Source organism: Oncorhynchus clarkii, chromosome 13 (assembly GCF_045791955.1).
Source record: "Oncorhynchus clarkii lewisi isolate Uvic-CL-2024 chromosome 13, UVic_Ocla_1.0, whole genome shotgun sequence".
NCBI classification, from domain to species: Eukaryota; Metazoa; Chordata; class Actinopteri; order Salmoniformes; family Salmonidae; genus Oncorhynchus; species Oncorhynchus clarkii.
The window spans coordinates 33,535,099-33,679,277 of NC_092159.1; the positions used below are offsets into that span (position 1 = coordinate 33,535,099).

Genomic DNA, 144,179 nt, shown 5'->3' on the forward strand with positions numbered 1-144,179 from the left:
TATGTAGCACACTAGTTTTGACCAGGGCTCTGGTCAAAGGTAGTGCAGTACATAGGGAATAGGGTGCCATTTTGGTCGCAACAATCATACGACAGTAAACTCTCAGGTACTGTTATAGCTCCATCTTAAATTGTGCTGTGTCTAACTCAGTGTGCCCTAAAATATTTCTGCTCTGTTTCCTCCATTACCTTGTCGTTAATGAGCAGCTCCACAGGGGTGTGCATGCCCTGCAGCAGAACTAGCTCGTTTGGCTGCTCCGCTACAGCGTAGGAGAAGGGGGTGCCGATGCCCCCCTCGGTGGGTCTCAACCAGAGGCACACGGTAAAGGCACGCAGCTCAGGGATGGGGTGCTGCACCACTGCGTACATATAGTTGGTACGCGCTGGGAAGGACAGCTTGTAGCCCTCGGGATAGGTGTACTCTGAAAGTCCTGGGGTAAGGAGGTATGGGTGGAGAAATAGAGAGGGATAGAGAGAGTGTTTGAGTAATGAAGTAATTTGGTAGGGGGGGGGGGGGTGTTGAATAGACTTGTCTTATTAGGACTTTGTAGTGTATTTGGGGGTTTATACAATGGCTACATCACACATTTGACTTCTTTCCTGCCCCAGGATATCTCATCTCTCTTCTGTGATATATGCACTTGGATTTTCTTTCTTGTTATGTACTTTTTTCTTATTCTGTATCATAATGTGTTGATGTCGTTTTCATAGATTGATAATAAGTTACCTTTCTGGTACATCAGTTATGGTTTCATGTCCCCGACTCTTAACCTCCCCCACCATATAAATTAATATCATTCAGGTATGACTATCACTCATAACCATTGATCTTCTCTTACACCTAACCCTCTGCCCCTCCTCTCACCCTCCTCCAGGCCAGCGATGCGGTGGTGTAGGGAGTTCATCCCCTGGTCGATCTCCTGCCTGTGTCTTTGGGATTCCTTTCGCAGGGCCTTCCTCTCCTTCTCCAGGAGTTCCAGCTTCCTCTCAAGCTCTCCTTCCAGATCCTCCACCCGTGGCCACTGCTTTGGTCCATCCCCTGCCTGTCCCCCTGGCCCTGCCTCACCCCAACCATCAGGGGCCTCAGAGAGCCCACCACCACCACCTCTTGAAGTCATCGCAGTTGCTGCATCTGTGTGGTTGTGATGGAACGCCAGCGGTCCGATATCTGACTTCATGGGAGGGAGTGTGGGAGGGAGGGAAGAGCAGACACTGAAATACAAAGACAAAGGAAGCCAGCAGTGGTGTAGTACATTTTGAGTGTCTCTGTGAGGACAGTGAGGACTCGTCATTTCTTCGTAATTTCTTCCCGAGACCAGCAGAGTAAAAAACGTGGAATTATAAGCTTCCATTCAATAGGTACATAAAACCGCTTAGCCAGGCCAAATATATACACTCCTGTCTTGAAACATTCAAACCTGAACAGTCTTTATATCTATTATAGACATGTTTGGGCAGTGGCGAACCTATTGGACCTTGGCCTTCAGTGTGTGACAGGTTTATGATTCTGAAAGGACAGCAACGGAAATACCAGCGCACTCATGTACGAGAGCGCACTTTTTGTAAAACACAAAGGGCCAGTGGTGAGGTGGAAACTATATATCAAGGCACATGGCGAGACCCAAATGCAGACACAGTGGTCAGATGGTTGGAGTCCTACAATGTTTTTTAATCCAAAGGGGTAGGCAAGAGAATGGTGGTGGACAGGCAAAAAAGGTCAAAACCAGGTCAGAGTCCAGCAGGTACAGAGTGGCAGACAGGCTTGTGGTCAAGGCAGGCAGAATGGTCAGGCGGTGGGTACAAAGTCCAGAAACAGGCAAGGGTCAAAACCAGGAGGACTATAAAAAGGAGAATGCAGAAAGCAGGGGAACAGGAAAACCGCTGGTTGACTTGGAAACCTACAAGACGAACTGGCACAGAGAGACAGGAAACACAGGGATAAATACAATAAGCGACACCTGGAGGGGGTGGAGACAATCACAAGGACAGGTGAAACAGATCAGGGTGTGACACTATATGCAGGTATACACCGTATACCCACTTTTTTTCCAGTGGGTATTGCACATATATTTTTATACATTTTAACTCTATATCTGACATGGTACAGGTGTCTTTTTTTAATCCCATAACCATGTGTGTTGTTTTTGTTTCAAAGTAGATTTGTTTAAGTACCAAGAATCACTCTATGTGACCCTGATTGAGCCCACTGCAGTAAAAGGTTAACTTCTTGTTGAAAGTTATTCTTGAAAAGGGAGAAGCTAACAAATTTGCAACGACGTCCTCTTTGATAACACCTGCTGCAGCTGATGCAAATTAGTCTACAACAAAGGATAGCTAGCTAGACCATGTGAAAACTATTGCTTGCTATTGCGCAGTGACCCGTTGGCCTTTGAGAAGAAGAGAATGCTTTTTGTTCAAATGATCCCACCGATTACAATTCAAAATGTGATTGGTTGATTCCACTGTCACTCCAAAATGTTTCCCTAACACAGTTGAATGGCAGATGCCTTCTATCTAGCTTCTGATGGCCTAGCCAATGGCTGACTTAGCTAGCCCCAGAAATGACCAAAGAAAAATCCTGATTGGATTTGTGTTAACCCTTTCCTTTCCAACAAAAACTGAAGCGATTATAAATCAGAACATAATTGAAAAGAGTAATATAATTGTAATTATTATTGTTATTATTATTTTATAAATCCTTTGCCCTTCTCTGAAGGTGTAGAAGGCCCTCATTGTTCCCCACTGTGTTTGGGTTAGTAATCATTTGTAGAGTGGCTCTTTTGCCCTCCGTATGCATGTTTTTCTCACCATTCTGAATGTCTAAGAAATCCATACTGTAGGTTCTTCTGAAATATGAACACAGAAATACTGGACATTTGAACTCTTATTATGGTGGCAATTTTTTAATTACAATCATGGTCTTGAGTTGGACTCTAATTTTTCTGGTCTCGGTCTTGACTCGGTCTCGGACCCCTTGTCTCCCTCCCGGTCTCAGTCTTGACTTGGTCTCACCCCCCCTCTGATCTTGGTTTTGACTCTGACCCGATTTGCTCTGGTCTTGGTCTTGAATCGGTCTCGCTTTTAAGTGGTCTCGAATGCAACACTGGAAGCCAGTTCAATTTTTAGAGCTGCACTCACACTTTTTAATGTGCTGTGATTAATGGGGGCCTTTGTGTTAGATAAGCACTCTAATCTCCGGATTTGTTATTATTTTTTATTATGGACAATCAATTATGTGCAGAGAAATGCAGAAATAGTGCCAGGAAAACAAATAATTGAAGGCCCTCTCAGTCAATAGTCAGTCAAGGAAAAACACTACAACTGCAGCAAAGCGAAATGCAGTCAAATAGACACACAGACAACGCAACATATTATTTACAGTGAGGCTCATGCTGTTACATATAGAGCAGTGGTTCTCAACATGAGGTACTAGTACCCTTAGGGGTACCTTACCTTTCCACATGGGGTACATTTGTTAAGACTATAGGCCTAATGATCAGTTGCACCATGACTGGGGGTTCAGTGACCAAAGACGGTAGGACCACAGATACAGAGGTACACCACTGATATAGTATAATAGTAGTGTGCTAGGCAGAAGCTGAAAAAAGAATATGATGGTCTCTGCTCTCAACAAATATAGGTAACTGGTCGGATGAATAATTTATTATATTTTCTCCAGAATAAATGGGGTTGTACATCACATGTTGCTTGGCAGGCAGCTATAAAGCCGCTTTGTGTTACTCTACTCTCCCCTCCCTCCTCCATCCCCCCTCTTCTCCCCCCCTGGGCTAGTTATGTTGGGAAGCAGAGGTGCCTGGAATAACAAATCCTCATGTATCTGTAGACTAGGCCTAACCAATTATCCTACAAGATTCTAGTTTTGGGGTTTCCATTCATCAAATTGGCTAAATGTAACTTGAGTTGTGAAGCAGTGTTGAGAAGACATTGTAATGATGCAACAGCAACAAGTGATACCAAAATATGTAAATAGATTTTGGTGAAGTAACTGATTGGTTCCTCAATATTGAGTTGAACTCTAATAAGCTATAGCCAAGTCGAATATAATGTATCTAATCAATTTCAATATAATGCAGCTAATCAATTTTCATGGACAATAAGTCAGATGTTGATATACAGGTAACTGCCAAAATAAAGGAAACACTCGGGTAAACGAGGGATATAAAGTACATTGAATGCAGATGCTTACACAGGTGTGGTTCCTGAGTTAATTAAGCAATTAACATCCCATGCTTAGGGTCATGTATAACAATTCACAGTTGCCCATTATTTGGGAGTCCTTGCTATCCGGGGTCCTTGGGACTTCGACTTTAACCCATTGAAGTTGACATTCAAAATGGTTTAGGTCAGGGTTAAATACAGGGTTTAGGTAAGGGTTATGGTTAAAGTTAGGGTTTACGGTAAGGATAGGGATTAAGGTTAGGGTTTAGGGTAGGGATGTCACAAGGATCCCTGATAGCAATAACCTTTATTTTAACCATGGCTACAAAAATAGATCTCAGTGACTTTGAAAGATGGGGTCTCAAAGGAGCATAGGATGTTTAAAGTGTGTGTGTGTGTGTGTGTGTGTGTGTGTGTGTGTAAGTGTGTGTGTGCAAGTGTGTGTGTGTGTGTGTGTGTGTGTGTGTGTGTGTGTGTGTGTGTGTGTGTGTGTGTGTGCAAGTGTGTGTGTGCAAGTGTGTGTGTGTGCAAGTGTGTGTGCGTGTGTGTGTGTGTGTCACCAGATCTCAACCCATTGGAACACTTATGGGAGAGGAGCAACGCCTGTGACAGTGTTTTCCATCAACAAAACACCAAATTATAGAATTTATTGTGGAAGCATGGTGTCACATCCGCTCAATAGAGTTCCAGTCACTTGTAGAATCTATGCCAAGACTCGCTGTTCTGGCGGCTTGTGGTGGCTTGATGTGGGTGTTTCCTTTATTTTGGCAGTTACCTGTAGGCGGTCATCTCACCTAATCTAATACTGTCCCTGATTTCTATCAACTGGAAATGGTCTCAATTAAACAGTAAAACCACGCAGCCACACCCACACCGAAATACTGCGGTCAGAGACGTGAGTAGAAATTCAGATTGAGTGAATACAAGAGCGGCAGAATTAGCCTATTCACTGATTTATTTAACGATACAATAACAAGTTCGTTTAAAATAAAGATATGTGATAGTGGAATTCAACACCAACAGACATGACACACGTTTCTCCCATTCTCCTTACCTCCAGTTTCTCTATGCGGTCTTTCATCTGAACGATAGCCTGTTCCAGCTCGTCCACAGCCTGAGCGGTGAGCAGCTGTGCCACAGTCGACGACAGAGCACGGTCCCGGACCACGAGCCGGACCTCATCTACCCTCTTACCTCCCCAGAGCCCCGCGCCTCTACGCCCCACTATTCCGCTCTCACACTCCGAAAGCTTGCCTGACAGATCCCTAATGGTCCGCTGGTCGGTGATAATCTGGTCCTTCTGCTGGAGCACTGTCTGTTGTAGTTCCTCTTCCGTGGTGCGGAGGTATCCCCAGTCTTCTCCGGCGTACAGCGACGGGTCTTCGGCTTGTTGCTGAAAGTTTTTGGGGTTGCATTCTCCGGGGGGGACTGGGGTGCAGATAAGTTGACTAACCTGCCTAGTTCCACCGACGGCATCAAAACCGCTGGCGACGTGGAAGAAGGTGGGCGCTTCTCCGTGCTGCCTTTCAGAACCATGGATTGCGCCCAGGGGACCCGCTCGCGCCACGGAGCCCCCGGGGAAAGTCTGCTGCACTCCAGCGTATGGAGACTGCGACTGGTTGTCTGCCACAGGCTGCTGGGTAGATTCGGCAGCGGAGCCGGTATGGACCGCGGCGATGATGCAGATGACTGCTCCAACGAAGGCCACCATCCCGGCGGCCAAGATGATAACGATGAACTTCAGGTTGGCGGCGTAAGAAATCAATAATTATGAGAAAAAAACGTGTCTATCTAGTTCAACAACACTGAAATAGCGCAGCCTGAGTAAAACATTTTTGGCAGGTCAAACAATCCATGAACATATCATGAAAGACGCATTTTATGGCTTTGCTAGGCTTTTAGTCAATATATAGGATATGTCCCACATAATTTAATAATTAGGCTATAATGAATGCAGATACACGCTCCAACCGTTTATATCTCATCCCTCTGTCTCTTGGATTCAGTGTTGTAAGGCTCCTCTATCTCGTTATCACCAGGACAACCAGAGAGAGAGAGAGAGAGAGAGCGCGAAACAGTATGCAAGTCAATATCAAGAGGCGGGAACGGGAGATGGTGCGAATAATATGAGACGGTGTCTCGCATCACATTTAGATCGAGGTGCTTTTCATATGCTGTTATCGCTTGATGTTATGTATTTATGTCGATGAATGCATAACCTAAATAACAAAACAGTCCAACTCGTGGAACTGTAGTAGCCTAGGGTATCATAAAGCTCGTACAGCGGGTTCTCATCAGGGATGATGCACGGGCACATAGCACATATTCTAGCGCGCGCCCACATTAGTCAAATCCAACGTTCCCGGGAGACAGGAATACTGATGGTGGAAGTGTTGTAAGCAGTGGCGGTTCTAGTTTGTATGGCTCCCTGGGCGACCCCCCCATCCACCCACCCAAAAAGCGCCATTCTGCACTAGCAGTCATTTTTATTCAGACATTTGGAGCAACACAAATAAACAATCATAACATTTAAAACTATATAAATATTTATACAAAAATAAGACTCATAAAAAAAGAAGTAACAAAGACAAATAGAAACAAATTGTAGTATATAAATACAAATAAAAAAGATAATCAAATTATTACACTATAGCTAACAAAAAACACACAAATAAAACTACATTGCACATCCTGTATCACACAAATACAGCCATAGAATAACACACTTATAAAGAAAAGAGCCTGATTATTACACTATTGCACTTCAAAACAAGAAACACACAAAATAAATTACACAACTAATTGCATTAGTACTGTACAAAGTTACGCTATTTGATAGATTCCCCCGCTCCCCCTACCTTGGGCTTCCAGTGGGGAGACCTTTTTCTCCACAATTTTGTGGTATCCAAGTGTTTAGTAGCTACTATCTTGTCTCATCGCTACAACTCCCGTACGGGCTCAGGAGAGACGAAGGTTGAAAGTCATGCGTCCTCCGATACACAACCCAACCAAGCCGCACTGCTTCTTAACACAGCGCCATCCAACCCGGAAGCCAGCCGCACCAATGTGTCGGAGGAAACACCGTGCACCTGGCAACCTTGGTTAGCGCGCACTGCACCCGGCCCGCCACAGGGGTCGCTGGTGCGCGATGAGACAAGGATTTCCCAACCGGCCAACCCCTCCCTAACCCGGACGATGCTGGGCCAATTGTGCGTCGCCCCAAGGACCTCCCGGTCGCGGCCGGTTGCGACAGAGCCTGGGCGCAAACCCAGGGTCTCTGGTGGTACAGCTGGCGCTGCGGTACAGCGCCCTTAACCACTGCGCCACCCGGGAGGCCCCATTCTGAATATTTTTAAATATATTTTTTTGTATTTATTTATTTATCATTTTATTTATTTTTTGTGCGGCACCCCATGCCGTCCCGGCAAGATACGATTAGCGTACCCGGATAACCATGAGATCATTCCTAGCACGACCGGGTCATGTTAGCAAAGGTAATCTCATCTAAACACAGCACATACAGTGCCTTGCGAAAGTATTCGGCCCCCTTGAACCTTGCGACCTTTTGCCACATTTCAGGCTTCAAACATAAAGATATAAAACTGTATTTTTTTGTGAAGAATCAACAACAAGTGGGACACAATCATGAAGTGGAACAACATTTATTGGATATTTCAAACTTTTTTAACAAATCAAAAACTGAAAAATTGGGCGTGCAAAATTATTCAGCCCCCTTAAGTTAATACTTTGTAGCGCCACCTTTTGCTGCGATTACAGCTGTAAGTCGCTTGGGGTATGTCTCTATCAGTTTTGCACATCGAGAGACTAAAATTTTTTCTCATTCCTCCTTGCAAAACAGCTCGAGCTCAGTGAGGTTGGATGGAGAGCATTTGTGAACAGCAGTTTTCAGCTCTTTCCACAGATTCTCGATTGGATTTAGGTCTGGACTTTGACTTGGCCATTCTAACACCTGGATATGTTTATTTTTGAACCATTCCATTGTAGATTTTGCTTTATGTTTTGGATCATTGTCTTGTTGGAAGACAAATCTCCGTCCCAGTCTCAGGTCTTTTGCAGACCCCATCAGGTTTTTTTCCAGAATGGTCCTGTATTTGGCTCCATCCATCTTCCCATCAATTTTAACCATCTTCCCTGTCCCTGCTGAAGAAAAGCAGGCCCAAACCATGATGCTGCCACCACCATGTTTGACAGTGGGGATGGTGTGTTCAGATGTGTTGCTTTTACGCCAAACATAACGTTTTGCATTGTTGCCAAAAAGTTCAATTTTGGTTTCATCTGACCAGAGCACCTTCTTCCACATGTTTGGTGTGTCTCCCAGGTGGCTTGTGGCAAACTTTAAACAACACTTTTTATGGATATCTTTAAGAAATGGCTTTCTTCTTGCCACTCTTCCATAAAGGCCAGATTTGTGCAATATACGACTGATTGTTGTCCTATGGACAGAGTCTCCCACCTCAGCTGTAGATCTCTGCAGTTCATCCAGAGTGATCATGGGCCTCTTGGCTGCATCTCTGATCAGTCTTCTCCTTGTATGAGCTGAAAGTTTAGAGGGACGGCCAGGTCTTGGTAGATTTGCAGTGGTCTGATACTCCTTCCATTTCAATATTATCGCTTGCACAGTGCTCCTTGGGATGTTTAAAGCTTGGGAAATAGTTTTGTATCCAAATCCGGCTTTAAACTTCTTCACAACAGTATCTCGGACCTGCCTGGTGTGTTCCTTGTTCTTCATGATGCTCTCTGCGCTTTTAACGGACCTCTGAGACTATCACAGTGCAGGTGCATTTCTACGGAGACTTGATTACACACAGGTGGATTGTATTTATCATCATTAGTCATTTAGGTCAACATTGGATCATTCAGAGATCCTCACTGAACTTCTGGAGAGAGTTTGCTGCACTGAAAGTAAAGGGGCTGAATAATTTTGCACGCCCAATTTTTCAGTTTTTGATTTGTTAAAAAAGTTTGAAATATCCAATAAATGTCGTTCCACTTCATGATTGTGTCCCACTTGTTGTTGATTCCTCACAAAAAAAATACAGTTTTATATCTTTATGTTTGAAGCCTGAAATGTGGCAAAAGGTCGCAAAGTTCAAGGGGGCCGAATACTTTCGCAAGGCACTGTACGTGCAGAGTGGTGTGTTTGTGTGTGCACACTCTCTCTCACTGGCTGCTCACACATAAATGACTGCAAAAGGAGATTGGAGTGAAAGAAGAGTAGACAGCCTAGGTATGTTTATGGAAAGCTTTTCCTCTGCGAGGCAAGGGAATAGGGTATATGCTCTAACATATGTTTCAGAGAGAGGAAAAATGCCTAGACTCGAAGTGTGCCAACACTAGGCTCTGGGTTCGCTTAATAGAAGAATAGTACAATAGACTTGTGTTGGCACTCTCTCAGAGACCGAGGTTGAAGGGGAATTCATAATAAAAAGAGACAGAAAGGGAGATAAATTCAATGGATGACAACCCAACAGTAACAGGGCATGTATCTTTTCCAATTAATAATTTCCATTAATAGAGCTCAAATATGAAGTATTTTAGGTTACAGTTTTATCCATAAAACAACTACATAGCTTGCCTGAATCCAGTCCAGGAGAGTTCATAGGGTTCATTGGATCACCACAGGTTATACATGTAATGACAATACAGGACTACAACTGTGGCATCACATTGCAGTACTTATTAAACCACATCACCATTTAGATTTGGATAAATCTGCATGCAATCCCTTACTGAAAAACACCTGATTTCACATGTAAAGTCATGTGAAATTTTGTATTTGGAACACTTCATGTGTCACATTTTGAATGTGAAAACGTACTTTTGGAACACTTCACATGCGACATTTCACATGTGAATTCATGTGTTTTTGGAACACTTCACGTGACAACAAAAATGTGTCGTTATGATACACACAGTGCTTTTCACATTGTGTTTTCAACTTACATTTAGTCAGTGATGTAAAGTACTTAAGTAAAAATACTTTAAAGTACTACTTAAGTCGTTTTATGGGGTATTTGTACTTTACTATAAATATTTTTGATGACTTTTACTTTTACTTAATTCCTAAAGAAAATAATCTACTTTTTACACCATACATTTTCCCTGACACCCAAAAGTACTCGTTACATTTTGAATGCTTAGCAGGAGAGGAAAATGGTATAATTCACTTTTCAAGAGAACATCCCTGGTTATCCCTACTGCCTCTGATCTGGCAGACTTACTAAACACATGCTTAGTTTGTAAATTATGTTTGAGAGTTGGAGCGTGCCCCTGGCTATCCGTAAATAAATAAAAAACTAGAAAATGTGTCTGTCTGGTTTGCTTAATATCAAGAATTAGAAATTATTCATAGTTGTACTTTTACTTTTGATACTTAAGTATATTTTAGCAATTACGTTTACTTGTGATACTTAAGTATATTTACAACCAAATACTTTTAGACTTTTACTCAAGTACTGTTTTACTGGGTGACTTTCACTTTTACTTGAGTCATTTTCTTTGAAGGTATCTTTACTTTTACTCAAATATGACAATTGGGTACTTTTTCTACCACTGCTTATAAAACAAACAACTACATTGTGTATGTTTATTTGTGCAAGAATTATTATTCAATATGTCCTCACCAGGGTTTTGAACTCGCCATTACGAACTTCCTGCTATGCCACCATGTCTCTGTCAATGACTGATATTACCTGTATTCCTATACTTTGGCCTTCAAAATAAATCTCAGCTTTGTTAAAAATACGCTCAAGAAAAATTATTATATTTATCCTAGTGATTCAGGAGTAACATTTGAAATAGATGAAAATGCCCTACCAACATTTGACAGTAATCCCAGAAAAAACTAAAATGGCTAAAATAGGTACATTAAATCAATGATGAGAGAATAGTCAGATTAACTGATGACTAAAATAGGAGTGCAGATGGCACTATTTTGCAAAGTGCAGAGTGGTATTATAGGTAATGTGTAGGGAACGGGGCACCTGTCTCTCCCCCGGGAGACATCCCGGTTCTAAAACTAATACAATTACTTGGTACAAACTCCTTCCACCGGGGCAACCCGTGCCAAAAAACCCTGCTTGCACATGATTTCACATGTGAAATTTCCTAGCGGTTAGATCGTTGGGCTGATAACTGAAAGGTCGCTGGTTTGAACACCCAAATGGACAAGGTGAAACATCGGTTGATGTGTCCTTGAGCAAGGCACTCCATCATAATTTGCTCCAGGGTTGCTATACAACTATGACTGACCCTGTAAAACAACACATTTCACTGCACCCATCTGGTGTGAAAATATAACACTTAAAAATAAAAATAAATACATTTTAAATTTCACAAATGTAAATTATTCCAAAAACCCAATTCACCTGATTTCACATGTAAAATGGCACATGTGAAATGTTTCAAAAACACGTTTTCACGTGAAATATCACGTGAAGTTTTCCAAAAACATATGATTTCAGTTCAATGGTATCACATGTTGAAGTGTTGCATCCCCAAGTTGTCACATTTCTTTAACATGAGATCATGTTGTCTTGTGTAGTTTCATGTTATCACATGTTGCTTCACACGAGATCACGTGTTCACATGTGTTTTTTCCATAAGTGATTACATACATAATTGTTGTATAGGCCTACATCTGTAGGCAGCCTTCAGGGTTCCATTCAAACTGTAAAGGGTTTTAGTATAGGGTATGCTACACCGCTGCTGCTGAATGTGAAAGTCAATGATGTATCTCTATGGAGAGTGCAGCTGTTTAAAATTCCAGTCATGGTGGTTTTATGGTGCCACCTAGTGTACAAATAGCCATTAGACAGACAGACCATGATTACTGCACCACTAGTTTCATGAGAGCTCAAGGGCCTTCTCTATCTCGCCTCTCACTTTCTCTTTCTCCCCCGTTTTCCGTTCTCTCTATGTCTCAGCTCTCTCCCTCTCTTTCTTGTTCTCTTTCCCTTCTTTTGTTTCTTTCACTCTCTCCATCTCTCCTTCTCTCATCAATCAATCAAATGTATTTATATAGCCAGTATATATACATAAGCTGATATCTCAAAGTGCTGTACAGAAACCCAGCCTAAAACCCCAAACAGCAAGCAATGCAGGTGTAGAAGCATGGTGGCTAGTCCTCTTCTGGCTGTGCCGGGTGGAGATTATAACAGAACAGCAAGGGCTGTTCATTGCTCCAGAGCCTTTCCGTTCACCTTCACATTCCATGGCCAGACTACACTCAATCATAGGACCTACTGAAGAGATGAGTCTTCAGTAAAGACTTAAAAGTTGAGTCTCTCACATGGGTAGGCAGACCATTCCATAAAAATGGAGCTCTATAGGAGAAAACACTGCTTCAGCTGTTTGCTTAGAAATTCTAGGAACAATTAGGAGGCCTGCGTCTTGTGACCGTAGCGTACGTGTAGGTATGTACGGCAGGACCAAATCGGAAAGATAGGTAGGAGCAAGCCCATGTAATGCTTTGTAGGTTAGCAGTAGAACCTTGAAATCAGCCCTGGCCTTTACAGGAAGCAAGTGTAGGGAGGCTAGCACTGGAGTAATATGATCACATTTTTGGGTTCTAGTCAGGATTCTAGCAGCCGTATTTAGCACTAACTGAAGTTTATTTAGTGCTTTATCCTGGTAGCCGGAAAGTAGAGCATTGCAGTAGTCTAGCCTAAAAGTGACAAAAGCATGGATTAATTTTTCTGCATCATTCTCTCTCTCCCCCCTTTCCCACCAACATCTTTCTTTCTGTCCTCCCCCTTATCTAGCCCCCCACACCCAATTGGGCATTTTTATATGACCCTAAGCATGATGGGATGTTAATTGCTTCATTAACTCAGGAACCACACCTGTGTGGAAGCACCTTCTTTCAATATACTTTGTATCCCTCATTTAGTCAAGTGTTTCTGGCAGTTACCTATATATTAAAAACAAAAAAACTATGATTTAAGTGAGAATAGGCATTGGTCTGAAGCCAAAAAATAAAGGAAGTTTACATGAGCACCATAATACCTATTCCACCCATGCTCTACCAAGGTTTTCCAGGACACAGCTATGACCTACTACAGTAGCTATATTGATATTGTACTTAAAACTACTGTATATGTAGGCAGGTTGCGATGGATTCAAACCTTCTCAAACAGACTATTTCATACTCTTCAGAGGGATAATGGACTTTACATTAAACTAACAGATTTTGATGGGGATTTTTTTTATCATGTTACTTAGATTTTAAAACAATCGATCAACCTCAGTACCCATGAACTATTTACATAAAAATGTACATAATAGTTTACTGAAGAAAGGCCTAGTAGTAAACTGCCTGTAAACAAAAGTGAGTTATAACTAAATATCAAATTTACCACCAAATGTAGATGCATCAGATATAGTCAACTTTGTAAATACATTTCAGGGATGGCCACAATGTCTCTTGACAAGCTACAGGTTTATGTAGGCTTTTTTGGTCAAGCCCAGTTCTACCACACCTGATTCTACTATTCACGGTCTCGATGAACAGCTGAGGACTTGATGAACAGATGAGTAGTAGAATCAGATGTGGTAGCACTGAGCTTGATCAGAAAAGCCTGCATAATGCTGTGGATCATCAAGAGCAATATTGATAACTCCTGTCATCATCAGAATGTCTAGTTAAATAGGCCAGACTGTCCATATAAATAGAGTGTCAAGCTGATGTGTTTATAACAAGGTTCCTGGTGTAATGGTTAGCGTCACCATCTTTGGAACTGAAGATTCTGGGTCCTCCTCTCGGAGGACACAGTTTGACCATTCTCTTTAGTGTATAAGTTTGACACACAGTGTTTATTTGCATTTATTAGGTGGCTCTTAAAATAGTCTTTGGGTTCGTGGAGTGGCAGGCAAGTGGCAGTGAGTGGGGTGATATGTACTACTGCGTCCGTCTTGCTAGAACGGAGAAGAGACTAGCTCTCAGACTCTCAAGGAAGAAAGAGGTCGTTTCCCTCATCCGTGAGTACTGCCCAGGAACACAGTGCTGTGTGGCAGGGTGGCGGATTGTGGGCATGCGCCTGGAAGCTTTCTTGCACAATGTTTTTGTTGTTCATTCACTCAGTACTGATTGAACATGTATTTATCTTGCTTGCTTAGAAATAAATAGTTTAAAACAGTTGATGTGTTGAAAACTGTATAATTTCAGTTAGGTAATATACCAAGTTAGCAAGCATGGCATTTTCTTTTAACTGCGTTCAGATTCGGTTACACTAGCCAGTTTTAACTGGGTGCATGTGTGGCAAGGTCGCCTTTTTGGGAACACACTGAAAAGTATTGATCAGTCAGTGTAAATTTGGATTACAATGACAGGAATACAATTGCATTGAGAAGAGTACTGAATCAGTGCAAAGGTCTAACGTTAGCTAACGTTAAATGAGCAAGCTAGCTAGCAGCTGTTATGTAATAAGTTGAAATCTGGTGGACATGTAATATTATATATATTATTGAAGCAATATATATATTGAAGCAACATCTCAAGACATCAGTCAGGAAGTTCAAGTTTGGTCACAAATGGGTCTTCCAAATGGACAATGACTCCAAACATGCTTCCAAAGTTGTGGCAAAATGGCTTAAGGACACCAAAGTCAAGGTATTGGAGTGGCCATCACAAAGCCCTGACCTCAATCCTATAGACAATTTGTGGGCAGAACTGAAAAAGCGTATGCGAGCAAGGAGGCCTACAAACCTGACTCAATTACACCAGCTCTGTCAGGAGGAATGGGACAAAATTCACCCAACTTATTGTGGGAAGCTTGAGGAATGCTACCCAAAAAGTTTGACCCAAGTTAAACAATTTAAAGGCAATGCTACCAAATACTAATTGAGTGTATGTAAACTTCTGACCCACGTGATGAAAGAAATAAAAGCTGAAATAAATCATTCTCTCTACTATTATTCTGACATTTCACATTCTTAAAATAAAGTGCTGATCCTAACTGATCTAAGACAGGGAATTTGCACTATGATTAAATGTCGGATATTGTGAAAAACTGAGTTTAAATGTATTTGGCTATGGTGTATGTAAACTTCCGACATCAACTGTATGTAAAAAAAAAACTTCCCTGTCAAAATATATTTAGGTAGCTTTCCTCTCTTGTTGGTTAGCTAGCTAGCCAACATTAGTTCTCATCTGACTGGTAACTTATTCTGTGGTATAAAGTTACATTAGCTAGTTAGCTAAAGTTACAGCTGCTGGCTAGCTACCTACCTAACATTAGCTAATCAAAACAAAACCACATTCAGCTCACTAATAACAACCAACCCATTTTTCATGTTGAACAATTATCTGCATGCATTTATTGATTAACCTCAAATTTAATACCAACATATAGCTCTATAGTAGCCTAGGTTTGTCCTCAGCCACTTCTTATCATGGCTGGCTGCCTGGCTGATAAAGGCGACGACCTGTTTGTCTCGTTTAATCCGACTTCTAGATTGAGGTAGGTAGCCACAAGAAAATACTCTTAAAACTCAATTGCTAATGACACTTAAAAAAAAAAAAAGCTGCCATGTGGTTCTAGGTAACGGATGGACGGACCAGAACGAGTTGATTTGAGATTGGTGTCATATTGGCTTAGATATGATGATTGGGAGGTTTGAATTTAACAGTGAGCTTCAACCAATACCTATATAGACGAGACTATCATCACGTTTACAATACATTTTGGCAGTTACCTGTATATAAATAGGAACTACAATGATTCTTCAAACATATTGTAATCATGAATCCTATTCATAGTTGGAAATTGGGAACTATAGTTCTAGCTACGATCCCGCGCCTCGGTATGAATCTATTGTACGTGAACAGAAAGGTTATTAATAGTAGTCTGTGGGGAGATGGGACGGTTATTTATTATTGACTAGTTCACTGCTTTAGCTCACATACCTGAGAGTTGTATGTGTTTGAGGTCACAGGAACATCTGCTAAATTGTTCTCTTTTGGTCTCTCTCTTTGATTGGGTCAAGGCCCCTATAGTTCCCCCAGTAATACATCTGAACCCTCATGCTGGGATAGCTCACACACGCACACACACACACCGATGCGCACACACACTATCCTGGGTGTGAACATGAGCTCATGCTCATCAGATTATGAATGTTATAAAAATCACTAATTGAATCATTCCGGTTAACTTTGGCATTTGATTACAGTTTTTTACAATCACTTTGGCACTAATTTCGGAACCTTGATGTAATTTTTCAAAACTCTAGACACAAAACTCACAACCAATGATCAAAATGCAAATTTTTCAAAACTCTAACACTTTTTTCCAATTGCTTGGATACAATACACATAAAGCTAAGATAATTTGTTCACTGAACTAAAATCACCTGTTCAAAATGACGCAACATAATATCAAAGTATTACCATTTCAAAATGCAATTCACAGATTACATCTGAAATGACTGTCTACTCATTTCATTACAATGATCTAACTATCAATTGATACAACTGCTCAAAATGATAAGTAACTGTTGCATTACTCTTAATGCATAGTTTTGTGGAAACTGATGAACAATATTCCATTTTCAGATCATGAAAGTTTCAGGATAACGAGATCCATTGACACCAATTACAGTGGAACATGAACCAATTGGACTACATTATCTATGGATGTAATATTTCATCATCATTCTTTATCACTGTCTCTATGGTCCCATGTACTACTTTTCCAGACCATGTTTTCAGATTTGACATTACTGTACACTCTGTACACACTTTATTAGGTACACCTATCTAGTACTGGGTAGGACCCCCTTTTGTCTCCACAACAGCCTGAATTATTCACGGTGTTGTACGTTAAGAAATGCCCTTCTGCACACCACTGTTTTAAACAGCTGTTAGTTGAGCATTTGTGGCCTTTCTTTTAGCTTGAATGAGTCTGGACATTCTCCTCTGACCTCTTTCATTAACAAGGTGTTTTTGCCCACAGAACTGCTGCTCACTGAATGTGTTTTGTTTATCGCACCATTCTCTGTAAACTCTAGAGACTGTAGTGCGTAAAAATCCCAGGAGGGCAGCTGTTTCTGAGATGCTGGAATCACCATGTGTGGCATCAACAATCATACCACGGTCAAAGTTGCTTAGATTACACATCTTGCCCATTCTAATGTTTGGTCAAACAACATCTAAAGCTCTCTACTCTATATACACTGTATATTGAGTTGCAGGCAGCCACATGATTCGCTGTTCGAATGTAACCTTCCTTGATGAGCTAAATCAGGTCTGTAGAGCTGATGGCATGACCTATGTCATTGTGTGGGATAATGTCAGGTTCCACCATGCTCAAATGGTGCAAGCATGGTTTCAGGCCCATCCACAATTTAACACCCTGTACTTACCCCCAAACTCTCCTTTCCTTAACCCGATTGAGGGATTTTTCTCCACATGGAGGTGGAAGGTATATGATAGGCGCCCTCACGAACAAGCCACCCTTCTCCATGCCATGGATGACACATGCAATGACATCACGGCAGACCAGTGTCAGGCCTGGGTTCGCCCGAAAATTCTTCCCAGGATGTTTGGCTAATGAAAACATCCATTGTGATGTGGATGAGAATCTTTTCCAAATCCACAAGACAGGGTTGAGGGAAATCTAGAAGTACAGTAATCTATCTTTTGTTTTGCTTTTTACAGTAAGCCAGGTGAGGAACACTTTAACTGTTTTTTCTTTTTTTGTTGCTAATTATTTTCGCTCTGATTCAAAGAAACCTATGTTGTGATTTTATTATTATTTATTTTTTTAACCTAATATTCATTAGTGACCATACTTGTGACTAGCATCATACCAGTGTCTACATATTTGAAAATGGCGTGTTTCTATAATCTGTGGTTAAAAAGGTAAAGAAATGCTTCTCTGTGACATCACAGGGTAGGATTAAAAGTAGGAAAAACGTATTTTCTAAACCTGCAACTAGTATCTAGCCAGAGGGACGGGTATTTTCTTGCTCCCCACATCACCCGAAACCCATAGTGTTTGACAATCACTATCTTTAAACTGTTTAACTTTTGATGATGTCATCGGGTAGAACTTTATATATTTTTCTACAAAATGTAGAAATGCACCATTTTCATGTAGACACTGGTATTGTGCTGGAGACAATGAAAATGGCCCTTTAAGGCCCTTACTTACACTACTAACCTATCTTTGTAAAGCTTAATTAGATGTATTTTTCCCGCCAGGTCACTAGTCGCTGCGCGTTCTATGTTGTTGAGTCGTTTATAGCTTTGACTTGATTAATAATTTACAATAGTCCTCTCTGAGCTCCAGTGTCAATTCCTCACACGTTCTGTTGTGCTCCTCGCCCAGTTTCCTGTGAATTAGAACATCCACGTTGATACAGATAAGGGACTTTCGGGACTGTCGCCTTATGTTTCATAACGTATAAATAAATAGATTAAACATTTCAGCAAGTGGGAATACTTTGAGCGTCCGAATGTCTGGACAAAACATCGACCAGTTGCATCGCTCTACTTTGGGCATATATGCGGTGAGTGAGATTGGTTTGAACTCTTGGCAATTTTAGCATGGCCCTAGATATAAACTTAAACTGAAGGCCTAACTTGCAATGCACATTTGTTGTTTGTATGTATATACTGTTCAATTTGGTGCACTATACTTGTGAGCAGTACTGTATTCTATGAATAAATACAATATGACTTATGAACAGGGTGTATCTATACAGCTAACTGTCCAAGATAAGCACCACGCCTTTCAATGTCTCACTGTGTGTGTGTGTGTGTGTCTCTCTCCGTGTGTGTGTGTGTGTGTGTGCATGTGCGTGTGTGTGTGTGTGTTAACAGAGCCTGATGGATCAGTTCAACCCAAGTCTACAGAAGCTAGTGTCTTTGGGAAACAGCTACATGCAGGCTTTCCAAGGTGAGCATGAGAAAGAAAGGAAGTGAAACGGATTACCTTTGTGGCATGCATTTGAATACGATGAAGTGTTCCAATAAAATAGAGTAAATGTGACAAAAGAGTCATTCTCAGCAGAGTCATACATACAGTATATGACTCTGATTTCTACTAGAGGTCCTTCTCAGATCTATACGATGCTTCCACATCGTTTCTATTAAATCCCATCAATGAGAGATCCTTGGCCGTGCCCCTCCTGGAAATAAATGCAAATGTATTTTCATTTTGTCAGAGTTCATAAGGTTTCCCTCGTAAAGTACTGCCATATCACCTGGGAATATTTATTACCATGGACCTGTAGGCCATAATATAACCTACACATGTTTCTATTGGTTGAGCTGCTGAATGTAAATATGTCTGTCCATTTATTGTTCTGTCTGCACGAGTCCTTTTCCACTCCAAAGCAATGAGATATGGAACATGTATATGTGATGGACCCAGCTATTTGAATGAATTATAGATGAATCTGTTGATGCATATTAAACAACCTTTCTGCAAATTGTCTGCTTTCAGATGAATGTGTTCGTTGTGCTTTTACTGGCATGAGTCTAACTCTGGGATTGTCAGCTAAGTGAATCATATCAGCTGGATATGCAATTCAATTGCCTGCTTGTTTCTGTGTGTGTGTGTGTGTGTGTTTAGCCCTCGCTGTAACCAGTGAGGCTTACTTCAGCACCCTTGCTAAGATAGGGGAGCAGGCCTTCCACACCATGTCGTCTCGCTTGATTGGTAAGAACCTCTTCATTCCCTGTGTGTGTGTGTGCGCATGCACATGACATATGTGCGTGTGTCTGCCGTATGGTGTGCATCAGGTCAGTTAAAGAGTATGAGAAAGGTAGAGATGCAGGAACAAAGCTAGAGAAACATGTACTGTGTTGGTCCTTTGTGTTGTTTATGGTTGTGGTTATTACCCCAATCACTGCAGTGTCCTTCACCGAACCACACAGAGCAAAGTTTATCTGACAGGCAGCACATTGGTATACTTCCTTTTACCGTCACAATAACTCTGGAGCTTTCTTAGACGTTTGCGTGTGTGCATGTGTGTGTATGGGACAGAAGGTGGACACTGGGTTGAGTGGGGTTGAATAGCAGATGTGGTGTATGCGTGTGAGTTATTTTCTTTTTTTTGTTGCCATACAGTCTGTTCCTGTTTGTATAGAGCAGAGGTACAGAGGGTGTAGGTGCGTAATATCTATGTTATTTTTTTTACCCCATAGTGGAATATGAATTAAAATAAACTTTGCCCACATCAATGTTGATGCATTTTGAGATAAGACAACCTATGCGTGAGTCTAACCATAACACCTGGTCCAGAGTCAGTCTTCCCATTTCACTCATAATGCTAATAAGAGGTATAATGCAACCGGAGCCCTTGTTGTCTGTACAATAGCAGTGGAATCCAGGGACAGACTGTGGGTCCTGTTAAATTCATTTAATCCAGCCTGAACCTAGCCACATACAGACACTGAGGCTAAAATGCGTTGTAGGATTTTAATTTGATCACCCTGTTGCAGAAGAACTTTCCTGTAATGCCAGTTTGCTACATGTACTGTACATGTAAAACATGTACTGTATTTGAGGTTTAAAAAGGCTTCTGAAGTTTGTAATTTCCACTTAGAAATTTCAGACATGATTTTACCTTACGGAAAATGTATCAACCCCAACAAAAAAGTTAACTAACTATACATAATAATTCACATTTCCTGTTGCTCCAGGATTATTTTCCTGCTGTAGCAAACTGGCTCAAATTAAGATCCTACATCTGTGTAAGGTTGGCTATGGAAGCCCACATAAACTGATTCAGTCTAGTTGAGCATTCACTGATTGGACTTCTCCCACATTGTAAAACATTTCCTGTAAAATATACAGTAACGTATAGCCAAATCAGCCCGTGCTCATGGTTCTCACAGGGGAAGTGAGAAAAAATAAGAAACCATCACACTGCTCTTGATAGTATCACTGATCTTTAATAAACGTTACGTATCGGCCTTCTTCAGAGCTTTTGTGAGTGTTTTAAATTAGCACCGTTATGTAGGCATAGCCCCACCCACACCCATTCCACGCATCGAATGGGGTTGGAGTCGAAGGAAAACAAATAAATGTTACCAAATATAACAATATGCATTTCATAAATATTCGAATAAAGTGTGTACATAAAACATATTAAACACGTCTGTAAAACCACAATGGGGGACATCGACCTACCAAGCAAGTTTTCATTAATCATTGGGTACACCGCAAGAAAAACGTCAGAGTAATCTGAAACAGGGGCATCATTTAAATTCACATTTACAACATAATACACATAGGCATTTCATCATTAAGACCTTCAAGAAATAATGTCTGGAGGATGAAAATCCATAAACATTCTCTTTTGCTCAGAGTTATTTACATCACCTCCACTGTCTGATATATTAACTTTCTCTATGCCACAAAATCTAAAAAGGTAGAAATGTCATGTTGTAGGTCATTAAAATGTACTGCGACTGGATAATCCCTGTCGTTTCTACTAGTTGAACTTTTGTGTTCACTGATTCTGTTTGAGAGAACAAGAGGTTTTAGCACAGCCCACATGGGCATTTAATAATATAGATAACATGGGTGGTGGAGCACGTAATAATGTCATTAATTTGGAACCGTTTTCCTATATGTGGGTGGAAGAAATATTCACACTTCATATTGTTGCACTGTGCGTAAACTCTGCATTTACAGCTACCATTCGGAAGAGGGCGTAAAATAGCCTGGCGGATTTTGTGGCTGGCATTTGGCATGGATCAATTTATCGCGTAAATTGCGACCTCTCCTATATACAATAAATAAGTGGTGGATTCTTAAATTCAGCTGGCAAAGCTGGGTCCGATGATAAAACATGCCAGGGTTTCTTGACAGCATCTCACACTTTTCACGAGTTCAAAGTATACCGTATGTGGTGGTGAACGTTACAGAGTGTTCTTTAGCTCGAGTGGGTCTTTTTTGTTGTTGCAGTTCATCTCGTGTTTTCCCCAATGCCAAATGAAGAGTGTCATCCGTGTATTGTGGAGAATAGCCTCTTCTTAGAGACCTATTGTCCATCTCCGCTGCTTTTTACAGATAGCCCTATGTGGAGTGGCATATACGGCGCAGTCTGAAAAACTGTCTTCTTAGAAGTCCTCTTTTTAATTTAACGGCACAGGGTGGAAGCTGTCCCCCTGTAGTATAATGTTTCTGCCCGTTTCTTTTCTATACAGAGTTGTAAATATGGTTCCATTTGATTTCTCAATCCACATAGAGATAATGAACACGTTTAGCGTCACATTTAATAGTGCATTTGAGATTAGGGTCAAAGGTCATTGAGTAATGCCATTAAACCTGACAGCTCTTTTCACGTTCCTCACGATATGCAAAAAATAAAACCCGTCATATCGATACCACGTCCGAATAATGATGATCCAAGCTTCTTTGAAAATATATATAAGAATCTATGAACTCTACAAGCAACACTAGACTCTATTATTATGGTGGGAGATTTTAATACGGTCTTAAATACCTCTATGGACCGGAAAGGAAATCACACTACAAACTATCACCCTCAGGCATTTAAGGAAATCATGAATGTCATGGATATAGTGGAATTAGTGGATATATGGAGACTTAAATACCCTGACCTAGTGAGATATACATGGCGGAGGCTTAATCAAGCTAGTCGCCTTGACTACTTTCTTATACCATTCTCTCTGGCACCAAAAGTTTAAAAAGTGTTGATAGGGGACAGAATGCGGTCGGATCATCACATAATTGGCATATATATTACTCTTACGGAATTTCCACGTGGGAGAGGATATTGGAAATTTAATCAAAGCCTACTAGATGATAAATTGTTTAGAACTAGGACAGAATAATTTATAACTGACTTTTTCAGACATAACATAGGTACAGCAGATCCCCTTACTGTATGGGACACTTTTAAATGTGCCTTTAGCGGCAATGCAATTCAGTACTCATCTATAAAACAAAAGCAATTTAGATCAAAAGAGTCCATATTAACAAAGGAAATTGAAGGACTAACAGTACAGTTAGATAGCAATAAAAACGGTACTATAGAGACACAGAATAAGTTAGAGGAAAAACAAAAAGAAATGGAGGAACTTATTCAAGAAAGATCCAGGGTAATATATTATAAAAATAAAGCGAACTGGATGGAATATGGGGAAAAATGCACCAAATTCTTTTTCAATCTACAATATAGAAATGCTACCAAAAAAAAATGTATTCACCAAATGATATTTTGAAAGAGGAAGTAAAGTACTTTAAGAATATGTTTTCATTTCAGTCTCCTCCACCTCCACTAACTGAAACTAATTGTATGGATTTTTTTCCTAATAATAATGTAAAATTAATATCTGTACAGAAAGACTCATGTGAAGGCCAAATTACAGAGGAGGAACTGCTTGAGGCAATTGGGGCCTTTAAGGATGAGAAAACTCAAGGGCTGGATGGCATACCAGTGGAAGTATACAAAACTTTTTTTGGTATACTCAAAGGACCATTGTTGGCTTGTTTTAACCACTCCTATATAAATGGTAGATTATCAGACACGCAACAAGAAGGTCTGATATCATTATTACTGAAACAGGACCCAAGTGGTATATATAAAGATCCAGTCCATTTAAAAAATTGGAGACCTCTTACACTTCAGTGTTGTGATGCAAAAATCCTAGCATAATGCTTGGCACATAGAATTAAAAAAAGTATTGTCAGATATTATTCATCCTAATCAGACAGGTTTTTTACATGGACGATACATTGGAGATAATATAAGACAAGTACTGGAAACAATAGAACACTATGAAATATCGGGGACACCAGGCCTGGTTTTCATAGCTGATTTTGAAAAGGCTTTTGATAAAGTACGACTGGAGTTTATATATAAATGCCTAGAATATTTCAATTTTGGGGAATCTCTTATGAAATGGGTTAAGGTTATGTATAGTAACCCTAGGTGTAAAATAGTAAATAATGGCTACATCTCAGAAAGTTTAAAAAAGAGAGTAAAACAAGGTTGTCCACTATCGGCATATCTATTTATCATTGCCATCGAAATGTTAGCTGCAAAGATCAGATCAAACGATAATATTAAGGGATTAGAAATCCGTGGCCTAAAAACTAAGGTGTCATTGTACGCTGTTGATTCATGTTTTCTTTTAAAACCACAATTGGAGTCTCTCCACGGCCTCTTAGAGGATCTAAATACTTTTGCTATCCTCTCTGGATTAAAACCAAATTATGATAAATGTACCATATTACGTATTGGATCACTAAAAAATTCACATTTTACATTACCATGTAGTTTACCAATTAAATGGTCTGAAGGAGATGTGGACATACTCGGTATACAAATCCCAAAGGAAAGAAATGATCTCACTCCAATACATTTTTATAGAAAGTTAGCAAAAATAGATAAGATCTTGCTTGATACCATGGAAAGGAAAATACCTGTCTATTTGTGGAAAAATCACCCTGATTAACTCCTTAGTTATATCACAGTTTACCTATTTGCTTATGGTTTTGCCTACACCTAGTGACCTGCTTTTTAAATTATATGAACAAAAAATATTCAATTTTATTTGGAACGGCAAACCAGATAAAATTAAAAGGGCATATTTATATAACGAATATGAATTCGGTGGGCAGAAATGATTAAATATTAAAGCATTAGACCTCTCACTAAAGGCATCCGTCATACAAAAGTTATACTTAAATCCAAACTGGTTCTCTAGTCAATTAGTACGAATGTCTCATCCTATATTCAGGAAGGGCCTTTTCCCCTTTATTCAGATTACACCTGCTCACTTTCTTTTGTTTGAAAAGGAAATAATCTCCAAAATATCTTTATTTTTTAAACAAGCCTTAGAAGGTTGGTTGCAATTTCAGTTTAATCCACCTGAAAGGACGGAACAAATAGTACGACAAATATTGTGGTTAAATTCAAATATAAAAAAACTGTATTTATCGAATAAATGATTTAAAAGGTATATATTTAGTGAATGATATCATAAATAGAACTGGTGGAGTTATGTCACACATGCAGCTAACACAGACATATGGAAATGTCTGCTCTACCCAAAATTACAACCAATTAATTGCAGCATTACCACAAAAATGGAAGAGGCAAGTAGAAGGGGAAAAAAGTAAGGAACTTGTATGTCGGCCCTTTATTAAAGAACATAAATGGTTAAAGAAAAGTGTGATAAATAAAAACATATACCAATTTAATTTAAGGACCAAAAAACTGACAGCTGTGCCATATAAATTGCAAAATAGTTGGGAAGAGATTTTCGATGTACCCATTCCATGGCACATGGTTTATAAATTGATACTGGCTGTGCTGCTGCTCCAGTTTCAACTGTTCTGCCTTATTATTATTCGACCATGCTGGTCATTTATGAACATTTGAACATCTTGACCATGTTTTGTTATAATCTCCACCCGGCACAGCCAGAAGAGGACTGGCCACCCCACATAGCCTGGTTCCTCTCTAGGTTTCTTCCTAGGTTTTGGCCTTTCTAGGGAGTTTTTCCTAGCCACCGTGCTTCTACACCTGCATTGCTTGCTGTTTGGGGTTTTAGGCTGGGTTTCTGTACAGCACTTTGAGATATCAGCTGATGTACGAAGGGCTATATAAATAAATTTTATTTGATTTGATTTGATACGCAAAACAACACCGGATTAAAAACTTCACATTTTTCAATATAAATTACTATACAAAATTCTTGCAACTAATAGAATGTTATATATATGGGGGGGATACAATCTTCCCAGCTCTGCAGATTCTGCTGTGAGGAGGCAGAGTCATTAGATTTTGGTATTGTCCATATGTAGCTCATTTTTGGTCACAGGTCCAGGAATGGCTGAAGAATTGCAACATTTGCCTAGAACTAACACTACAGATAGCAATACTGGGTGGTTTGAAAAGCCATAGTCAATCAATCAATAATATAATGATTATTTTAGCAAAAATGTTTATTTTTTATTTACAATCTGTAGAAGCTATGAGAATAGGAAGGTTCAATTATTTTATGAAGCATCACAGCACAGTTGAAAAATATATGGCAAGTAGAAATCCGAAATGGATGATGTTGAGAGACAGATGGGAGGGGTTGAGTGGAGCTGAAGGGTGGGACTAATAACAAGATAAACAATGTAGGGCATACGGGATCTGTAGAATGTATATAGGTTCGGAGCTTTTGTGAAATAGCATAGTTACAAATAGAAATCAAACTGGATGGACATCAGAAATAGAGGAAGGACTAAGAACAAACAAGAGAGAACTATTGTAAAGTAGACTGTGTCTGTAGAGTGTGTATAAGATGTATGGATTGAAGGTAGAAGCAGAAGTGTTTATTAGTTTACTCCAATTGGGGGATCGGCGGAAGGGTTTGCAGGGAATAATAATAAAGGTATATTCTTTAAAAAAGTATGTATGTCTATATAGGTATGTGTATGTATATATGTGTATATATATGCATGCGTGTATGGATATATAAATTTACCCCAAAAATATGGGGGATTGGAAATGATGCAGACAATTACATTGGAAGCAACATTCTTTCTGCAATATTAAGCTGGTCCACCCTCTAGAATTTTTTTTAAAAAAATTACAAAAATGGCTGATTATTATCAATGACTTTAACTGTAACTTTAGTAGTAACACATTTTACAGTGTGGGAAATCCTCACTGGTACCCTAGTTTGTAGAAAGACCCATATATACAGTGCATTCAGAAAGTATTCAGAACCAGGAACATCACTAGACATTCAGAACAACAGGGCTTAGCCCTGAAGACCTGGTGCTGACTCCGGGGGGATTTTTTTTAATTTTATTTTTTATTTCACCTTTATTTAACCAGGTAGGCAAGTTGAGAACAAGTTCTCATTTGCAACTGCAACCTGGCCAAGATAAAGCATAGCAGTGTGAACAGACAACACAGAGTTACACATGGCGTAAACAATTAACAAGTCAATAATACAGTAGAAAAGGAGAGTCTATATACAAGTGCAAAAGGCATGAGGAGGAAGGCGAATAATTACAATTTTGCAGATTAACACTGGAGTGATAAATGATCAGATGGTCATGTACAGGTAGAGATATTGGTGTGCAAAAGAGCAGAAAATAAAATAAACAAAAACAGTATGGGGATGAGGTAGTTAAAAATGGGTGGGCTATTTACCGATAGACTATGTACAGCTGCAGCGATCGGTTAGCTGCTCAGATAGCAGATGTTTGAAGTTGGTGAGGGAGATAAAAGTCTCCAACTTCAGCGATTTTTACAATTCGTTCCAGTCACAGGCAGCAGAGAACTTGGCGGCCAAATTAGGTGTTGGCTTTAGGGATGATCAGTGAGATACACCTGCTGGAGCGCGTGTTACGGGTGGGTGTTGCCATCGTGACCAGTGAACTGAGATAAGGCGGAGTATGTGTGTGTTTTGACTGTGTGTCTCTCTTTTTGGGATGTGTGTGTGCGCGCACATGTGTGTGTCTTAATGCCTATCTATGATAATAATTTCGCATTATGTCTCACAGGAGATGTCCTGATTCAGATTTCAGAGAACCAGAGGCGACTCACCGCTGAACTGGAAGCAATAGTAGGTTACTTTACTCTCCTCATCAAACAGTAGAACAGTAGCACTGCACGAGTCAATTTCCTATATTAGAATACAACATGAAGAATTAAGAGTGCATTGCAATTGGACCTTGGTTGTAGTTATTCACCTGTCATAAAAACTCACAACTAAGCAACCCACTTATTAAGATATTGTACTGTATATTTTACTAGATGGTGTCACAACACGGTTTGCTGTCAGTTTGAGATGTGATTGTTTGGCTTACCAGTGGTGTTTCATCTACTGCAATCATAATAACCGTTCTCTGTGTTTCTCTAGTTCCGCTGGTTCCACTCTGAGGTGCTGCAGGAGATGGACAACAATGTCAAACTGGATAAGGACTACATAGCAGTGAGTAGCCACTATCCTGTACATACCCCTTTTCCACATACGGTACCCCCTTGTGTTGACAGTACAGAAGTAATGTAGTAAAGAGCATGGACTGGCGCACAGACAGAATCAGAAGGGAGTAGAGAAGTAGTGGGCAGTGCTCAAGAATGGTGGACCATACGGGGATACTGTTGAGCGTGAAAAACCAAGCAGCGTTGCTGTTCTTGACACCCTCAAACTGGTACATCTAGCAAGGGCACTTACATCTTTTGTCTTGCCCATTCACCCTCTGAATGGCACACATACGCAATCTCTCAACTGTCTTAACCTCTCTAGGGTACGTGGGACGGTAGCGTCCCACCTGACCAACATCCGGTGAAATTGCAGAGCGCGAAATTCAAAAATACTCAATTAGAATATTTAACATTCTTGAAAATATATGTTATACATCAAAAAAAGCTTAACTTCTTGTTAATCCAGTCGCTGTGTCAGATTTCAAAAAGGCTTTATGGCGAAAGCAAACCATGTGATTATCTGAGGACAGCACCCCGCATACAAAACCATGAAAAATATATTTCAACCAGGCAGGTCCGCCACAAAAGTCAGAAATAGCGATATAATTAATGCCTTACCTTTGAAGATCTTCTTCTGTTGGCACTCCAAAATATCCCAGAAACATCACAAATAGTCCTTTTGTTCGATAATGTTCTTCTTTATCTCCCAAAAATGTCAATTTATTTGGCGCGTTTGATTCATAAATACACCGGTTTCAACTCGCCCAACATGCCTACAAAGTATCTAATAAGTTACCTGTAAACTTGGTCCAAACACTTCAAACAACGTTCCTAATCCAACCTCAGGTACCCCAAAACGTAAATAATCGATACAATTTAAGATGGAATAAACTGTTTCTAATACCCGATAAAAACAACATGTAGCGCGCTCCAGTTCATGCGCATCAAAACACCTGGAGTGACACTTACAATGAATAGCACTACTTCTTAATTTCTCAAAATAAAAACATAGAACAATTTCTAAAGACTGTTGACATCTAGTGGAAGCCATGGGAGCTGCAACCAGGTTCCTTATAAAAAGGGCTTCCCATAGAAAACTATTGGAAAATCCTATGACCTCAATTTATTTTTCCCTGGATGGCTTGTCGGGTTTCACCTGCCAAATCAGTTCTGTTATACTCACAGACATTATTTTAACAGTTTTAGAAACTTTAGAGTGTTATATGCATATCCTAGCTTCTGGGCCTGAGTAACAAGCAGTTTACTTTGGGCACGCTTTTTATCCGGATGTCAAAAATACTGCCCCCTACCCCAGAGAGGATTTAAGGCTTAAAAATCCTTCTTTAACCTGTCTCCTCCCCTTCATCTACACTGATTGAAGTGGATTTAACAGGTGAGATCCACAAGAGATCATAGATTTCACCTGGATTCACCTGGTCACCTTTGTCATGGAAAGAGCAGGTGTCCCTAATGTTTTGTACACTCAGTGTAACCGTATCTGGCATTGGTGTAATGTGTCCTCCAGGGCAGCAGGAGGCGATATGAGATGGAGGTACGGACCCAGGCCACATCTTTAGAGAGGCAGCTGAGGGGAGGGGCTTTCCAGGTCAGTCCTCTCTCTCTCTCTCTGTGTGTGTGTGTCAGAGGAGGTTGGTGGCACCTTAATTGGGGAGTATGGCTCATGGTGATGGCTAGAGCGGAACAGGTGGAATGGTGTCGTGTTTGATGCCATTCCATTTTCGCCGTTATTATAACACTGGTGTGTGTGTGTGTCAGATAAAGAGTATGAGTAAAATAAAATAAAAAATAAAGATTAAGAGTGCACCATTGAGAACTCCATTGTCTTGCATTCCTGTAAAGTATTTCCACAGTGTGTGTGTCTGAGAAAGTTTTATATTTACATATTGCATGTGTGTGTGCGCCCACAGGATGAGTACATTCACTTCCTGAGGGATAGTCAGCGTGAGGCTCTGATGGAGGAGGAAAGGAGATACCGTTTCCTGGCTGAGAAACACTGTGGTCTCACTCAGTCCATCGTCTATCTCATGAACAAGGTAGTGTAGCTTACTACATTCTCATTTAATCATACACACACAATAATCTATGCCATTTAGCAGACGCTTTTATCCAAACCGACTTACAGTCAGGCATGCGTACATTTTACGGATGGTCCCGTGAAGCAAACCCGCTATCCTGGCATTTCAAGTGCCCTGCTCTACCAACTGAGCTACAGAGGACCGCCCTCTCCAATAGTGTCATAAACCACATTCATCACAGAAAGAACCTTGGCTGGTTTCCAATATGACAACCTGCTGCTGGCCTTTTTCTTGTTTTCTCCAAATTTGTGGATTTAAAGGGAATGAATAAGTAGGCTCCACCATTTCTAGTTTGATGCTTTCTGGGTTGTTTTTTTTTTTGAGAGAGAGAGAGAGAGAGAGTCACCCAAGTAAGAGAGAAGAGAGTGAGTTTCCTGACTAGATTAAAGTCAATGAATAAACAAGGTCAATGAAAGTAATGTAATGTGTGTGTGTGTGTTTTCGATGGGCCAGACAGGGGCAGGGGGAGGCCTACAGCAGATAGCTGATGGATGGAGAGACCAGGTCAATGCCACCAGAGGACCTGGATCCCAGAACCCCTCTCGCCTGGACCAGGACAACACGTCCAGAATGAGGGAGGAGGATAGGTGGAGCCAATGGTCAGGCAAAGAGGAGCAGCCTCTGGGAAGAGTGCCCTCCAGAGGTGGGGGCATGATATACTGTATATCTACACTACAGTATACCAAACCTATAGAGTTAGATAAAGTACTCATCTTCGTGCCCAGTTGACTACTTTGGTGGAAGCCATCAATGGCAATGTCCATGATAAAACAAGTGACAGTATGTCCATCAGGAGTCCTCTGTCTGGCTCAAAAACCATACCATAAATAAATACTATGTATATACCATACCCAAAGTGTTCAGGTGTCTTTCCTCTCCTATGACCTGCCCTCCTGGCCCTCTGATGTTCACACATCCTCTCCTCTCTCCTCCCTCCTCTCTCACCCTTCACCCCCAACACCCCCCCTCCAGGCCCATCACCCCAAAACACCCTTTCCCGCTCCAGCTCAATTGGTGAGTCCCTAGGTCTGGGTGGAGGTGGAGGAGGGAGACCTATGAGAGCTCTGAGCTCCCACCCCGCTAACTCCAACAGCCCCACCCTGCTGCCCTTCTCCAGAGGGGAGGTGGTGAGCGTGCTGGTGCAGGATCCCCGTAACGGCTGGCTCTACGGCCGGGCAGAGAACAGCTCACGGTGAGGGAGAGGGAGGGAGGGAGAGAGAGAGAGAGAGAGATGCCCCTGCCTTCGTGGCAGAGCTGAACTCACAGAACAACATTGTATAAGGAAAACTTCAATCCGTTTGAGAGATACTCCACTAGATACTGTAGTATTTGGGATATGTATCAGAAAATGTTAAATACCATTTTAATATATATATTTTTAGCTTACTTGCTTATGACTTGCTGAATGCTAACCTGCCATAGCTCTCTGTCCTTCATAGAAACTCATAGAAATGTATTTCTTCTCTGTTTCCCCCCACAGTCAGGGCTGGTTCCCAGCTGCCTATGTGGGGCCACTGGAGGAGGCCCCTAAATCAACTGGCTCCAGGTGATCCACTAGCTCCACTCTTAAAGGGACAGTTCACCCAAATTTCCCCTCAAGGGAAATTATATGTGAATTATGAAACATTGCTAGTGAGTTGTGTTGATCGTGTTTTATATTCTAAAAATAGTTGCTAATGCTAATGCTGTTTTGACTTTTGGTGACCTTTGACCCTTCAGTAGCGCCACCCTTAGGAGCGGCCACAGTATGGACAACCTGCTGGACCAATCAGGAAGCAGCAGCCACGGCAGACCCCCGCCCCCGCCTCCACCCAATAGACAGACAGAGATGCATCCAATCACACCCATCATGGAGAGAAGGGCAGAGTCTCACTCTGACAACAAGGTAGTGCTGCCTGGGTGAATGATCACTGAGGTTTGATGTTGGCCATGAAGGTCTTGTTAAAGTCTAGTGTTGAGAGTGTTTACACTATGGTGAGCCTGCTGTACTACACTAACGTAGTGGTTCTGGTAAATCAATGTTGGTTTGTTATTTTTAACATGATAGTCTGAGGAAAGTGTCTCTTCAGGTTTTTGTGAGGCATAACAAGTAATGAAAAGCTAGTTATAGTTAAAGCTAGTTAGAATTTAGTTAAAGCGGTAAAGGTTTAATGAAAGCTTCAAATACAGAAATTAGTATTTAAAATCTGCTGCATGTTTGTCCTCCGGCCAGCAGGGGCACTGTGGCAATGTGTTGTTCTCTATGATGCCACAGCCCTCTTTCTGGTGAATGCAGGGGTTTAATGAAGGCTTAAAATAGAGAAGCTCCAGCTGCTGACAGTGTAGGGGGGTGAGGTGTGTGTGTGTGTGTGTGTGTGTGTGTGTGTGTGTGTTTTCTTGGATCTTTGCATGGTGTGGATTACACACCCATAGATGCTCTGCCCCCCTCTCTGTGTTTCAGGTCAATATGTAAAAATGTTTGCATGGGTTGGAATAAATACCTTTAAAGTTGTGTTCTTTGCCCTCCATGCAGAGAGGAGAGCGCCATGGTGGACCTGGGCCAAACCTCTTCCCAAAGTAAGGAACAACCATTGCAGTTCTCATCAGTCCTATATGTGTTTATTCATTACTAAGAAGTGATATCTAGAGAGATTGTTCGAGATTGACGTTGAAATTGGATGTTTATCCATGTTCCGAGAATATTGGGAAATGCCATCAAAACCAGCAACAGTGAACGCTATTACCATCGAGTAGGCTTGGGTTTTGCTAGGGCGTTATGGACAGGTAATCATGGGTGTAATCCCATGATTCTGGATCAGAAGACTGTGTGTTGGATCCCAGTTATGGACAGAAACAAATAGTTTAGAGTTCCTCTGTCCAGTGTCTGTGTTCTTTTGCCCATATTAATCTTTTATTTTTATTGGCCAGTCTGAGATATGGCTTTTTCTTTGCAACTCTGCATAGAAGGCAGTATCCCGGAGTCGCCTCTTCACAATTGACATTGAGACTGTTGTTTTGCGTGTACTATTTAATGAAGCTGCCAGTTGAGGACTTGTGAGGTGTCTGTTTCTCAAACTAGTCACTCTAATGTACTTATCCTCTTGCTCAGTTGTGTACCGGGGCCTTCCACTCCTCTTTCTATCCTGGTTAGAGCCAGTTTGCGCTGTTCTGTGAAGGGAGTAGTACACAGCGTTGTACGAGATCTTCAGTTTCTTGGCAATTTCTCTCATGGAATAGCCTTAATTTCTCAGAACAAGAATAGACTGACGAGTTTCAGTTATTTGTTTCAAGCCATTTTGAGCCTGTAATCACACCCACAAATGCTTATGCTCCAGATAATCAACTAGTCTAAAGAATGCCAGTTTTATTGCTTCTTTAATCAGAACAACAGTTTTCAGCTGTGCAAACATAATTGCAAAAGGGTTTTCTAATGATCAATTAGCCTTTTAAAATGATAAACTTGGATTAGCTAACACAACGTGCCATTGGAACACAGGAGTGATGGTTGCTGATAATGGGACTATGTAGATATTCCATAAAAAAATCAGCCGTTTCCAGCTACAATAGTAATTTACAATATGAACAATGTCTACACTGTTTCTGATCAATTTGATGTTATTTTAATGGACCAAAAATGTGCTTTTATTTAAAAAACAAGGACATTTCTAAGCAATCCCAAACTTTTGAATGGTAGTATATACATACTGTATATATAACCTATCCAAAACCTTAAACCTTACCTTAAAGTGGAAATCAGCAGTAAAAACAATAACAAAGCAGACTACCCACCCCTGGTTCGATAAAAAGCAAAGTGATGGGGCTGGATAAATGAATTCACTCTCAAATTCATAGACAGAGCTATGAATACAGACTGGCCATCCATTCTATCAAAATTCTAGTTTTAACATTTGTTAACATTTTCTTTGTTTACAAATGTTGAGGCAAAATAAGCTTACATTTTAAGTTCTATTGGGGTACGACAGTTAAACTAAGCTCATGAGGCATTTCTAAATTATATTCTTCAAGAATCAATGGGTACATATCATGAATTTCTAAGTCCAAAAATTTATTGATTGCCCCTTTAACCATTGGAATGAGTGCCTGAACTTCGTGTTTTAACCATATCACAAACCTTAACCCTTACCTTAACTATTGATATGAGTGCCTAAACTTAACCCTTAACTTCAAAATTTGATGTTTGGAGAAACGGAACGATACAGAGGAGCAGGAGTCAACCCAGGCTGTCAAAAGTATTTGGAGCGACTTCGAAATTAGACGGGGGCTCCTGAGTGGTGCAGCTGTCTAAGGCACTGCATCTCAGTGCTTGAGGTGTCACTACAGACACCCTGGTTCAATTCCAGGTCACATCACAACCGGCTGTGATTGGGAGTTCCATAGGCCGGCGCTCAATTGGCCCAGCGTTGTCTGGGTTTGGCTGGTGTAGGCTGTCATTGTAGATAATAATTTTTTTCTTAACTGACTTGCCTAGTTAAATAAAGGTCTTATTAAATGTTTTAAAATAATATTGTTACAATATCATGTGTGAACTGAAATATCTCTGATCTCTCAATCTGTCTTTATTGTATAGGGGCACTAACCCTTTCGCCACTGTCAAGCTGAAGCCCACATCCACAGATGACCGATCTGCTCCACGGCTCCGTCGGTGAAGAGGCCACGCCCTGGAGAGGTACTGGGCGCATTCCAGGTTGACTACATTTCAGTCGTTGGATTGCATCAAAAAATGGTTTCATGCCACTTTATTGACCTTGCAGCCGACCGCTATATCATATGATTCACTGATCTGTTAAATAAATATTTATCCAGGCGGGTCTGAAATGTAGTCAGCCTGAAACGCGTCCACTACCATGCAGCAGGGGTTTTAGGGTTGATGCCCTAAAACTGCCCCAAACCTTCCCAAATGGTTGAAAACTGTCTTAAAACTGCCCCAAATTTTCCCTATGCAGCCCCTAATACCAATCTTGTACAGTAGGTTATTTATATCCATATTATGGAGTTTATCGGATGACTACAGTGATAAAGGAAGTTCAGGGGGCAATGTAAGATGCCAGAATCCCTAATATTGTAACGGTTTTCTTGGTGAGAAGGAGAGTCGGACCAAAATGCAGCGTGTAGATTGCGATCCATGTTTTAATAAACAAACGTAAAACACGAATCAATACAAACACTACAAAATAAAGACCGTAACGAAAACCTAAACAGCCCTATCTGGTGAAAACACATAGACAGGAACAATCACCCACAAACACACAGTGAAACCCAGGCTACCTAAATATGGTTCCCAATCAGAGACAATGACGAACACCTGCCTCTGATTGAGAACCATATCAGGCCGAACATAGAACTGGACAAACTAGACATGTAACATAGAATGCCCACTCAGATCACACCCTGACCAACCAAAACATAGAAACATACAAAGCAAACTATGGTCAGGGTGTGACAAATATATGCTTGGTGCACTGATTGACCTGAAAGGTGCATTAATAATTTTTATTTCATTAGTGAGACAAATCTTTGAGAGCTCTCATTTATGCACTTTTCTTCAGAATCAGGGATATACATGTCAGGTACAGGAAATATCATGGTAGAAGAAGTTGTTTTTATCAAAGCTTTTTGCATTGTTGTCTTCAAGTAGCTCTTTTATTTAGCTTTGCTTGTACAGTAACAATATGGCAGTTTAAACCAATACGTAACTTTGATACTAAACTACAGTGAACCACAGTGAGCTAATCTTTCTCTTCGGAATGCCATGTAGATAGATTGTTATGACAAGTGAGTTTGAGCTACTAACTTAACAGTGCTATTTTGTCCAGTGCCTTTAGTAAATGTACTATAAGATTTGTATGTGTTTGTTTGTTCATGCAGGCAGTAGGGTGGCCTACTACTCTAGTGAAGAACCCGGGGTTGTCAATTCTAATCCACTAATGGGATACTTAACCTAAATTACCCTTAGTGTGTACCCAGTATGTAAATGGATGACGTGAGAGTGTTGAGCTAATGTTATAGCTGTAACTAAACAAATTATTTTTACTTTACTGCTAGAATAAAAATGGCAGCTGCTTTTCACATGGTTTCAAATTCCTTTAATCAGACAGAAATACATCCCCTGATTCTTACGTTTTTTTAGTTGCTGGCGAGGGGGGGGGGGTTATTGAACAACCAATTGACCAACATTAGTTAATTTATCTGAATTCCATATAGTTATTTTGTGAGCCCAACGTGCCGTTTCTGTAAAGAGAAATCAAATAATTCACAAGAGAAAGTAAGTCAAGAACTATGTGGTTACGCTTGGCTGTGGCATTAAGCCAATAATTAAACCTAATTCAGCACAGAAATTTGGTAATTAACTACAATGTTAGATACCGCCAACCAAACAGACCGCATGAGAGGAATGTACACAACACAACGACGAGAGAGGTAGAGACAATACGTGAAAGTGTTCCTTATCTCCTTTGAAGAACTAGTCAAATTATTTCAGCAGACTGCCCTGCAGCATTATTACACAGGCTAGCCTAGCTAAACAGGATGACAAAAGACAGTACAGTATGGGGAGCACAGAGATAATGTAACGTTAGATGGTCAGGCTGACTGGCTGCTACTACTTGAGCAGAGATGAGATGATGACTTTAAGAACTGAATAATGATAAAGTCATCAGATAAAACAAAGTAATACCCAATGTGGACCTGACAGAGACAATGTAATATTTGTAATGTTTTGGCAATTGAATGTTCACTATTTTCGTTTTGTAATTTCCATTAAAAAGTTTTAAAATCATTTAAATTGTTTTATTTTGTAATGTGTACCCCTTTCCTGCATTCAAATGACCAAATTGCTCTCTAGTGGCCTCATTGGTGGAATTTTATGAATAGTTTACATAATTTATAAACATACGTTTTAAAAAGCCACCAGAAATTTATCAAACTATTTTGATATATTTCCGTCTTCTATGATGTAATATTGGGATGCAAACTCAAAACGTAATACATTTCATAAACATGTGAATGAGAGGTATACTTTTGTTTCAAAATAGATTTGTTTAAGGCTACCAACACTCTGTGTGACTCTGATTTAGGCCACTGCAGTAAAAGGCAAAATGTATTATCGAAACCAAAATCGAAAAAAACGTGATTGCTTTTTTGTAATCAAACTGAAACCGAACCGACCTCAAAAAAGCACTAATCGCTCAGCACTACCAATCGGAGAAGAGAAGGAGACAAACAGAGGAGACATTAAAGGAAGCGTCGGAGTGAGTCAGTTGTTCTTGAGGCATTTTTATATTTTATTTTATTTTGTTCTTTCACAGTTTCATCTTTTGGTGCGTTTTTACAACAGCTCATTACCAAAGGAGAGAGGGACGGAGGGATGGGGAGGAAAGGAAAGGAGGAGAGCAGTGCCAGAAAGTTGAAAGAGAGATAGAAAGAGACAGAAACAAGGGACAGAGAAAGAGAAAGAGTGGGGGGAGAGAGAAAAAGGGGGATGAAGTAAAATCAACTCAAAGGAGATGTGACTTTCTCTCATTTTGAAATATCTACATTATTATTTTAACTTGAGGTTATTGGCCTTCCAGGCGGTCTGATAACTATACACAAACAGAAACACATACGTTTGTATAAAAAGGAAAAAATAAATAGGATGGGGTTGTGGGTGGGAGTGGGGGAGAGGGGTAAGTTAGCGAGGTGGGGGCGGAAGCCACGACACCCTTCCTCCAGTGCAGTAGTAGCCGTGCGCTTGAGTGGGAGAGAGCTGGGTGTCAGTGAGGGCAGGTGGAGGGATGAGGTGGGGGAGGAAGGGGCACGTGTGAGGGTCGGCAGCAGACTGGAAGAGGGGGAGTATCGGGGCTGGGTGGTGGAGCGCTAGTCGGTTTAGGAAGGTGTCTATTACTCGTGCACCAGGGCAACGAACTCTGAAAGAGAGCAAGAAGAGACAAGAGGTTAGAGCACTCTGTAGACTCTGTGGAAAATCTGATCACACTATGATGATAAAGGTGAGTACATGTGTCCGTCGGTCAGAGAAATAGTTTATTTACCATCGATGCCGATCATGCCGTCTCCATCCTTGTCAGCTTCGTTTAAGAATGCTTTGGTTTCTTTGTCGGTCAGGTCCCTGCCGTCTGAGGCAAATCCCTTCAGTACGAACCTATGGGCAACAGGGAGAGGGCAGAGAGACTTGAGACCACACAGTACAACTACTAGGAATGCTCTGGTGCCTAAACAGTTAACCATGAGTGTTTGTGTGTGTATATAGGATGGGAATGCATGTCCATGTGGTCACTGGTCAGTCACCATGCACTGTATATTGTTTAATAAATCACGGAGTGTGTAGTCAGTCAAAGTGTTGGTGTGTTTCTCTCTCTGTCTGTGTCTTTCTCTGTGTGTGTCTCCCTGTGTGTGTCTCCCTGTGTGTGTGTGCGTCTCTTACTTGAGCTCCTCCTCCTCTATGAATCCGCTGGCGTCAGCGTCCAGCACCAGGAAGGCTTTCTTCACATCCTCAGCTGACTTGGCCTTCAGACCCACCATCTCAAAGAATTTCTTATGGTCAAAAGAGTCAGCCGCTGCACGGCATAACACACACACAGTTTAAGTGAACACACACACACAGAGTACAAACACAAATGGAGGCAGACACACACACACACAGACTTACATACAAACACACACAGACAGGCACGCATGCACGCAGACAGACAGGCACGCACGCACGGATGCTTGCACACACACACAAAGGACAAAAAACAGCATGGGTGACTGCCTGGATGCAACACTCCAGAGGCTAAACGTTAATGCCAAACAATCATTAAGAAACGACTATTTTTACACTATGATACAGAGTTTGTCTGAGTGTATGTGCGTGTGTGGATTCAGAGCATTTGTTGTGCCAGTGGACACATAAATTCTATAGGTTAGAAGACTGTGCGAACCCCAGGACTAGCTGGCATCCTCTGGCATATATCTTACACAATATCAGTTCTTACACTATCTGAATTATGTCAGCTATGATGTGCTATTACAGTGTCATAATTATGTAAAAATGTGTTGATCCCAAATGGCAACCTATTTGCTACATAGTGTACTACTTTTGACCAGGACACATGAGGTTCTGGTCAAAAAGGAGGGCACTATAGGGAAGAGGGTGCCTTTTGGGACGTATCAGATGTGTATTTTTGGAACCAAGGGGCTCCTCTTGTTAACACATTAGTAGAGAGAACACATATTCGCCACTAACGTTCAATACAAAAAAGTGAATTATACCTTTACTAAGTATTATTAGCCATTTATTTGGCCTCTATTCAGTGTTTTCTTGTTTACACATTATGGGACCGTTTCCCATACACAGATTAAGCCTAGTCCTGCACAACAACATGGAAACTTTCAATGGAGAATCTTCATTGGGAGTGCTTCTTAGTCCTGGACTAGGTTTAATGTATGTCTGGGAAACTGTTCCTAAATGTGATGTCAGAAAATGAAATGGAGTGAAGGGTGTTTGGTCACCTGCGAATGCCTCTAGGGCTTTCTTGATGTCGGCAGCGTTGAGAATGCTGTTCATCGCCATCTCAGCAGCTGGAATGTCAGGAAAAAGGGGGGAGGGGGGAATGGAAGGATGAGAAGAAAAGGCGGGAACAAAGTTAAACATGAGAGCAAAGGGAACAGAGAGAGATATTCTCATATTACACTGCTGAGACTTGTGTACTGGAGCAAGAAAATCAGTGAGATATTGAGAGAACGAATTAGAAAGGAGGGAGAGGAGGGAGGAGGAGAAAATGGAGGAGGGGGTGGGGGGTGCTCAGTTCTCCATTTAGTTTGTGTGTGTTTTTTGGGAGCGGGTTGAGGTTGTGGGTATTATAAGAGAAACGTGGCTGGTCTCCAGGCGTCTACTCAGCAGGGTTAGCGCCATAGGATCTGTGCCTTGTGCTGTGTCTGACATACCATAGAACAAGAACGAGAGCTGTGGAGCTAGGAGGCCATTGGACACACCACAGAGTTAGAGCTGTGTAGAGTAATAGTGTGGACAGGGGGCTCCTTATGTCTCACACTTTGAAAGGCGAGCTGTGTCCACACCTCTTGGCCCTGTGTGTCCAACCCTGTGTGCCATTGAAGCCAATTGCTTCTCACTTACACCCCCCCCCCCCAGCTCCCATCTGTCTCCCAAAAGAGGAGAGGAGGAGGAGAGGAAAGGAGGAGGAGAGTCATGGTGAGTGGTGTTGACTAAGGGGTTATTGAGTAATGGATTAGTAGGTTGAGGTGTGGTTGCCATGTGGTGGCCATCCTATGATATCGTGCGAGGGCAATTTTTAAGTCTATTTTTAGATTAGTTTATGTCTGTAATGGCCCCCGAGGGGTGGCCCTGCTCCAGGGCGACAGGACCGCAGGGCCAAGTAGGGTGCTCTAAGATATTTCCCTGAGACACCGCTGCAGCAAAGGCTCATGGGATAAGTGAGCGAAAAGGCCCAGCTAGACAGCCTCTGGCTCGTTCGGACGTTCCTATGGGGGAAATTAATAGGGAAAGAATGGGGTTTTGGGGTAAACGCCTAAAATAACGTCTGAGTTTATCACAGGCTTAGGAGATCTTATACGTTTTGTTCTATAAAATATCAGCTTGTTAAGATGACCTTTATGAATTATGAAGCCTTTCCCTTACAGAAAAACACCATTTCACATGTGAAATCATGTGAAAACGTGTTTTTGGAATACTTCACATTTGGAACACTTTTTTTCCATCAGCAATCTGAATTTCCTGCTACACAACCAAATCTGTGGCCACAGATTAATAGGCAAGAATACAAGGTCAAAGGTACACATAAGGTACCTTCAGGGCCGGCTTAATGCAGGGGCTTACACAAAAAATACACAGTATATATTATATATATAATATTCTGCAACCGCCAACCCCAGGAGGATTCAGGAGCCAACTGTCAATGAGTGTAGATAGCCTGCTGCTGCCTGGTGCTACTCTGCTAATCGTTAGATCGGGGGAGGAGATACATGTGACTGGTCAATTGTGTGAGTCAGGGGCATGGCCCAAGCCCATAACGGACCCAAGAGGCAAAAACAATTATTATTTATATCTCTTTTTTTATCCATCCACAGGAGCCCGTCCTCAATGTTCAAAATACACCAGAGAGCATCATTTTGACAGATTTCTTAATCTGGCCCTGGGTACTGGTCAATATCTTTTAGGGTACAGTGCAGATAATCTAGTATAACGTAATTTTTTTCTGGGTACAATTACTACTGCACAAAAATGCTGGGTTAAAAGCAACCCATAGTGGACGTGTTGTGTTATTTTTGACCCAGCCAATTGGGTCACTTAGGGACATTGAACTATGAACCATCAGGTCAGATCAGAATACTGGAGGCGTGGCGTTCAGTTCTTTTTGGCCACCTGTGAAAGTAAATGTCGTTCCGGTTCTAGTTAGTGCCTACAAAAATATGCCATTACTATTGCTTTCTATAGGAGCCTACAAGACCCTATTTAGTAGTTAGCCTCTTTCCACAGTTTGTCCTATGCGAATGCCTCAACAGTCAGCCTCATCTTAGTGAGATCTAGCACTTCCTTTCACCCAACATCTTTCTAACACTCCTAAGTTTGACTTACCCTTTGGCTCCAATGAAAAGTATAAATATGAAACCTTTATACTTTTTTCCTGCGTGAGAGCCGGCTGTGCCCTTCTTCTCACCCAGAGGTGAGGGAAACCCAACCGTGCCTCAGGAGACCGACTCCTAGCCTTCATTACAACAGCTGCATGGTGTGTGTGTATGTCTGTGTGTGCGTGTGTGCGTGTGTGTGTGTGTGAGTGTGTGTGAGTGTGCGTGTGTGTTTGGAAGAGGGGGTCTGGGGGTTCTGGGTCTGGGCAGGCCGGATGTGGGTAAGGAGATCGAGGTATCAAGGGAGAATGTACTGGGCTCTCAATAAACTCGAGCCCCTTAAGTTAAGCCCCCTTGATCTCAGTTTACTATAGCATGTGTATGTTCGTATGCGGTCCTTTGTAGTGTCAGTGCGTGAGTGAGGGTGTGTGTTTGTATGTATGAATGCGTGGCTTTGCTGATATGTCTGTGACGTGTGTGAACTTAGATTTGATCTGTGGTCATGTTTATGAGTTTTTTTTGTGTGTGTGTGTGTGTGTGTGTGTGTGTGTATGTGTGTGTGTGTGTGTGCTCACACTCATGGGGCGGGGATGAGTTTGTGTGTGTGTGTGTGTGTGTGTGTGCTCGCGCTCATGGGGCGGGGATGAGTTTGTGTGTGTGTGTGTGTGTGTGTGTGTGTGTGTGTGTGTGTGTGTGCTCGCGCTCATGGGGCGGGGATGAGTTTGTGTGTGTGTTTATGTACATGCATATACATGTATGTACTGTACGTCTGTGTGCTGTTGGTGAGATAATGTTTTGCAACTTTGTGTGTCTGGATTCATATACCTTGTAGGGCTCTTACTTACAATTGATTTTACATTTAAATACCCACTATGTAAGTGAATCAGAATGATTGAAACACAACAGATTGGGGACTGTGCTTGTTTTAGCATTCTGTACACCAGAAACATTTAATTGGAGGATTTTGATTCAGAATGATAGCCAACTTGTAACTGAATAGTTGAAATTGTGTACAGAACAGCTCAACTGGGTGGCTACAACAAATGGTATTGATTCTGCAAGTCATTTATTTCATCATAAAAAGTGGAGTCAGCCTCTCTTGTCATGGTAACAATACCAATACCCAAAGAGCAGTGGTTCGTACGGCACGGCCATAAAAACAACACCCAGATGGATTGTGGGGGATTATCTTTGGACATAACACCAAAGTCCATTATGTTATCTGACAGCGTGGTGCGGAAAATAACTACTGTACCGCCACAGTACAACTGAACAATCAGACCTGGGTTCAAATACTTTAAAAACTACTTTATCTAAATTTGACTAGATAAATTTGACTGTAGCAATGGAACCATTAGAACGGTCCCAGTGCAACCTTGCCCACCTGGTTATCCAGGTAGGGTAATGCAAAAAATATTTCATATAGTATCTGAACCCAGGTCTAGCTTCCAAATTACCCAGTTACCCAATTCAATGATTGAGCAGCCACAACAATAGGCCTTGCGTAGTAGTAGGGACTCTCCTGGATGGCACACAAAGGTACTGCTATGACTCGCAGAATAATAATGCCATCTTATCTAATCAACTAATCACATCGTCTCATAAATCCATCTGGAACAATAACTAAACCATGTCACTAGACATTTACATAAAACACAAACACAGTAATATAGTATTATTAAATAAATAAAAATGTGTCAATCGCTTAAGCTATCCGTTAGCATTTAAAGCAACATCTGAAGTCTTGAGGTCATATTTCATCATGACACACAAACAACACATTGTATTCATAGCAAATGGCACCCTATCCCTTATATAGTGCGCTACTTTTGACCAGAGCTCTATTGGGCCTAGGCCAAAAGTAGTGCACTACAGGGAATAGGGTGCCATTTGGGAAGCATTCAATTATTTGTCTCTGTTTAATTAACAGAGGCTATAGCCAGTTCACTGACTCCATGAATATGCATTAACATGGAGATATCAGCACATGAGTATCATGCAAATGCACTAATCATACTCAACATAATCACATACAGAATGTTAATGAGGGAAGGTTATGGTCCCGAGAGGCATCTTTGTTAAAAAATGTAATAACTAAATACTATTTCACAGTGTCAGCAATTTGCACCATACTTAGTTAATGTCCTCTATATAATTGTTGAAAGGTTTGGTCGTTTGGTTCATATTCTCTATACAGTAGCCATTCCCATTACACAACTAACTAACACCACAAATTGCACCTGCTCATGCTATTTTCCAACACGTAACTACCTACATACTTAAACAAGATCTTACCCTTACAACTTTGCATATCATTTTTGTATTTTTTTTTCCCCAAAGTAGCTGTTAGTAAGTGTACTGCAAAATTATTCTCTACTGTGGTGACCAATTTATGAAGCCTTTTCCATGTCATTACTAGGTCAATTCCATTTCAATTCAATCATTTCAGGAAGTAAACTGAAATCCCAATGTTCACTTCCTGAATTGTCTGAATTAAAATGGAATTGACCCCAATCCTGGTTGTTGACCAAAGCACGCAGCCTTACCTGAGTTAAGGTGAGGAGTAGTATGGAGGAGATGGAGAAAGGGGCCAGAGAGATAGGGTGGAGGTTTGATAAAGAGACAAGGGTCCACTCCTTTCTTTTTTATACCCCTCCCCTCCGCCTATTTTAGGAGGGAAAGATGGAAACCCTATCGCTTCCCTTAACCACACTTAACTAATCAAAACCCTGCTATTAATAATCACCTGCTCATTCTCCAGCACCCATTCCACCTGACACCTTTTTCTTTACTCTCTCTCTTTCTCACCTTCCCTCCACGCATCTGGTTTTCTTACCTCTTTTTCTCACACCTCCCACTCAGTGGGCTCTGTCCTTAAATCCTCTTTTGATATTTCTCTTCCTCACGAACTCTCTCTTTCTGTGTTTATATGTATATATCTTTCCTCCTCTCTGTCAATTTCTTCATCTCCTAAGCTCTCCTTTTACTCCAATTTCCCCTGTCTCTCACACTTAACCATTCTCAAAGCAGAGATGGGTAGTAGTTCTGTTACATGTATTTGAATTACTTCTGAGTATTTCGTATGTTGTATTACACTGGTCTGAACTACAGTCAAATGTATTTTGTAACAAGATATTTTCAAAAGCTGTAATTTTCAAAATACAAAATTATTTTCTTTACCATTTCCTTATAGAAGTTAAACATTTTGTGGCCCCCTTGCACCCTACATTGTTTTTAAAAAGTATGATGGCACTATGGTGTGATAAGACTATCTGCTAAATAAACATATACTGTAAATGTACAGTATATGTAAAAATGAACAATTGCAAGGCATGCTGAGTATTATTCTAATGAGCGCCGCCCCGAAACAAGGCCAATGACAATACCCAGTGTGCTTTGCAGTTGTTCATTTTCACATATACATTTACAGTACATTTTGGTCATTTAGCAGACGCTCTTATCCAGAGTGTCAATGCATTCAACTAAGGTAGATAAACAACAGCATATGGCAGTCATAGCAAGTAAGATGTTTCTGTAACCATTACTGAGAATGTTGTTTCTATTCGACCGTTTAGTACCAATGTAATTTTATACTTTATAATACAAAAGACATACATTTCAATGAACTACAATACTTTACAAAAGTATCTTATATTTTATTTTGATACATTGGTCTTTAGGGTATTTTAAAGTTGTATTTTCTAATTGTAATTTCTTATTTATGCCCATCTCTATCTCAAAGTCTCTCTCATTTACCTTTCCTGCTCATGGGGGATTAAAACCATCAGCCAACTTCCTTAATCCATCCCTTTATATCCACCTCCATTATCCATTATCTTATTCCTTTCTTTGTCTGACCCTAATGAATCTATATATAGCAGACACAAGTCAAAGCAAAGCTGAAGGTAGATCCTGAACGTCCATGATCAGAACTGTGACATCTGATATCCGTGGGCTGCCTTATGCTCTGTGTTCATATGAGTTTGTCCCAAATGACACCCTATTTCATATATGCAGGTGTAGCATCTTCATTTGACCACTGCTGTCGTAGCAAAATAATTATGCACCAACAGGATTTGAACGTTGCTTGATCGTCGGTTAGGCTATTAGCTGGTCAAAATTAGGCTATAAGTGCAATACTGTTAATATAACCGTGTTTTAATGTGAATTCTCAGCAACAAAAGGGGGATCAAATTAAGATCCTATAGATGTACAGTGTAGTGTGGTCAAAAGTAGTGCACTATATAGGGGACAGGGTGTCATTTGGGACACAAGCTACATTATTTTGTGGGGAAAGAATCCAAACAGGCTCTCGGCATCAATTAACCATAAAACATGGAGGCTTGGTGGGTTAGGTCACTCTGGCGCAGGCAGCACCCCCCCAGGAATCGCCAAAGCCTGTCATGTACAGATAGATATGTCTTACTGAATATGGCTGTACCAGTGGACTGCACACATCAGCTGTTTCCATGTCTGAGGTATTAATGAAGTGTGTGTGTTTGGGGGTTGTTGTGTCTGTACAATGTGTGTGTGTGTGTGTGTGTGTGTGTGTGTGTGTGTGTGTGTGTGTGTGTGTGTGTGTGTGTGTGTGTGTGTGTGTGTGTGTGTGTGTGTGTGTGTGTGTGTGTGCGCATGCGTGTGTACTCATTGACCTTTGTAAAGGTGGGTTTGAAGGCAGAGATGGGGCCTGCGATGTGGGCTGTGGTGCTACTGTATTGTACTTAAAGAGAGCAATAAACAGGTTTACTATAGGATAGGATGGGGAGGCAATGGTGGTGGTTGTGGTGGTGGTGTGGGTCACTGAGTTCCCATGTATAAATGTACTGGGATGAGGAGGGATTTGCTGCTCTGTAGGGGACCTCAGTGACTGCTGCTATTTAACCTTATTACCATATCTCATTGGGACTGTTTTCTGGAGCAGATGCGGTACTTTTCTAAAAACCTGATAAAGTTTTGTTTCTGGAATGACATGCATTTCTCAAATTAGGTTAATCATGCAGTTTGATTCGCCGTTGAGTCATCGTGACATATTTCCAATCAATGAATTTGATATGGAACACCTCCCCATCTGTACATCTCTGCAATTTGCCACTCTATAATTTATCTCTCTTTTTCTCCTACCCCTTATTCCCTCTGGTACCACTCATGGGAATGTTATTCCCCTGTCCAATTCTAATACGCTCAAGCACTTTATCTTTTTAACTCTTTCTCTCCTCTCTTTCCTTTCAACATATCATCCCATCTGCCTTCTGTTCACTGCACGAAGAGGTATATAAAGCACCCTCCTTTTAAGGGGCCTCTTTCTTCCACTAAACTTGTGTGTTCTCCAGCCTTCCTTAGACTAAATGTATCATCCTCCTCTCTCTGCCTTTCAGGGCCATGCAACCAAAAGCCACCAAGAGGCTTGACTTAACCCCACAGAGTGCTTGGTTGTTGTCTGGGGCTCTCCCAAGGAGGGATGACAGTGGTGCTCAGTGGTGGAGCCTGAGTGGTGGCAGAAACGGACTGGCCACAAGGCAATTCGGGAAAATACCAGATGGGCTGGTCCATCTTTAGCTCAGTGGGTCGGTGATACATTTTATAGGGGCTAATATTGAGGGTCTGCAAAGAGAAAATGGACTGGTGTGGGTTCTCAAGGAAATGCCAGGCCGGTTTGTGGTCACTGACTTTCCCTGGGTGGAGGGGTGGTGCAAGGGGGAAGCGTAAAGGCGAGCTGAAGGGTGGTGAGATGCATAAACAGGTTATATCAAAATCAGTGTTGATGGGGGGGTTTTCACCCCAAGGGCCTGGAGGGTGGAGGGTGAAATGACATCTGTTCTCTTCCAAATCTCAACCTCCATCCCAATGCCCTAGCTGTCATTAAACAGGCATGGCACCTGACTCCATCAAACATCTTTTGAGTAGTTTTGTAAGGGAATTGATGGAAGTTCATGGAATTCTCTGCTCCTTTGATTCAAAAGGGCTTTTTGTTTAGATTTCTGTTGGTTCGTTTGAAAGGTTTTTGCTGAGGTTGACTATTTGAACATGGATGTATCAATAAATTGTGTTCTGATTAGCATGTTAATAGGGAAATCAAAAGTTCCTTGTCGGTTTCTTGACAGGTTGTGTGTTTGTGTTGTTTATCCCCAACAAATCACACAAAGTACATCGACGGGGCTGTTGTGGAACAGGTCAAGAGCTGGTATCTCTGTTTTATATTTGTAGTAAATGTCCAAAAATGTTTTTAAAAAACTGTTTTTAGCTTTCTCATTATGGAGTATTGTGTGTAGATTGACGAGGATTTTTATTTATTTAATCCATTTTAGAATGAGGCTTTAACGTAACAAAACGTGGAAAAAGAGAAAGGGCTGAATACTTGCCAGATGCACTGTATATGTACATATCTACCTCAATTACCTCGTACCCCTACACATCGACTCGGTACTGGTACCCTGTGTATATAGCTAGGTTATCGTTACTCATTGTGTACTTATTCCTTGTGTTATTATTTTTTATATTTATTTATTCCCTGTGTTGTTATTTTTCAGAAATGTGCTACTATTTCTCTTTTTTTTTAATCTCTGTATTGTTGGGCAGCATTTCACTGTTAGTCTACACCTGTTGTTTACGAAGCATGTGACAAATAACATTTGATTTGATTTGAAACTGTAATGAGTTCAGTTGTAAGTCATTTCCAGTAAAGGTCTTTGAGTGTTTGATTTCAGTTCGTTTCGGTCTGTTTGTTGAACACACTGACATTTTCACACTAGGCCTACTCTGAAACAAAGTTACAATATGAAACAAAATGTCAAATATAGCAATAAAACTTTCCAAACCACGTATTTAATTTGTACGTTTCTGGTGGGCGACTGTCGCTCGTAGGCCTCCTCTTTATAACATACTTCCTAGCGAGATCCAATTCCTGTGGCTGAAGAAAGCACAAATATGTTTACATATTTCCATGTTTCCCTGCCTGGAATAACAAAGACAGAGTTATTCTAAGGAAGACAAAGTGAGAGGATAAAACTGAATACGTTTTAGAGGAAGCCGAATTCCAGGGAGAGAAAGAGAGCGGGGGGGAAGGGGGGAACAGGGGGTGGGGGATGGAGGGAAGCTTTGAAAAAGTCCTAAAAAAGCTCAGCTAAAACAGACAAAATCTCAGTCCCTTTGAAACTGACAGCTTTTGAAGAGGCAGAAGTCGGGGCTGTGCGGCTGGTCCAGGGTGAGATGAGAGGTAGTGTGATCTCCAAATGTCATCTTTGCAGAACAGTGTGGGTCTGGATGAAAAGTTGGACGATATGAAGGCTTGAAACAACCGCGGTTTACATAAATGCGTCAGCATTTTACTTTCAAACGAGGTTTGAAAAAAAACCTATATATTTTTCTTCTTCTTTTATGTACATTTTGTCGCCTGGTTTATTTACTGCATCATCAGTGTCCAGTGAAACAGTGGGGAAGTCTGTTTCAGCAAACCACTGAAAGCAATGCATTGTTTACTTGTTTAGCTGTTCTGCGCCGAGCCTTGCCACCTGGCAGTAGGTGTGGGTATGTAGTGGCATTACTGTTGCCGTCTGTCTGGCCTGCTGTGGGACATCACATGATAGACCCATTACTGAGAATCATCGTCCTCCCTTCAACTATTAAATTTCTCTGTTTCAGCATTTTCTCCAAAGGAGACACAGAGCGAAAAATGACACTTAGAGTGATGAAGGGAACAAGGGATGAAGGGAACATGAAAGCTGTAAAGAAAGAGAGAAAGACCAAGGGTAGGAAATGGAGAGGCAATAGAATGAGATACTGTCCAGGGGGAGGTAGAGAGAGGGAGAGAGGCAGAAAGAGAGAGACAACGAGAGATAGAGAGAGAGAGAAAGGACAAGATGGACAAGGACATCCATGGGTCCTGACAGAGGGAATGATAGGAGAATGAGAGATGGACGGCCATGGGACAGAAATGAATGAGTTGTTTAATAAAGGAGCTACTGGGTCGTCCATCTGCAGGGATCCTCCCTTAGCCTTAACAAATGGGAGTCTGCATTTGAAACATTAAGACGGATGGGCCTCTTCTCTCTCGCCGTGTGATCAGCCATTCCGTTGCAATGACGTAACGATTTTTCGTGCCGCGAGCATCTTCTGATGCAAGAAAAGACAGGGCTGAGGAAGACACACCCAAAAGAGAATACTAAGAGATGCACAGATATAGTAAGAATGATGGGCCAGTCAGGAGGCTAGGAGAGAAATAGTGTGCAGAAGATATAGAGGAAAGAGACAGTAAGAAAGAGAAAGGAGAGGCAGGGAGAGAAAGAGGTCAAATAGAGTTTTGGTCAGATGTGGTGAAGGAAGGTTGCTCAATCTATAGGGAAAAAAATAAGATGGACGACAGTGTCAACATCAAAGGACAACCATACAGTCAGGCTGAAAGTTAACTATCCCAATCATCAACGATGGACAGTGTAATGGAGGTGATTTGGTGAACTGCGCTCGCATGATTAGTAGCCTAACCTTTTCTTAGACCTGAAGACTTGTGTTAGCTCCTCAAGTTAATGCCTAGGCTTTAGCTTAGCATGCTAACAGACCCAGTTGGTCACACCAGTATAGACAACCAATGTGAATTTTGCCAACAAATCTGAACTAAATCATTTCAATAAATCTTGAAAGCCCCTTGTGATGACGGTGGCCGCAATAGAAAAGCTGAACCTCAACAGAGACGATGGGGTGGGTTATTCACACCGTGTACCCTAGTCCTATATGCAATGTACTCCTTTTGACCAGGTTCCTATGGGCTCTGGTCAAAAGTAGTGAACCATAGAGGGAATAAGGTGCCACTTGGGACGCAGGCAGAGTATCAGAGCTGGTCTGTACTGGACTTGGCACAGGAAGGTGTGTAATCCCTTCAACAGGTGCCTTGGGACCAGAGAGACAGGCTTTGGGAGAATAGGAGGTTGTGAAGGGGAGATATGAGGAAAGAAGGAGAACACGGGGAAAGCGATACGAGGAGAGGGAAGAGAGGGAGAGTAGAAAGGTGTGGGGATTTGAGGAGGGAGGTCTAAGCGAAAGGAAGGTGAAGAAATATGAGTTTGAGGAAAGAGAGCGGGGGGAGAGGGAGTAGAGGGGTGAGGAGACTCCTCAGGAGCGTCTGTCGGCTTACAACTCAAGAGATAGGTGTTGAGTTGCACCCGGCGATGCTACAAATGTAATATGGGGAGACGCTGTATCCCTGGCAATGTCGTCATAACTAATGTTGGAAGCTGGCAAGTTTGCATTTGCGGAACGATGTGCGTGAATATGTCATCACAGTATGGGTAATGGATGGAAACAAAACAATTTTTCTAAAAGATTCATCCTTTCTCTTTTTGAGTTATTATTAGTGTGTTGACCGTTTTTTGTCATACATTTTCTAGCTCTCCTTGGGTTCTAATGTCAGTGTGTTCCTGTTTGTTTTAGGAAGCATGTCAGCGGGTCAGTGATACCATCTCTTCCTCTGTTTGCTAACCAACAAAATGACATTTAGAACTGTGTCACTTGAGAATCACACCACCAAGCAAGCGCAAAAATGCAAGCATGCATGTCAACACACACGCACAGACACACACACAGGCACAGACACACACACACACACACCAAGATCGGTTTGACCTTGACGTTGTAGGCTACATGTGTCAGATGTGTGTAGTGTGAATGAACTGTGATAAGATTCTAAATAGTAGCTCTTATATATATAGAGATCACTACACCAGATCAAGGCCTGAAGCAGAGAGAGCACTAATGTTCATTCGACTTAAGAAGCAGTCAGGCTTAAACTGCAGCTCCAAATGGCCACATCACAGCATTAAAATAACTACTACAATGATCATTATTCCCCTAAATGTATACTGAACAAAAATATAAATGCAACATGCAACAATTTAAACTAATTTACTGTTAATGTTCATATAAGGAAATCAGTTTATTAGGCCCTAATCTATGGATTTCACTTGACTGGCCAGGGGCGCAGCCATTGGTGGGCATGGGAGGGCATAGCCCCACCCTCTTGGGAGCCAGGCTTCAATCAGAATAAGTTCTTCCTCACAAAAGGGCTTTATTACAGGCGGAAATACTCCTCAGTTTCATCAGCTGTCCGGGTGGCTGGTCTCAGACAAACCCGCAGGTGAAGAAGCCGGATGTGGAGTTCTGGCGTGGTTACACGGGGTATGCGCTTGTGAGGCCGGTTGGATGTACTGCCAAAATCTCTAAAACGACGTTGAAGGTGGCTTATGGTAGAGAAATTAACATTCAATTCTCTGGCAACAGCTCTGGTGGACATTCCTGCAGTCAGCATGCCAATTCCACGCTTTTTCAAAACTTGAGACATCTGTGGTATTGTGTGGTGTGACAAAACTGCACATTTTAGAATGGACTTTTATTGTTCCCAGCACAAGGTGCAGCTGTGTAATGATCATGCTGTTTAATCAGCTTCTTGATATGCCACACCTGTCAGGTGGATGGATTATCTTGGCAAAGGAGAAATGCTCACTAACAGGGATGTAAACAAATTTGTGCACAATATTTGTGAGAAATATGTGTTATGTGCGTACGGAAATGTCTTTACATGTTGTGTTTATATTTCTGTTCAGTACTAGTTACTGTTGAACAGATTTAAAAGACTGCCGCTGGTTTATGGCTCGTGTCCATTTAGAGCAGGGGTGGGCAATTCCAGTCCTCGGGGGCCTGATTGGTGTCACACTCTTTCTCCATCCCTAGCAAACACAGCTGATTAATCAAATTGCATTCTAAACTGAAGATCATGATTAGGTGATTATTGGAGTCAAGTGTGTTAGCTGGGGCAGGGGCAAAACTGTGACAACAATCAGGCCCCCAAGGACTGTAATTTCACACCCCTGATTTAGGGGGATATGCTATCTCTGTCTGTGTTGCCAAATGTACTACATTATAAAAACATTCAAGAGACAGCAGTGCTTACAAAGACGGAACACACACCCCTGAAATTAAAACATCAACACCGACCGGCTGGCCTGGACATCCATTCAGTCAGGGGTGCATCCATTTAGGAGGGAGTGGAGTGTATTCACATATTAACAAATACAATAGGTTCTTGAAGGGCACATTAACAAACCACTGCCATTAACTCTGCTCCGAGACCCAGCCGCATTGCAGTTAAAATGGAAGTCTGTTCACAGGTGAAGGATGCCTTAAGTTGCTTGGTTGGAAAGGCCTGTATTATTACATCACACAATCAATTAGCTGTTACATGGGCTACGAGGGTGGTGTGTGTGTCTTTGTGTGCGCGCGTCTCTCTCTCTCTCTGTGTGTGTGTGTGTGTGTGTGTGTGTGTCTTTGTGTGTGCGTGTCTCTCTCACTCTCTCTCTGTGTGTGTGTGTGTGTGTGTGTGTGTGTGTGTGGGCAGCGTGTGGGAGTCAGGGGGTGGCCACCATAGAGCAATTAAGACAAGCTAATGCACCGTCGCCCGTGCACATCGATCCACTATACTCTAATATCCCTCAGCAGTCCCAGTCATTAGAATGTGTACAAAATGGCACTATATACCCTATATACCCATTAGATTTATTAAAGGCGATCCAATAGCCAACCGCACCATAGTGTAATTACCTAAAGAAGCATCACTCGTTTATGGATATTTATTTAGTAGTGTATAGGTGGTGTTAGGTTTAAAAGTGTGTAGCAGATTTTTAAGTGGGGGGGGGGTCTTATTCAGATGCGCTCAATATAGAGAATGAGCTTAATGACAGTAATTGTTGCCATCTCTCTCAGAAGAGATAGCAACATTCACAAAATATCAAATATCAACATTTTAAACTAACTGAAATGATGGTTCATTTTATTCACACTTATTTGGGGGATTCCAGTCGACACAATTCCAACTTAATAGGCGACACACACACACACACACACACACACACACACACACACACACACAAGCCATTGTCTTCTAATTGGGGTGTCAGGGGATTTGTCTCATAGTCTTTGAACAACTCTCTTCAGAATCATTCATGATTTGTGTGAACAAACAGAAACAATGAATATTTTACCAAAAAGATAGAATAACCAACCCTTGCTGTTACATCTGAGAAAAGCCATAGAGGTTAAAAAAGATAAAATCATTTTGAAACTCACATAAAAGTTAATACTCCCAGTTTCAATTTAATTTTAAAAAAATAGAAAAGTAGCTGACATCGCTCCAGTGACCTAATGTATCAGTCATGCATAGGCACAAATCTGTGCGTAAAACAGGCGTGAGATAATTTCCACGCAAAGTGTGAGATGTATCAATATAAACGTTTACTTGAGAGTGTGCGTAAATTGACATTCCGCGCCCTCGAGGAAACGAATTAGCAGAATAAAAAAATCCCCTAAAGATCTGTACCGCACTTCCGCATCTGAAGTAAAAGGTGACAGAACTAGAGCTGTGTTTGTCAGACCATCAAACATCCCGGAAACCGGTATTCGAACAAAAGCCTCTGTGGCTTCCAAACGGTTTGGCCTACGTGGAAAGATGACACTCTTACGAGCACGATGATGTTCTCCGCTATTCCTCTATGACTGTCACAAGTGTCAGGAGACTGAAGTCGGTTCAGCGGTATCTGTCAGCTTCTGTCTGTATCGTCCGAAACGTTTGACATTTTAACACGTTCCAAAAAACATTTAAAAATTGTATTAAATAAAAAATTACAAAAAAATTAAGTGTGATTATTCTACAGTGGTCCCTGCAGCATACGCTCAAACCTGTGTGATTAGAACGCTTATTTAGAACGTCCAGTGTCGATTGACGCAAATCAGCATTTGAGCTAGCCACATTGGTTTTTCAAATAAACATTTTTCAAAATCACAGTTCTTACAAAGTTATGTGGCCAGTTTATTTTTGGATGCAATGTTCAGACATTCACAGAAGTAGCTACCACATACACAATCACCCAAACCGGAAAATGTAGACTACATTAGTTCTAGCGCTAACTGAGGGAAGATTAAATTAACAAAAGCTGTCATATTTAAGAATTCAAGCGGTTATATTTAGAGAATTCTGGGCTGACAGAAACCACAACATGAATTAGCTAATAGCAATTACTATTTGTAATTCATCACATCACAGGTGAGCTCAACATTGATCGTAATGACTAAGTAAAACACTTTCTAGAAATCAAAAGTATTCCGACGATGGGTAGTTTGTGCGCTCCGCCATGTTTGTTTTTTCACGTCAACCAAAGATAATAAGAGAAGATGAGTTTGATCTGTTTGCTATTTGAAATCTTTTTAGAGAGTATTAAAAACAATGTTCTCCCTCCTACAATGAGTCAGGGATTAATAACACTGATACCACTGATACCTAAACCCCAAAAAGAAGTGCTGCTCATCGATAACTGGCGTCCAATTTGTCTTCTTAATAATGACTATAAGATATTAGCCTCACTACTTGCAAAAATAATTAAAGAAGTCCTGGATGCAATCATTGATGAAACACAGTCTGGCTTCATGAGGAACAGACATATTTCTAACAATGTCAGACTAGTATTAGACGTACTTGACTACTCAGACCTAATAACTGAGGATAGCTTCATATTATTTTTAGATTTTTATAAAGCATTTGACACAGTAGAGCATCAGTTTCTCTTCCAATCCCTTGAGAGACTTGGCTTTGGGGATTTTTTCTGTAAGGCTACTAAGACTCTCTATGCAAATGGTAACAGCTCTATCAAATTGAAATATGGCACCTCACCTAGATTTGAGTTAAAGAGAGGAATTAGGCAAGGTTGTCCTATCTCTCCGTACCTGTTTTTATTAATCACCCAACTTCTTGCAAATTCTTTAAATAATAGTCCTGTACAAGGTATCTCCATAGCTGGTAAAGAAATTATTATAAGCCAGCTGGCTGACGATACTACACTTTTTCTGAAAGACGCTAACCAAATTCCCATATCGATCAATGTGATACAATTCTTTTCCAAAGCGTCTGGTCTATATCTTAACATTAAGAAATGTGAACTCATGGCTGTCAAAGATTGTGTGACACCTTCATATTATGGTATTCCAGTAAAAGAAGAACTTACATATTTAGGCATAACCATTACAAAGGATCAGAAGTCTAGAGGCTTACTAAATTTTAACCCTCTTATTAAAAAAACCCAGAAGAAACTAAATCAATGGCTACAGAGGGACCTATCTTTAAAAGGTAGAGTCCTAATAACCAAGGCTGAAGGTATCTCTAGACTAACATATGGTGCGCTATCTTTATATCTTGACCGTAAAATAAGCAAGGAGATAGACCAGATGCTTTTCAACTTTCTTTGGAGAAACCGTACCCATTACATTAGGAAAACTGTTGTAATGAACACTTATGAGAATGGAGGACTGAATTTTCTGGATTTTACTACTTTAAATAATACTTTTAAGATCAATTGGATAAAACAATTTCTAAGAAGACTCACTTCTATCTGGAATTTTATTCCTCATCATGTCTTCTCTACTTTTGGTGGCCTTAACTTCATGTTGTTTTGCAATTATAATATTGACAAAGTTCCAGTGAAACTTTCTGCTTTTCATCGGCAGGTTTTCTTGTCATGGTCCTTAATTTATAAACACAATTTTTCTCCACACAGATATTATATATGGAATAATCGGGATATATTGTATAAAAATACTTCTCTGTTTTTAGAATATTGGTTCCGAAATAATATCCTATTGGTGAGCCAACTGGTAAATGCAGAGGGTCTTTTACTCAGTTATAAAGAATTCTTATCACTTTACAACGTCCCTGTAACACCTAAAGATTTTGCAATTGTTTTAGATGCCATTCCCTCAGGTGTTGCTATGTTATTCAGGAACCTGTCAAGACCTGACCCTCAGAGCCTACCTTCTGTTGACCCTGTTGACTCATCAGTAGGAAAGATTTGTTTCTCTTTTGGTCCATTCAACAACAGAGCGATACGAACCTTGTTTCAGCAGGATGTTGAACCTTATGTCATGCCTTATTGGAATGGATTTATTGAGAATATCTGTTGGAAAAAAGTTTGGATGTTGCCACACACATACCTACTTGTTAACAAAATTAAGGAAGTTTCCTTTAAAATTATTCATAAATATAATCCTGCCAACCACTATATGAAGAAGTTTAAGGAAAACATCAACTCAAATTGCTCCTTTTGTAATGACCACCCAGGAACAGTTGTGCATCTTTTTTGGCATTGTATGCATGTAAGAAAACTGTGGCAAGACATCAGTAGGTTTATAATTGAACACATTTATGAAGATTTTACACTATTGTGGAGAGATGTACTGTTTGGATTCTTTACATACAATAGAAATAAGCGGAATCATTTTTATGTAATTAATTTCATTATTTTTTGGGACAAATTTCATACACACAAATGTAAATTTACAAACAGAAAACCACATTTTCGTACCCTACAAAAAGAAATTGAACTGTATTTTAAGACGGTTAAATGCTCTACTAACAAAAAAGCTGTTAGAATTGTAAGTATATGCATGTCCCTTAAGGTCCTTGTGTAATTGTAATGGGATATTGTACCCCCTAGCTCGATTGTCTATTGTTTGTAATCTATGTCTGCTTGTGTTCCCTCATGTGCTTTATGTATTGATTTGAAATTAATAAAAAATAAAATAAAAAATAAAAAAAAGAGTTTGATCTGTTTGCAGTATGCATGTTGAAGGGTGTGTGTCGTCTACGATCATTCACTTCCCTTCATTCACTTCCGGAAGTTTATGCGGAAGTTTATGCGAAAGATGAGTGAACCATTCCTTCCCCCCATTTTAACATCTTTGGTCTAATAGAATTCATTATACAGTATAATGTCAACCAGACCAGAAATCTTGCTTGTTTGTAGGTGACCAAATACTTATTTTCCACCATAATTGTAAAATAAATCCATTAAAAATCCTACAATGTGATTTTCTGGATTTTTCTTTCTCATTTTGTCTGTCATAGTTGAAGTGTACCTATAATGAAATTTACAGGCCTCTCTCATCTTTTTAAGTGGGAGAACTTGCACAATTGGTGGCTGACTAAATACTTTTTTGCCCCACTGTATTTGCCATAGCTAAAGCAACTTGAATTGTCCTAATGGTCCTCTCTTAGTACATAAATGTTTTACTGGTCAAGCCACAACTGAGCGACCCAAATAAAACCTTTTGGTCATACTCAACTTCAACCTATAATTCAGTTTGTTTTTCATAGCTTTTTTAGGTTGTGCCATTGTATTTCATGGTATGGTGTTGTATATTCCTTGCAGGCTTTAATGGGGTGATTTTGACCATATACAGTGCATTCGGAAACTATTCTGAACTTTTAACTTTTTCCACATTAAATGTTTTTTTTTTTTTACTTCAACAATCTACACACAGTACCCCATAATGACAAAGAGAAAAAAATGGTTTTTAGAACATTTTAGAAATGTATAAATTTACACATTTACTTAAGTATTCGAACCCTTTACTCAGTACTTTGGCAGCAATTCGTGGGTATGAAGATACACGCTTGACACACCTTTATTTGAGGAGTTTCTTCCATTCTTCTCTGCAGATCCTCTCAAGCTCTGTCAGGCTGGTTGGGGATCGTCGCTGCACAGCTATTTTCAAGTCTCCGGAGATGTTCGATTGGGTTCAAGTCCGGGCACTGGCTGGGCCACTCAAAGACATTCAAGGACTTGCCCCGAAGCCACTCCTGTGTTGTCTTGGCTGTGTGCTTAGGGTCACTGTCCTGTTGGAAGGTGAACCTTCGCCCCAGTCTGAGGGCCTGAGTGCTCTGGAGCAGGTTTTCATCAAGAATCTCTCTGTACTTTGCTCCGTTCATCTTTCCCTCGATCCTGACTAGTCTCCTAGTCCCTGCCGCTGAAAAACATCCCCATAGCATGATGCTGCCACCACCATGCTTCAACGTAGGGATGGTGCCAGGTTACCTCCAGACGTGACGCTTGGCATTCAGGCCAAAGAGCTCAATCTTGGTTTCAACAGACCAGATAATCTTGTTTCTCATGGTCTGAGAGTCTTTAGGTGCCTTTTGGCAAACTCCAGGCGGGCTGTCATGTGCCTTTTACTGAGGAGTGGCTTCCGCCTTGCCACTCTACCATAAAGGCCTGATTGGTAGAGTGCTGCAGAGATGGTTGTCTTTCTGGAAGTTTCTCCCATCTCCATAAAGGAACTCTGGAGCTCTGTCAGAGTGACCATCATGTTCTTGGTCACCTCCCTGACCAAGGCCTTCCCCCCGATTGCTCAGTTTGGCCAGGTGGTCAACTCTAGGAAGAGTCTTGGTGATTTCAAACTTCTTCCATTTAAGAATGATGGAGGCCACTGTGTTCTTGGGGACCTTCAATGCGGAATACATTTTTTGGTACCCTTCCCCAGATCTGTGCCTCGACACAATCCTGTCTCGGAGCTCTACGGACAATTCCTTCGACCACATGGCTTGGTTTTTGCTCTGACATACAATGTCAACTGTTGGACCTTAAATAGACAGGTGTGTACCTTTCCAAATCATGTCCAATCAATTGAATTTACCACATGTGGACTCCAATCAAGTTGTAGAAACATCTCAAAGATGATCAATGGAAACAGGATGCACCTGAGCTCAATGTCAAGTCTCATAGCATAGGGTCTGAATACTTATGTAATTAAGTTATGTTTATTTTTTATTAATTTGCAAGAATTTCAAAAAACCTGTTTTCACTTTGTCATTATGAGGTATTGTGTGTAGATTGATGAGGACAGTTTTTTATTTAATAAATTTTAGAACAAGGCTGTAAAGTACATTTTGGGGGGGAAAAGTCGGAATAATTCCCAAACGTGCTGTATATGGTTAAAATATTTGGTATCTCTCCAACGTTCTCTTTCACACACTCTCCCTTTCTCACAACCTCCATCTCACTCTCTTTTGTTCTTTCTCTATGCCAACTTCTTATGTTCTTAAACTATGCGTACTATTACTCGTTCTTTGTTCTCGGAATAACAGATTAAACATGCACGACATACGCGCACACACACACACACACACACACACACACACACACACACACACACACACACACACACACACACACACACACACACACACTCTCTCTCTTTTTGGAAGTCGAGAACATTGACATTGTCCCAGGAGAGTAACAGATACTATTCAGCCAAATCGGCCAAAAGGTCGAGCTATTGATCAAGCTTTAAACACACTCACACCCTCTCGTGCTTTTCAGAGCCTGACGGTCAGAGGAAGGACTAGGGTTTGATATTACGCCCATACTGTCAGCAGCTAGCGAGTAAGGACCCGATAGTGCTCGCTCTTAGATTATCGTGCCACTATAGGCTATTTATTGTGCCTGCCGTGTATATCTCTCTCTGTGCCTGTCCATTGTGTTTTCTTCTGCTATCTCTCTGCCTGCACAGAGAGATGGAGGCATAGAGAAGACACATTTCTGTTCACATTATAGGCCTGCCTGTATAATGAGGAGGGTTCATGACCCTGTTGGTTCCCCTCGCGTCAGTAGTCCCTGAGTCGATGTAGGATGAGGATCACTGTTGTGTTAAGATGTAGGGTGGGTCCACGTCGCCTAGGGATGAAAGGAGAGGAGCTGAGAGAAGAGGAAAAGTGTAGTGTAGGGTCGGTAGGTTAATTCCAGGGTTGGGGTCAATTCCATATCAATTACAGTCAATTCCAAAAAGTGAACCAAACTCCAATTCAAATTCAAATGTTTCCTAATTGAAAAGCATTGAAGATAATTTAAATTTCATTGTACTTCCTGAATTGACTGGAAATTAAACGGAATTCACCCCATCCCTGGTTAATACTGACGCATAATAAATAACTGAGTCGTAAACTCTATCATGACTCTTTCCACACAATTACAGGTTGGTGAAAGGAGAAGAGTTGTCTAGGAGGTTATACTAACTGTTCAAAAGGCAAGCCAGTGGAGGGACAACAATGCATTTGAAGGAGCCTACTTTTTAAAGAAATCACGCTAGAGCAGAGAGCCACGAGAGCTCAGTTCAGTTACTCACATACTATGTTGCCTGTTTCTCCAGAGGCACTTAGATGCCCACACTTTCACACGAGCTGTCTCTCTCTCATATCCTTCCACTGGCTCGCTCTCCCTCTCTTTTTTTTCATGTCTTCCACTATTTCTCTCTATATATCTTAGTCTCACACATATGGGCAGAGGGGTTTGAATGTGAACATAAAGAGGGGACTAGTTCATCTGTAGCCAGGCTTTGCTAGAAGCTCTTCTACTAGTGAAAGACACACATGATAAAGACTATCCGACTGAGGGAAAAATAAGCATAATTGTGTTGGGTTGTAAGGACATTTGATGCAGCTAAACTTTTTAACCAGTACTTTCTCTTTGTCTCGTTCCTCTTATAGAGCATAGGCAGTGGGTAAGTGGACAGAACATAGACAAGGAACACTTGGCATTGATAAATGGCATTTGTTCTCAGCCTCATTGCTCGTGCACAACCTTGGCTATTTGCATTTCGAAACGCCCCTAATTAAACAAGGTAATCCCAAGGAACTGACCAGGGATCAGAACAATGACAATATTTTGAAGTTGGCCACTGTTGTTACCATTCTGCTACCAACCTCTATTTACTGTTGCCGTGACCATAATGGAATCTGCTCAGAATGCCAGCATTGGTTTTGAACCTGAAGTGGCCCTGCCAATAAACCACCTGAACTAAAATTGTATTTGACAAGATGAGAGGGGGTAGAGAGAGGGGCGGAAGGGGGTGGAGGCTTGGAGACAGACAGGGGGCATAATTAGGAGAGGCGTGTGAGGCTTGTAAGGTGGCAGCGCCCCGGAGGGAGGAATGGAAGTGAGGGAGGCCTCAGAGGAGAGGAGCTGATAAGCTAAACTGCTTCAGTAACGGACGGCCCAGTTAATGCTGCTCTGAGCAGAGATAGATACAGTGTGATTGAGGTGCCATGCTGCTGGCACGGCTGAGTTTTCTCCTCATTGCTCTGCTCCTCCACATACAACCAGAGCCAAATAAAATGCAAGAGTGCCACCTCCTCTTCTTTCCTCTCTTCTCCTCTCCTCCTCTGCCCCCTGTATTTCTGTCAATTGTACAACTGGAGTGGAAATCTGAGGAGCTGAGTAGTATTCTACAATACATTACAGACAGGAGGCACCTCCTTTCCCCTCTGCTCCTTCTCCAAATAGTTATTGGTTTGTTGTATGCAACTCTCCTGTCCTTGGTTCCCTCTCTCTGATTTATGTGACACATTTCCTCTCTCTCTTTAGCATTGTTTATTTATTGCTCTTTATCTAATTGTCAAATGTCTTCTCAGGAGTTTCTCTTGAGCCTCTTGAAACAGCAGAGATTAAGATATTAAAAAATGATGTGACTGTCTGCCAGCCATGTTGGCAATCAATTCTCTCTCTCACTCTACTCTCTCTCTCGCTCTCTCTGTATCTCTCACTCAATCCATTATCATGACTGTATCATTTGGCTCCTGCCCCCTCTGTTCCAGGTGGGTTAGATATAGAACCAGATGTACCTTGGCAGGGAGCCGCTGGCTTTACATTAAATAACATCAGGGTCGTATTCATTATTGCACTTCGTTTTGCAACTAAACAACGAGCGTTCCTTATAAACTCAGGCAGTCCCTCCCCATTTCCAACTGTTTTCTTCAGTTTGGTATCTAGTGAATATGACCCTGGTTTTTATGTTACATTGTCTCTGCTTTAGCTGTGTTTTTCTTTACTGGCCTCGTCATCCCCCTCTTGGTGTCCTCTCTTGGTGGTAGCCAGTCAGTCGGGTGACAAATGTGAATTCCTCGTGAACAGTTCCAGGTTTCCTGACAAGTCATGACTAGATACATTATTTCCGAATGCTCCCTCTCTCCGGTATCTCGTCTCTTTCCTTTGAAATTGAGAACTTCATATTTTCTATTAATAACCCCTGTTTTATGATGGTCATACCATGGCTCAATTAGCTAATTGATTTGGAATTGTAGGACCCCTATCAGTATATACAGTACCAGTCAAAAGTTTGGACACACCTACTCATTCAAGGGTTGTTCTTTACTTTTACTATTTTCTACATTGTACAATAATAGTGAAGACATCAACACTATGAAAAAACACATATGGAATTATGTAGTAACAAACAAAAAAATATATGTTATATTTTAGATTCTTCAAAGTAGCCACCCTTTGCCTTGATGACAGCTTTGCACACTGTTGGAATTCTCTTAACCAGCTTCACCTGGAATGCTTTTCCAACAGTCTTGAAGGAGTTCCCACATATGCTGAGCACTTGTTGGCTACCTTTCCTTCCCTCTGCAGTCCAACTCATCCCAAACCATCTCAATTGGGTTGAGGTGAGGTGATTGTGGAGGCCAGGTCATCTGATGCAGCACTCCATCACCCTCCTTCTTGGTCAAATAGCCCTTAGACAGCCTGGAGGTGTGTTGGGGTATTGTCCTTTTGAAAAACAAATGGGATGACGTATTGCTGCAGAATGCTGTGGTAGCCATGCTGGTTAACTGTTCCTTGAATTCTAAATAAATCACAGACAGTGTCACTAGCAAAGAACCCCCACACCATCACACCTCCTCCTCAATGCTTCACAGTGGGAACCACACGTGCAGAGATCATTCGTTCATCTGTGAAGCAATGAGGAGGAGGTGTGACGGTGCTTTGCTAGTGACACTCTCCCAAAGACACGTCGGTTGGAACCGAAAATCTCAAATTTGGACTCATCAGGACAAAGGACAGATTTCCACCAGTCTAATGTCCATTGCTAGTGTTCCTTGGCCCAAGCAAGTCTCTTCTTATTGGTGTCCTTTAGTAGGGGTTTCTTTGCAGCAATTCAACCATGAAGGCCTGATTCACGCAGTGTCCTCTGAACAGTTGATGTTGACATGTGTCTGTTACTTGAACTCTGTGAAGCATTTATTTGGGCTGCAATTTCTGAGGCTGGTAACTCTAATGAACGTATCCTCTGCAGCAGAAGTAACTCTGGGTCTTCCTTTCCTGTGGAGCCAGTTTCATCATAGCGCTTGATGGATTTTGCGACTGCACTTCAAGAAACTTTGAAAGTTCTTGAAATGTTCCGCATTGACTGACCTTCATGTCTTAAAGTAATGATGGACTGTCTTTTCGCTTTGCTTATTTGAGCTGTTCTTGCCATAATATGGACTTGGTCTTTTACCAAATAGGGCTATCTTCTGTATACCACCCCTACCTGATTGACTCAAATGCATTAAGAAGGAAATAAATTCCACAAATTAACTTTTAACAAGGCACACCTGTTAATTGAAATGCATTCCAGGTGACTGGAGCTGGTTGAGAGAATGCCAACAGTGTGCAAAGCTGCCATGAAGGCAAAGGTTGGCTACTTTGAAGAATCTAAAAAATAAAAAAAAACTACATGATTCCATGTTTAATGTCATAGTTTTGATGTCTACACTATTATTCTACAATGCAAAAAATAGTAAAAATGAAGTAAAACCCTTGAATGAGTAGGTGTATAAACCTTTGACTGGTACTGTAAATAAATTGGCCTTTACTGCTATAGCCCATAGAAATGCATTGAATAACATTGGATAAATGGCAAAACAGACTGTCGAAAAATAAATCATAAGGTTCTGAAGTGCCTTAGAAGTTGGCACATTGGCGGCACTGACTTCAGACGAGTCCCATGGGGCTTGTGGGTGTCATTGAACAAAACGTAGAACACCACCGTGTATTAGTTGGTAAGGCCAAACAGTTCTGACGCTGCAGACATTTTCGTGAGAGGATCGATTTTTGGGACGTCTCCTGGTCTGACAAACAGAGCCGTAGCTCTGCCACTTTCCACCGTAGATGTGGAAGGCTGACATCGGTGGATGTGGTGGATTGAGACGCAGCCCATACAAAAAAAAAAAAGATATCTCTCGCTTAAACAGACAGGTGTTGGTGGGGATGTTTTTTATTATGTTAATTACACCATTTTATTTTAAGAGCCAGTATTTCCGATAACACTCAGACCATTCCATCACTGTCATGCAGTGCTTGACTTGGATAGGTTTCGGTATTAATTCTGGATGCCAGTATTGTTTATATTTTGGTGCTCCTGTTATGTTATTCCACTGCTATTTGATTTGATTTGGTGGGTCTTGAGATGGGACGTTTGATTTGCCTTTATTGGTAATGACATCATGACATGTGATCCCTATAAACATACATAATCTGGGATTATGGGTAAAAAGTTTAAACGATAAGGTCTTTCCAGTTTACGGTAATTCCCTGGCAGTGAAGGATTTATGACAGTCAGTAGTGCTCTTCCTCTCTCCATCCTCACTTCACCCCACTATCTCTCTTCCTCTCTCATCCCTCCATCTCTCGTACATCCTCCCTCCATCTCTCTTGCTTCCTCCCTCCGTCTCCCTCCATCCCTCCCTTCATCCTTTCATCTCTCTTTGCTGCTTGGGCATGTTTTTCCTCCTCCTGGATGACTGACTGATAGCTTGGGGGCGTGCCAATGCAGAGTAGTAGTATTAGTGGGTGAAGGAGTAGGTAGGCAACGCAGCACACTGCTGACTGACCTGTTGCTGCCTTGTGGTCTCAGAGCCTAATATATGAGACAAACCTCATATCAGCAGCGGGGCAGGAGTACTCTGAACAACTCTGAACTCAGCATCCATTCACCACATGGGAACAACTCCCAATAATTTTTTTTGATACCATTCCATTTTTTTCTCCATTCCAACCATTACAATGAGCCTATCCTCCCATTTATTTGTCCACCAGCTTCCTATGGTTCAAATTGCCCCCCCCCCCCCCCCCACAAATATTCTAAGATTGTTTGATTGAGTCTCGAGTGCCAGATGGGCAGGGATGGGACATTCTCTTTTGGTATTTAACTCTTGTACCTTTATGTACAGTCTGAATATGACTGCATTCCACAAGTCAATGCGTGTTTGTCTATGTGTATGAAGAGGATTCCTGTTTCCTTTAGTATAATGTGAGTGGCAGCCAGGCCTGTCCAGGATGAGTCTGATGGGTTTTGATGGCCGCTGAGGCTTGAGTCCACACAGCCCTGTGTGCGGAGTAGAGGAGGATAGAGGATCCTGGGGGGAGGGGTGAGAGAGAAAGAGAGAGAATGAGACTATGGGGAGGGGCTGGATATCAGGGTCCTGTGTATCACTTAGCCAACTAGCATGGTGCTGAGGCTGAGGCTTCATACATCCGCAGAACACTGCCTGTCCATCCATCACACACGCCTTTATCTTCCTTTATTTTCTTGTCTTTTATCCCTCGCTACTCTGGCTCCTCTCCTTTGTGTCTGGTTTGCGTTTTCCTTTTCTTATCTGTTTCTTTCTTCCTCTCTTTCTTACTTTCTTTCTTCCTCGCGTACCCTCCAGCACCTCCCTTTTGACGGTCCTCCTTCTTCCCATTTTCTCCCGCTCTTTTATTCTCTGTTTCTCTCGCCTTTCTCCTCCTCCTCTCAGCTTGTTGTCTGCATCAGGACGGTCTACCCCTCTCTATTGTGCTGGATCCTTTCTTTTTCTTCCTGGGACAGATTCACTTCTATTCCCCATTCTCCTCATGCCTTCGGCTTACGGTACCAAAAAACTAAAGCGCAACACAATTTATATTCTGCACTAGTCTTTATATTCTGCACTAGTCTTTGATGGGGGGGGGGGGGGGGGGACAAGGGTGTAGAAGAGTGATGAAGAAGGGGGGAGACAAGGTTTAAAATCCCAGTCATAGGTAGGCGGCTTAAAATCCTTGAACATGCAGTTTGGGCTTTACATTGTCAGCACATTCTCTGTTTGTCTGCGATTTAACCCATGGTCCTGCAGGCTGCAAACACAAAAGCCCCAAGCCCTATAATTATGCTGTTATCGCAATAACTCGTAATTCATTCTTTTGCTTGTACGACTCTCAAAATCGGGATGACGGGATTATCGATAAAGAAGTAATACATTACATAAGTGGCCTATCCGTCAGAACTTTGACATGACATCACGTTACTTAACTATGCTTTGTTGTGTGTGGTTGTTTGCATCAGACTAAATATAAACCAGATATTGAGTGTGTGTTCATGTATTTGCATTAGCTCTTGATGTGTTTCCTGGTGCAGTGTGGGTGACTGGGTGGGTGACCACCATCCACGCATAACTGCACATTCCTCTGCTCATGTTTTTACTGAGTGTGTGAGTGAGTCAGGGTGTGTGTGCATGTGTATGTATTTCAATGTAGATTGTCGGAGCGTGTATATTCAGAGAGAGAGAGGCTAAAGCCCCTGTCCCATTGGCAGTGGCTTGCCTTGTCAGCAGTATTGGCAGCAGAAACTCTGCCGCCTGACAACTCCTCTTGTCTTGCAGAAGTGTATGCGTGTGTGCTCTCGGCTACATAAACCCTCCATTGACCTTGCATTATAATAGCCAGTCCAGCACTGGGCTTCCACTCCTCCTCTACTGCTCTCCTCTTCTCTTACTCTGACACAATCTTCACACTCTGCTGGTGGGAGCCGGGGCGGAGCCCCGGGGCAAGCTGAGTTGACTGTGTCCAGCCAGCGCCCACAGCTCCACATAAAAAAGAGGGAGGGAGGAGGAGGAGGAGGAGGAGAGAGATGGAGAGGAAAGAGGGGGGGGGGGGGGGGGGGGGGAGAAGGAGAGGAAAGAGGGAGAAGGGGGATGCACACATTCATAGTCCTACAAAGGAACGATATGTGCAGTTATTCATAAAGATAGAAAAGATGGTGCACTACTTCCCTGGTCAGCAGTAGTACACTATCTAGAGAATAGGGTGCCATTTTGAATGCAATCATAATGTCAGTGTGAGTAAGGGGCTTGCAGTATAGCCAACGCTAAACGTCTCTGTTTGTCGCGTATTACACTGATGACCTTCATTCACTTGAATGTCATTCTCTATTTGGGAGTGTTAGGTTGAAGCCCCATCAGTGAATGGGCTTTGGACATTATACTATAGTACTGTAGATTCTCACTCACTCACTCTCACTCTCTCTCTCTCACACACACACACACACACACACACACACACACACACACACACACACACACACACACACACACACACACACACACACACACACACACACACACACACACACACACACACACACACACACACACACACACACACACACACACACACGTGTGAGAGTCTACAGTACTACAGTATAATGTCCAAAGCCCATTCACTGATAAGGCTTCAACCTAACAATCCCAAATAGAGAATGACATTCAAGTGAATGAAGGTCATCAGTGTAATACGCGACAAACAGAGACGTTTAGCGTTGGCTATACTGCAAGCCCCTTACTCACACTGACATAACGATTGCATCCAAAATGGCACCATATTCTCTAGATAGTGCACTATTTCCCTGGTCAGAAGTACAGATGAGGTTGCATGTTTCCTGCATTCAGATGATCTCTATGATCAGGGGCCAGTCCAAAATGCTCCCAGCTCCCATCTAAAATAGGGTGACCAGACCCCGTTTTTGGTGACCTGTCCCCGGCTGGAGCTGTCCCCGGAAATGTCCCAGTTTTTAACTGTGCGTTAAAAACAGACTGCAAAGTGAAATAATATTTTACATGGCAAGAAAGATCGGGCAGCAGAGCCTACCGGTTGACATCTCAATCGCATTGTACTTGTTTTGTCCAGCAGAGGGGGCTGCTCACTATATCAGCTTCACTCACTCTTCTTCTTCTACTAACTACTTGCTCGTGCTAGTTTTAGTGAAAACCGCCATGGAAAACTCGGCCAGAAGCTAGCAAGTGTCAAGTGAATCCACAACATCACCACAAACGTCTTTTCAGGCCAGGTAAGTTACAATTGTTTGAGATACTAGCTAATGATGTTATAATGTCACAATTTATTATATACATAGAGGATCTGCTTTATAAGGGTTTAAATAGGTTATGCTAGCTAACATTAGCTATGTCGACTAAGTTATCTAGCTAGGTTAGCTAGCTACTTTCATGGTAGCTAGGTTAAAAAACGTTCACATGTAAACATGCAGTGGACGGGCTATTTTGAAAAAATTATTACATTAAATTAATGCACAATTAATTCTAAGAATATTTATTTGTAGGTTACCATTTGAATGATTTGGCATTATAATAAGTAGTGTGAAAATATATTTTGACATTTTCATGGATAACGTTAGCATAATGTTTTCTGTTAGAGTGGAGAGGACGAAGACTGAATAGGAAGAAGAGTGAAAGAGATAGAGGAGGAAAGGTAAAGATATGACTACAGAGACTGCATATGTATTATTCTAAACAATGTTTTTGAGATAAAATACAAAAATGAGGCAAGCAATGGGAATCTGTTAACCAAAGTATTTTATCTAATAGTGTACTATTTATTATTAAAGATTGGAGAGGAAGGAGAAGGGAAAATGAAGGGAGTAAAAAGAGTGACGCGAGGAGAGTGTGGAAGAGTGAGGTGGAAAGGTAAAGAGAAGGAAAGGAAGAAAGAGCAGGAAGACGAGTGAAGAAAAGAGGAGAAGAAGAAAAATAAGAAAAAGAGTAAGAAGTGTGACACAAGGAGAGTGAAGAAGAGCAGACAGAGGAGGTACAATGACTCTTTCCAAGACACGGAAATGCCATTTTAAGGACAACATGATGAGAGAATTGCCATGTATACGCTCAGGTCAAGACGATAGAACGAACCCTTTGTAAATTCCTCTTTTTCAATTGGCAGCCGGAGAAGAACGGCAGTGGTAGAACATCAACAGACAAAAAAGCATAAAGCCTCTCTGATTGCCCGGTGTTAGTATGCCCTCTGTCACCACATTCTTCAAGAAGGTAGAGCCTTCCCAAGAAGAATATGATTTAGCTGTGCAGGAGGGTGTCTTTTCATGCGACACAATCATAGTTACACATCTATGGACTGCACAGCACAGCCCAACTCACACGAAAGCTTTATGAGCCGAAGTTTACATGTGCTAGGACAAAATGTGAAGCCATAGTGAGTAACGTGTTAGCAACACGGGCAACTACTTTGGTAACACAGGACCTAGACCAGGTTGAATTTGTGTCCCTGTCCATTGATGCGTCCGATCATGGACATGTAAAGCTGCTGCCAATAGTAGTCAGATATTGTAAGATATATGATGGCAACACATCTGTGGAAGCAAAACTGCTTGAGTTTGTTGAATTGAAAGAAGAAACAGCAGAGGAAATTGCAGCTGAGGTCCTGGTGGTCATTCAAAAATGTAACCTGGAAAACAAAGTCGTGGCATTCTCTGCCGACAACACAAATACCAACTTTGGAGGACTGAATAGGCTGGGGAGGGTCAATGTCCATGCCAAAGTTAAAAATGCTCTTCAGCGGAAGTTGATTGGCTTAGGTTGTCCTGACCACATTATTCATAACACGGTCAGAACAGCTTTGGATATGATGCCCCTTGATGTTGAGTACCTGCTCACAAAGATATTTGGATATTTTCACCGTCAGAGTAGAAAGGCTGAAGAGCTTTTGTGAGACCAGGAGTACCATAACATTTTAGGACACAGCAATGTTCGCTGGCTGTCCATGCTCCCTGCTCCAGAAAGAGTGATGAAAATGTATGTGCCATTGAAATCCTGTTTTCTTTCTGAAGACAAATGCCCTGTTGTCCTGCGAACAATGTTCGAAGCTCCACTGACTGAACTTTGGCTGGCCCTTGTCCATGGAAACCTGACCGTATTCAGTGACACGATCAAGATTCTTGAAGGCCAGGACCGCTGGGCTGTGGAGTCAGATGCAATTCTGAGAAACGTTGAGGCAAAATTGACTGCAAGACGTGATGACAACTTCATTCCAGTTTTGGTCAGAGGACTTCTGAGAGAGCTAGAGGGAAATGGAGCCATGTCTAAAGAGGGCTTCCTCAAAACATCACAATCAGTCTTCACTACGGCTGTGAACTACTTGCAAGCATGGGGAAAGCACACAGATAATCTAAAAGATTTACATGGTCTCCTTTTCAAAAGGCAACCTCAGCGTGAAGAGATCTAGAAGGCAGCAGCCACACTGCAGAAGAAATGCCCCAATGTGACCATCAATGAGGATGCATTGTGTGACGAGGTTACTGGCCTGCAAGAGTTCCTAAAGGGGGGATCGCTTGAAGAATGGAAAACATCTGAGACACCGCTTAGTCAGAGATGGAGCACGGTGGAGACACCGCTTAGTCAGAGATGGAGCACGGTGGAGACACCGCGTAGTCAGAGATGGAGCACGGTGGAGACACCGCGTAGTCAGAGATGGAGCACGGTGGAGACACCGCTTAGTCAGAGATGGAGCACGGTGGAGACACCGCTTAGTCAGAGATGGAGCACGGTGGAGACACCGCTTAGTCAGAGATGGAGCACGGTGGAGACACCGCTTAGTCAGAGATGGAGCACGGTGGAGACACCGCTTAGTCAGAGATGGAGCACGGTGGAGACACCGCTTAGTCAGAGATGGAGCACGGTGGAGACACTGCTTAGTCAGAGATGGAGCACGGTGGAGACACCGCTCAGTCAGAGATGGAGCACGGTGGAGACACCGCTCAGTCAGAGATGGAGCACGGTGGAGACACCGCTTAGTCAGAGATGGAGCACGGTGGAGACACCGCTTAGTCAGAGATGGAGCACGGTGGAGACACCGCTTAGTCAGAGATGGAGCACGGTGGAGACACCGCTTAGTCAGAGATGGAGCACGGTGGAGACACCGCTTAGTCAGAGATGGAGCACGGTGGAGACACCGCTTAGTCAGAGATGGAGCACGGTGGAGACACCGCTTAGTCAGAGATGGAGCACGGTGGAGACACTGCTTAGTCAGAGATGGAGCACGGTGATTACCCACTTCAAAGAGAACGACATCCCACACACTAACCTGGCTAGATTAGCGTCTGTTGTCATGTGCTTACCTGGAGGTAATACACCAGTCGAGAGAGTGTTCTCCCAAATGAATGATATACTGTATGGACAGCAGAAAGAAATAGGTACACTGTTCCTACCATCAAGGCCACGCTTATTGTGAAGACAAACTTCAACCTCCCCTGCCAGGAGTTCACGGAGAAGCTGGCCAAAGACAGAGCAATCCAGAAGAAAATACATTCTTCTGAGAAATACACAGATTAGGTTGGTATAAGTATATTATGTAGTTACCAATCACATCATCGTCTTATTTCCTTATTATGTTGTTAAGTATTTCACATATACTATTGTGTGTTTTTTCAATATTGCTCATGTTCTCTTCTACTCTTATTCTACCCAGACTACCAGGACCACTGAATGACTGTTCAGATCTGACAGTTCTGTCTTGTCTATAGTGTTTCTGTAGTATAGTTGTTTTCTCTATCACAGTGGGCCCGTTAGACTAAATACATGAAACCGGAATTGGCCCCCTTCTTTATTTCATAGACAACATTGGATATTTTAATGATATATTAACCACCGAACTGGAAATGTCCCCGGTTTTCATTTCAGAAATCTGGTCACCTTCATCTAAAATATAGTAGCAGGCCGGCAAAGCAATGGGAGAGGAGTGGAGGAAACTTCTATTTTCAGCAGTATATAGGACAGCTGATATTCCACAGCAGATGTGGAATATGATGTGTATTGGTCACAACGACCGCTATTCCAAGTCATGCTTATCTCTTGTATCACGCGGATAATGCAATGATATCTGGTCATCGTAGTCATTGCTAGCAACATACTAGAATACGTTGGAACGGAATAGAATTGAGTTTAGTAACTCCTGCACTTTGCCCACTAAATTGGCCATTCTGGGCATATATTCTCTATGCAGGGAGTAGAGAACAGTAGTTCTAAGATTGAACTGTTCAGCCAGGGACCAGGCAGCAGTCTTCTGTAAGGGGCTAATTATGTAGCCGGTAAGTGGCAGGTTCATGAGAAACCTCAGGAGGAGATGGAGCAGAAGTTTGAGCCCCCATATAGGGAATGCAGCAGTATCTCCATCTACTCATCCACTTGCCTGTGAAACAGTGCCCCCTGTCTCACTTAGATGAACTGTGGTGCAGAGGGATGCTGTTTTAAGGTCACAGAGTAGGAGTACACCTTTACAAACGATGTTGGGTAAGAAGCGTAGTTTGTTGTGCTGTGTGTGTGTGTGTGTGTGTGTGTGTGTGTGTGTGTGTGTGTGTGTGTGTGTGTGTGTGTGTGTGTGTGTGTGTGTGTGTGCGTGCGCGTGTGTGTGTGTGTGTGCATCTGTGTCTATATATCATCCACATCCACTGACTCTCCCAAAAGAGTAAGGACTTTAAGTCACACCGCATCAAAATAGGTCACAATGTTACATTATCATCCCATTCATTTAACCAAAAACTCCCTCTCTCAGTGACCCATAAAAATAAATCTCAATCCTCTTTCGTCTCCCTTGCCTCTTCCCAGATGACTTCCATCCATCCCAGCACACTAATGATCTCATTTAGGAGTTTGTGGATGTTTTAATTGCTAGGCCTGACTCCTGCAGCGCTGCGGTGACCTCTGTGTCACTACTAAAGTTAGATTCGCTCTCAGCGACCTCTGTTGCTCGGGCGGTTTAAAAATACGTTGGCCTTAAAACAATACATGGCCAAATCTCTAAAATAGATCGACTGAACTTTGGCACAAAGTGGGAAGTGTTCCCTTTTCACACCTTCATTTGGATAGGGAGAGCGCTGGTGATATAGAGAAAGAAAGAAAATGTGAGCAAGTAAAATAGTGAGGAAGAGAGAGAGAGAGTAAAATAAGATGCAAGAAAGTGAGTGTATTGAAGGTGTGGTGGCAATTAAATCAGCACCTGGATATTCAACAACAGAAAAATGCCTCATCCATCAAAACAATACAACAATTTTCCCCTCCACACGTTAATATGCTTACTGCACGATAACACAGGTAGTTTGTAAAACTAGAATGTCTGAAATCATATAATCTAGAGGCAAATGTAGATGGTACAACAGCTGAAGTTCCAGCACCATGCACCATTAGCACTAGCATGGGTGCCAGTCTGTTTCTGCTCTCTTGCCAACTCCTTATGGAATGCCAATGGAGTAGGGAAAAGCACAAACAGATCTGGGACCAGGCTACATTACACCACAGCCATAATTCTCTATTAGCAGGTGGTTCAAAGTTATGGCTCCCTTCCAGCTTCTGGCTTCCAACTTCCAGTCCTGTAATGCCACTTGTTCAAACGTGCTTTCATCTGATCAGTAACACACACGTACACACACACACATACGCGCACACACACACACACACACACACACACACACACACACACACACACACACACACACACACACACACACACACACACACACACACACACACACACACACACACACACACAGTCTTGTATTACTAACCTTGTGGGGGACACACAATTCAGTCCCAGTCAACATCCTTTCTCTAACCCCTAACCATGAACATAACCCTAACGACAGGGGCAACAGGAAGCCTAGTGGTTAAAAAGTTGGGCCAGTAATCGAAAAGTTGCTGGATCGACTCCCCGAGCTGACAAGGTCAAAATCTGTCATTCTTCCCCTGAGCAACTCAGTTAATCCACTGTTCCTCGGGCTGTGGATGTTGATTAAGGCAGAACCTCTCTGTTTCAGAGGGGTTGGGTTAAATGTGGAAGACACAGTTCAGTTGAAGGCGTTCAGTTGTACAATTGACTAGGTATCCCCCTTAACCCCAAAGCATTATGAGTTGGAGGATGATGGGAGGTCCAAGTGGATTTTGTTGGCCAAAGTTCAAGAGATGAATGCAGGTAACCTGACCGTGGGACTTTATGTAGTTGGAGATGGTCTTCTGCTGTTCTGCTGGGCAATGGAAAAACTAAATGTCCTCCTCTGGAACGGTGTGTAACATCTCACTATGTGTGCATCTAGGTGAAGGGGTTTATAAGTGAGTGTTTGTGCGTGCGCATGTGCGCGCATGCGCGAACGAGTGGTGGTTGATGCAAGAGTGTGTCTCATAATAATGTGTGTCTCACAATAATGAGTTGATATGAGTGTCAAACTACAATGGGATCAATCCCCATGATACTGACAGGCAGGCAGCAGCCTCTGAGTTTCCCACTCCTCACAGCAGTGGACCATCCTCCTCAGTGAATTTCATTTTTTTTGTTTTAAATAAAACATTTTAAAAGTTTTCCTTTTCAGATCAAACTCTACTAAATATATTCACGTCACCAAATAATTTATTAAAACACACTGTTTAGCAATGAAGGTCTACAGTAGCCTCAACAGTACTCTGCAGGGTAGCATCATGATGTAGCCGGAGGACAGCTAGCTTCAGTCCTCCTCTGGGTACATTGAATTCAATACAAAACTTAGGAGGCTCATGGTTCTCATGCCCTTCCATAGACTTACACAGTAATTATGACAACTTCCGGAGGACGTTCTCCAGCCTATCAGAGCTCCTGCAGCATGAACTGACGTTGTCCACCCAATCAAATGATCAGAGAATGAATCTAGTACTGAAAGCATAAGCTACAGCTAGCTAGCACTGCAGTGCATAAAATGTGGTGAGTAGTTGACTAAAAGAAAGCGAAAGACAATAGTTGAACAATTTTGAACAAATTAATTTCTTCCAAAATGTAGGACAAGCAAGAGAGAGATTGAGAGATTTCATATATTTTTTAAACATTTAGTTTCACTTACTGAGCTAATAAATGCAGCTAGCTAGTTTAGACGACTCAAACACCCTGCTCAAAGAGAGGGATGCTATGTTAGCTAGCTGGCTATGAATTTCCAACACAACACGGGAACTCTTCCAAGTCAAGGTGAGCTTTTTGTTTTACTAATTTATTGTTCTAAACTGCTTACTGAGTGTACACTGTAATTTTACTGCATGATTGTAGCGGGTTTACTGACACATTAGTTCTATTAGCTATGTTGACTATGACGTTACTTTAGCTAATATGGTGACAGCATTGTAGGCTGTGTGTAGCGGTTATGATATGGTTTGGCTTGGAAAGTTTTTTTTGTCTGGCCACATACAGCAGAAGTCCACAAACTAAGGGGAAAGGTGAGAAGAGAAGAGGAGAGTGTATAGAGGAATAGAGAATACAATGTGGCTGCTATGAAAGTGAACTGTGTTTACGATTGATCAGGGGTGTATTCATTCAGCTGATTCTGTTAGCAAACGTTTGCAAATGTTGGACTAATGATTACACCCTAGATCAGCTAGATGCAGGCAAGAGTGTGCAAGGCAGTATTGAATGTGTCACTTTCTGTTGGCTAATGATGGCTAATTGCAGGTAACCTTTTAAGTGGGGGAAGATACATATTTTCATCACATCTCTGTTACACTCTTAGAAAAAAGGTTCTATCTAGAACTTAAAAGGGTTCTTCACCTGTCCCCATAGGAGAACCCTTTGAAGAACCCTTTCCACAGAGGATTCTACATGGATCTTAAAAGGGTTCTACCTGGAACCAAAAAGGGTTCTCATATGGGGACAGCCAAAGAACCCTTTTGGAATCCTTTTTTCTAAGAGTGTGTGTGTGTACACGTGTGTGTGTGTGTGTGTGTGTGTGTGTGTGTGTGTGTGTGTGTGTGTGTGTGTGTGTGTGTGTGTGTGTGTGTGTGTGTGTGTGTGTGTGTGTGCGTGCGTGTGCGTGTGCGCGTGTGCGTGTGCGTGTGAGGTAGTTTTTGAATTGCCAGTGATGCCTTTCGGACTGTAGAATGCAGCTGTGCTTTAGTTTTCTACAGCTCAGTTTAAAAGACTGCCCACATAAAAATTCAAACATGCACTCTGGATCCGTCCGCACACAATTAGCTGGTCCTATCTAACATCGAACAACCTCTCACCTACACAATCCCACACAAACAAATACTCTTCTTCCAAGTAATCATGACATTTTCCTATTCTTCCACCCACTGGCACACAGCTAGCTACCCACTCACTCAAACTCACTCAAACATACGTGCACTGCACACACAGAAATTTCACCCACACACGTCTATGTGGAATTGTAGAAAATATATACAGTAGATAATAAGTATAACTGTAGTTTGATGTCTGTGGGGCTGCTACACTGGTACTGGTACACTGGTACTAGCTGGCTAGATTGATCATCTCTGTTGGATTGGTACTCTAATCCCATCCATGTTCCATGGTCATTAATCTGCCCGTGCCCGAGTCAGGGATTGGGGATGAAATATGCTTCATTAACTGCGGTGCTACATCGCTCTGTAGAGGCCTGCTCTGGTGTGATCTGGTTTGGTTGCAGGCAAACACACACAATAACATGCTTGTACTACTCCACTATTATAGACAGGGTTTGTGGAGAGACACCTCAAGAAGAAGGAGGACGAAAGTTACTCTATCACACACTGCAGCAGCAAACCAAACCAGAGGCAGAACCCTTGAACACATAGCTACCGCCAAGTGGAAGGTGTACCACACAAGAACTCAGTTACCTGCACTGACACATCCCTTAAATCTCCCCACAGCCCACCCTTCCACCACGCTCCTGTGCACATCCCCATCACTCCTGTGCTGTACTGGGTATCCCAGTCGATCCCAGCTGCAAAAAATACGACGGTATATTTCACAAGGCTGTATTTCACACTCCAAAATCAGTGAATTCCTAGAAAATCCTGATGTGATATAGTCTAGAGTCATGCATCACACCCCTCACATTCACTTCTAATGAAAGAGGAGTGATGGGGTGTGAGATACTCTATGTAGTGAAAAGGAGATGGGCACCGATGTCAATTCAACATCTATTCCAGGTCTTTTTTGTGAATGGGATTTTACGGCTTTCTGCAGCCGCACAGTTGATACTCATGACGTTCTCTCTGTCCCCTCATCCCTCTCTCTTTCAATCCCTATCTCTCTCTCTCTCTCTTCATTTCTGCAATTCTGCCTGCATCAACCTGTTCTCTCTTTCAATGTTCTCAGACAGTTTCCTCAAGACACACCATTTCAATCTACACATCTCTTTCTATATTCCTCTGCTCACAAGTAACAGTGCACTGCATTACCGCCTCTCCTTCTCTTTCTCGTTACGTCTCGCTCTCTTTCTCCTCTCTCTCTACTTCTGTCCCTCACTTCATCGCTATCCCCCCCTCTCTCTACTCCTTTTATTCTGGATGCCCAACCCTCCTCTTTTTCTCCTGCCAACTCATTATTCCCCTCATTCCCTCCATATGTCAGTTTATGCTTTCTCTCTTCACTCTCGCATGCTCTCTTTCTCCCTCTCCTCTCTGTCCCATTAACTCCCTTGTGGTTGCTGAAGTTCTCCCCATCCCTCTATCCCTCTCTCTCCATCCCTCTCTCTCCCCCATATATACTTCAGGCTGCCCGTACTTTGCCGCACCAACGACAGTTTCCCAGAAATATAACGTCACTCTTACAGGCTGCTGTTTGCATGCCAGGAGTGCAGCTCTGTTTCTACAGATGTTATCAAAGGGGAGCAATCTGGAGTGAGAGATGAGGCAATCAGGGAGTATGGGAGAAGGGGAAAGGAAGGGTAGGGAGGCGGGCTGGAGGGAAGTGTCCCAAAGTCTGTCGTAAAGTCACACTGATCGTCTCTGTATCTAAAGCCTGCATTATGACAAGTATACCCACCCGCACAGCCAACATCACTGATTATTTCCATTTGGACCCCCCTCCCCACATTGCATCTCGTATTAAAGCGTACACTCCAACTCAATTCAGCTTTCTCTCTCTCTCTCTGTTAGCCTGCATGGTGTGTGCTGCTGGAGCAGCCGCTCAAGCACAGCATTAGCACCAGACCCACAGAAGAGCTATCTAATAGATGTTCTATACCCCTCCTCGCACCCCCTCCTCCCTTCCCATTTCCCTCCTTCCCTCTCACCCTCTCTCAATCTCTTTCTCTAAATACAGTGCACACACACATTAAAAATCAAACATACACCATTTCGGGGACCAATCAGAGTTCAGGTCTTATTTGTGAATGGGATTTTACGGAGAGGCAGAGCTGCCGCTGCTTTATGCTTTCTGTAGCCTCACAGCTGATACACCAACATTTTCCTGATATTTTCTCTATCCATCTCCATCCCTCTCTCCCTTTTTGCAATTCTGCCCGCTGCATGCATCAATCTCTTTCTCTATTCTCAGACAGTTTCTTCAAGACACACCATTTCAAACTAAATCTCTTTCTATATTCCTCTCTTCTCACAAGTCACAGTGCACTGCATTACCGTCTCTCCTCTCCACTCCTCTCTCCCTCTTCTTTTTCCACTTCATCTCTTCTCATTTCGGATTCTCCCCACTCCCTCTCTCTTCCTTTCCCTCGTCCTGTCTGCCTCCAGCATCAGTGATAGTTGAGGGAAGCAGAGCCCCTCTCTCCTGTCCTCTTCCCCTATTTCTTACCTTTGTGAGAGTCTGTGTCCCGGTTGGTGCTAGGGCTTCAGGGGGATCGTCGGACGGGCAGAGGGACAGACGGACGGACCAGGAGCCTGGGAACCTTCTGTGAGCCAAAGAAAGGAGGAGAGAAAAAAAAGAGAGACAGAGAGAGAAATAAAGAAAGGTAGAAAGAGAAAGAGAGCGGGCAGTGCTGCTGAAGAGGGAGAGAGAGCGCTGAGTGGCTAGAGGTGAGATGAAGGGGAGAGAGAGAGGGAGGGAAAGATAAATGGAGAGGGAGGGAGAGAGGGAGAGAGGGCTGGATTGGGATAGGAGGGGATTTTGTGATGTTTAAGAGGAGGGAGGGATTGCAGCAGAGTGGAGGGAGAGAGTGGAAGAAGGGATGGGGAGAGGAAGGGTGGCTAGGGAGATGGAGAAGAGTTGAGGGAGGAGGGAGGGGAATAGAGGATAAGAACTTGAGGCAGGAAAGGAATGAAAAGGTGATGGAAGAGGGAAGAGTGTGGAAGAGGAGCACAAAGTGGAGCGAGGGATGAACCTCCTACAGATGAAGTTCTGATGAGAGATGGAGAGATGGTGATGATAGACAAGAGAACATGTCAGTTTGGCCTGGGGCTGGGGGTGAGTGCACTTAGGAGTGAAAGGTTACGTGAAGGAGATCAGAGGAAAAAAAGAACACGAATAAATAGAGAGAAAGATTAAATTGAAATTCCCCTTCTTTCTCTGTCATCTGTCGTATGGTTATTTAGAAGGATATTTTGAGGTTATTTTATACAAGATGCCTCTAGACAGTAGAAACTGATCTTGGGTCAGGTGTGTGTTTTCACCCTCATGGTTTAAGTTAGGCTTTGGGGGAGGCTGAGTTGGTTGTAGATCAGTGCCCGAGGATAACTTATATCCTTACCATATGCATTACAGAATGATAAATATCCCCATATCAACCTGCTGTTCCAACCTGGACTCAGGGGTAGACATAACATAGTAAATATAAATCTGGGACACCCCATTTCGTATGATATGTTCCATATTACAATTCTAATGATATGTTATAAATTACAACTCATACAATATGTTACGAATTGCAATACGTAGAATTTGTTTCCGATACATATGTTATGAATTCCAATTTATTGTGGCTAACGTTAGCTAGGTGGCGAGGTGGCTAATACTAACATTAGCTAGGTGGCTAACGTTAGCTATGTTAGGGCTTAGGGGTTAAGGTTACGGCTAAGGTTAGGAGTTGGGTTAAAGAGTTAAGGTTTAGGGTTAGGGGAAAGGTTAGCTAACATGCTAAGTAGTTGAAAGTAGCTAAAAAGTAGTAAGTAGTTGCTAATTAGCTAAAATGCTAAAGTTTTCTGTGATGAGATTCAAACACGTTCGCATTATATGCCTACCCATCCAGTTTGACCATCTGTTTTTTGCAACCATAACAAATGTAACATATCATACTGATTTGAGTGTCCCAGATTTACATCTATTATGTTATGTCTAGTCTATTAGACTTGGCTGGCTGTTCTAGACCTTGGCTCAGTGTTAGTTCTGGAATTCACAAAGTGTCTCTGACAGGAGTGCTGATCTAGGATGAACTTAGAGTTTTAGATCAAAATTATTTTGATCAGGAGGACCTGATCCTTGATTAGCATCCCTACTATAAGTTGCTTTGTGAATAGGTGAAGGGGTCCCAGTTGATTTGCAGTGTTTGAGATGTTGAGAAGTCAGAGAGGACTTCTACCTTAGTGATTGGAAAGGCTTTAGGTCCAGGGGTCCAGCATAGGGATTTTGACTTGACTTGAAAGCTGGGATACAGTGCTGCTCGCTACAACAGTATAGGACATAAAAGAGACAGAATTGTCTATGAAAAGCTAGTTTATGAAATCTACATTCAGCCACTGCCCGAGCATTGGAAAGTGTGATTGCATCATCATCCTTCCTCAACTACATGTCATTAGCTGTGTGTGTGTATGTGTGTGTGTGTGTGGGGGATAGAGATGGGGCTGCTTTAAGACTAAGCCAACACAATGTGCTGTGGATGCGCATCCCCCCCCCCCCCCTCTATATATCTCATTCAAAGGCAGTTTTAGAGAGTTCTCCTCTGCTCTGCCAGCCCACTGCCATATCTCCCCAATCTCCCCAAAGCAATTCACTTAGATTAAAACCACAGGTGCCTTATAATTACAATAATGTATCTATAAAGGGGAGGCCGAACTTAACAGCTCCCTCCCATCCATCCCTCTCTATCTATTGGTCTAAATGGTCCTATACAGTTACATTATGATCTCATTATTCGTACAGGAAGACATCATTTAAAATGTTTCCACTTCTGAATAATAACCTGCTATAAAACATATCGGAATAGAATAGGGTGAATCAATCAGACGCTACTTTGTGTGTCATGCTGTGGGATCAGAGGAGGCTGGTGGGTTGAGCTATAGGTGGACGGGCTCATTGTAATGGCTGGAATAGAATTAATGGAATGGTATCAAACACATCAAACATATGGAAACCACATGCTTGACTCCGTTCCATTAACTCCATTCCAGCCGTTACAAGGAGCCCTTCTTCATATAGCTCCTCCCACCAGCTTCCTCTGTGTGGGATGCTATTGGCTCTAATATTTCATAATGATGACACACTAAGGTAATCACACATTAGTGCAAGTCCTTAACGTGACCTAGTAGCTGGAAAGGATGCATGATGAAATGTCTATCAGTAACAAAAAGAAGAAGCCCTTGAGAAAAGCCATTTTATGAGATGTGTATAATTATCTCCTGAAAATAAAGGATTCTTCTGAAAATCTGTTTCTGAGAAGAGTGCCTATTAGGAAAACAGTCCATATGATTGTGAACTCACTATGGAATGGTTTTCTAAAAAGAAACATTACATTGAAAATCAACTGAAAATTATGATTCCTTTTCTGATCAAGTGAATGAGAGTAACATTTTGTTGTCACTAGATGGGAGTGGTGAGGTTAATATGAATTTGCGTTTTCCTAGCGGCATTTAGAGGTTTATTAAATAAAGGTTAAATAAAAAATACATATTTGTTTTCTTTCCTGGATCAGCTGATGATGGTCGACAATATCACTAGACAACTAGCCTACAGCTAGACACCAATGCGCATCCAATCCATCCAACATACGATAATAACAGTAGTTCTATAGTTGACTCTTTCGGTTAGAAGCATTACATTTTGCAACGGCATAGTTCTACACTATTTTAGATTTGTGTTCCCATGAAAACTGTTTTCACAGTGAAACGTAAGGAAACGTCACATAGGCATAGTTACACTTAGACCTGCAGTGCATTTTTGCTGATCTCCAAGATCTTTGATTCGTACAGGGTTTAAGTTCAGTGTTCTAATTCAATTGTTGAATGCTTAATGACAAATAGCACTGTCATAAATGTCATTAGTGTAAGGAAAGAAAGGTGTGTTTCACGATTTGTGAAGACTCCAAGCATTAACACATGAACTATGGGCAACTCATGAACTAGAGTGTAAAACATGTTTTGATTCAACTCGTATTATTATATATTGAATGTAGGATACCTATTCTGGGTGTGTTCATGTGGCAGTAGTGTAGACCTAGTGCAAGGTAAACACACGCAAACACTGTTAACCGCCTTTTTTATGCGTTTAAGGTATAAGCAGTATTACTTTTTTTCACCGCAACCGGCAGTCAGAGTTTACGCACATATCACTGGCTACTGGTAAACGTTTTTGAAGTTCATGGTAATATACATTGTAGCCTAGTCTAGTAAGTTGACCATCCTGTATTTCCCGGGACAGTTTCAGCCCCATTTCAGGTGTCCCGACTTTTCAGGCTACAAAAAAAGGTACATTTGTCAGTAAGAGCATCAATGAATGTAGGCCTAATCAATATAGAACTAATTAATGTAGGCCTAACCAATATAAAACTAATTAATGTAGGCCTAATCAATTGCAATCTGCAGATGTCCCTAGGCATACTTTTTGGTGTTTTGTAACAGATGTCTATTTCCATTCATCAAATGGCACTGGTAAACAGGCAGTTTGGATGCTGGAATTATTTTGGAGTGGACGAACATGCCTACTTTTTGAAGTGATTTGTTTGACAATCAGATGAAAATATCATGACTGCTGGTGTTCATGCCACATTATTAAAAGGTAATGCATTTTTTATTATTAGGCTCATAAAAATGTTTCAATACAGAGACCCCGAATGTCATGGTGTAATTCGCACTCTGCATAATGGTGATATAGAAGTAGGCTTACTTATGCAGAGTGCGAATTACAATCATACACATATCACTAATATAATCAAGGATGGGAAGGGCATTTGTGAACTTGTGTTGAGAACAGTAAGGACTTGCTCATTAGTTACTGTATGTATACATTTCTCTCAACACTATAACGCGTGAAAGTGCAAACCAACAACTAATATTAGATGATAGAATAAAATCTCCATCAAATACCCACAAAACAATTCTAAGAGCACATTTTTCAGAGAAAGAAAAGAGGAACTACTTGGTTTGACACTTGCTTACAGGAAGTTAAAGAAAGTGAGACACAACAACACATTCAAACACTTCAGAGGGGTATACTACAAAGCAGAATCTAGCCAGCTAACTTTTATAAATAACTATTGATATTCTAGTTAATTAAGAAAGATAAACTTAGATATGTGTTTTTGGTTGTTGAGCCAATAAGACCATGCCCATGTCAAGATTATCTTGAATTAAAAAAAATGTTTTTAATGAAAACTTGCCTAAACAATCTGGCTAACTCCTTGATCCTCCTTAGTCCTGCCAGTCTCCAAATGACAGATAGTTACAATGTGTCATGTCAACTCCTGCTACGGTACTCAATGTTGCCGGTTTACTAACCACCAGTCCTGGCAACCCATCATTACGCACACCTGGCAACCGTCATTACGCACACCTTCGCCCCATCATTAGGCACACCTGGACTTCATCACTACCCGAATTACTCCCCCTTTATTTAGCCCTCAGTTGTTATCAGCCCTTAGGTGTTATTGTTTTCTCTCGTCTTCAATATGTGTCTCATGTTTGGTCCTCCCGGTGTACAAGTTACACAATGTTAAAGCATTTCATTTGCAGACAGATGGTGAATGGAAAAGGGAGTTGAACACAAACAAACTGCAGTATACTGTTGCCTCCCATTCACACTCTTTGACCTTAATCAACCAATCAATAACATTTATTTGACAAAGCCCTTTTGACATCAGCAGTTGTCACAATGCTTTACAGTAACCCGGCCTAGTCCTCAAAGACCAAGAAAAGCAGAAGCGAGAGCACAGTGGCCAGAAAAAAACTCAGTCGAGGGAAGAAACATAGAAAGGAGACCCGGGTCAGATGTGTAGCCCGACCTCTTCTCACTGGACTGAGTAGAGATTAAGAGTATGTCAGATTGTTTTAACCTAAACAACAAGGTCATAGTCCAACATAGTATACTTGATAAGCCACAGAAAGGGATGCTTTTGTGAAAAGTCAGGTGTTCTCTCAACTGGTGTTTTCTCAAATGCAGAACAGCAAACACACCTGACTGACTAGAGGAGTGTTTCTGAGTACGTGACCAGGTGGACTCTGGTGCGAGTGAAGTGAACAGCGTTGCTGTGAGCTGAGAGAATCTGATTTGAGCTCAGGGACTCAGGGGTTAATTGTATGTGTGACTTTGACACAGACATGCCAGGTTTGTCATTAGAAGGGCACTGTATGACTGCTGCTCATGAGGGATAGGGGTGAGGGGCCCTAAGGAAATATAATGGAATCAAATTGAATAGAAATGAATAGAATCAAATAGAATAACTTTATTTGAATACAACAGTAGATGTTCAGAGAGCTTACAGACAGGAACAGATGGCAAAAGGCTGGTTTATTTGTGGTAGTTATGCAAGTGAAGTAGAAACAACATAATAAGGCCTTGTTGCAAAATGGAAACCTACTACATAGAGTGCACTCATTTTCTGGGTGAAAGTAGTGCATAATGTAGGGAATAAGGTCCCATTTGTGACGCAGACCTGACTTGATCACAGGCCAGACACTAGAATATGGAATATGACACCCAGTGCCATAATTGAAATTGCGAAATTATGGCACTGCGTTTCGTTTTATTTCAATGTCAATTTCCTACCGTCACTAGTGACAACGCGAGCGCCTATTACCATCTAGTACGATCGATCTTCAAGGCATTCCTAGACGATCACCAAGTATTTTATTGTGGAAAAACCAACGAACGATAAAGGCTTGCGCTCCTTTTTTAAAACCGTGTTGATCTGTTGCAAGTAGATGCACTTGATTCAAAAGTCCTGCGCACCGGTTAGCAAAGTGTTCCCATGAGACAAACTCCGCCAACCCGGCGGACCGGCAAATCTGTGACTAAATCGAGTGCAACTACTGTGCCAAGGTTAATAGGCTACTAGCCCTACGTAAGATTGAATAACTTTTCAATTCATGACCACAGAGAGACTGTCAACGAATACAACAAATAACTGTTGTTTTTATGAGTGAGTTCATGTTTAAGTTTATATTCAACACTGTTTTTATTCAACAATATTACAAAACGTGCGTCTCCGTACTTCCGCTCGAGATGCAGCTGCAATGAATGAGTACCGATAGCCCTGCGTTTTTTTATTCTTATTATTAGCAGCTCGTCGTGTTGATTTTCATATTAAGGAATATTTCACATTCTCTGGTCATAGGAACTACAAGAATTTGTGCATGAGGCAGATGCGGTGCGACTCGAGTTTCGCCATCAGGTGGAAGACGGTGTCCCCTCGCTCTGGTCAGTCTCACCGGAGGAAAGGAAGGAGAGAGCGGGGACCGTGAGAGGCGATTGGGAAAAATCGTTTTAAACGGTCATCCAACTCGGAATTCCAAGTCGGAAACTCGGGCATTTTTCTAGAGCTCCGACTTTTCGACCTGAAGACCACTGACGTCGTAATTTGATCTCGTTGACTATCAGATGCAGGTACCATCAGTCCAGTAAAATAAAAAAACGAATTATTTCAATTCATGCTCCACAGTGCCTCACAAGTGCTAAACCAACTGATCTATTTTGTTATCAAAGCTCGAGTTTTGAAATATAATATGGTCTGATTAATAACATTGGCAGGCCAATCATATATGCTGTGATAATGTATTAGGCCTACAGCACAAACCTCATTCCTACAAAACTGTATGTGTGAGGTTAATGTACAAATAAATCATCTGAGCAGCAGATCTCAGCTTGCTTTTTGACTGCGAAAGTGATCTTGACTTAGAAAAGTTTGGTGACCACTGATCTACAGTACGCATTTAGCAAAATAGTTCTCATTTTAATCTGACTATTCTCTCAACATTGATTTAATTTACTTATCTCAGCAATCTCTCGGTTTTCTGTATAGTTGTCTAATGTTGGTGGGTCATATTATTATGTTTTAATGTTTCCCCTGAATCACTATGATAAACACAGTAGTATAGTTTTTCTTGAGTATATAACTCAAGTGTAGCAATACAGGTGTGGTGGCTTAGCAGAATTATCATAATGCCGTGAACCAAGCAGTTGTGAGTTCAAATCCCAGATGATGACATATTGAATAATAATTATTGTATAAATACACAATGTAGTCAAGTGTGTCAAATATGTAAGATGAAAACACTGTTAAAAGCACTGTGTGTGTGTATCATAGACACTGTTTTTGTTGTCCAAAAACACGTTTTCACATGTGAAGTGTTCTAAAAACACGTAAATTCAAATGTCACGTGAAGTTTTCCAAAACCACATGTTTTTTCCATGTTTGTGTGTGTGTGTGTGAGTGAATGTTGGACATGTTCACTCAATCAGAGTCACAGTTGTGACAGTGGTATGGTAGTCCTGGGATACAGGCTTGGTGGGCCCATCATTTGCATCCCCAGCACCCAGACCTCCTGAGGTTTGTTCCAACTAACCCTGACCCTTGCAGCCATTAGCTATCTTCAATTTTAGCTACGTTCAAACTTTAGCGCTGCTAACCTACATCAAATATATCTACACACACTGGTTATAAACCTGGTTTACATTTTGTGAATTGAACGACAATGCAGGTGATGTCAATGTAAATTTGGTCCAAAAAAATGTCTTTCTACCGCAAAATCATGTTTTTTCTGTGTTGTGTCACAGTAATGATGTTCGATTGTTGGTTTTGGCCTTTTGAGCCCGCTTATAAACCTCATCAGTGGTCTATGTGAGTATCATACACTTAACAGAGTCAAATCATTACCCTGCTAGGGAATAGACATGAGTTCTTCTACAGATATTGTGCCTCTCCCTTCACGCCACAGGGAGCAGGATAAGCTACTCTAGCAGCCCAGCATCGTTTCCAGTCTCCGTCCCAAATGGCACCCCATAGGCCTCTGTTCATAAGTTGTGCAATATGTAGGGAATAGGGTGCCATTTTTGACACAGCATCCAGACTCAGGCATTTCCCTGTCTGTCTGTGCGTTAGCTAAGGATCGGTGGATTATACGGTGGATTTGCTCTGCTACTGAAGTGCAGTCCTAGCATGCCAAAGGGACCTAAATGACATCAATTGTTTGCATCCCAAATGGCACCATATTCCCTATTTAGTGCACTACTTTTGACCAGGAATCATAGGGTTCTGGTCAAAAGTAGTGTACTATATAGGGAATAGAGTGCCATTTGTGATGCAGTCAATTGCTGTAATGACATGCCACTGCCTCAACCAACTAAGATACTTCATTGATCAATTTTCACACTGTTTAGTAGCACCTCGTTGGAAATCCCCATCACTCATAAAATACCTGGGCTAGAGTCTCACCCTTGTGTAACAACAAGACAATTATAAGATGACAGAAAAGGAATAAGTTAGTTTGAAATAAATTGTGTGAAAGTGATATTCATAATTCATGCATACTATACCTACTATGCTACTTATACTACCCTCAGGGCAGCATTTCATTTCCATACTATAGCACAAGATGTGAAAAGATGTTGAAACTTTTGAAAAGACACCTTTTTGGTTGAAAAGATGTTGAAAAGAAGCCTTTTTGGTTGAAAAGATGTTGAAAAGATGTATTTCTGGTTGAAAAGATGTTGAAAATATGTATTTCTGGTTGAAAAGTGTTTTTTTTCTCAATGTGTTGTGCTCACCAGGAGCACACTGATCACACTGTGATGGAGCTGAATGCTGATTAAGTGTCATTTATGACCACATGGTAAACAGCCGCATGAAAAGAGGAAGCAGATAAAGTTGAGGCTACAGACAGAACAGATCTGGCTTGAGTCTTGACATTTCCTCACACACCATAACTTCTTGGAAATAGGACTACCGAATTCACTGAACACTTAAGAGGAGACTAGGTGAGAATAACTTAAGTTGTATAAATAAGCTTACATATAAGTGATCATTTTTTGGGATTCTTACCATCTCTTTGTATTTTAACCTCTATTATCCCACAATGTATTCTTAGAATGCTTATCATTAAATGCATGCACAGACACAGAGACACAGACACACACACACTGTATCTGAGGGGGATTTCTCAACACCACTACAGTCACAACTGTCTGTCACTTCGTTTTAATTCTTCTCTTCCAAAGTGTCTGTGCCTGATAAAATGACATTAAAATGAAGACAATACTACTGTCATAAGAGACAGAGGCGACGTCCAAAATACCACCATAATCCCTATAAAGTGCATTACTTTTGACCAGGTCCCATAGGGTAGTGTGCACTATATATAGGGAATATAGGGGCATTTGGAACACATACAGACAGAGAAAGCTAACAAGGGTGAGAAGAACGGATGTGTGGTCACAGTGGATGGTGTGAGGAACATCAGAGTCACTTAGTGAAGAATATACTGTAAGGGAAGTGAGTGGTAATGGTGTAATTTTGAGAATTATGATATTAGTGTGCGCATGAGAGAGAGAGACTTTTTGTATCTGAGCCATTTTTCTCTGAACCCTGACAGATATAGCAGTCAGTCCACATAATGCGGGCCCAGGATGGTCTAGATCTGGAAGGTTAATTACTGAGACCCACCTGCTGACCCTTGCCCATGTTCTTCTGCTCCAGGGGACCTGTCCTCCTGCGCTCCCCAGGAAACATGCTTATCTTCTGGATGTCTTGTGGATCACTTCTCCCTCTCCTGGTCCTCTGCTCTAATGGAAAAGACCACTGCACAATCCAGGAGAACAAACAATATCATGGTAGGGTTTAAGTCTAAAAGTCTTTTTTTTTTTAGCAGATATCGATGACAACAAAATGTGTAATGTGGACATATGGTTAAATGTTTAATTGTGGACATTATAGAAAGTGTTATTAATACTGAGACAATATCACAACACTGCCACCCACTTGGAAATGTATTTTTATGCCCTATAGAGAGAACTGTACACTACATCATACAGCACAATGCGGTCCAATTCTATGTATATATCCTTCTTCCCACTCCCTCTCTCCTTAGTGTCCCCTGTGCTTGAGTCCCTGCGCTGCTACAATGACTACAGCTCCTACGTCCGCTGCAGCTGGGAAGAGAGTCCACACGTGTCCTCACAAGCCCTGTTAGCCCTATACTACTGGGACGACACTGAGAACCGGTAAGGATAGAAGTGATGAGAGGACAGAAAGAGGGAGGGAGGGAGGGGAGAAGGAAAATGTGGACACCGAGAAACAATGTACTCAATTAACTCATGCCTCTCTCTATCTCTTTCTCTCGCTTTCTCTCCCCTCTCTTTCTCTGTCCCTCCAGTGAGTCCCTGTGTAAACCCTATGGTCAGCCAGCATTGAATGCCAACAACGGCAAGCTCACCGCCCAGTGTCAGTACAACACTCGTGACTTTGGCATCAATACCAACCATGTCTTCTTCTTCAAGACCTCCTGTCCCCCTGCCCTGCTTCTGTCTAAGAATTGTGAGTTTAAACATTACAGGACCCCTGTCATAAATCATTGCTTCTCAATCATTTTACATCTACACGTTTAATTTTAGTTACAAGTTAGCTAGCAGATGACCAAATATATAGGATCCTGTATCTATATTTGACTATTCATTTATGTGTTGATTTGTTTTTGACAGTGTGTGCCTCTGTGTATTACAGTGAGGGTGCGTCCACCAGTCCATTTATCACAGCAGCCTGTAGAGAGAGGGGGCCGTTTGCTCAGCTGGGAAAGCCCCTACCCCCCAACGTCCCTCCTGACCCCCACTCTCAACTATCAGGTCAACTACAGGAGGTCTAACCAGGATGACTGGACAGTATGTACTTGAGTAACAAACAATTAGCTTGAGTGCCATATCTTGTTTGTGCTATATATTGCCAATTCCCTATCACTCATTGTCACGGATAGCAGGCAAGAGCACAAACAAATCTGGGACCAGGTTAACATACAATGTGCTCTCAAAGACTCCTGTTCATGTGCTTCTGAATCTTCATAAATACAATACAAACTCTTAGAAACATGGGTTCCAAAAGGGTTCTTTGGCTGTCCCCACAGGAGAACCCTTTTTGGTTCCAGTTAGAACTCTTTTGGGTTCCAGTTAGATTTATTTGGGGTTTCATGTAGAAGGTTCTTCCAGGTTCTACCTGGAACCCAAAATGGTCGTCCTATGGGGACAGCTGAAGGACCCTTTTAGGTTCTGGATATCACCTTTTTTTCTAAGAGTGTAGGAGGACTGTTAGTTAACATATTGCTTATGTTTTCCGACCCTCTTGTAAAAAGACATGCTAACTCTCATGGTTATTCATCGTGGCATGAGATATCCCACGCAAAACAAGCACAAGCATAGGGTAGTTTTGCTCATTAATCACTTCTTTAGAATCCTTCATTACAACCCCTCTGCTTCCTGCCCGGGGGTGTCACCAGAGTTTCATAACATTTGGGGGCTCAGTCCTGAACACCAGGGGCTGAGGGGTTTGTGTGAGAAGATAAGGAATTTTCTGAAATCATTTCCTGTAATTCTAATGATAATTCTATAATTTTACATGACTGGAGACATTCCAATAATATATTTTTTTATACCACACAAATGATCAAAATGTCAAGCTACTCTGTTTTTGTGATCTCAATATGTAAATGTCAAACAACCCATATCTTAAATGCAACACATAGCATAGGCCAATGAAAAGAGTGGATACACAGATCTTAGGACTACAATATAAGTAGGAAACTATAGCACACCAACTTTTCAGTGGCACTCACGTATTTAAACAGAATTTCCCCGCAATTGTTATTGTATAGGAAGGCCTACTGTTAGAGTAATATTTAAAGTAATATATCAGCTAGTAGCCTAGCCTAAAATTACATTAGCATAAATTCAGTAAGTCAATGAAGCCAATAGTGGTTTCAGCTATATTGTTATTAAAACAATGTAGTCCTTACTGCATGACCTTTTTTAAACAAGATCAACAAATATGTCAAATGACTTGAATAGTGTACAATGTGTATTTACATCAGTAGGCTAAGTGACTGAAATGCATCAGAAAAGTCTTGGAAAGTTGAGGAAAATATCAGCGTAGCTCAACAGGTAGGCTATAGGTTTAGTGTATGTGTGTAGAGAACATCTGCAATGCTTTTAAATGCTAGACTAATGACCATGAGCACTCACCGCAACTTAGCTAACATTACCCAGCATAATTGTAACCTAACATCCAAACGGAGATTCGGTGAAAACAAAAAATCTGACATTGATTGATTTATCAAGATGAGTTCCCATGCTTGTCCCAAAACAGCACAAGGAACCTGTCCCAATCAAAATGGTGTTGGGGGGGGGGATCAGTTGACCACACATGGCGATTGCTTTACATTTATTATAACCAGTGCTATTTTTTTTAGGTAGCCTCCTGGAGCACCATTTTATAAATTATTATTAAGCCATTTCTGAATGAAAGTTGGTACCAACATGAAACCTTTCATTCAGAAAATCCTAAAACACCAAATTAGACTTGCCTTATTATAAATTAGGCCATCATCACTGTCAATCGTAAACTTCGCGTTTTACAGGTTAAACGTCCATGCTGCATGCATGCCAACCATTTGATCCCAATCAGTTTCATGGGAATATGGATTTTGATCTTCTTGAATGTTGTAAGTAAGTGTGGCTAACTGGCCGAGCTAATCCAATTTTAGAGAAGATCGAGTTAAACACAGCCAGAAAAATGTAATGTTAAGTTTTCTACTATTTCTACTATAAGCCGCCTCCAACATAATTTTAGAGAATTTGACAGTACGTCCAACCGGCCTCACAACCGCAGACCACGTGTAACCATGCCAGCCCAGGACCTCCACAACCGGCTTCTTCACCTGAGGTATTGTCTGAGACCAGCCACCCGGACAGCTGATGAAACTGAGGAGTATTTCTGTCTGTAATAAAGCCCTTTTGTGGGGGGAAAATCTTTCTGATTGGCTGGGCCTGGCTCCCCAGTGGGTAGGCCTATGCCCTCCCAGGCTCACCCATGGCTGCGCCCCTGCCCAGTCATGTGAAATCTATAGATTAGGGCCTAATGAATTTATTATAATTTACTGATTTCCTTATATGAACTGTAACTACCATTGTTTTTCACCATTGCAGTAGCGCGAAAGATTCAGGGCTGACCGAAAATCATTCGGGGCTAAGGTCCTGGTGACGTCCATGTTCCTGCTTCGCTCATCTTGTACATCAAAATCCTCACCAAAGTTTACCGTGCCACTATCTGAGACTGAGAGGATGTCACACGGCGGAAGTACAGAAAACAATACCACCAAGTCAGATAAAGATCAGGGCTCTGTCTCAATAGTCTGAAGTGGTTTCCACCCTTTCATCTGCACTGATTTGAAACTACAGGACAGGTGAAAGCAATTTAAAGATTATGTCAGGAAGTCTACTTTCACCTGTCCAGACCAGGTGCTTCACACTAGTGCATATGTAGGGAATGAGACAAAGAAAGGAACCCACTGGGCACACACGGGTTTAATCAATGCTGTTTCAATGGAATTATGTTGAACCAACATGGAATAGACGTTGAGTTGATGTATGTGCCCAATGGAGAGCTACTTTTACTTTTGGGACTCAACCACAGTCTTTGTCTGTTTCTCTCTGTGCAGGCAGTGAAGGTTCAAGACACCCAGCTGAGTTTGGAGCCTGAAGCTCAGGTGCCTGGCTGCCAGTATGAGGCCAAGGTTAGGGCAAAGGGGAAGACGGGACTGTGGAGTGAGTGGAGCTCTCTAGTGACCTGGATGACTGAGGACGGTGAGTGGCAATCCTACTGTACATAAAGTTATTTCGGAAAGTATTCAGACCCCTTGACTTTTTCCACACTTTGTTACGTTTATAGCCTTATTCTAAAAATGATTAAATATTTTTTCCCCCTCATTAATCTACACAAAATACCCCATAACGACAAAGTGAAAACAGTAATAAAAAAATAAAAATAATAATTACCTTAATTACATAAGTATTCAGACCCTTTTCTATGAGACTCGAAATTGAGCTCAGGTGCATCAAGTTTCCATTGATCATCCTTGAAATGTTTAAATTCATTGGAGTCCACCTGTGGTAAATTCAATTGATTGGACATTTATTTGGAAAGGCACACACCTGTCTATATAAGGTCCAACAGTTGACAGTGCATGTCAGAGCAAAAACCAAGCCATGAGGTTGAAGGAATTGTCTGCAGAGCTCTGAGACAGGATTGTGTCGAGGCACAGATCTGGGGAAGGGTACCAAAAAATGTCTTCCGCATTGAAGGTCCCCAAGAACACAGTGGCCTCCATCATTCTTAATTGGAAGAAGTTTGGAACCACCAAGACTCTTCCTAGAGCTGGCCCCCAGGCCAAACTGAACAATCGGGGGAGAAGGGCCTTGGTCAGGGAGGTGACCAAGAACCCGATGGTCACTCTGACAGAGCTTCAGATTTCCTATGTGGAGATGGGTGAGACTTCCAGAAGGACAACCATCTCTGCAGCACTCTACCAATCAGACCTTTATGGTAGAGTGGCCAGACGGAAGCCACTCCTCAGTAAAAGGCACAAGACAGCCCGCTTGGATTTTGCCAAAAGGCACCTAAAGGACTCTCAGATGATGAGAAACAAAAGTCTCTGGTCTGATGAAACCAAGATTGAACTCTTTAGCCTGAATGCCAAGCGTCATGTCTGGAGGAAACCTGGCACCATCCCTACGGTGAAGCATGGTGGTGGCAGCATTATGCTGTGGGATGTTTTTCAACGGCAGGGAAAGGGAGACTAGTCAGGATCGAGGGAAATATTAAACCCTGCTCGAGAGCATTCAGGACCACCGACTGGGATGAAGATTCACCTTGAAACAAGGCAACACAGCCAATACAACGCAGGAGTGGCTTCCCTACAAGTCTCTGAACGTCCTTGAGCCTGGACTTGAACCCAATCGAACATCTCTGGAGAGACCTGAAAATAGCTGTGCCCATCCAACCTGACAGAGCTTGAGAGGATCTGCAGAGAAGAAAGGGAGAAACTCCTCAAATACAGGTGTGTTAAGCTTGTAGCGTCATACACAAGAAGATATGATATTTCATTTTTTAAATTGTTTTTTTTTGTCTGCAAAAATGTCTAAACCTGTTTTTGCTTTGTCATTATGGGGTATTGTGTGTTGATTGAGGAGAAATAAACTATTTAATGAATTTTAGAATAAGGCTGTAACGTAACAAAATGTGGAAAAAGTAATGGTGTCTAAATACTTTCCGAATTAATTGTACATAAACATACTTCATCCTAATGTATTAGTTTTATAGGATTGTAATGAGTTTGTAATTCAATTCTTATGAGGGACTTTATAGCATTGTGTGTGATTTACGTGGAGGTGTCAGGGCATTGTGATCTCATCATGTCATGTGTTTGGAACAGCATTGCTCAGTCGTGCATCAATGTCTTCTTTCCTTTTGTTCACTCACGTCCTCCCTAATTGACTCTCTCTCTGTCTCTCTCTTCTCCCTCCCTCCCTCTTTCCCTCACCTCCCTACCCTCCCTCACGCAGACCCTGTGCCAGGCCCCTCCAGTGCGCAGTGTGTGGTGGATGACGAGAAAGTGGTGACATGCAGCTGGGAGGTGAAGAGAGACCTGGCTCAGTTCCTTACCTTCCATCTGTCCTGCAAACGCAACCACACTGCACCGTGAGTTAGGATCTGCTGCCAAAGCACTGTGTGTGTGTGCGTTTGTGCATGCGTTCACGTGTGGGTGCCCATGGATGAGAGACAAAACAGTTCACTTCAGTCTCAAGGATGTCTACTCTCCTTCACAGCATTGTCCTCCCTCTTCTCTATCTATCCCTTTCGCCATCTCTCCAGAGCCCAGAAATGCTGTGTTAACACCATGTTCAGCGCTCCGTCCAGGGGTCCAATACTCAAATACAGCTGCTCCTTCCCTGTCCCAGACTCAGAACAGCTAGAGGTGGAGCTCATCCCCACATGCAACAGCAAAACGTTTAAAACACATAAAAACAGTGAGTAATTTTCACTCCGACACAGGGGTGATATTTGAAGGAGAATAAAATCTCATAGCTGATACTCAATTAATGATGATATATATATATAAATATACTGCCTCAGTGATTGCGTATCAGTGCTGCCACCTGGAGTTTGTATTGTGGTATCACAGGCACAATTTTCTGCTGATTCCGGAAGCGTATTATCAAAAGTGAGGCTAGAAGGTTTTGTATAATTTTAGCCAGCCACAACTGTCCATTTCGTATGATATGTTACATCCTGCAAAAAATACATACGTTCGTAAATCAAATCAGATTGTATTGGTCACATACACGTGTTTAGCAATTTCACAACAAATACCTAATACACACAAATCTAAGTAATGGAATGGAATTAAGAATATATAAATATGTGGACGAGCAATGTCAGAGCGGGATAGACTAAGATACAGTAGATAGTATAGAATACAGTATATACATATGAGATGAGTAATGCAAAATATGTAAACATTATTAAAGTGACTAGCATTCCATTTATAAAAGTGGCCAATGATTTCAAGTCTGTGTATGTAGGCAGCAGCCTCTCTGTGCTAGTGATGGCTATTTAGCAGTCTGATGATCTTGAGATAGAAGCTTTGATGCACCTGTACTGACCTCGCCTTGTGGATGATAGCAGGGTGAACAGGCAGTGGCTCGGGTGGTTGTTGTCCTTGATGATCTTTTTGGCCGTACTGTGACATTGGGTGCAGTAGGTGTCCTGGAGGGCAGGTAGTTTGCCCCCGGTGATGTATTGTGCAGACAGAACCACCCTATGGAGAGCTCTGCGGTTGTGGGCGCTGCAGTTACCGTACCAGGCGGTGATACAGCCTGACAGGATGCTCTCAATTGTGCATCTTTAGGTGACAAGCCAATTTTTTTCAGCCTCCTGAGGTTGAAGAGGTGATGTTGTGCCTTCTTCACCACACTATCTGTGTGGGTGGACCATGTCAGTTTGCCTTCTTCACCACACTATCTGTGTGGGTGGACCATGTCAGTTTGCCTTCTTCACCACACTATCTGTGTTGGTGGACCATGTCAGTTTGCCTTCTTCACCACACTATCTGTGTGGGTGGACCATGTCAGTTTGTCAGTGATATGTACGCCATGTAACTTGAAACTTTCCACCTTCTCCACTGCTGTCCTGTCGATGTGGATAGGGAGGTGCTCCCTCAGCTGTTTCCTGAAGTCCACGATCATCTTCTTTGTTTTGTTGATGTTGAGTGAGAGATCATTTTCCTGACACCACACTCCCAGAGCCCTCACCTCCTCCCTGTAGGATGTCTCGTCATTGTTGGTAATCAAGCCTACTACTGTTGTATCGTCTGCAAACTTGATGATTGAGTTTGAGGCGCACATGGCCACGCAGTCATGGGTGAACAGGGAGTACAGGAGGGGACTGAGCACGCGCCCTTGTGGGGCCCCAGTGTTGAGTTGTTGTTTTCTACCTTCGCCACCTAGGGGCAGCCCGTCAGGAAGTCCAGGATCCAATTGCACAGGGGGGCGGGGTTCAGACCCAGGGCCTCAAGCTTAATGATGAGCTTGGATTATACTATGGTGTTAGGTATTAGGCATAGGTATTCCTCTTGTCCAGATGGGATAGGGCAGTGTGCAGTGTGACGGCGATTGCATCGTCTGTGGACCTATTGGGGTGGTAAGCAAATTGAAGTGGATCTAGGGTGACAAGTAAGGTGGAGGTGATATGATCCTTAACTAGTCTCTCAAAGCACTTCATGATGACAGAAGTGAGCATTACTGGGCGATAGTCATTTGGTTCCGTTACCTTTACATTCTTGGGTATAGGGACAATGGTGGCTATCTTGAAGCATGTGGGAACAGCAGACTGGGATAGAGAGAGATTGAATATAATCACACCAGCCTGTTTAAGATCAAGTTCAATCTCTTTAAAGATTCTTGATGTCTGATTTTTTATGTATCTCTCTATACAGTTCGTCCAAACCGTCCACTCCACGTGCAGATAGAAGCGAGAGATGGGAACTGGATTCTAAAATGGAATCCGCCAAAATCTAATTTTGAATTCACCTATCAGGTGCACTACTGGAGTAATGACACTCAGGTAGGATAAGTATTTGATCTATTTTTGTGCTATAATTTCACAGGAAGTGGGATGATCCAAAAGCAATGTCTTTTCATGTTCAGTATTACATTTGATAATCTCTAGGTCATCATCTAAAGAACGCTCATCAAGCGAGATAGACTTGCTTTTTTAAGCATCTCATGAACAGATCATTTGATGATGACTGATGTCTCACTTGGTTCTGTCCAACCTTTTCTTTTTCAGGAGGATACTAGGTTCCTCAATGTCTCCCAGGGGTCCCTCTCACTCTCCATCCTGGGGGGGTCCCTGCGCCCCTCTGAGTGCTACCTGGTTAAGATGAGAGCTCTGGTGGTCCCGGGAAGGGGTGATACTTTCGAAGGACCCCCCTCAGAATGGACCGACCCAGTGGAGTGGACCTCACAACCAGGTAATGGACCTAGATTGTATCTCCTAGTTGAAGCATGTTTTTAATAATATTCTATTATTCTATTCTAGCCTGATTTTTTGCCATCATGCCAACTCCTTGTCATTCATTGTCATGTCATTTGCTATATATGGCTTGATAATGACAGCAATGGAGTTGGCAAGAGCACAAACTTGGACCAAGCTATTTCTATTATTTTTTGGCCTATAACTCTGAAAACATATTTTATCATCAGAGATAACCAGTCTGAACAAAACAAGTACAAATGAGGGGATGTGATCCATATCAAAAGGGTGGAGCTCAAAAAACTATAATGTGATGCTGAATGAAAAAGCACCAAAGTTCAAATCCCTTGAAGAAGGTTTTCAAAAACAGAGACTTTCATTATGTATTGAAGAGAGTTTTCTTTGCTTCCATGTGTTAGTCTAATCTGAAGTCATGATATTTGCTTTCATGTGAACAATGAGCTTGGATGAATTGGATGTTTTATCATTGAACTACCATAATACTGAAATGTGTGTAACACGCTGTTTGGAGGGTTCAGAGAGTGAAACGAGAAGAAATTAAGACTAGACTTGATGAAGGCAGCATACAGGAGCTGATAAAATGTGACTTTGTTCTCTTGAAGCAACCACCATCTCAATCAGTTCACGTGACAGACAGGAATTTCCAGACACTACTAATCAATTACTCATCAATCATCATCAACTACATTTTCCACTCTTACATATGCATGTTTTGTCCCATGTCTCCTGGTAGCTTCCTGGTCCATCACCACCTTCCTCTACGTCTTCATCAGTGTACTGGTGGCCATTGTCTTCATCACTCTCTATGTTACGATACCAGCCTGTCACAGGTGATTACTCAGACTTCTCCAACTGTTTCTATTGTTTTTCTATCATTTGAATTCACCCTTGTGTTATTACTAGTGTTAAACTACAGGTAACTGCAAAAACAATGGAAACACTTGAGTAAATGAGGAATACAAAGTAGTGTATATTGGTGTTTCCACACAAGTGTGGTTTCTGAGTTAATTAAGCAATTGCTGGGCAGACCATTATTTTGGCTACATAGGATGACAATAACCCATCCACAGGCCACGAGTGGTCACGATGAGATTGAAAACAATGTAAACCATGAAATCAATGTAAACCATATGCCATTGCCTTCTCAGTCACCAGATCTCAACCCAATTGAACACTTATGGGAGATTCTGGGGCGGCGCCTGAGACAGCATTTTCCACCAACATCAACAAAATGCCAAATGATGTAGTTTCTCGTATAATTCCAGAAACTTGTAGAATCTATGCCAAGGTGCATTGAAGCTGTTCTGGCTCATGGTGGTCCAGCACCCTATCCTTTATTTTGGCAGTTACCTGTCATTCTATTCGTTCATTTTTCCATCCATTCCATCCATTCGTTTTCTGTCTGTAGGAGGCTAGTCTTGTGGGAGGTGTCTGTCCCGTCGCCCCTCAAGAGCAAGGCACTGGGAGAGGTCATTGAGGTCAGTCTGAATACATCTGAATGGCTGAGTATTCATCCAGCATTATTCACAAAGCATCTCACTGTGGACTATTCAGCTATATGACAACTGCACTCAATAATAATAAAAAATTGTCTTAGACTGTGAACAAAAAATATTTTTCATAACCACTATAAATGACAATGTATGTATCCAGGGCTGTGCACAGACCTTTCAGGGGGCTGGTGCTCGAAATGAAAAAAGGGGCAATTCATATCTCAAAATTCATAACCTACTAACAGCCTCTGTAGTGAAAATGTAAACATGTTTTAGCATTGGCCTATTTACAGTCATGTACAAAATTGTAAGCAAGCTAGTTATAGTGCCTCTGAATGTCGATTGATGTACATCTGCTAGCTAGTGAACTTGACGATGTCACGACGACTTGGGGGCAATGGGTTCAGAACAACAACGACAAACGGTATACAAAAAATATACCGCCACCCAAAAGGGCGAGTGTGAGGGAAAACGGGTGTGGAAGGGCAAAGGGGCAGGTGCTCGGGCTCAGGTAGACCTCTATCTGTGCACGTGCCTCCATGCATCCATCTTTCCTAGTTCATCATTCACAGATAATGGTATGTCCTCTCTTTCCCAGAAGTCTCCTGATAGGTTGTTATTTCCCGAGAGTGAGAGAAGTGAAAATACCTACATCTGCAGCGTACAGACACTGGAGAGCAGGGAGGATATCAGTCTCTGCTTTAGCTGGTAAAATTAGCTCATATCTTTATGCTTCTAACCTACACTATCCAACACTTCTAAAATAATACTCGTACACACGGTGACCTGGCTCAACCCTAAGCCGTAACTCACTCTTGTGTTGCAGCTCTTCAGATAATCCATTGTGGTTGACCCCAGATGTAAAGGCCAATGGACTGTTCCATTCCATTACCAAGGAGGAGTGGAAGAAGTATGACCAAAACTTTTCCTCAATACTTCTGTTGTCTGTGGACAGATCTTGCCCTCCTGCTCTAGACTCATCCGGATTCAGCTTCAGTGGCCCTTACATCTTGTGTGGTGACAGTTCACCGGCGCGGAGTGAGTTTCTGAGTCTGGAGCCTCCCTGTGAGGAGTCCGACAACACTCTCTCTAACTCTGACCCCTCTTCTCCCTCCTCCTTGGAGAGGTCTGCCCCATCCCCCTTGGAGTTGAGTGAGGGCTATGTGGCGATGCCTCAGATCAGTGCTGGCCTGTCCAGATCAACAACGAACGACAGTAAGAACATTGGTAACAACAACGGCAACAATGTCGTCATCATGGCATGGCCCAAGTCAGAGCTCCTCCCACCCCAACCTAGCTCTATGTCCACCTGCTCACCACCCAGTGAGAATGAAGACCCTCCTCCAGCGTACAGGCCCACCACCACCACCCCCTTCACCTTGCCCCCAGTGGACCCTACCCTACATACCTCTGGGTACTGCTTCCTCCCGGCTCTACAGGCACTTGGGGGCTGGGGCCATGTGCAGTCTTCTGGGCCACCTAAAGGGGGCAGTCAAGAGCAGCAGGCAGGGAGGAGAGAGAGGAGGCAGGAAGAGCAGTGCAAGGAGGATCCCTATGTCAGACTGTCTCAGCTAGCCACTTAGCTAACCCCATCTAATGCTGGAATACATGCTCAGGACATGAGGGCCTCTATAGGCCACTGTTCTCAATATTTGATCCATTCTAACACTAACACACCTGACTCAACTAATCACAAGAGCTTGATTATTAGTTGGGCTAGTTCAATCAGGTGTGTTAGTGTTGGAATGGACCACGTGTAAAACTAGTGATTTGTGGTCACCGAAGACTGGGTTGAGATTGAGAAACACTTCTATTTCTAGGAGGGAAAACTGTTGGCGCCTCATACAGTAGCCTCCCTTGATTACTCACAATGCCCAGCAGATGGCAGCACTGTACTTACTGTGTATCTGTTGAATTCAGAGGTGGCCTATGGATTCTACTGTAAGGACTAACTACAAACACAGAAGCATAGTGCAGTAAGCCATTCCTCTCTGGGTGGTAAGGTGACTCAGGGCCAGAATCCCAGGTTTCCACCACATCACATGGATGGTACATGTGTAACAGGGTGGCACTGTTGAGTTGGTGAGCGCAGCCTTATGCCTCTGTCAGTGCCGGTGGCTGTTCCTGTCGTTCTACAGCAGGGGTCGGCCCACGGGCTGCAAAGTGTTGTGTTACAGAATCAAATCAAATGTAATTTGTCACAAGCTCCGTAAACAACAGGTGTAGACTTACAGTGAAATGCTTAATTAACAGGCCCTTCCCAACAATGCAGAGAGAAAAATATAGAAAGAAAATAACACGAGGAATAAATACACAATGAGTAATGATAACTTGACTATATACACAGGGTACCAGCACTGAGTTGATGTGCAAGGGTATGAGGTAATTGAGGTAGATATGTACATATATGTAGGGGTAAAGTGACAAGGCAACAGGATAGATAATAAATAGTAGCAACAGTGTTAGTGCAAAGAGGGTGAATGCAGATAGTCTGGTTAGCTATTTGGTTAACTATTTAGTAGTCTTATGGCTTGGGGGTAGAAGCTGTTCAGGGTCCTGTTGGTTCCAGACCTGGTGCATTGGTACCGCTTGCCATGCGGTAGCAGAGAGAACAGTCTGTGACTTGGGTGGATGGTGTCTTTGACAAATGTTTTCCTCTAACACCGCCTGGTATAGAAGTCCTGGATGGCAGGACCATACGCACTACCCTCTGTAGCGCCTTGCAGTCGGATGCCAAGCATTTGCCATACCAAGCAGTGATGCTACCAGTCAAGATGCCTTTAATGGTGCATCTGTAGAACATTGAGGATCTGAGGGCCCATGCCAAATATTTTCAGCCTCCTGAGGGGGAAGAGGCATTGTCGTACCTTCTTCACAAATGTCTGGGTGGACAATGTTTATTCCTTAGTGATGTGGAACTAAGGAACGTGAGGCTCTCATCGCGCTCCACTACAGCCCCATCGATGTGGATAGGGGTGTGCTCGGCCCTCCGTATCCTGTAGTCCACGATCAGCTCCTTTGTCTTGTTGATGTTAAGAGAGAGGTTGTTGTCCTGGCACCACACTGCTAGATCACTGACCTCCTCTCTATAGGTGGTCTAAGCAGCCTTAATGATGGCGTTGGACTTGTGCGCAGCCAAGCAGTCGTGGGTGAACAGGGAGTACAGGAGGGGACTAAGCATGCACCCCTGAGGGGCTCACATGTTGAGGGTCAGCGTGGCAAACTTTTTGCTTCCTTGGTTAAACGTGAGGACACATTTCAAAAATTGAGGGGAAAGATATGACAGGGTGGAACTGTTGAGTTGATGAATGCAGCCTTGTGCCTCTGTTGATTGTAATTACGGGTGTGGCTTTCAGTATTTAACATGGCTGTTCTTGTTGTTCTACATAGTCGCATTACCATGAGAAGGTTGGTATGCGCAGGGAGGATGGGAGTGGCAACATTGGGCTAGTCCACATTCTGAAGTATATCCGGGGATTTTGTAAGTGTGTATGGCAAGAGTACCCATATGCCAATTTGACCCACTCTCCTTCTCCCCTTGGCATTCCCTCGTGAGAGTATTGTGCAACATGTTCTGTGAACACGAGTAATTGATCTGATCTGTGTTATGCCATAGCTCAGGCATATATTGAATAGAATTGAGGAGTTGTCTGTCCTCTAAAGTTTTTTTTATGTCCTGTGATAGGGAATCAGTACGAGCTAGAGCTTCCAAGGAACATGTATGCCTGGAGCTGAAGATGAAATTATGGTGTCAAATATTTGTGGGTTGTTCACTATACCTCTGCCTATTATTCCCATGCTCCACTCCCTGATGTTAGAGAACCTGTGTGTTTCAGATTAGTCCCGAGGACCTCCCCTCGCGTATAGAAATGTGCTGTACTATCGACTACAGGAATAGGTAATATAGGTAATAGGTAATATGTAAATCCCCCGTGTTACACATCAGAAGAGGGCACACAGTAGTGAAGGCTGAGTCCCAAATGCCTCCTTATTCACTATGTAGGGAATAGGGTGCCATTTGGGACTCAGACTTAGTGTATCCTCCTCTGAAAGGTTATCATAGCGGGGATAGTTAGGAGAGACCGGGGATGGTTGTAACACAGGACAGTTGTAACACTCTCAATATCTCTAATCAGGAACAAGCTAGAATCATGTGACTCACTGTGCACTATTTATTGTGAAGAAGCAAGACCCTGTGATAGACTGCCGATTTTATTGAAAAAAATATGATTTTGAGGTAAGAAATTAAACAAATTGACCAAATGTATTTTGCAGATAGCATCACCTGCTTTGTCGTTCACCAAACTTATCAGGTTTATAACCAGTGTGTAGATATATTATATGTACGCTATCAATGCTAAAGTTTGATCATGTGGCTAAAAATTGAAGATAGCTCATGGCTGCAAGGGTCAGGGTTAGCCTAAGGAGGTCTGGGTGCTGGGCATGCAAATTGCCACAGGAGGAATGCTGCCAGACATGTTGGTGCTGCAGAAAGATCAGCACACCTCAAATCCAGTGGTTATAAGGTCAAATCCCAGGTGGAGTTATATTTTAGATGAACAGTTTACCACTTACTTTAAAACCACCATACCATTACTTTATTATAATGGTTTGGGATCATCTGGGACCATCGTGACGTCCTGATGACTGATAGAACAAGTGTCTTGAGAACATCCACTTGCTTAATGTATAGTATGTCACTTTTGTTTTGAGCCAACTTCGCCGTGGGCGTTGAGCGGGGCACCTGGTTCACGCCCGGGAGGCAGCCCGGTTCCAAACCAAATGCAATGACTTTTTACCCAGGGCAAACTCCTGCCGGGGCAACCTGTGTCAGATAATCAAATGTCCCTTCAATGTCTCACATGCTCACGTTGTCACATTTTATCACATTAACTTCACAGAAAATGACACGTGTTCACTTGTGGAATTCATGAGGTTTTTTTTACATAAGGGACACCACATTCAGTTGTTTAGTCCAGATGTTGTTGTTTAGTCCAGATGTTGTTGTAGTGGTTGAGAAGGGCCAGTTAATGGAACGTAAAAAAATAATACACATTTTATGATTTTTATTATTATTTTATTATTTCTGCTGCACAAAATGTTACCCTCTATGGTATCGGTGTCCCCCCCCACAGGACGGTTGAGCTAATGTGCGCTAATGTGATTAGCATGACATTTTAAGTAGCAAGAACATTTCCCAGGACATAGACATATCTGATATGGGCAGAAAGTTTTAATTATTGTTAATCTAACTGCACTGTCCAATTTACAGTAGCTGTTACAGTGAAATGTTTTTTTCATTGTATTATCTTTTACCAGATCTAATGTGTTATATTCTCATACATTAATTTCACATTTCCACAAACTTCAAAGTGTTTCGTTTCAAATGGTATCAAGAATATACATATCTTGCTTCAGGTCCTGAGCTACAGGCAGTTAGATTTGGGTAAGTAATTTTAGGCGAAAATGTAAAAAAAAAGGGGTCCTATCCTTAAGGGGACGTGGCAATGTTGTTCTCATGGTCTCAGTAAGGCTTTCAATATTTCGTTGCATATCATGATTTTTGCATTTTTTTAACTCTTACATTTCACCCCAGGCCCTGTTACAACTGACCTGGGAGGTGACATAAATTGTAGCATTTTACTCCTTGTCTGTTTGATTTAGAGAGATAACACCTATACCTATTGGTAGCAGACAGATGGAAGCCGTTCCTATCACATTTTGAATGTAGCAGCTCAAACAATCTCTGAGAAATTGACAAAAATGCTAAAAGTGTTAGAACCATCCCGTCTCTCCAAAGTTATGAATTCTTCACCAGCACAGAGCAAATGTTAAGTCTTTGGCACACTATATATGCCCTGTTGGATCATCTGGTGCCCTTAACTTTGTGTTAACGATTTGTCAGTCCTATTTATTTCTGAAATATTCAATATAATATACATTTTATATTATGCTTTATATGATAAGTAGTTTGATATATGAAAAATTGTGCCAATTGTTTTCCTGTATTTTGTGCTGTAGGCCTATTTCTAGGCGATCATACAAATAGATTATGTTGTGAAACAAGCTTTCTGTCACTTTCCTTCCCCAAATGCTCCATTCAGGTAAAGAAAAATGTCACCAGATGGATGTGCTATGATGACACCCCCCACCCCCCCCCCGTGTTTTTTCTGTATAGCGATTCTCATTGTGCCTATCCTAATATTATCAGGTTAATATCAGAGGTTAATGTATACATTTATTATTATTTAAGAATAAAATGACTATGGCTTTGGATATGACCTATATGTCACATACAGTACCTTCAGAAAGTATACACATTTTTCCACATTTTGTTACGTTACAGTCTTATTCTAAAATGGATTAAATAAATACAAATCTTCATCAATCTACACACAATACTCCATAATGACAAAGTGAAAAGTTTTTTTTATTTTTTTATATAGCTAATTTACAAAAGTATTCAGACACTTTGCTATGAAACTTGAAATTGAACTCAGGTGCATCCTGTTTCCATTGATCATCCTTGAGCTGTTTCTACCACTTGATTGGAGTCCACCTGTGGTAAATTCAATTGATTGGGCATGATTTGGAAAAGCACAAACCTGTCTATAAAAGTTCTCACAGTTGACAGTGCATGTTAGAACAAAAACCAAGGAATTGTCCATAGAGCTCCGAGACCGGATTGTGTCGAGGCACAGATATGGGGAAGGGTACCAAAAAATGTCTGCAGCATTGAAGGTCCCCAAGAACACAGTTGCCTCCATCATTCTTAAATGGAAGAAGTTCAAACTGAGCAATCGGGGGAGAAGTGCCTTGGTGAGAGAGGTGACCAAGAACCTGATGGTCACTCTGACTGAGCTTCAGAGTTCCTCTGTGGAGATGGGAGAACCTTCCAGAAGGACCACCATCTCTGCTGCACTCCACCAATCAGGCCTTTATGGTAGCATGGCCAGACGGAAGCCACTCCTCAGTAAAAGGCACGACAGTCCGCTTGGAGTTTGCCAAAAGGCCCCTAAAGGACTCGCAGGCCATTAGAAACAAGATTCTCTGGTCTGATGAAACCAAGATTGAACTCTTTGGCCTGAATGCCAAACGTCACGTCTGGAGGAATCCTGTCACCATCCCTACGGTGAAGCATGGTGGAGGCAGCATCATGCTGTGGGAATGTTTTTCAGTGGCAGGGACTGGGAGACAAGTCAGGATTGCTGCCAAAGATGCTTCAACAAAGTACTGAGCAAAGGTTCTGAATACTTATGTAAATGTGAAATTTCCATTTTTAATTGTTTATACATTTTCAAAAATGTATTAAAAACCTGTTTTTGCTTTGTCATTATGGGGTACTCTGTATAGATTGAGGGGGAAAATAACTAGCGGAGGATGGATCATAATAATGGCCGAAATGCATTGAATGGAATGGTACAAAACACATGGGTATCATCCATTCCAGTGGAGCAGCCTCCACTGCTACAGACACATATTATATAAAATATACATAATGTACAGTACATGCTCGGATAATTCAAGCCTCTTGTGTACCCTTGTCTCTGTGGCCCCTCTCCCTGACATACATCTGGAGTGAGAGAGAAACAGCTGTTCATACACCCCATCAGATATGTATAATCCCTCTAGTCAGGGCACTCAGCGCTACCTCTTTCCTCCCTTCCCCTTTTTTTCCCCCTTTCTTTTTCAACCATTTACTTATGTTTTATGATGTGCTTGACCCACCTTCATGCTAGAGTAAGAGTATCTAACTTTCACTCACTCTCTTGTCACCTTGCTTTCTCTGAATTATGCAGTCTCTTTAGAACCTTGCTCTTTTGGGAACTTGATCCTACCCATTACACCTTATATCATGGCTGGATTCGAGCCTAACCAATAAAGTTGGCACCTTACTTTACTTCTTCCTTTTAGCTCCTATTGAAGCAAAGGGCCTCAACAATGCTACTCGATTGGACCCGTTTTTTTGCTTTTCTTGGCATCATTCCAGAAAACCTGAAAAAGTGGAGTAGAGATGAGGGCTACATCACGTAGTTTACAGAACATCGAAAAAATTGATCACTATAGGGAATAGGGTTCAATTTTGGCCGCACTTTGAAGATAGGTTTTCCGTCCAATTTGCGACAGAATTTCATGCACATATTCTAAAATCTGGATAAAATAATATGCTCATTTTCCCACCAGAGATGTTTCCATCAAACGGACTTATTGCAGATAAAAGTAGTGCACATCAAAATAACGTTTACGTTTTAATTCCCATGTACCGCCAAATGAAAAATTCAAGTTAAACGGTTCCCATCACATGTTCATCTCTACTGATGGTTTCGTCACAAAAACTGTTGAGCGATATTCTCTTTATTTGTCAAATGGTAGCCACATCGATCATCATGTCACCAGAATAGGACCCTCGATATCTATTGGAAATGAGCATCAAGCTCATCACGTCCACTTTCACCAATCTGTAGCCTAATAAACTGCATGGTTTCCCGAGTCGTGGAGGGAGGGCCACACATATCATCCCATGACTCCCAAGGTTAGCCTACTTCGATATAGGTATTATATCAATATTTTGCGCATAAATGCGTTTCCACCGCAACTTCCCGCATAATACATAATACAATACCGACACAAATAGATCTCAATGTCCAACGAAAAAATTGTCTGTCGGCATTTATAACAGCCCGTCGTCACTTTTTTCATGCGTCAGGCAGCGTGTATTCATGTCTGTCAAGGGAAATCTGTTTCATAATTTCCCTTTAACTCGCAAAAGGATATGTGTATTTTACTGGAGAACGCATGCGAGCCCTTGACAACAAAAAAATAATAAAAAAAGTTGTCAATCAGCGTTGACAGAAAAACTTGAATTGTTGTCCGCCGGTGGCTAGATAGCTAGCTAAAAGTGGCCCTTTCCGAAATTTAACATAGATGGAGATAGGGTTTTGAACTTTTTTTATTTTTTAAAACTTAATTCTCAGTGCTGGCCAATGATTATAATGGCGATTCTGATCAAACCATTAATTCATACATTGTTGTGCCCCCTGTCCCGAGAAGATGTAGAAGGCTAATGTTAACTAGCTAACGTTGCCCATGAATGGAAGTTAGGCTAGCGAGATAACATTTTAGCCAGGTAGCCAAAGACAACAACAAATAAAAGTGTGTACTGTATGACAGAGTGACAGACCGTTTCGTCAACATGAAAGGGAGGAGGATGGCATTGGCGTTTCTCTACAAGTTGGGTGAGTCAACATGTTTGCCTACTTGCACGACTGTGCATGCACACATAAATCAGAACCATGGACAGCCTCATCACATTCAGTTGACTTTGATTGGACTAAATAGTTGTTTGTATGTTTTAATTGTCACTGTATTAGACTAAGCAGAAGAGATCTGATGATGTTGAAATGGTGATGGAATGGTGGAGGCAGCTCCTGTTTTCTTTGCGACTCTCTGTGGTCCTAAAGCAATAGTTGCTAATAAGTGCTCCGAAAATGTCGAAATCATTAACTTGGCTGACCATGTTGTAGGTCATGTAACTTTTATGATGTTACTGTACATGCAATATGCTTTGTGGACTTCACTGGACATTGGTTGCTATCAGTCAGGAAATTCATCCGCATTAAATGGTTGGATGTAAACCTGGTTATAGAGAATTCATTTTACTGAAGTAGTTGAATTGAAATTGGGCAGTGTCACTTACTCGGTTTTGCGAGAAGTTATGAAAAACATATTGGTATGTTCATATTTAGATTTTTTTTTAAAAATGTAAATCTTGGTTGCTCTCCAGCCGGTGCCTGTTTCTGCTTATAAGTGCTATGTCTCCAGTTATTTGAATATTGTAATTTGGCTGACTGTCTGTTGGCAGCTAAAGCCTGGCTCGTGGGAAATATTCCTGTCTGCAGTTCTAAATTACTTATCATCAAATGTATGACCGTGTGTATCTGCTCATCCAACTAACCACCTTTGGAACTGTTGTCAGTATATGAGAATTACTGTACCATGTATTCATGGTTAATATTTCAGTGGCCCTTAGTGTGGGTGTCGTTCGTCATTTGTGTTGTGTGTGTGTGTGTGTGTGTACTTGTGCGTGTCTTGGTCTGCGCAGAGAACACAATGCAAGAATTTCAGGCATGATGATACGAACTTCCTGTGTTTTCAACCCATCACAAGGTACTACTTCCTGTTTGCAAGGTACAGCATCCTGTCTTCTGGGGTTTAGTTTAGAGACGTTTGTGTGTGTGCATGCGTGTCGGTCAAACTGCCCCCAAACGTGCTCATGTAGTGTATTTTTTTTTAGTATTGAGATAACGGCCTTGACCGTGGCTTGGAGGTAAAGAGGTGATTCATTTTTTCCAAACATTCCAGACTGGTTCAGATGCTGAAATGAAACTGCCCCAAAACACTCACATTCCTCCGTCCCACATTCCTCTGTCACCACCACAGTTCTATTGTTCGCAGAGAGAGAGGGGGGGGGGGGTGGATAAAGGGAAATAGACAGAGAGAGAGAAGGCGGCTTGGGTTGACGTAGAGTCGGTGATGTCTGGGGTGGGGATTTGGGGGCTTTTCTGTGTACAGTCTGTCCCCATCCTTTGTCGTAAATAAGAACAGGAAAATAAAAAGTGAAGAAGGTGTAGGGGGTGCGTGGCGCCACACAGATACTTATGCAAGGGCTTGATCAAAATCTTTTGTTCTATTTTCGACAGGATCAGTTCGTCTAGGTCACCCTCACCGCTGACAGGCGGGAGCCACCAGGTAGTGCCACAGAGGACACCCCCCACCCCCTCGAAGACTTTATACAAATTAAAAAAGGATCACAATTGAGGAGCGTTAGGCTTGAATATTCCAAACAACACTTTCAAGTTCCAAAGCCAACCGAAAACATAAAACGAGAAGAGCCAAGACCGGACATGTTTTCAACACATAATTTACCCACCATAGCAACTACAGGAAAACCCAAGCACAGTATGCTACCTCTGTCTTTAGATCAGTTCTGAAGCGTAGGCCTACACATACCTACACTGCAGTGGCGGTCAGTGCTGTTCAAGATTATGGAGGGTGATATTTTTTTTTCATGAGCATGACCTTATTTCTATTACAGCATATTGGATGATTTTAATTTATTTTCCATTCACCCAGCTCAATGGAACATCAATAGGTTTAGGCTACTACATGATACTCAAATGTTCCCTATACCCATCATGAGGTTGCTACCACCTAGCCTACAAATGAACATTTACAACATAGGTTGAGAGAAACATTTGAGTAATCGAGGTGACAGACAGTGACACATTCAATACTGCCTTGCACGCTCTTGCCTGCATCTAGCTGATCTAGGGTATTAGTCCAAACAGTTGCAAATTAGAGTTTCTATTGGACAAATTCAGGTATGTTCATCCCCGTTTCATTCCATTTGCTTCTGTTTAAGAAACAATTTTCAACAGAATCAGAGGAATGAATACACCCCTGATCATCCCCAAATATAGTTCACTTTCATATCAGCCACATACAAACAGCATGATCACTCTGCTCATTTTCGGATTACTTCTCGCATCTGTGAGCTATTTTGCGACCTGGCGAAAAAACCAAAGCCAAAATGTTATACCATAACCGCTAACCGCTAGACAAAGCAGGGCACCTGCTCATCGAGAATCTCATTCCAAAATCATAGGCTTTAATTTGGAGTTGGTCCCCCTTTTGCTGTTATAACAGCCTCCACTCTTCTGGGAAGACTTTCCACTAGATGTTGGAATATTGAGACTTGCTTCCATTCAGCCACAAGAGCATTAGTCAGGCACTGATGTTGGGCGATTAGGCCTGGCTCGCAGTTGGCATTCCAATTCATCGCAAAGGTGTTCGATGGGGTTGAGGTCAGGGTTCTGTGCAAGCCAGCCAAGTTCTTCCACACCGATCTCGACAAACCATTTCTGTATGGACCTCGCTTTGTGCACGGGGGCATTGTCATGCTGAAACAGGTAAGGGCCTTCCCCAAACTGTTGGCACAAAGTTGAAGGCACAGAATCATCTAGAATGTAATTGTATGATGTAGTGTTAAGATTTCCCTTCAATGGAACTAAGGGGCCTAGCCCGAACCATGAAAAACAACCCTGGACGTTTATTCCTCCTCCACCGAACTATACAGTTGCCACTAAGTATTCGGGCATGTAACGTTCTCCTGGCATCTGTTAAACTAGATTCGTCCGTCGGACTGCCAGATGTTGAAGCGTGATTCATCCCTCCAGAGAATGATTTCCAAAGGCAGTTTGGTATTCGGTAGTGAGTGTTGCAACCGAAACCAGACAATTTTTACTCGCTACGTGCTTCTGCCCTCGGCGGTCCTGTTCTGTAAGCTTCTATAGCCTATCACTTCACGGCTGAGCCGTTGTTCCTCATAGATGTTTCCACTTCACAATAACAGCACTTCCAGTTGACCCGGGGCAGCTCTAGCAGGGCAGAAATTTTACATCCTACTGTTTCATGTTGAAAGTCACTGAGCTCTTCAGTAAAGGCCATTCTACTGCCAATGTTTGTCTATGGAGATTTCATGGCTGTGTGCTCAATTTTATACTCCTGTTACCTGTAATAGCCAAATCCAGTAATTTGAAAAAGTGTACACATACTTTTGTAAAAATATTGTAGCTACTAGAACTAATGTGTGTACAGCAAACAGTGTACAGCAAGCAGTTTAGCAGTTACATTGGAGGGCCCCGGTGGCAATAAATTAATAAAACCTTACCTTGACTTGGAAGAGCCATATCTAGCTAGCTATCGTAGCATCCCTCTCTGTTTGAGCTGGGTGTTGAGTAGGCTAAACTAGCTAGCTGCAATCGCTATCTCGCTGCAATATGTAACTTTCACCTGCTTGTTTTGTCACATAAACTGAAATTAAGCAAACTATTAGAATTTTAGCAACCAGGAAATGGCGGAGCAATTTCTGCATAGTGTATTTTTAAGTGAAAGTGCATGTTATAGCTCTGTCAATATCATTAAAAACAAGTCTAAGGAGCGGTAGATCTGTTCTAGGTGCGCTATTTCTATGTTCGTTCTTATGTTTCGTTTTTGCGTCTTTTACTTTTGATTTGTACACCAGCTTCAACCAGTTAAAAATACAATATTTTTGATTTAGAAGGTACAATGATTCTCTTTACTATACCTGCTTGTTTTGTCACATAAACTGAAATTAAGCAAACTATTAGAATTTTAGCAACCAGGAAATGGCGGAGCGATTTCTGCATGGTGTATTTTTAAGTGAAAGTGTCAAAAATATGAAATATAGCTAGCTTTCTAGCTGCAGTCCAAACACGTTATTTTTTCCACTCAGCCCTTGCACTAGACACTTTCCCTAATCGGAGGTCCAATTTACTAACGTTGTCCCCAATTTAGTCTAAGGGTTAAGAACTTTGATCACTTGTGGGGTTGATATGACCCACAATTCAATGCAAACTGTACTCACGTGTCATACTCCAGTGGCTGCGAAGTGTCAAATTGAATTAACACGACTGCCTTATCGCCATGTCAGATTATGAAGCTAGCTTGCAAAAAATATATATAGATGACATTGATTTTAGTGTTGGCAAATTGGCTTAATCTAGTAGTGAGGACCCTATAAAACATAGCTAGCTTCAAAACTAGTTAAATAAAAAATAAATTTAAAAAACATATATTGGTTAATTCTGAAACATATTGGAAAACATGACCAAACTATAAAACTATCTAGTCAGCTGTAGCTGGCTAGGTACCTGACAGGAGTGCTAGCTAGCTATGTTAGCTTGCAGGGTACATTAATAACTTAGGTTGATTGTTTTTAAGCTCAATTTCAAGATTTCCACCAAGGATGTTGCGCCTCTGATCATCACTCTCCCTTGCTTGGGCAAAGGACATTTAAGCTACACTCGGATGTGACAATGTAAAATGTAATTCAAGGGCTGAGGGTTTAGGCCCGAGGGCTGTCGACTTTGAATTAGGACTGCAGCCTCTCTCACTCATGCTTCTCCTTCATTTTTTAAGAAATGTATTTGTTCAAAACTGTTTAACTATTGTCTTTCTCTACTCACCACATTTTATGCAGTGCAGTGCTATCTACAGTGCCTTGCAAAAGTATTCGGCCCCCTTGAACTTTGCGACCTTTTGCCACATTTCAGGCTTCAAACATAAAGATATAAAACTGTATTTTTTTGTGAAGAATCAACAACAAGTGGGACACAATCATGAAGTGGAACGACATTTATTGGATATTTCAAACTTTTTTAACAAATCAAAAACTGAAAAATTGGGCGTGCAAAATTATTCAGCCCCTTTACTTTCAGTGCAGCAAACTCTCTCCAGAAGTTCAGTGAGGATCTCTGAATGATCCAATGTTGACCTAAATGACTAATGATGATAAATACAATCCACCTGTGTGTAATCAAGTCTCCGTATAAATGCACCTGCACTGTGATAGTCTCAGAGGTCCGTTAAAAGCGCAGAGAGCATCATGAAGAACAAGGAACACACTAGGCAGGTCCGAGATACTGTTGTGAAGAAGTTTAAAGCCGGATTTGGATACAAAAAGATTTCCCAAGCTTTAAACATCCCAAGGAGCACTGTGCAAGCGATAATATTGAAATGGAAGGAGTATCAGACCACTGCAAATCTACCAAGACCTGGCCGTCCCTCTAAACCTTCAGCTCATACAAGGAGAAGACTGATCAGAGATGCAGCCAAGAGGCCCATGATCACTCTGGATGAACTGCAGAGATCTACAGCTGAGGTGGGAGACTCTGTCCATAGGACAACAATCAGTCGTATATTGCACAAATCTGGCCTTTATGGAAGAGTGGCAAGAAGAAAGCCATTTCTTAAAGATATCCATAAAAAGTGTCGTTTAAAGTTTGCCACAAGCCACCTGGGAGACACACCAAACATGTGGAAGAAGGTTCTCTGGTCAGATGAAACCAAAATTGAACTTTTTGGCAACAATGCAAAACGTTATGTTTGGCGTAAAAGCAACACAGCTGAACACACCCTCCCCACTGTCAAACATGGTGGTGGCAGCATCATGTTTTGGGCCTGCTTTTCTTCAGCAGGGACAGGGAAGATGGTTAAAATTGATGGGAAGATGGATGGAGCCAAATACAGGACCATTCTGGAAGAAAACCTGATGGAGTCTGCAAAAGACCTGAGACTGGGACAGAGATTTGTCTTCCAACAAGACAATGATCCAAAACATAAAGCAAAATCTACAATGGAATGGTTCAAAAATAAACATACCCTGGTGTTAGAATGGCCAAGTCAAAGTCCACACCTGAATCCAATCGAGAATCTGTGGAAAGAACTGAAAACTGCTGTTCACAAATGCTCTCCATCCAACCTCACTGAGCTCGAGCTGTTTTGCAAGGAGGAATGGGAAAAAATGTCAGTCTCTCGATGTGCAAAACTGATAGAGACATACCCCAAGCGACTTACAGCTGTAATCGCAGCAAAAGGTGGCGCTACAAAGTATTAACTTAAGGGGGCTGAATAATTTTGCACGCCCAATTTTTCAGTTTTTGATTTGTTACAAAAGTTTGAAATATCCAATAAATGTCGTTCCACTTCATGATTGTGTCCCACTTGTTGTTGATTCTTCACAAAAAAATACAGTTTTATATCTTTATGTTTGAAGCCTGAAATGTGGCAAAAGGTCGCAAAGTTCAAGGGGGCCGAATACTTTCGCAAGGCACTGTAGCTGTAGCTTATGCTTTCAGTATGATATTCATTCTCTGATCCTTTGATTGGGTGTACAGTTCATGCTGCAAGAGCTCTGATAGGTTGGAGGGCGTCCTTCGGAAGTTGTCATAATTACTGTGTAAGTCTATGGAAGGTGGTGAGAACCATGAGCCTCCTAGGTTTTGACACAAGCTTTGTCAATGAGACATTGGGGACTCAATGTGACCCAATTAAGTAAGCAACAGTAACAGGTCATCTGTAGTCTTCATTTAGTACTGGGACACACGACTCACACAGTCGCACAGGGGCAGACACACCCACACAATGGATGTGATCTTTATCTTTCCCTGCAGCACAAGGGCTCTTCCTGTTATCTTATTCAGGCATGATTTCTTCCTCGTGTGTGTGTGTGCAGGGAAACAACTTTCACTGGGGACGGGGGAAACATGACCCCTCCCCCACACACACACATTCTGAAATTGCATTTTTGTCCCCCCCAGTTTTATAATTGCACTGTGATACAAAAAGAGGCATTGGTGTGATGTAGGACATGCGGACGCCTCAGAGCGATCGGGTGGGCTGTTTGGTGGTACCAGCCGGCTGGATTTAGGACCGTGCAGACACCACAGAGCGTGTGAATAGAGGCAGCTGTTTGTGTGTGCTTTTTCTCTGAGTTGTAAAAGCAAGCAGAGCAGAAACTGGCTACTCTTTATTTGATTGCTGTAGCTGGCAAGGTAACTGCTACTTGACTTAACAGAATATATGTATATATTTTCACAGTGCTGAGTTTGTAGTGTGACTGACATGAAACATTAACTAATGCATTAGCTACATGTTTCATCCCCCCTCGAATGAAGTTATCTCTGAAGTGAATGAACTAGCTAGCTAGCTAGTACTGCAGCTACCACAGCCAGTTCAGCTCTAGCCTCTAGCTATCTGTCAGGAAGCAATATCTAACAGCTGTTATGGGTATGGAAATTTTTGTAGCCCTTGTTTTGTCCTGTTTCAACAGAAGTAAATTAACTTGGCTAGTTTCTGCCAGTTGATATACCATTAGAGCTAGCAAAAAGTTGGCTAACGTTAGCTAGGTAGCTAGCTCACTAACTGTAGCTATTATTTTTGCCTCAATCACACTAGTCTAGACCTGAATCAAATGATGAAACCAGCGGCCAAATGATTGAAGACTGATATTCTGATGTTTTTTGACAGCGCAATGTGATTTTTGTTGTTGTTGTCAGTATAGCAATGTAATGTTATTGATATGTCGGTTCCCCTAGCTAATTCCCTACTTTTCATAGTAACATGGTATAAACAGCTCTACATTGTCATGGTGTACAGTCGGTACACAACACTATGCTCATCATGTCTTAGCAGGATCAGATGATGATAGGTGTCCCAGCAGGGTCAGACAGCCAGGTAAGACCAGTCTTCGAAGCTCAGGTGAATGTTGCAGTATATTATAACAACCAGTGAATGGGATACAAAGTTTTATCTTGAGTTGATGGGTGGGCTACTGTCTGGGATCTGGGAATAATGGTAATTTCGATTATTGAAGCATTTATTCTATTCTTGGATAATTTCATGTATAAATGTACACCAAGGTAATTCTTTGTCATGCCTCATCTGAGAATGATCAGATGGTGACTGGAGTCTCAGCAGGGTTTGGCAACCAGGGAAGTCCAGTCTGTGATGGAGCTGAGATTAACTTTATTCCCTTTGTGCAGCAAACACTGGCAAAGCCAGAAGCTTCAAATATTGAAACTATATTAAGGCAGTCTGACAAACCTCTAAAGTTGATTTCCAAACTGTATGAAGGGTTGATAGAGGCTTTTCCCGATGACACAGAACATGTAAAACAAAAATGTGTGGAAGACCTGGGAGACACTCTTGATGAAGATGAATGGATACAGATGTGTTTGAATGCCCAGTCATGTTCATATAATCTCAGTCATAAATTACTGCAGTTTAAGACCATCCATAGAACGTACTAGATGCCAGTGAAACGGAATATCATGGACTCTGAAATGTAATGTCTCTGCTGGAGGTGTAAAACACAAGAGGACATATTTGCATATATCATGCTCTTGTGAAGGTTGGCTGTAATTCTGGCAAAGAGTATGTTCTTTTATCTCAGCATTTTTACAGATTCTTCCTTGACTGTTTTTGTTTGCTTGGAAATGTTGATCCTGGAGACTTATCTGAAGAAACTATGTAACCTAGCATTTATAGTGGTTAAGAAATGCATTGCCATTAATTGTAATGTTGGTTAGCCTTCCACTATGTCACAATGGATGTCAGAAATGTCAAGTTATGTATCACTAGATTTGATTTAATTACAGATTAAAGGTATACAGTGTAACTTTCATAAGGTCTGGATGCGTTACATGGGATACTGTACGACAAAAGGATTCTGTATTGCAAACATGCCCACGTCAGGGGAGATACCTATTTAGGCAATCCCTAGCTGCTGGGCTGCCCAGTCCCGGCCCTGGGGTTCTGCCGTACTAGGTGTCACTCTAGACAGAGGCCTAACACACCTGAAACCAATAATGAATGTTTCACTAAAATCCTAAAGCTGAGTGAGGTGTGTTGGGGGGCTGCAGGATGGTGGAACCCTAGGGCCAGGACGGGTTGATCCAGCTATATTGTGTGCAAGTAAAAAGAGCTCTACAGTATGATAGAGCTCTAGGCCTATGATATGAATTACAGTGCCCTCCGTAGTTATTGGGACAGTGAAGCATGTTTTTTCTTCTTTTGGCTCTATACACCAAAAGTGTGGATTTAAAACCGAGCAATGATTATGAGGTTAAAGTGCAGACTTTCAGCTTTAATTTGAGTGTATTTTCATCCATATCGGGTGGACATTTTAGAAATTAGACCACTTTTTGTACATTGTCCCCTCATTTTAGGGGAGCAGAAGTATTTGGACAAATTCACTTGTATGTGTAGTAACAAGTATTTGGTCCCACATTCATAGCACACAATGACTACATCAAGCTTGTGACTCTACACATTTGTTGGATGCGTTTTAGATTGTGTTTTAGATTATTTTGTGCCAAATAGAAATGGCATATTGTCATTTTGGAGTCACTTTTATTGTAAATAAGAATAGAATGTTTCTAACACTTCTACATTAATGTGGATGCTACCATGATTACAGATAATCCTGAATGAATCGTGAATAATGATGAGTGAGAAAGTTAGACGCACAAATACCATATCCCCAAGACATGCTAAGCTCTCACCATTACAATAACAGGGGAAGCTAGCATTTTTTGGGGGGTATGATATTTGTGTGTCTATAACTTTCTCACTCATCATTATTCACGATTCATTCAGGATTATCCAGAATCATGGTAGCATCCACATTCACGTAGAAGTGTTTAGAAACATATTCTATTCTTATTTACAATAAACGTGACCCCAAAATGGTTTAGCTTTAGGGAGGACCCCCAGGCCACAAGTTTATGTCCCTCACACTTCTAAAAACCAATGTTGCGCGCCTGTGTGTGTGTTTGCTTGCAGAGTACTGTATATATCATGCCCAAACATAGAAAACTGTAAAGAGACCAGGAGATATCTAAGAGTGCTATCACCAGCAGAACCATGGGATCTATCACCTATCCTGTCTATGCCACAATCACCTGCTCCACTCAAGTCACCATTGAATAGCAATTGAGAAAGGGCAGAAGAGAAACAGAGTTAGAAGGTTGAACCGCCCCCACAAACTGAGAAAGAGGATAAGATATCTCACATGGCACAGGAAGTGAATGTTCAGAGTTGGGATGGTTGTTGCTCTGATCCGATGACCCAGATCAGTGTAGTCATCTGCGAACCATGTCTCCTTAGTCATGGTCCCTGGTCCCACACAGACACCCATTGCCATGGTGGATGAACCCAATCTACTGGGGGACTATGGGGACTATGGGGGCAGTCAACAGGCCCACCTCTGTGCTATCCCCATTGTTGTTTGATGTTTGTGGGGGGTTGGACAATTTCACCATCCTTTCCTTGAATATATCCTCCCACCTCTGTGCTGAATGTTGAGATGGTGTGCTGTTTAAAAGTAGTATGGGGATGTGAGGTTGATGGTAGGGCCATGGGCCTTGTGCATAGGATTCTGGGGCCTGCTGTATGATGTCTTGAGAAGAACATAAAGCTATGTTTTGTGTGCCCAAGCCCAATATACAAGAGGGACAGCTGTTGTGTTCAAATGCCATAATCAGTCACGATGAAGTGGAACATTTTGAGATAATATGAAAAATGAGTTTTGTATTATCATAGGGACCATTCTATAATTTAATTGATAGCTTAGACTACTTGACAGCTATGGAATTGTTGTCCACATGCATGCGTTTGCAGGGGCCGCAATAGTTTATGGGCTGTGTACCAATGCAGGCCTGCACTGCTGCATGTGGCAGAGGCTGAGATGCAGTTACAGCTGAGTTTGTGAGTTCCAGAAGTCGAGCATAGGGTAAGTGTGCAAAGTAAACCACAGAATGAAGAGATGTCCCAGAGTTCATGTGTGTCCCCACCGCAGTTGCTTGGAATGAGCACCTGCTGTGTTTTCGCCTCAGCACTGCATCAGCGAGAGACTCCCGCGCCAAAACACTGTCAAGAGAATCAAAGTGCAGTTTACATAGCGTGCTGCTGGTCGTGTGTAAATCCTTGTAGCAGTTTTCCCCCAGCTGGTTCAAACTCACCTGTTGCTGATGACTCGCTGTGAGAAAAAACACGAGTTGCTTCTCGAATCCGTAAGTCTGTTTTTCTCTCACTTCTCTGTAAGACATTCTGATCGCTCTGCCTCACCTTGTTCGCCCTATTGTTGGCTCACGGGCAAAAATGTCTTGTTTCGTTTAAGGGAACTCTCGTCAACTCTCAAAAACAGAAGTTCTAAAAAAATTTATGGAACTGATCGGTTTAGAATGTGACAGTAGAAAATTGGAGTGACTTCCACTGGTTCTGGCCTATCAGCTTGTTCTATTCTATTTTGGAAACGGATAGATATGACTTCACAAAATTACTTAAAGTATCCTACTACTCCTATGTCATTTCAACCCAAAAGATCTATGTGATGACAATGAATCAACATGGAAAACGAATGGGATTTGCGAAAAATCATCAAACAAAGAGACAATCGTGGACTACAGGAAATGGGGGGGAGGGGCATGCCCCCCCATCCACATCAACAGGGCTGCAGTGGAACGGGTCGAGATCACTAAGGACTTAAAATGGTCCATGCGCACAGTCGTGAAGAAGGAGCAACCGAGCCTCTTCCCCCTCAGGAAGTTGAAAAGTTTTTTTCATTGGCCCTCAAATCCTCAAAAGGTTAAGCAGCTGCACCATTGAAATCATCTTGACTGGATGCATCACTGCTTGGCATGACAACAGCACCACTCTTGATCGCATGGCACTACAGAGGGTTATGCAGATAGCCCAGCACATCACTGGGGCTGAGGTTCCTGCCATCCAGGACATCTATATCAGGCAATGTGAAAGGGAGGCCCAGAAAGCCACCCAAGCCACAGACTGTTGTCTTTGCTTCTGCATGGCAAGCGGTACCGGTGCATCAAGTCTGACACCGACAAGCTTCTGGACAGCTTCTATCCCCAACATTAGCGGTGCGTGGGTAAAATCACTGGGAAACCAGAAAGAAAAGCCATATTACATATATGTTTAGTCCCAGCTAAGGACCCTGGGACTAAACACCTCCCTCTGCAACTAGATACTGGACTTTCTGACGGGCCGCCCTCAGGTGGTAAGGGTAGGTAACAACACATCTGCCACGCTGATCCTCAACACAGGGGCCCCTCAGGGGTGCGTGCTCAGTCCCCTCCTGTACTCCCTGTTAACTCATGACTGCACGGCCAGGCACGACTCCAACCCCATCATTAAGTTTGACGATGACACAACAGTGATCCCCGACAACGACGAGACAGCCTATAGGGAGGAGGTTAGAGACATGACCGTGTGGTGCAAGGACAACAACCTCTCCCTCAATGTGATTAAGACAAAGGAGATGATTGGGGACTACAGGAAAAGGAGGACCGAGCACACCCTCAATCTCATCGACAGGGCTGTAGTGGAGCAAGTTGAGAGCTTCAAGTTCCTTGGTGTCCATATCATCAACAAACTAACATGGTCCAAGCACACCAAGACAGTTGTGAAGAGGGCACAACAAAACCTATTCCCCCTCAGGAAACTGAAAAGATTTGTCATGGATTGTCAGATCCTCAAAAGGTTCTACAGCTGCACCATTGAGAGCATCCTGACGGATTGCATCACTGCCTGGTATGGTGACTCAGCTTCCGACAGCAAGGCACTACAGAGGGTACTGTGTACGACCAAGTACATCACCGGGGACAAGCTTCCTGCCATCCAGGACCTCTATACCAGGCGGTGTCAGAGGAAGGCCCTAAAAATTGTCAGACTCCAGCCACTCTAGTCATTGACTGTTCTCTTTGCTACCGCACGGCAAGCGGTACCGGAGAGCCAAGTCTAGGTCCAAGAGGCTTCTAAACAGCATCTACCCTCAAGCCATAAGACTCCTGAACATCTAATCAAATGGCTACCCAGTCTATTTGCACTGCCCCCACCCCCATTTATGCTGCTGCTACTCTCTGTTAATATCTATGCATAGTCACAACATTTACATATTACCTCAATAACCTCGACTAACCGGTGCCACCGCACCCCCTGTATATAGCCTCGCTATTGTTATTTTACCACTGCTCTTTAATTAATTGTTACTTTAATTGCTTTTTTGGGGGTATTTTTCTTAAAACTGCATTGTTGGTTAAGGGCTTGTAAGTAAGCATTTCACTGTAAGGTCTGTTGTATTCGGCGCATTTGACAAATACATTTGATAATTGTGTTTTCTCTATAACCTGTTAATTCAAATGCCTTGCGACCGTGATATATGCCTAAGGCTGAGACAAGAAGAGGACACAGTGGCAGTATAAATTCAACCACACCTTTGTTTCACAAAACCGGAGAACAACCTTTTTTTCCCTCCATTTTTTGGGGGGAAGCCTGGCTTCCCTAAATACACGGCGCTGATCCCCAAGCCATAAGACTGCTAAATAGCTAACAGAATGGCTACACAGACTATCTGTGTTGACCCTTATATTAAAAAATTAAAAAACATTTGTCTCTATGCATACTCACAGGACTCTACACACTCACGTACACTCCAACACACATGTAACATGCACACACTGTTGTACTGACTCCACAAACAGGCACACACACTCACATACAATCATAATTTACACTAATGCTACTTTGTTTATTATATATCCTGATCCCTAGTCCCCTTACCCCTGTACATATGTACCTCTGTCACTCCAGTATCCCTGCACATTGTAAATATGGTATTGGAACTGACCCTGTAAATAGCTTCTTATCTTATTTCTTATTCTTATTTCTTCTGTGTTTTTGTTCTACTTTATGTTATTTTTAGTGCTACGCTAACCACGTTTCTAACCACGTTTCCATCCACAGTTTCTATATGAGTAAAGTGGTGGTTTCTATATTAGGAGCTATAGGAGGACGAGCTCATTATAATGTATGGAATGGAATATGGTTTCTATATTTTTTTCTTGATTTAAACTTTATTTAACTAGGCAAGTCAGTTAAGAACACATTCTTATTTACAATGATATGTGTGATGTGTTTGATATGCCTTCCATTTATTCCATTCCAGCCACACAATGAGCCCATCCTCCTATAGCTCCTCCCACCAGCCTCCTCTGGAGTAAAGTCATACCATATACAAAAAAATAATCATGACAGCTGTGATGGAAACAGGTCGTTTTGGTACAGTTTTATAAATATCGACATATCATTTGTCCGTTCGATAGTGTGGGATATTTTTTGTGTCGGTAAAATTAATTATTTGAGAAATGGTGGTGGAAACGCCTTAACACACTAATATTAATCAAATAACCATCATATCGAAGTGAACTTGGAGTCACGCGATGATATGGTGTGTGGTCCTCCCAATACGACTTGGGAAACCATGCAGTTTATTAGGCTTCAGATGAAACAAGTTATGATAAACTTCACAGGGTGGTGAAAGTGTACAGTAATTTTGATGCTCCTTTCCAATAAATATCGACGGTCTTATTCTGGTGACATGGGGATTGATGCTTGACTGCCGTTTAAAAATGTTTAATTAGTCTCGCTCATATCCATAATAACCTCATCATGTAGACTAGCACAGCCTACCCACATTGTATCTGCAAGTTGTTAGCTAGAGCGCATGTGCCAAGACCCGATTGCACACATTTGCTATTTTAACCTAACAGTTTTTGTGACAAAACTATCGGGCGAGTTGAAATGTGATGGAAACACATTGAACTTTACATTTTTATTCAGTACATGAAAATCTGTCGCCAAATTGGATGGAAACCTAGCTATTGTAACGATGTGCGCTGAGCGTCGGGAAGCAAGTTCATGGAGTGAATACATATAATAAATAAATGAACAAAACAAGAAACACGAACAGCGCACCGACATGAAATAGGAACAATGACTACTGGGGAAGAAACCAAAGGGAGTGACATACAGTTGAAGTCGGAAGTTTACATACACTTATGTTGTGTTATTCAACCACCCCACAAATGTCTTGTTAACAAACTATAGTTTTGGCAAGTCGGTTAGGACATCAACTTTGTGCCTGACGCTAGTCATTTTTTCAACAATTGTTTACAGACAGATTATTTCACTTATTGTATTTCTGTATCACAATTGTATCACTGTATCTCAATTCCAGTGGTTCAGAAGTTTATATACAATTAGTTGACTGTGCCTTTAAACAGTTTGGAAAAGCTCTAGAAGCTTCTGATAGGCTAATTGACATCATTTGAGTCACTTGGAGGTGTATCTATGGATGTATTTCAAGGCCTACCTTCAACCTCAGTGCCTCTTTGCTTGACATCATGAGGAAATCAAAAGAAATCAGCCAAGACCTCAGATTTTTTTTTGTAGAACTCCACAAGTGTAATTCATCCTTGGGAGCAATTTCCAAACGCCTGAAGGTACCACGTTCATCTGTACAAACAATAGTACGCAAGTATAAACACCATGGGACCACACAGCCGTCATACCTCTCAGGAAGGAGACGCGTTCTATCTCCTAGAGATGAACATGCACGAAAAGTGCAAATCAGTCCCAGAAAAAGAGCAAAGGATCTTGTGAAGATGCTGGAGGAAACAGGTACAAAAGTGTCTAAATCGACAGTAAAATGAGTGTTATATCGACATAACCTGAAAGGCCGCTCAGCAAGGAAGAAGCCACTGCTCCAAAACCGCCATATCCTTTTGGAGAAATGTCCTCTGGTTTGATGAAACAAAAATAGAACTGTTTGGCCATAATGACCATCATGTTTGGAGGAAAAAGGAGGAGGCTTGCTAGCCGAAGAACACCATCCCAACCGTGAAGCACGGAGGTGGCAGCATCATGTTGTGGGGATGCTTTGCTGCAGGAGGGACTGGTGCACTTTCCAAAATAGCTGGCATCATGAGGCAGGAAAATGATGTGGATATATTGAAGCAACATCTCAAGACATCAGTCAGGAAGTTAAAGCTTGGTTGCAAATGGGTCTTCCAAATGGACAATGACCCCAAGCATACCTCCAAAGTTGTTGCAAAATGGCTTAAGGATAACAAAGTCAAGGTATTGGAATGGCCATCACAAAGCCTTGACCTCAACCAGATAGAAAATGTGTGGGTAGAATTGAAAAAGCGTGTGCGAGCAAGGAGGCCTTACAAACCTGACTCAGTTACACCCGCTCTGTCAGGAGGAATGGGCTAAAATTCACCCAACTTATTGTGGGAAGCTTATGGAATGCTACCCAAAAAGTTTGACCCAAGTTAAACCATTTAAAGGCAATGCTACCAAATACTAATTGAGTGTATGTAAACTTCTGACCCACTGGGAATGTGATGAAAGAAATAAAATATGAAATAAATCATTCTCTCTACTATTGTTCTGACATTTCACATTCTTAAAATAAAGTGGTGATCCTAACTGACCTAAAACAGGGAATATTTACTAGGATTAAATGTCAGGAATTTTGAACCTGAGTTTAAATGTATTTGGCTAAGGTGTATGTAAACTTCTGACTTCAACTGTATATAGGGCAGGTTATCAAGGACGTGATGGAGTCCAGGTGAGTGTCATAATGCATGTAACAATGATGACAGGTGTGCGCCATAACGAGCAGCCTGGTGACCTAGAGGCCGGAGAGGGAGCGCACGTGACAGCTATGGATATTGATTACTGCATTGTTGGGCTTGGAGCTTGTAAGAGATGCATTTCACTGTACTTGTGCACGTGACATTAAACATGTTAACTTGAATTCACCTTAGTGGACAACTCAACCAAAATGTAAATCAAAACTAGACGTTGAACTGACGTCTGTGCCCAGTGGGAGGCTTCTCTTACTTCACAACACAAAAAGCAGGATATAAGCTCACAGCCAAGTACACTTTCTCACATGTTTTTTTTAATAATCATATCAAAATAGAATTAAGTGGCAATTTTCACAACATTCATTTTTTGATAACTCAAAACAAAACAGACAATAACTAATTACAGTTGAAAGAAGGCATTCTGGAATATGCCACATTTTCTATATTTGGCTGGTAGTAAGGTTGAGGTGAGGTTGAAGTGAGCAAACTATACCAGAAAGGTGACCTGCAGTGGCCCACACACAAGCACTGAGCTTCTTTGCTTGACACATCTAACCCATGCTGATTTTATTATCTGAAACTTTTATCAGGGCACTTCTTCTCTTCAAATTGTAGTGTTAGATTGTTCACCAAATAGTTTTACTAAACTTCCCTGTAAAATCCATAGGATACTAATAAACAAAGCTCGAACCCTTTTTTTTTTTTTTAGGACAACTTTCTGTTAATCGATATTAAATGTCAACATTTTGTAGCAAAGGGGTGTTAAAACTAGGATTACTGTCACACTGTATGATTTCTCCACAATCCCTGCTTTAGCTGGGTCACGATACTGCGGTCTCAGTCTGGGGCGTGTTTGTTTGTACTGTCACAAACTGACAGAGAGAGTGCATAGTGCATAATTCTCTGTGTTAAAAATGACAATGGCGCCTATTCCAGTACCCTTGCTGTGTCTGTCTGCCTTTATTAAATAAAGCAACACACAGACTTAGGATACACAAGGTCTGATTCTCTACTGTTCACTATGCAGACAAGGACTGGTTAGCAATGAGCATTGTGAATAAGGGACTACCTGACTTCATGAGATTCATGAGTGTTAGTGATCAAACACATACAGTGCCTTGCGAAAGTATTCGGCCCCCTTGAACTTTGCGACCTTTTGCCACATTTCAGGCTTCAAACATAAAGATATAAAACTGTATTTTTTTGTGAAGAATCAACAACAAGTGGGACACAATCATGAAGTGGAACGACATTTATTGGATATTAAAAAAAAAATTGAACAAATCAAAAACTGAAAAATTGGGCGTGCAAAATTATTCAGCCCCCTTAAGTTAATACTTTGTAGCTCCGCCTTTTGCTGCGATTACAGCTGTAAGTCGCTTGGGGTATGTCTCTATCAGTTTTGCACATCGAGAGACTGACATTTTTTCCCATTCCTCCTTGCAAAACAGCTCGAGCTCAGTGAGGTTGGATGGAGAGCATTTGTGAACAGCAGTTTTCAGTTCTTTCCACAGATTCTCGATTGGATTCAGGTCTGGACTTTGACTTGGCCATTCTAACACCTGGATATGTTCATTTTTGAACCATTCCATTGTAGATTTTGCTTTATGTTTTGGATCATTGTCTTGTTGAAAGACAAATCTCCGTCCCAGTCTCAGGTCTTTTGCAGACTCCATCAGGTTCTTCCAGAATGGTCCTGTATTTGGCTCCATCCATCTTCCCATCAATTTTAACCATCTTCCCTGTCCCTGCTGAAGAAAAGCAGGCCCAAACCATGATGCTGCCACCACCATGTTTGACAGTGGGGATGGTGTGTTCAGGGTGATGAGCTGTGTTGCTTTTACGCCAAACATAACGTTTTGCATTGTTGCCAAAAAGTTCAATTTTGGTTTCATCTGACCAGAGCACCTTCTTCCACATGTTTGGTGTGTCTCCCAGGTGGCTTGTGGCAAACTTTAAACAACACTTTTTATGGATATCTTTAATAAATGGCTTTCTTCTTGCCACTCTTCCATAAAGGCCAGATTTGTGCAATATACGACTGATTGTTGTCCTATGGACAGAGTCTCCCACCTCAGCTGTAGATCTCTGCAGTTCATCCAGAGTGATCATGGGCCTCTTGGCTGCATCTCTGATCAGTCTTCTCCTTGTATGAGCTGAAAGTTTAGAGAGACGGCCAGGCCTTGGTAGATTTGCAGTGGTCTGATACTCCTTCCATTTCAATATTATCGCTTGCACAGTGCTCCTTGGGATGTTTAAAGCTTGGGAAATCTTTTTGTATCCAAATCCGGCTTTAAACTTCTTCACAACAGTATCTCGGACCTGCCTGGTTTGTTCCTTGTTCTTCATGATGCTCTCTGCGCTTTTGACGGACCTCTGAGACTATCACAGTGCAGGTGCATTTATACGGAGACTTGATTACACACAGGTGGATTGTATTTATCATCATTAGTCATTTAGGTCAACATTGGATAATTCAGAGATCCTCACTGAACTTCTGGAGAGAGTTTGCTGCACTGAAAGTAAAGGGGCTGAATAATTTTGCACGCCCAATTTTTCAGTTTTTGATTTGTTAAAAAAGTTTGAAATATCCAATAAATGTCGTTCCACTTCATGATTGTGTCCCACTTGTTGTTGATTCTTCACAAAAAAATACAGTTTTATATCTTTATGTTTGAAGCCTGAAATGTGGCAAAAGGTCGCAAAGTTCAAGGGGGCCGAATACTTTCGCAAGGCACTTTAAATATGATTCTGTTCACATACTTACAATTACTCTAACACTCAAACGGGCATACACACTCAAATTCTACACACGCTTGAGCACAGACATGCACATGCACACCCACATTGACACACAAAGTTATACAACGACACAAAGTCATTACCATAACTTGTCTATCATACAGACAGTGAATGGCAGGCAACAGACAACACCTTTTCCCTTTTCAAAGCTTTTCATTGTAGTTACATTGGGCTCAATTCAATCAGATCCGTGTTCGCTTTAGCCGGTTGTTTTGGCGATTTAGGGCTGTCAAATCCGTAAGTGGCTCCCGGCATTATACCTAAAGTCTCATTAACAGAAATGCTTTGCAGCCTTGTTTACAAGTTGGAACACTGAGTTGTAATCTACACCTTGATTAGGATGATAGAAATCCTAATGTTTAATTCGTTTTTAATTTGAGTGTAATTATTTCTATATAGACTACACTTTATTTTCTGACTTTGAGCCAATTTGACGGTGCCAATCCTCCTCTAAAACCGCCAAAACATCCGCTATGCGGCTGTCTGCTATCGTCAGATAATGCTTGATCTGATTGAATCTAGACTATGGCCTGTGTGCACAAAGGCTGACAGCTCAAATTATATTGAGACCGGAAGAGGGGTCGATATTTCAACCCCCAAAATGCTTCATATGTAGTAATCCTATTGATAATGAACACAGGAGACCTATGTGATATAAGGAATAAATAATGTTAAAGACCGACATAAATGTGTAATGCAACCCCTGCATAGCACCTTGCATCTTTAACCACACTCTCCGAAACAAGTGCGGAAGCCTCAGCTGAACATGAGAATGCAAACCTGTGCATTAATTGTTGATGGAGTTCCAGTGTTTCAGATCAAATTAAATACAATGAAATATCTTGATAGAAAACGAGATTCGACATTGACGAGATGAGACATGTAATATCTTTGCTGTGTAGTTCTATAGCCCTCCCTTAGTGTGGGAATGGAACATATAGAGCGGCGTAAGTACAATGTAGGGATACTGCTCTCATCAGTCAAGACGACCAGTCATTCCAACAGTCCTAGCTCATATAAATGTCATCATTTCTTTCCCAATGTCCATGTAATATCTGCTCGTCATGGTATTTTCCTGGTCCTCTTCCAGTGTATCCTTTCTAGTCGGAAAAATAAAATGTATTCTTCCATGTCGGAACCCAGTGAGCAACATTTTTGAAAAATGTACTTTTGAAATATATTTTCAATCAAAAACACGTATTTTCAGCATCTCCTGCTCATAGAAAAATGGGAGATTTGGACGGACATAAAAAAAAAAATGCTCTCTCTCCTCTCGTTGACAAGCGTGATAAGTCCACTTCTTGTGAGTTATAATGAACCCATGCCTCGGAAGAGCATACAAATAGTTTTTAACCGACTTGCTCTCTACGGACGGGAGTGGTTTTACTACGCCGTTGAAAAGTCATGAGGGAGGTCCAATAGCGCTGTCCAGCAACAGTCCAACATCCTTGTGAACATTCCAACGTTCTTCCAGTGTTCCAATGATATCTCCCAAAGTCCTAATGTTGTTTGAATGTTCTGTTCCAACGTTCCACTGTTCTTGATCCGACTGGGGGAACATCTTGTTGTTAAAAGGAGATCATTTTTTGATGGATCAGACAAATGTTGATGGATCACCTCAGCCTCGTATGTATTTACATCCCATTCTTCTTGTCCCATATTTCTTTCTGTCCAAGGGTTGTTTTGGGTTCACCAGACAATCATTAGTACTATTAGGGAATACCTCACGGTCACAGGATGGGCAGGTTACTGACACATGAATATAAACTCATAAGAAAGGAATTAGCTGCTCGGTGTCGCCACTGGATTGTCCAGAACAAAGACAGAGCGCCTCAATCCCTGGATGAGAAGGAGAAACAGATATATATTTTTAAATGGTTACATTCTAGACCAGGCTCGTAGTTTTTGTATATGAATATACACTTTTCTTTGGAAAGTATTTGAAAGGATTAGGAAAGTATTTGAAAACTGTGTGTAAATACTTTCCCCACAAAAGTATTTTAAAGTGTTGGTATTTGAAAGTACTTGGAAAGTATTTTAATGGGTTTGGAAGTATTGATGTTAGAACGGATAGAAACTCTCTTACCTGCAGAGAGATTGTAGGTTCTACATTAGCATTGCTCTCATTGCAGCCTTGCTGATGCGCTTGCGGTTGTTCTTCCTCATTCTCTTCCTAGGTGGGCCGGGCCGAGCAGGTGGCCGGGGACCAGCCAGGTCTGAGGGCGCTCGCGTTGAAGTGGGCGACACTGTGTCTGGGAGAACAAGAATGCAGTTTGGAATACAATTTAAACTGAGAAACATAAGTCCAAAACACATGCTAGCTCACAATGTTCTCTGTCTACCTGTTCTTTGTGTGGTGGTTTGAGTTTGATGATGTTTATGATTAGGCCGAGGGTACTTCTGCTCCTCTTCTTCTTGCTGTTGTTTCTGTTGCTCCCGTCTCAGGTGCAGTCTCACCTTCTCATCGTCCAGTCTCCTGTGGAGTAACAACAGCTCCTTCCTCTCCTCCTCCAGCTTCTCCTGTTCCAGTTGGAGAGCGTGCTGGAGCCTCCTCTCTGAATCGGGGGTCTCATTGTCTTTACGTCTTTGATCGGCTTCATCAAGGGGAGGGAATCTGCTCTCGGGCCTCTGATTGGTTTCCTCCGTAGGATAGAATCGCTGTTCCATTCTTTGATTGGCTCCCTCTCTGCTTTTGGTTTCCTCTGAGGAGGAGTTGGTCCCATGTCGCTGTTGCTTTGATGTGTTGGTGCGTAGCGAGGGACTCTGTGTTTGTGTGGGTTGTCTATGTGTCTCCTGGTCTCCCCCCTCACTGAGACTCAGACTTCCCTGCTGCCTATCTCCCCTACTGACATTACCCTCAGTGATGTTAAATAGTGTGTCCCCTCGAGTCTCGACCCTGTCTCTATTCTCGTGGTCAAGTTGTGCCATGTCGATGTCCATTGCGGTTGTAGTGCCGCTGACACTACTACTGTCTCTCCCCTCCTCCATGTCATCGGGATGTCGACGTTCGGTCCACTCCTTAGCTCCCAGCTGGCTGGTGGCGTTAAGTACCCACTGAGGATCCATCTTGTCATGGTCTAGCCCATAGCCCCCTTTCCCCGCCCCTGCGTCTGAGGAGGTGTCCTTGGGGTTCCAGTGCTGGTCCAGCAGGTCTTCCAGCTGGATCCTCTGGTTGTGCTTCAGCTCATCTCTGCGGTGCAGCTCCTCCTTGGATCTGGCCTTGGCTGGATGCCCCTCTCCTTTGTTGTCTTTTTGCTGTCTGCGGGGCGTGGACTTCTTCTTGGGGACGGCCGGGGGGCGAGGGGCGGGCTGGCAGCGACACTCCACATGGTCGTGGACCGAGACGACGGCCTTGGAGTAGTTGGGCCGCTTCTCCACGTACTGGATCTTCATCACCTAGTGAGGAGGAGGTGGAGGAGATTAGCTCCGTGGAAGTGCAGAATTCAAAATGACTAAACCGCTTTAAAAAAATCATGTAATGACTAACCTTTTATTTGACCAGGTAGGCCTAAGTTAGCTGTGAACATTCTCTACAGAAACAACCTGGGCAAAAGTTTCAGGGTAGGGGACATGGGTTGAGAAGGGGGATGGTGTATATGTACCTGTAGGTGCCTGGTGTGCGTCAGCACGGGGACACACTGCAGGCTCTTGGTGTTGCAGCAGCCGGAGCATCGCTGTACCTCTACACAGGGAGGCCACAACATGAAGTTGGCGTTGCTGCGGTCCAACATGGCACGGGTCACCTCCATCACCTCTGTCCTCACCTTACATAGCGCCTGCTGAGCCGGCTGGGCGTCTGAGACAACAAAGACAAACAGACCATATAACTTAAAGGTTTCATAAGATGGGACAGTGTACATTAATCAACATATCAGACACATAATTGTAAATGTGCTGGAGTTAGCCTCAGGCTTAATGTTAAAAGCATACCCTCTACACTGCTCAGTGCCTACAAAACAGCCAGCACATAGGCCTCAAAATGTAGAAAACATTTAGTTTACACTAATTATACTTACACTGTTTATATTACTTATACTGTTTAAAGAAATCACATGCTATTGAAACAGTGAAACAGTGTATGCATGAGTCTCCATGCTGTGCTTGCTGCAGGTGAACTATTTGGAGTGTAACTTGGAGTTGCACGTCGTATTTGTGTTTGTTCAGCAAATAACTAATGAATCGGTGACATACTTTAGATGTTTCTTTACCAAAACATGCACTGCGCATAACTCAGTTTGGATTAGATACAGCTGTCCAAAACCACCCAAGTCAACATGAGTGATGGAAATATGTGGAATTATAGCCTAGTGTCAGAGAAATATGAGGAAGGTGCAAACTCACCCAGACTCCTTGGTAGTCGGTTGCTAGTGTTGTTGGAGTGTTGTCCACTGGGCAAAAAATCTTCCGAAATATCCTCATCTGAGAAAAAAAACAATACACTCCAATATTAGTTTACAGATCGAATCAACTCATTACTTCAACTGTTTATTGTTATGACTTTTACTCTGTGTGTGTGCGTGTGTGCGTGTGTGTGCTCGCACGCGTCTGTGTATGGTGCATGTGTGTGTTTATGAGAGAGTTTGAAGCATTGTTTATGTTTAACTTCCCTGTAATATATGTCTGTGTGGGAATTTGTTTCTGTCATAACCTCATTGTTTGTATGTTTTTGTACCTTGAGACGTTGAATACTTCACTCTTTGTTTCTCTTATCTCGTTGAGTTTGTATATACTGTTTACTGTGTGTGATGTTCGCTATTCAATGATGGGAATCAAATCTGGGCAATATGTGTATCTATTTAAGAAGTATTTCTGCCCTCTGTGCCCCTGTGGGTCTGATGGTTTGTCTGTTAGTCAGTCTGTGAGATTCTGTTTGTAGTATTTTACTGTGTGTGATTTTCGCCTGTCCCTGTTGGGAATGAAATCTGGGCATCATGTGACAACGTTTTCATTATTTTTCCCTCAGTCTCTGTTGGTCGGGTTAGTTAGTCTGAGAGAGCCTCCATCTCTTGGCGTGACCAGTGTGTCTGGTTTGCTTGTGATCCTGTACAGCGCAGTTGATAGAGTATTAGGCTTCGGAAACCAGGATGTGGGTTTGAATCCCGGGGCAACCTGTACGTTAAAATATATGCACCTATGACAGTAGGTCTCTTTGTAAGCAAATTCTGCTAAATGGCATAGGCATGTTGATGAGTATCAGTATAGTACAACGTTAGAGATATTTACCTATGGAGTCACTGAGCAGCAGCAGCTGTAGGTCCTCTATGGAAGAGATAGGGTTGCTCCTAACCAGCTCCACCAAACCTGGAGGGAGAGGATCCCCCTGAGAGAAAGCGATAAGACAGGAATAAATCTAGATTCTCCCAAATCTGATATTTTCTCAGCTTCCCAATTTATTCTGTGTAGATACGGAATCAAAGGGACAACAGCAGTGGTACATGAAAGCTCCCAAGTGGCGCAGCGGTCTAAAGCACTGCATCTAAGTGCTAAAGGCGTCACTACAGACACCCTGGTTTGAATATAGGCTGTATCACAACCGGCCGTGATTGGGAGTCCCATAGTCGTCCGGGTTTGGCCGGTGTAGGCTGTCATTGTAAATAAGAATTTGTTCTTAACTGACTTGCCTAGTTAAATAAGTACTTTTTTTTATTTCAATTTTTTTTTTAAAGTAAAAATACTTTAAAGTACTACTTAAGTAATTTGTGGGGGTATTTTACTTTACCATTTCTGAAATGATTTACTTTTACTTCACTACATTCCTAAAGAAAATAATGTGTTTTTTACCCCATACATTTTCTCTGGTTAGGGGGTAACCCGACTTAACCCCCCTAATCATAAATTAAACAAGAGGATGAAGGAAATGGCTGCTTGGATTCACAATGGCCACTAAGAGGGGGTGAATGACTATTGGCCTTGTGTCACCTCATCTGCTAATACTTAGGGGTCACAGGAGTCAGGAAGGGTTCAGGAAGTAGTGGGAGATGGAGTGATTAAGAGGAGGAGGAGGAGGAGAGGTGGATCAGAACAGAGAGATGGACATCAGGGGGAATAATGGAGGGGTGGATGAAGAAAGGAGAAGAAGTTGCATCGATGAAGATATTAACTCTTGCTAGCTGGGTCTACCACTGTTTGACCTATTGGGTTCGAATCCTGGGTCTCCTGCACACCACAAAACTGGGTTAGCCTGTTGAGCTAATGTCTAGGCATTAATTCAGGGAGCTAACACAAGCCGAACGACCTCTGTCTGTTGCATTAATTCATTCAGTTTCTTGTGAGAATAAGCCGAAGCCCTTTGGGGAGCGCTTTGAGGAGGAAGAAGCCATCTGTGAACGGCATTCACACACTATTCATGTACATACCATTGACTTTTCCCCATTGTTGTTGGGCATTGCACAAAGTCAAGTCATACCAAAGGAAAATGCCATGAGTTAAATTAACATCTCTATTTATGTAGTGATGCCCCTGAGGAGCCATCCCAGTGATTTCCTCTCCTTGGCCCCAGTCTAAGGCTGAGGCCCTAAAAGCACCTACTTCCTTAATGCACTACTTTTGACCAGAGCCATATGGGCCCTGGTCAAAAGTAGTGCCCTCTAAAGTGAATAGGGTGGCATTTGGGGCGCATTCAAATTGTGCTGGCTGCACACTATGGTCTGGGCCTTTGTTCATAGGGCGGCCACTGTCATGGCGATTTGTGTCTGAGCAGGAAAAATTAAATAAACACTTTACCCCGTGCAACTGCTAAACAAACCTGGCATAAACAGAAAATCATAACATTTACCCTATAATACCATAGGAGTCCAGGAGTTACTCTAAATCAAAACTCTAAATCACATGCACGCTCACACACACACACAAATAAGCATCTGACTGAGTCACATGTGGAAGTTCTGGAACAGTCAGTGTCTTCTAAAATCTACGGTCATTCTGCTGATCACACAGGCTGAGACAGGCACTTATTTTAGAGCGTTCATACAGTAGATCTCCATCTCTCTGAACAGAGACAGGCCCAGGTTGCATCTCAACTGGTATCATACATACTGTAGTGCATTAATTTAATGACCAGACCCCTATCGGACTTATCGAAGTAGTGCACTAAACAGAGAATACAGTGCCATCTGGGAAAAGCCCTAGTGATGTTTCATGGGAAGTGGGTTGAGCTGAGGAATGCCAGGTACAGGCTATAGGAGTAGAGAGGTAAGGAGTAATGATACATAATTATGGGTCTAGTTTTTCTGCCTGCCAGCATGCAAGTGTATATACACACACACACATACAAATGCACAAACGCATGCACACACACACACATATGGGTGAACATGTGCACACTGCACATTCTCACATGCAATCCCTAAAACCATGCCTATGAGCACATGGTTTATGCATACAGTGCCTTGCGAAAGTATTCGGCCCCCTTGAACTTTGCGACCTTTTGCCACATTTCAGGCTTCAAACATAAAGATATAAAACTGTATTTTTTTGTGAAGAATCAACAACAAGTGGGACACAATCATGAAGTGGAATGACATTTATTGGATATTTCAAACTTTTTTAACAAATCAAAAACTGAATAATTGGGCGTGCAAAATTATTCAGCCCCCTTAAGTTAATACTTTGTAGCGCCACCTTTTGCTGCGATTACAGCTGTAAGTCGCTTGGGGTATGTCTCTATCAGTTTTGCACATCGAGAGACTGACATTTTTTCCCATTCCTCCTTGCAAAACAGCTCGAGCTCAGTGAGGTTGGATGGAGAGCATTTGTGAACAGCAGTTTTCAGTTCTTTCCACAGATTCTCAATTGGATTCAGGTCTGGACTTGGCCATTCTAACACCTGGATATGTTCATTTTTGAACCATTCCATTGTAGATTTTGCTTTATGTTTTGGATCATTGTCTTGTTGGAAGACACATCTCCGTCCCAGTCTCAGGTCTTTTGCAGACTCCATCAGGTTTTCTTCCAGAATGGTCCTGTATTTGGCTCCATCCATCTTCCCATCAATTTTAACCATCTTCCCTGTCCCTGCTGAAGAAAAGCAGGCCCAAACCATGATGCTGCCACCACCATGTTTGACAGTGGGGATGGTGTGTTCAGCTGTGTTGCTTTTACGCCAAACATAACGTTTTGCATTGTTGCCAAAAAGTTCAATTTTGGTTTCATCTGACCAGAGCACCTTCTTCCACATGTTTGGTGTGTCTCCCAGGTGGCTTGTGGCAAACTTTAAACAACACTTTTTATGGATATCTTTAATAAATGGCTTTCTTCTTGCCACTCTTCCATAAAGGCCAGATTTGTGCAATATACGACTGATTGTTGTCCTATGGACAGAGTCTCCCACCTCAGCTGTAGATCTCTGCAGTTCATCCAGAGTGATCATGGGCCTCTTGGCTGCATCTCTGATCAGTCTTCTCCTTGTATGAGCTGAAAGTTTAGAGGGACGGCCAGGTCTTGGTAGATTTGCAGTGGTCTGATACTCCTTCCATTTCAATATTATCGCTTGCACAGTGCTCCTTGGGATGTTTAAAGCTTGGGAAATCTTTTTGTATCCAAATCCGGCTTTAAACTTCTTCACAACAGTATCTCGGACCTGCCTGGTGTGTTCCTTGTTCTTCATGATACTCTCTGCGCTTTTAACGGACCTCTGAGACTATCACAGTGCAGGTGCATTTCTACGGAGACTTGATTACACACAGGTGGATTGTATTTATCATCATTAGTCATTTAGGTCAACATTGGATCATTCAGAGATCCTCACTGAACTTCTGGAGAGAGTTTGCTGCACTGAAAGTAAAGGGGCTGAATAATTTTGCACGCCCAATTTTTCAGTTTTTGATTTGTTAAAAAAGTTTGAAATATCCAATAAATGTCGTTCCACTTCATGATTGTGTCCCACTTGTTGTTGATTCTTCACAAAAAAATACAGTTTTATATCTTTATGTTTGAAGCCTGAAATGTGGCAAAAGGTCGCAAAGTTCAAGGGGGCCGAATACTTTCGCAAGGCACTGTATGTTTATAGGAACACACACAAACATATTCAGACATGACATTATACATTATACAGCTAGACTCCATTCTGTGGGATATATATACATGACTGAGCGGTTTCCTTTCTCTCCGGCAAGTGAGTTAGGACACATGAATCTATTTCATTTCCGGGACACACTTGTGGACTTGTTTACGTGCTGCTATGTGGTTAGTTGTTTTTACTTTTTAATTCTTGTTTAATATATATATTTTTTCCCTAGCTGGACATTTTTCAATCAACTTTTTCACCCCGGATGCTTTATCTGGACATGGTTCTATACGACCTCCACCAGCCAAAGCTAAGTAGTAACATTAACATTATGCCTTCTAATTGTAGTCGCTGTGCTCATAATATACAGGAGAACTATCGCCTTATGGTGAGGATAGCCGTGCTCCAAGCCCAGCTTCAGACGCAATCGTTAGGCAAGGGTAATTTAAGTGTAGGAAAGGATGAAACAGCATCTGTGCCAACAATAAGTACAGATAGTAGTATAAATCCCCTCGCACAGTCCCTGCAGCTGGACAATTATCTCATGGCTTCTGGAGGGAAATGCTGTAGGAATGCTTAACCGGTGTCGCTCATTCAGCCGACAGAAACTTTCAACCGGTTCTCCCTATTAAGCAACGATCCGGAGTCATAGGCCGAGCCTTCTCTGGTCTCTCCTCCACCTGTTACAGGGTCTGAGAGGCCAAAGCATCCCACCATTTAGCTCTGACAAATTGAAAACCCTAGTCATTGGAGACTCCATTATTACCTGCAGTATTAGACTTAAAAAGAATCATCTAGTACACTGTTTACCAGGGGGCAGAGCTACCAACGTAAAGGCTAATCTAATGTTGTTCCTCGTAATCCTGGGCTATCAGACCACCATTTTATTACGTTTGCAATCGCAAGAAATAATCTGCTCAGACCCCAAACAAGGATCATTAAAAGCTGTGCTATAAATTCTCAGACAACCCAAAGATTCCTAGATGCCCTTCCAGACTCCCTCCACCTACCGAAGGACGTCAGAGTATAAAAATCGGTTAACCACCTGACTGAGGAACTAAATTTAACCTTGCGTAATACCCTAGATGCAGTCGCACTCCTAAAAACAAAAAATATTTGTCATAAGAAACTAGCTCCCTGGTATACAGAAAATACCCGAGCCCTGAAGCAAGCTTCCAGACAATTGGAAGGGAAATGGCGCTACAACAAACTGGAAGTCTTCCGATAGCTTGGAAAGAGAGTACCGTGCAGTATCAAAAAAGAGCCTTCACTGCTGCTCAATCATCCTATTTTTCCAACTTAATTGAGGAGAATAATAACAATCCAAAATGTATTTTTGATACTGTTGCAAAGCTAACTAAAAAGCAGCATTCCCCAAGAGAGGATGGCTTTCACTTCAGCAGTGATTAAATTCATGAACTTCTTTGACAAAAATATCATGATCATTAGAAAGCAAATTACGGACTCCTCTTTAAATTTGCGTATTTCTCCAACGCTCAGTTGTCCTGAGTCTGCACAACACTGCCAGGACCTAGGAACAAGACACTCAAGTTTTTTAATATTATATCTCTTGACACATTGATGAAAATAGTCATGGCCTCAAATCCTGCATACTGGACCCTATTCCAACTAAACTACTGAAAGAGCTGCTTCCTGTGCTTGGCCCTCCTATGTTGAACATAATAAATGGCTCTCTATCCACCGGATGTGTACCAAACTCACAAAAAGTGGCAGTAATAAAGCCTCTCTTGAAAAAGCCAAACCTTGAACCAGAAAAATATATAAAACTATCGGCCTACATTGAATCTCCCATTCCTCTCAATTAAAAAAAAAAAGCTGTTGTGCAGCAAGTCACTGCCTTCCTGAAGACAAACAATGTTTACGGAACGCTTCAGTCTGGTTTTAGACCCCATCATAGCACTGAGACTGCATTCGTGAAGGTGGTAAATTACCTTTTAATGGTGTCAGATCAAGGCCATGCATCTGTCCTCATGCTCCTAGACCTTAGTGCTGCTTTTGATACCATTGATCACCACATTGTTTTGGAGAGATTGGAAACCCAAATTGGTCAACACGGACAAGTTCTGGCTTGGTTTAGATCTTATCTGTCGGAAAGATATCAGTTTGTCTCTGTGGATGGTTGTCCTCTGACAAATCAACTGTAAATGTTGGTGTTCCTCAAGGTTCCGTTTTAGGACCACTATTGTTTTCACTATATATTTTACCTCTTGGTGATGTCATTCGGAAACATAATGTTAACTTTCACTGCTATGCAGACAATACACAGCTGTACATTTTGATGAAACATGGTGAAGCCCCAAAATTGCCCTCCCTGGAAGCCTGTGTTTCAGACATAAGGAAGTGGATGGCGGCAAATGTTTTACTTTTAAACTCGGACAAAACAGAGATGCTAGTTCTAAGTCCCAAGAAACAAAGAGATCTTCTGTTGGATCTGACAATTAATAATATTACCGGGGCTGAGTCTCAAATGAAACGGTGAAGGACCTCGGCGTTACTCTGGATGCTGATCTCTCTTTTGACGAACATGTCAAGACATATCTGAACATATAACATTGCAAAAATCTGAAACTTTCTGTCCAAAAATTATGCAGAAAAATTAATCCATGCTTTTGTCACTTCTAGATTAGACTACTGCAATGCTCTACTTTCCGGCTACATGGATGAAGCACTAAATAACCTTCAGTTAGTGCTTAACACGGCTGCTAGAATCTTAACTAGAATCCAAAAATGTGATTATATTACTCCAGTGCTAGTCGCTCTACACTGGCTTCCTGTTAAGGCTAGGGCTGATTTCAAGATTTTACTGCTAACCTACAAAGCATTACATGGGCTTGCTCCTACCTATCTTTCCGATTTGGTCCTGCCATACATACCTACATGTACGCTGCAGTCACAAGATGCAGGCGTCCTTACTGTCCCTAGAATTTCTGAGCAAGAGGATAAATAACAATATGGGGATGAGGTAGTTGGGTGTGCTATTTACAGATTGGCTGTGTACAGGTACAAGCTGCTCTGACAGCTGATGCTTAAAGTTAGAGGGAGATATAAGACTCCAGTTTCAGTGATTTTTGCAATTCGTTCCAGTCATTGGCAGCAGAGAACTGTAAGGAAAGGCGGCCAAAGGAAGTGTTGGCTTTGGGGATGACCAGTGAAATATACCTGCTGGAGCGCGTGGGTGTTGCTATGGTGACCATTGAGCTGAGATAGGCGGGGCTTTACCTAGCAAAGACTTATAGATGACCTGGAGCCAGTGGGTTTGGCGACGAATATGTAATGAGAGCCAGCCAACGAGAGCACACTGGTCGCAGTGGTGGGTAGTAAACTACTTGAGTGGTGGATGGTAACCCACTCAACCCACTTGAGTGTCCGGGTTGGCGCCCCCCTCAAATTTGTGCCGTGGGGGAGATCTTTGTGGGTTATACTATCCCTTGTCTCAGGGTAGTAAGTTGGTGGTTTGAAGATATCCCTCTAGTGGTGTGGGGTGTGGCGGCTGTGCTTTGGCAAAGTGGGTGGGGTTATATCCTGTCTGGTTGGCCCTGTCCGGGTGTATTTTCGGACAGGGCCACAGTGTCTCCCGAGCCCTCCTGTCTCAGCCTCCAGTATTTATGCTGCAATAGTTTGTGTTGGGTGGCTAAGATCAGTCTGTTATATCTGGAGTTATATCCGGTGTCCTGTGTGAATTTAAGTATGTTCCCTCTCTCTCTCTCTTTCTCTCTCTTCTCTCTTCTCTCAGAGGACAGTGCCTCAGGACTACCTGGCCTGATGACTTCTTGCTGTCCACAGTCCACCTGCTGCTGCTCCTGTTTCAACTGTTCTGCCTGCGACTATGGAACCCTGACCTGTTCACTGGACTTGCTACTATGTCCCGGGCCTGCTGTTTTCGACTCTCTCTCTCTCTCTACCGCACCTGCTGTCTCTAACTCTGAATGATCGGTTATGAAAAGCCAACAGACATTTACTCCTGAAGTGCTGACCTGTTGCACCCTCTACAACCACTGTGAGTATTATTATTTGACCCTGCTGGTCATCTATGAACATTTGAACATCTTGGCGATGTACTGTAATCTCCACCCGGCACAGCCAGAAGAGGACTGGCCACCCCTCAGAGCCTGGTTCCTCTCTAGATTTCTTCCTAGGTTCCTACCTTTCTAGGGAGTTTTTCCTAGCCACCGTGCTTCTACATCTGCATTGCTTGCTGTTTGGGGTTTTAGCCTGGGTTTCTCTATATCACTTTGTGACATTGGCTGATGTAAAAAGGGCTTCATAAATACATTTGATTGATATAGATGATTGAGGGAATTCCCTGATGGTATACCTCAAAGACACCTCATATGATAACTAGCTATAGGCATGAACACTAATACACCACTGGATGGGAGGATGTATAGATGACAGAGAACTACTTCAACTATACCTAACAATACCTTCTAATCAATCCTTACTGACACCTCCAACAACCTGTCCTCTGGGCAATTCATATGATTTGGGATGTTTATTTTGCGTCCCTCCGAGGCTGCCTCCAAAAGCCTAGTCTTTGACATGACAAATGTGGTGGACACCACACACCACTGGCAGCTCTGGGAAAAAGACACACTAGAGGAAGTCATAGATCTGATAGCATGAAAGCAATTTAATTGCATTCAAGGAAACCCAGCAAAGAAGGGGTGCACCAAATTTCACCCTGTTTAAACATTAATTTCCCATAACTGAAGACTGTGTGTGTATATTGTCATAGTCAGAGCTTCGTTTCACTACAGTCCCTTCCCACAGCCACTAGTGCCAATTCCTGTGAATGTCCCAAAGATGGTCCAATTTGGCTCAGCTGGTAGAGTATAGTGCTTGCAATGCCAGGATAGTCGGTTAAATTCTTGGGACCAGTAGTATATCAAATGTATGCACGCATGACTGTAAATTGTTTTGGTTAAAGTTGTCCACAAAATGGCATATATACTGAGTGTACAAAACATTAAGAACACCTTCCTAACATTGAGTTGCACCCCCTCACCCCCTCCCGTCTTTTGCTCTCAGAACAGCCTCAATTTGGTGGGACATGGACTCTACAATGTGTTGAAAGCGTTCCACGGGGATAATGGCCCATGTTGACTCCAATGCTTCCCACAGTTGTGAAGTTGGCTGGATGTCCTTGGGTGGGGGACCATTATTGATACACACTCTAAACTTGTGAAAAACTCAGCAGAGTTGCAGTTCTTGACACAAACCAGTGCTCCTGGCACCTACTAACATACCCCGTTCAAAGGCACTTAAATATTTTGTATTGTACATTCACCCTCTGAATGGCACATATATACAATCCAGGTCTCAATTGTCTCAAGGCTTAAAAATCCTCCTTTAACCTGTTTCCTCCCCTTCATCGACACTGATTGAAATCGATTTAACAAAGTGACATCAATAAGGGATTATAGCTTTCACCTGGATTCGCCTGGTCAGTCTATGTCATGGAAAGAGCAGATGTCCTTAGTGTTTTGTACACTCAGTGTATATTATTATATTAAAGTTATGGCCTCTTTGGCCTCTTCTCAAGCCTATCAAAATGCGACCCTCATACTTTAATTATATCGCCTCTCTTAAAGATAACCATAAGGGGACAGGACTTATGGTATAATGGTATAATTCACCATGCACTTGACATGTGTCATTTGCAGGACGTATCCTGGGAAAGGAACTTGTAGGATACTTGCTGTGTATGCTACGATACAAAGTACATAGAATCGACTTTAGCAGTCAAGACGAAGCCCCTCTCTCCTTGAGTTAAAACCTGTTTTCCTATTCTTTTTAATGACTCAAGACAATAGTCAGCCATAGCATGATTAGAATGATTTATAGTTGTGTTGCTGTGACAAGCGCTCATCCTATTGCTAGCCTGTCAAATATCCTGTGGACACACACACACAAACACACACATTTGGTCTTGCTTAGCTCCCAGGCATGCTTCAGGATGGGTCTGGTGAGATTTTACATGGCCTCCACCTTCCACTCATATGTTTATCGACAGGTTTATGAGTTTAGACATCTGGAGAGGGGCCCATGTTGATCATGAGCATGTGGACAAGCGTTGGGGAGTTATGGGGCCCAACGAATGAGCGCATCATCAGAGCATGTGCCCCAAGCGTACCACAGAAAATGCAGGTTAATGGAGAAAGATTGTTATTTTCACTTTGGGATTCTGGACGATAAGAAGTTTATGTTCTGTAGATGGGTCTGCCATGTGCTGTAACTGTTTTATGGTTACCTTGCCAAGCAGGGCCCAATCGGATGTCCTCGCCATGAGGCCCTCACAGCCTGAAGTGAAACTCAGGACCGTTTCAAAATATATTTTATATAGAAGCATTAAAGCCATGAGATGAGCTGGCATAAGGTGTGGTTTAGATGATGAACAGTTTAACTTACAAGAAGCACCTTAATTGCTATATACTTCATAATTACTCAATAATTACAAGTGCACATGTGGTTGTAGGCCACAGCCATACACTAAGTGGAGGGGTGAGGGGCCTGGTTCACATTTATTTTGTACAAACCAATATTGAATGTAACACTTTGATGCCTTTTGTTTAGAGAGCACACAAGCCCCAGTGCAAACGTTGTTAAAATTCAATGATCCTGAAATTCAACAATGTTCAATAATTGGGCCCTGGTATCAAATATGCTCAATAATGGTCACTAATGTTAACATTCACAGTGAAATGAAACAAAGAAAATGAACTAAACAGAAAAACATATATTTGGTTGAATGGGCAATTAGACCTACATTTTTAATGAATTGACTCCGTCACATACCTCTGCGCTGCCCGACCGCAGACATGTCGCAAACAACGCGAGCAGCTGAACCCAAACCCACGAGCTCATCTTGCTGCCCAGGCTGGATTCTCCGCGATAGACCAAGCATTTATGGAAACAGCACGAGTCTCTCCCTCAGCACTTAAGCGCAGGGACAGCGGCTCGCTCTGTGGAATTGGAACTCCTGGCGT

The 144,179-nt window shown here is 42.1% G+C and overlaps 5 protein-coding genes across 8 annotated transcripts in view; 2 read left to right on the plus strand and 3 right to left on the minus strand.

Moving 5' to 3' along the window:
• Positions 1-5,916, minus strand: part of LOC139423885 (neuronal pentraxin-2-like) — a 7,661-nt gene extending 1,745 nt beyond the window's left edge. The window contains exons 1-3 of the mRNA XM_071175526.1: positions 5,233-5,916; positions 865-1,171; positions 189-430 (exon numbers count right to left, since the gene is read on the minus strand). Of these exons, the coding sequence (XP_071031627.1) occupies positions 189-430; positions 865-1,171; positions 5,233-5,889 (1,206 nt within the window). The 5' untranslated portion in view covers positions 5,890-5,916. The remainder of the gene's footprint in view (positions 1-188; positions 431-864; positions 1,172-5,232) is intronic.
• A 12,606-nt stretch (positions 5,917-18,522) lies between these two features.
• Positions 18,523-34,860, plus strand: LOC139423886 (BAR/IMD domain-containing adapter protein 2-like 2). Its single transcript, XM_071175528.1, has 13 exons — positions 18,523-18,710; positions 19,024-19,099; positions 19,778-19,864; positions 27,695-27,756; positions 28,054-28,125; positions 29,644-29,724; positions 30,047-30,172; positions 30,668-30,857; positions 31,187-31,406; positions 31,695-31,760; positions 31,934-32,099; positions 32,727-32,770; positions 34,782-34,860. Exons 1-13 carry the CDS (start codon positions 18,657-18,659, stop codon positions 34,858-34,860), a joined length of 1,323 nt encoding a protein of 440 aa, XP_071031629.1. The 5' UTR covers positions 18,523-18,656.
• A 2,622-nt stretch (positions 34,861-37,482) lies between these two features.
• LOC139364569 (parvalbumin-7-like) lies at positions 37,483-79,170 on the minus strand. 2 transcript variants are annotated; one of them, XM_071101406.1, is made up of 5 exons: positions 79,057-79,170; positions 39,704-39,772; positions 38,634-38,766; positions 38,242-38,351; positions 37,483-38,118 (listed from the first exon to the last, which is right to left on the minus strand). In XM_071101406.1, exons 2-5 carry the CDS (start codon positions 39,762-39,764, stop codon positions 38,093-38,095), a joined length of 330 nt encoding a protein of 109 aa, XP_070957507.1. In that variant the 5' UTR covers positions 39,765-39,772; positions 79,057-79,170; the 3' UTR covers positions 37,483-38,092. The 2 variants fall into 2 exon arrangements, with proteins under 2 accessions (XP_070957507.1, XP_070957506.1); XM_071101405.1 differs by lacking the exon at positions 79,057-79,170 and adding an exon at positions 44,344-44,435.
• A 9,131-nt stretch (positions 79,171-88,301) lies between these two features.
• LOC139364570 (interleukin-3 receptor class 2 subunit beta-like) lies at positions 88,302-103,752 on the plus strand. 2 transcript variants are annotated; one of them, XM_071101409.1, is made up of 14 exons: positions 88,302-88,380; positions 89,099-89,232; positions 89,490-89,622; positions 89,775-89,935; positions 90,122-90,276; positions 93,102-93,246; positions 95,005-95,140; positions 95,315-95,469; positions 97,437-97,564; positions 97,790-97,973; positions 98,730-98,826; positions 99,405-99,474; positions 100,088-100,197; positions 100,316-103,752. In XM_071101409.1, the coding sequence occupies exons 2-14, from the start codon at positions 89,130-89,132 to the stop codon at positions 101,070-101,072; spliced, it is 2,334 nt and encodes a 777-aa protein (XP_070957510.1). In that variant the 5' UTR covers positions 88,302-88,380; positions 89,099-89,129; the 3' UTR covers positions 101,073-103,752. The 2 variants fall into 2 exon arrangements, with proteins under 2 accessions (XP_070957510.1, XP_070957509.1); XM_071101408.1 differs by lacking the exon at positions 88,302-88,380 and having other exon boundaries at positions 89,006-89,232.
• A 22,928-nt stretch (positions 103,753-126,680) lies between these two features.
• LOC139364562 (uncharacterized) overlaps positions 126,681-144,179 on the minus strand; it is an 18,246-nt gene continuing 747 nt past the window's right edge. The window contains exons 1-7 of one of the 2 annotated variants that reach the window (XM_071101395.1): positions 143,989-144,179; positions 133,392-133,488; positions 132,510-132,587; positions 131,771-131,964; positions 130,511-131,564; positions 130,255-130,420; positions 126,681-130,007 (exon numbers count right to left, since the gene is read on the minus strand). The exon at positions 143,989-144,179 is cut by the window's right edge and continues 747 nt beyond it. In XM_071101395.1, the coding sequence (XP_070957496.1) occupies positions 130,275-130,420; positions 130,511-131,564; positions 131,771-131,964; positions 132,510-132,587; positions 133,392-133,488; positions 143,989-144,057 (1,638 nt within the window). In that variant the 5' untranslated portion in view covers positions 144,058-144,179 and the 3' untranslated portion in view covers positions 126,681-130,007; positions 130,255-130,274. Of the gene's footprint in view, positions 130,008-130,254; positions 130,421-130,510; positions 131,565-131,770; positions 131,965-132,509; positions 132,588-133,391; positions 133,489-143,959 lie in introns of both variants that reach the window. The other variant, XM_071101396.1, reaches the window with a different exon arrangement.

Excerpts from the sequence above, each read along its gene's own strand:
- LOC139423886 (XM_071175528.1), top strand. The coding sequence starts at position 18,657 with ATGTCTGGACAAAACATCGACCAGTTGCATCGCTCTACTTTGGGCATA. Across the intron at positions 18,711-19,023 it reads CTACTTTGGGCATATATGCG|AGCCTGATGGATCAGTTCAA; the intron begins GTGAGTGAGATT and ends GTGTGTTAACAG. Across the intron at positions 31,407-31,694 it reads CGGGCAGAGAACAGCTCACG|TCAGGGCTGGTTCCCAGCTG; the intron begins GTGAGGGAGAGG and ends TTCCCCCCACAG.
- LOC139364569 (XM_071101406.1), bottom strand. The coding sequence starts at position 39,764 with ATGGCGATGAACAGCATTCTCAACGCTGCCGACATCAAGAAAGCCCTA. Across the intron at positions 38,767-39,703 it reads AGCCCTAGAGGCATTCGCAG|CGGCTGACTCTTTTGACCAT; the intron begins GTGACCAAACAC and ends TATGCCGTGCAG. Across the intron at positions 38,119-38,241 it reads CGGCATGATCGGCATCGATG|AGTTCGTTGCCCTGGTGCAC; the intron begins GTAAATAAACTA and ends GCTCTCTTTCAG.
- LOC139364570 (XM_071101408.1), top strand. The coding sequence starts at position 89,082 with ATGTTCTTCTGCTCCAGGGGACCTGTCCTCCTGCGCTCCCCAGGAAAC. Across the intron at positions 95,470-97,436 it reads GTTTAAAACACATAAAAACA|TTCGTCCAAACCGTCCACTC; the intron begins GTGAGTAATTTT and ends CTCTCTATACAG. Across the intron at positions 100,198-100,315 it reads ATCAGTCTCTGCTTTAGCTG|CTCTTCAGATAATCCATTGT; the intron begins GTAAAATTAGCT and ends CTTGTGTTGCAG.